General features: G+C 45.1%; 1 protein-coding gene across 4 annotated transcripts; it reads left to right on the top strand.

The window, feature by feature from the left end:
- Positions 1–4,055: 4,055 nt before the first annotated feature.
- Positions 4,056–113,836, top strand: hltf (helicase-like transcription factor). Of its 4 annotated transcripts, none has more exons than XM_070883679.1 (25): positions 4,056–4,195; positions 6,590–6,821; positions 20,041–20,207; positions 23,533–23,666; positions 28,915–29,015; positions 30,419–30,493; positions 33,512–33,703; positions 37,948–38,043; positions 51,830–51,917; positions 55,161–55,254; positions 59,137–59,216; positions 59,823–59,891; positions 60,434–60,535; positions 63,401–63,498; positions 63,644–63,787; positions 68,069–68,207; positions 77,782–77,917; positions 79,086–79,265; positions 79,997–80,121; positions 88,953–89,131; positions 99,188–99,313; positions 102,030–102,142; positions 103,644–103,824; positions 110,171–110,251; positions 113,033–113,836. In XM_070883679.1, the coding sequence occupies exons 2-25, from the start codon at positions 6,591–6,593 to the stop codon at positions 113,177–113,179; spliced, it is 3,078 nt and encodes a 1,025-aa protein (XP_070739780.1). In that variant the 5' UTR covers positions 4,056–4,195; position 6,590; the 3' UTR covers positions 113,180–113,836. The 4 variants fall into 4 exon arrangements, with proteins under 4 accessions (XP_070739780.1, XP_070739783.1, XP_070739784.1 ...); XM_070883681.1 differs by lacking the exon at positions 4,056–4,195 and adding an exon at positions 4,419–4,604; XM_070883682.1 differs by lacking the exon at positions 59,823–59,891.
- The last annotated feature ends 8,514 nt before the right edge of the window (positions 113,837–122,350 follow it).

Raw genomic sequence — 122,350 nt, 5'->3', positions numbered from 1 at the left:
CAGGTCCCGAACTACATTCTGAAGGGTGGAAGATGCCCCTGTGCGTGGATTTTTTTAACGTGGGGTGGCCGTTGCACACCAGCCACCACACCGGCTTGACAGAGCTAGGTCTTTGGTCCAGTGGCAAGGATTACCCAAGACTTACTGGAGACCAGCTCTGCTGCACAGAACTAGTGTGCACACATGTCACTGTGTGGGCTGGCCCATGCTGCTCCTGGGCCCTCGCCTCTTCTGGGCCCCAAATTCACGCCTCTCCTGGACCCCGATCACATCCCTCTGCGAACTCTTGCCGCTCCTTCGCCCCGACCTTGCCACTCCTGCTGTACCTGCCCGCACTGCAATCAGCGGACAACAGGCCAAGCAGCACCTGTGAAGACAAAAGACAGGTTATGACAATTCAGGTCTGTAGCATTTATCAGAACTGAAGACTGAAAGATATACAGGCGTAAAATCAAACGAAAAGAAAAAGGGATGAGAAGAGAACCAGATGCAAAGTTCACATTGAAGGGTGGGTGAGTAGTGATTATAAACAATATAGGAATATAAGTACAGGACCAAAAAAGACTGCAGTCCATCTGGCTGGTCCCAATAACTAATACCTCTAAATCACTCATTCCCTCAAATATCTAATTCTTTAAACTTTTCCACATTATCTTCCTCCTTGGATAATCTATTCCACATTTTCACTACCCTCTGCATAAAATAGTTAACTCTAAAATCTGTGTGCACATTCCCTTTTCTAAGCTTGAGCCCGAGTTCTAGAGTTTGTGGCAATCTCAGGGTTCAATTACCTATTCGCTGAAGAATCCGAAATACTTGAATAATGTCTCCCACTAGCCTTCTTTTCTCCAGAGTACACAATCCTAGGCTCTGCTTTCCTCAATGCTCAGGAGTGTTAAAGAATGAAAGAACTTGCATTTATATACAACCTCAGGACGTACCAAAGCATTTTACATTCAATGAATGTAGTCACTGTTGCAATGTAGGAAACGTGGCAGCTTTTGTAGGTCCCACAAACAAATTAAATAAATGACCACATCAAGTTTTTAGGTTTAGGGAGGAAATGAGAGTTGAGGGCCTGGGTAGCTGCAGGCACGACCACTAATGCTGGAGCAATAAAATCAGGGATGTGCAAGAGGCCAGAATTGGAGGAGCAGTGATCTCGGAGGGTTGTGGGGCTGGAGGTTAGAGATAAGGAGGGGTGAGGCCATGGAAGGATTTGAAAACAAGGTTGAGAATTTTAAAATCGAGTATCCCTGTAGCCGAGAGCTATTTCGTTTACACTGCCAGTTAGTTTCCTTCCCTGGTATGAACCGGTATTAAAATGCCATTTGCCACTCATCAGCCCATCTATCCAGATCCCTGCGTATTTGATTTGCCCATTTTCTGGAAGCCTATCTGGTAAGATATGTTGTTTACTGAACATACGAACATAGCAGTATGAAGGAGTTTAATTAACATACATATTTGAAACCTCGAAGAGCACATTCAATGGAATGTAAGACCTTCCACTGTCTGTAGTTTTGACTATTTTATCAACCTGCTCGTTGGAGTGTTTTTGGCCATGCGCCTATTAATACAACACATTCCGTATTCCTCGTCAACTTTCAAAGTATGTAAATCATGACAAATTTTGGAATAATAAATATAGCTTAAAATTAGTTCATTTTTAGCAAACATTGGTGCCATTAGAATCTTCAACCAGTGGGTAGGAAAACCTAAAATTTACCAGCAAGCAAAAATATATCCTTTGTTTTTCTGTTTTGAAGGAGGTACAGGGACATTGTTAATGCTGTTAATAATTTGTATTCTACTGAAGAAGACCTGGATTTCTATAGTGCCTTTCGTGACTGCTGTACAGCCACTGAAGTACTTTTTGAAATGTAGTTACTGTTATCATGCAGGAAACCCGGCAGCCAATTTGCACACAGCAAGCTCCACAAACAGCAATGCAATAATAACCAGATAATCTGTTTTACTGATGTTGAGGGATAAATATTGGCCAGGACAATTGAAATCCAGTCATCAGTCTGTTGAGTGGAGCAGCTCAATGAACTGGTATCTATTGATGATTTAATTGGTGCTCACTATAACATCAGGCCCAATTGCCTGGTAGCATTTGTTCTCTGGGCTCATACAGACACGATGGGTCGAATGGCCTCCTTCTGTGCCGTAAATGTCTATGATTTGAAGAATTGCCAAAGGGAGGAAAAATCCAGGCACAGTCATTGAAAGTTGTCATGCAGGTACAGTAGGCTGTGAAGAAGGCAAATGGCATGTTGGCCTTCATAGCAAGAGGTTTTGAGTATAGGAGCAGGGGAGGTCTTACTGCAGTTGTACAGGGCCTTGGTGAGGCCACACCTTGAATATTGTGTTCAGTTTTGGTCTCCTAATCTGAGGAAGGACATTCTTGCTATTGAGGGAGTGCAGTGAAGGTTCATCAGACTGATTCCCAGGATGGCAGGACTGACATATGAAGAAAGACTGGATTGACTAGGCTTATATTCACTGGAATTTAGAACAATGAGAGGGGATCTCATAGAAACACATAAAATTCTAATGGGATTGGACAGGTTAGATGCAGGAAGAATGTTCCCGATGTCAGGAACCAGAACCAGGGGTCACAGTCTAAGGATAACGGGTAAGCCATTTAGGACCGAGATGAGGAGAAACTTCTTCACTCAGAGAATTGTGAACCTGTGGAATTCTCTACCACAGAAAGTTGTTGAGGCCAGTTCATTAGATATATTCAAGAGGGAGTTTAGATGTGGCCCTTACGGCTAAAGGGATCGGGGTAGGGAGAGAAAGCAGGAATGGGGTACTGAAGTTGCATGATCAGCCATGATCATACTGAATAGTGGTGCAGGCTCGAAGGGCCGAATGGCCTACTCCGGCACCTATTTTCTATGTTTCTATGACCCTCTGTTTAATTTCTCATCAGAAAGATAGCACCTCCAACAGTGCAGCAGTCCCTCAGCACCGCACTGGAGTATCAGCTTAGATTTATGTGCTCGAGGCTCTGGAGTGGGACCTGAACCCACAACCTTCTGACTTCGAGGCAAGAGTGCTCCCCGCTGAGTCACTGGCTGACCCGTCTTTAGCATAATAAATCATACTATGGATTGGCAAATAACAGATCGTCTAGGGCTCTACGATTTCGGAGGGCCAGAAGGCATGCGACTGCCCCATTTGAAAGGCTAAACTAAAACATCCGTGGGAATGCAAAGTAGAATTTGGAACTGGATATGAAATTGGATTTAAAGTTGCGTCGACGGCCTGCTTTTGGTTTGTATGAATTTAAATGGACAGGAGTGGAGTCCGTTTACTCATTCTTTTTTTTAAAAACTCCCCCACCCCTACCCTCTCCTGTCTGTCTGGAGGGTGGCGGGGGGAGAGGGGAAATCGAGGCCAGAACCAGGGGTCACAGTCGAAGGGTTAGGGGGTAAGCCATTTAGGACCGAGATAAGGAGAAACTTCTTCACTCAGAGAATGGTGAACCTGTGAAATTCTCTACTTCAGAAAGTTGTTGAGGCCAGTTCGTTAGATATATTCAAAAGGGAGTTGGATGTGGCCCTTACGGCTGAAGGGATAGAGGGGTATGGGGAGAAAGCAGGAATGGGGTACTGAAGTTGCAAAAAATGATCAGCCATGTTCAAACTGAATGGTGGTGCAGGCTCGAAGAGCCGAATGGCCTACTCCTGCACCTATTTTCTATGCTTCTGTATTTCAGCCCTACACCCCTCCTGCAGCATGGATCAGCAGCTCCCAGGAGAGACAAGATGCACCAACATGAACACAGGTACAGAGACAATGTTTTATCATGTGTCTCAATATTTGCAAGGAATGCAGGTAGCAACATCCTCTGTGTTAAGAATGTCCCAGGGCGGGAATGGTAATTAATACCCGATTGGCTACCACAAGTGTATCTATTTGTTGTGTCTGACGCCGTGCGTGCCGGGAGTCCCGCCTCCCCCGCGCTCCCATTAGCTGGGAGGTGGCAGGCGGCCGGCCTGTATGGCCGAGCCCCCTGTCAATCAGCCAGCGCCGCCCCACCGAATGCGAAAGTAAAAGGAGGCGGTGCCGCGGAGTGGTGGCGTTATGTTATTTTGTTTCAAGGCCTTTTATTTTTTTTGCAAACCACTGACAGGGGGCCAAGATTTGATTTTGTGCTGAAGATTTTCCATTATTTGCAGAGGTAGAATAAAGGATTTTTTTAAAAGAGCTTTTTTTATGTGCGCTTTGCGGTTTTAAGTGTTGCGTCTCTGAACAAGGACTGGCCCGCAGAGCCTTGTCCTGCTGCAAGGGAGCCCTGTCCAGACACAGAGCCCTGTCCATGCAGGAGAGCATTGTCCTGCTGCACGAGAGCCCTGTTCAGTGCAGAAGAGCTCTGTCCAGGCACAGAGCCCTGTCCAGGAACAGAGCCCTGTCCAGACACAGAGCTCTCTCCAGTGCACGGGAGCCCTGTCCAGGCACAGAGCCCTGGCTTTAATACTGTGCTCTGAGCCAAGCAGCTTGCCTTCACATCATGCCATCTCTTGCCTTCAGAGGTTTGTAATCCAGGGACAAGTGTCAAATGTGCAGGGGAGGAACTGGAGATGGTGGAGGTGAGAATGATTCACTCACAGCAGCCTTGCTTTGAGGCCTGGTTTGTCAGGAAGGGGCAGTGGACGAAAGGTTTTGTTTTGGGTGGGAGAGAACTGGAGTGACAGCATTTTCTGTTCATGTTACTTCAAAAAAGAAAGGTGGAAAAGGCACAGGAAGCTTTCCTCATTCTTCGCAGCTGCGAAGTGTAGTTGCTTTTTGGACTGGACTGGCGTTACACCAGAGTCTGTAACATACATCAAATCCAGAGTTCTTTGAGTTAAAGGTGCAAACCTTAAAATATATTATTCAGGGAGGATCTTATGGCTCTCTTTTTCCTAAAACGAGTATTGAAATATGCTCAAAGTATACTGTCTAACAGCTTTTAATTTAATTTGATCAGTTTTACTTCAAAGAGGGTTCTAAGTTTTATTAAGTGCTGAGGGTGGGGTATTGTGTGCAATAGTGACACCTAGCACACAAGAAGCTAATACCTGGTACTAACATAGATTTGATCATGAATTTGGGAACTCTGTACTAATGAGTACATTGTGCCCAAAAATATACTGAATGTAGAGTTTCCGATCAGTTTATGGTGCACATTATATGTGATTGTCTCCTGTTGGTGAATATCCATTCATTATGCTTGCTGATAAAGACCCATGGGAATGCCTGTGTTGTGTGTGGGGCTTTATTTAAACAAAAATACTGGCATTAACCTATATCAATATTTATCAAAGCGTTTTTTTTAAAGAAGTGGTGGGTGAAGTTTTATGCCAAAGCTCTGGTGGTAAAACCTTCACCCATGGTTATTATTATCCAAGTAAGGCTGTATCTGTTAGGGATGTGTTTTTGCTAATTTGCTTGGTGGATATTTTCAATGACTCCAAAGAATTTTTAGTACAAAATAGAGGTACTTGAGCAGCAAATTTAATTGCATGTTGTAAGGGTAGAAATCGCAGGGTGCTCTGCTGTACCAAAACATTTGCTTTATCTAAAGTATGGGCTCTGCAGTCTGTGACAAAATTGCATATTAATTGTGTTTTAATCCTTACAATTTATTTAGGAAGTGTTTCATTTTTGGATGTGTTAATTTTGGCCTACTTTTTCAATTTAATTTCACCTATCCAGAGATGTAGCAAAGTTTAATTTTTCTTTTAAAATCTTTCTCTGGGAAAAGGAAAATGTGATCAGTGTGCTGTACTTTCAGGTAAAGAGCTAAGAGAAGGGGTGGAACCATCTCCCACTGTTGGATACATGTCCTAGTTTGCTAAAAACAATGAAGTATATGCTGAGAGATGTTATTACAGTACTTAAATGTGGCGCATCATCCCCCAGATTACAGGTCATTTAAAAAGCAAACCTGTGTTGGGACTTGTTTATAAAGTCTTGCGCGAATGTTCGAACACCCCATCACCCCTGTGCTCGCTGATCTACATTGGCTCCCAGTTAAGCAACGCCTCGATTTCAAAATTCTCATCCTTGTTTTCAAATCCCTCCATTGCCTCGCCCCTTCCTATTTCTGTAACTTCCTCCAGCCCCACAATCCCCCCGGAGATGTTTGCGTTCCTCTAATTCTGCCGTCTGATTATAATCGCTCAACCATTGATGGTCATGCCTTCTGTTGCCCAGGCCCCAAGCTCTGGAACTCCCTGCCTAAACCTCTCCGCCTCTCTACCTTTCTTTCATCCTTCAAGACTCTCTTTAAAACCTACCTCTTTCACTAAGCTTTTGGTCACCTGTCCTAATTTCTACTTATGTGGCTCGGTGTCAAATTTTTTGTATCAATACTCCTCTGATGTACCTTGGGACGTTTCACTATCTTAAAGGCGCTATATAAATACAAGTTGTTTTAAATTGTGAGAATTTGTGAACAAGAACAAGAACTTGCTGTGCTTAATGGTACATGCGGTAAAAGAGTCCATCTCGCAAGTTGATGTTTAGTCAGTTTAAACGACTTGTTTGCACAAATAAGATTATAACAATTGACTTTGTTTTGTTTCTGTAGCATGTTATTCTGGCGGAATTGGTACAGTTCCCAGTATCTGGGGGGACGATCTGCGTCCCAGTTTTCCGATGGCAGTTTCCTTTTTGCTCCAGATCCGGAAGAGTCGCTGTCCCAGATGATAAACCGTACATTAACGGATGACAGTGTGGCAGCTGATGAGGATCTGGATTCTGCTCTCCTATTTGGAAACTTACGTGGGAATGTAGTTGGGATGCGTTATTACACTGGAGTGGTAAGATCTCTCTCTCGTGTAATAGTAATAATCCATATTTAAGTTATATCTTCAGTTTGGCACGTATGAAGAGTGCTATAACCAGTTGAAGTATTGATATAAGTGCGGGGGTTCAAGTACAGAAGTTGCTTATTACTAAGAGCACTCCCGACAAATTGAAGGTATTGTGCATTAGAAGATTTAAATAGGCTCAATGGTGCAGTGTTTATCGTTTATCATTTTTGAACAGCTTCACCGATCATGTTGCATCTTTGAGGTGCTCACAGGCATTGCCTTTGGGGAGAGGGGCTCCCTTTTTGTTTCAATATTCTGTTTTTAGGACTTTCCAGGCTATACTTCATTCCCTGACCTGTACCTTAACTCCAGTAATTTGTGTTTGATCCGTGCCCCTGGGTACCCTTGCTTAATAAGAATATGATGATCTCAGTCTTGAACATTTCCACCAGCACCCACAATCCTTTGGGGAGAGAATTCCAGATTTCTGCCACCCTTTGTGTGAGAAAAGTGCTTCCCGATTTCACTCTCGAACGGCTTAGCTCTCATTTTTATTATGCCCTCTTGTTCTTGAACTCTTCCACCAGAAGAAATAGCTTTTCTGTATCTACACTTATCAAATCCTTTTATCATTTTAAACGTCTCAATTAGCACACTCTCGTGCTTCTAAACTCATGGAAATACAAGCTAGGTTTATGCAACATGTCATCCTTGTTTAACTCAATAATCCCGGTATAATTCTGGTGAATCTGCAGTGTAACCCCTCCCAGCCTAATATTTCCTTCCTGAGGTGCAGTACCCAGGACTGAACGCAGTATTCCAGATGGGATCTGATCAAGGCTCTCGACAACTTTCTCCCTCTTTGAATTCCAACCACCTTGACGTAGAGGCCAACTTTGCATTTTTCTTCTTGATTACTTTTTGTATCTGTGTTCATTGAGTGGATAAAATAAAAGTTTTGATCCGGGGTCTGCTGTTTTAAGTACACGGAACCTTATAGACACCAAGACATCTAATAAGCTGTAAATGGTTGAAATCATATGAAGTGGCCTAGATTGTACATTCCACATTATTTTAATGTTGGCTGCAACCAGTGTAAATGGGTTATGGCTCCTCTTTCAAAAAAGTTGATTGGAAAAAATCTAGGCTGATGAGTTCTATTTAAACTATTAAGGAAAACATATCATGTATAAGAACATAAGAACATAAGAATTAGGAACAGGAGCAGGCCATCTAGCCCCTCGAGCCTGCTCCGCCATTCAATAAGATCATGGCTGATCTGGCCGTGGACTCAGCTCCACTTACCTGCCCTCTCCCCATAACCCTTAATTCCCTTATTGGTTAAAAATCCAACTATCTGTGACTTGAACACATTCAATGAGCTAGCCTCAACTGCTTCCTTGGGCAGAGAATTCCACAGATTCTCAACCCTCTGGGAGAAGAAATTCCTTCTCAACTCGGTTTTAAATTGGCTCCTCCGTATTTTGAGGCTGTGCCCCCTAGTTCTAGTCTCCCCTACCAGTGGAAACAACCTCTCTGCCTCTATCTTGTCTATCCCTTTCATTATTTTAAATGTTTCTATAAGATCACCCCTCATCCTTCTGAACTCCAACGAGTAAAGACCCAGTCTACTCAATCTATCATCATAAGGTAACCCCCTCATTTCCGGAATCAGCCGAGTGAATCGTCTCTGTACCCCTTCCAAAGCTAGTATATCCTTCCTTAAGTAAGGTGACCAAAACTGCACGCAGTACTCCAGGTGCGGCCTTACCAATACCCTATACAGTTGCAGCAGGACCTCCCTGCTTTTGTACTCCATCCCTCTCGCAGTGAAGGCCAACATTCCATTCGCCTTCCTGATTACCTGCTGCACCTGCAAACTAACCTTTTGGAAGAGTTTCATGCACAAGGACCCCCAGGTCCCTCTGCACCTCAGCATGTTGTAATTTCTCCCCACTCAAATAATATTCCCTTTTACTGTTTTTTTTTTCCCAAGGTGAATGACCTCACACTTTCCGACATTGTATTCTATGTGCCAAACCTTGGCCCATTCGCTTAACCTTTCCAAATCTCCTTGCAGCCTCTCTGTGTCCTCTACACAACCCGCTTTTCCACTAATCTTAGTGTCATCTGCAAATTTTGTTGCACTACACTCTGTCCCTCTTCCAGGTCATCTATGTATATTGTAAACAGTTGTGGTCCCAGCACCGATCCCTGTGGCACACCACTAACCACCGATTTCCAACCCGAAAAGGACCCTTTTATCCCGACTCTCTGCTTTCTGTTCGCCAGCCAATTCTCTATCCATGCTAATACATTTCCTCTGACGCCGCGTACCTCTATCTTCTGCAGTAACCTTTTGTGTGGCACCTTATCGAATGCCTTTTGGAAATCTAAATACACCACATCCATCGGTACACCTCTATCCACCATGCTCGTTATATCCTCAAAGAATTCCAGTAAATTAGTTAAACATGATTTCCCCTTCATGAATCCATGCTGCGTCTGTTTGATTGCACTATTCCTATCTAGATGTCCCGCTATTTCTTCCTTAATGATAGTTTCAAGCATTTTCCCCACTACAGATGTTAAACTAACCGGCCTATAGTTACCTGCCTTTTGTCTGCCCCTTTTTTAAACAGAGGCGTTACATTAGCTGCTTTCCAATCCGCTGGTACCTCCCCAGAGTCCAGAGAATTTTGGTAGATTATAACGAATGCATCTGCTATAACTTCCGCCATCTCTTTTAATGCCCTGGGATGCATTTCATCAGGACCAGGGGACTTGTCTGCCTTGAGTCCCATTAGCCTGTCCAGCACTACCCCCCGAGTGATAGTGATTGTCTCAAGGTCCTCCCTTCCCACATTCCTGTGGCCTGCAATTTCTGGCATGGTTTCTGTGTCTTCCACTGTGAAGACCGAAGCAAAATAATTGTTTAAGGTCTCAGCCATTTCCACATTTCCCATTATTAAATCCCCCTTCTCATCTTCTAAGGGACCAACATTTACTTTAGTCACTCTTTTCCGTTTTATATATCTGTAAAAGCTTTTACTATCTGTTTTTATGTTTTGCGCAAGTTTACCTTCGTGTAATCTATCTTCCCTTTCTTTATTGCTTTTTTAGTCATTCTTTGCTGTTGCTTAAAATTTTCCCAATCCTCTAGTTTCCCACTAACCGTGGCCACCTTATATGCATTGGTCTTTGATTTGATACTCTCCTTTATTTCCTTGGTTATCCACGGCTGGTTATCCCTTCTCTTGCCGCCCTTCTTTTTCACTGGAATATATTTTTGTTGCGCACTATGAAAGAGCTCCTTAAAAGTCCTCCACTGTTCCTCAATTGTGCCACTGTTTAGTCTTTGTTTCCAGTCTACTTTAGCCAACTCTGCCCTCATCCCACTGTAGTCCCCTTTGTTTAAGCATAGTACGCTCGTTTCTGACACAACTTCCTCACCCTCAATCTGTATTACAAATTCAACCATACTGTGATCACTCATTCCGAGAGGACCTTTTACGAGGAGATCGGTTATTTTTCCTGTCTCATTACACAGGACCAGATCTAAGATGGCTTGCTCCCTTGTAGGTTCTGTTACATACTGTTCTAAGAAACAATCCCGTATGCATTCTATGAATTCCTCCTCCAGGCTATCCCGTGCGATTTGATTTGACCAATCGATATGTAGGTTAAAATCTCCCATGACTACTGCCGTTCCTTTTTCACATGCCTCCATTATTCCCTTGATTATTGCCCGCCCCACCGTGAAGTTATTATTTGGGGGCCTATAAACTATGCCGACCAGTGACTTTTTCCCCTTACTATCTCTAATCTCCACCCACAATGATTCAACATTTTGTTCATTGGAGCCAGTATCATCCCTCACAACTGCCCTGATATCATCCTTTATTAACAGAGCTACCCCACCTCCTTTCCCCCCTTGTCTATCTTTCTGAATCGTCAGATACCCCTGTATGTTTAATTCCCAGTGTTGGCCACCCTGCAACCATGTTTCTGTAATGGCCACCAAATCATACCCATTTGTAATGATTTGTGCCGTCAACTCATTTACTTTATTTCGAATGCTGTGTGCATTTAGGTAGAGTGTTTTCATCCAAGTTTTTAAACCTTGATTTTTAGTTTTGACCCCTCCTGCAGCCCCTTTTATATTCAGTGGCCCTTTTTGTTTCTTGCCTTGGGTTTCTCTGCCCTCCACTTTTACTCATCTCCTTTCTGTCTTTTGCTTTTGTCTCCTTTTTGTTTCCCTCTGTCTCCCTGCATTGGTTCCCTCCCATCCCCCTGCCATATAGAAACATAGAAACATAGAAAATAGGTGCAGGAGCAGGCCATTCAGCCCTTCTAGCCTGCACCGCCATTCAATGAGTTCATGGCTGAACATGAAACTTCAGTACCCCCTTCCTGCTTTCTCGCCATAACCCTTGATCCCCCGAGTAGTAAGGACTTCATCTAACTCCCTTTTGAATATATTTAGTGAATTGGCCTCAACTACTTTCTGTGGTAGAGAATTCCACAGGTTCACCACTCTCTGGGTGAAGAAGTTTCTCCTCATCTCGGTCCTAAATGGCTTACCCCTTATCCTCAGACTGTGACCCCTGGTTCTGGACCTCCCCAACATTGGGAACATTCTTTCTGCATCTAACCTGTCTAAACCCGTCAGAATTTTAAACGTTTCTATGAGGTCCCCTCTCATTCTTCTGAACTCCAGTGAATACAAGCCCAATTGATCCAATCTTTCTTGATAGGTCAGTCCCGCCATCCCGGGAATCAGTCTGGTGAACCTTCGCTGCACTCCCTCAATAGCAAGAATGTCCTTCCTCAAGTTAGGGGACCAAAACTGAACACAATACTCCAGGTGTGGCCTCACCAAGGCCCTGTACAACTGTAGCAACACCTCCCTGCCCCTGTATTCAAATCCCCTCGCTATGAAGGCCAACATGCCATTTGCTTTCTTAACCGCCTGCTGTACCTGCATGCCAACCTTCAATGACTGATGTACCATGACACCCAGGTCTCGTTGCACCTTCCCTTTTCCTAATCTGTCACCATTCAGATAATAGTCTGTCTCTCTGTTTTTACCACCAAAGTGGATAACCTCACATTTATCCACATTATACTTCATCTGCCATGCATTTGCCCACTCACCTAACCTATCCAAGTCACTCTGCAGCCTAATAGCATCCTCCTCGCAGCTCACACTGCCACCCAACTTAGTATCATCCGCAAATTTGGAGATACTGCATTTAATCCCCTCGTCTAAATCATTAATGTACAATGTAAACAGCTGGGGCCCCAGCACAGAACCTTGCGGCACTCCACTAGTCACTGCCTGCCATTCTGAAAAGTACCCGTTTACTCCTACTCTTTGCTTCCTGTCTGACAACCAGTTCTCAATCCACGTCAGCACACTACCCCCAATCCCATGTGCTTTAACTTTGCACATTAATCTCTTGTGTGGGACCTTGTCGAAAGCCTTCTGAAAGTCCAAATATACCACATCAACTGGTTCTCCTTTGTCCACTTTACTGGAAACATCCTCAAAAAATTCCAGAAGATTTGTCAAGCATGATTTCCCTTTCACAAATCCATGCTGACTTCGACCTATCATGTCACCATTTTCCAGATGCACTGCTATGACATCCTTAATAATTGATTCCATCATTTTACCCACTACTGAGGTCAGGCTGACCGGTCTATAATTCCCTGTTTTCTCTCTCCCTCCTTTTTTAAAAAGTGGGGTTACATTGGCTACCCTCCACTCCATAGGAACTGATCCAGATTCAATGGAATGTTGGAAAATGACTGTCAATGCATCCGCTATTTCCAAGGCCACCTCCTTAAGTACTCTAGGATGCAAGCCATCAGGCCCTGGGGATTTATCGGCCTTCAATCCCATCAATTTCCCCAACACAATTTCCCGACTAATAAAGATTTCCCTCAGTTCCTCTTCCTTACTAGACCCTCTGACCCCTTTTATATCCGGAAGGTTGTTTGTATCCTCCTTAGTGAATACCGAACCAAAGTACTTGTTCAATTGATCCGCCATTTCTTTGTTCCCCGTTATGACTTCCCCTGATTCTGACTGCAGGGGACCTACGTTTGTCTTCACCAACCTTTTTCTCTTTACATACCTATAGAAACTTTTGCAATCCGCCTTAATGTTCCCTGCAAGCTTCTTCTCGTACTCCATTTTCCCTGTCCTAATCAAACCCTTTGTCCTCCTCTGCTGAGTTCTAAATTTCTCCCAGTCCCCAGGTTCGCTGCTATTTCTGGCCAATTTGTATGCCACTTCCTTGGCTTTAATACTATCCCTGATTTCCCTAGATAGCCACGGTTGAGCCACCTTCCCCTTTTTATTTTTACGCCAGACAGGAATGTACAATTGTTGTACTTCATCCATGCGGTCTCTAAATGTCTGCCATTGCCCATCCACAGTCAACCCCCTAAGTATCATTCGCCAATCTATCCTAGCCAATTCACGCCTCATACCTTCAAAGTTACCCTTCTTTAAGTTCTGGACCATGGTCTCTGAAATTACTGTTTCATTCTCCATCCTAATGCAGAATTCCACCATATTATGGTCACTCTTCCCCAAGGGGCCTCGCACAATGTTTAACTCCTCCCCAACAGCACTAGCAAACACTCCCTCTAGGACATTGCAGACCGTCCGGTTTGTACTGGTCCCACCTCCCCCAGAACCTGTTCCAATGCCCCAGAAATTTGAATCCCTCCCTGCTGCACCACTGCTCAAGCCACGTATTCATCTGTGCTATCCTGCGATTCCTACTCTGACTAGCACGTGGCACTGGTAGCAATCCCGAGATTACTACTTTTGAGGTCCTACTTTTTAATTTAGCTCCTCGCTCCTTAAATTCGTCTCGTAGGACCTCATCCCTTTTTTTTTACCTATGTCGTTGGTACCAATGTGCACCACGACAACGGGCTGTTCTACCTCCCTTTTTAGAATGTCCTGCACCCGCTCTGAGACATCCTTGACCCTTGCACCAGGGAGGCAACATACCATCCTGGAGTCTCGGTTGCGGCCGCAGAAACGCCTATCTATTCCCCGTTCGATTGAATCCCCTATCACTATCGCTCTCCCACTCTTTTTCCTGCCCTCCTGTGCAACAGAGCCAGCCACGGTGCCATGAACTTGGTTGCTGCTGCCCTCCCCTGATGAGTCATCCCCCTCAACAACACTCAAAGCAGTGTATCTGTTTTGCAGGGGAATGACCACAGGGGACCCCTGCCCTACCTTCCTTGCACTGCTCTTCCTGCTGGTCTTCCATTCCCTGGCTGGCTGTGGACCCTTCTGTGGTAAGACCAACTCGCTACACGTGCTACTCACGTCATTCTCAGCATCGTGGATGCTCCAGAGTGAATCCACCCTCGGCTCCAATTCCGCAATGCGGTCCGTCAGGAGCTGGAGGTGGATACACTTCCCACACATGTAGTCGTCAGGGACACCGGAAGTGTCCCTGAGTTCCCACATGGTACAAGAGGAGCATAACACGTAACCAAGCTCTCCTGCCATGCCTTAACCCTTCGATACACTTAAATTGGCAACAACAATGTTAAAAGTTACTGACTGAGATTGTACATTTCTTTTTATTTTTTTATATATCATAATACTTCCAGACCACATTACTTGATTTTCTATCTCTCTCTGTTAATTTCCTCTTTCAAATATAAAAGCAATGGTAGATCTAATTACTCTCTACTCCATCAGTGATAGCCCAGGAACCAGTGGTAACTGAAGTGGTGTACTTTTAAGTTTTATTATTTACTTAACCTTGTTACTTATGTAATTTTCATTCCCATCATTCCTTTGAAAATTAATTGTTTAAAATGGCAGTTCCCATTCACGCCTTCCCCCTCCCTCTTTTTATTAGAAATGCCCTTGTTCTTAGATATGGCCATTAATATCTTATTGTAGTATTGGCAAGATGACTTGGGGTGAAATTGCTCTGTGCGATATTAACATAATAATCATGTTCAGATATGAATCTGTCTTGACATTTTTAAAGCAAGGTCCTCCTTTTTTGGGTTAATGTAGAATCATAGACTGATACAACACAGAAGGAGGCCATTCAACCCATCGTGCCTATACTGGCTCTTTAGCAGAATTATCCAATTAATCCTGCTCCCTTTCTCTGTCCCCGTTGCCTGTAACTTTTACACTTCAAGTATTTATCTAATTCTTTTTTCAAAGGTAATATTGAATCTGCTTCCGCCACCCTTTCAGGCAGCACGTTCCCGATCATAACAACTCGCTGTGTTTTTAAAGATGAGAAAAAAATTATCAATGTTTCCTCCTGTTGCCTCTAGTTCTTTTGCCAATCACCTTAAATCTGCATACATAAGAACATAAGAAATAGGAGCAGGAATAGACCATTTGGTCCATCGAGCCTGCTCCGCCATTCAATAAGATCATGGCTGATCTGATCTTGGCCTCAGCTCCACTTCCCTGCCCGCTCCCCATAACCCTTGACTCTCCTATTGTTCAAAAATCTGTCCATCTCAGCCTTAAATATATTCAATGACGCAGTCTCCACAGATCTCTGGGGCAGAGAATTCTGAAGATTCACAACCCTCTGAGAGAAGAAATTCTTTCTCATCTCAGTTTTAAATGGGTAACCCCTTATTCTGAAACTATGTGCCCCCTAGTTCTAGATTCCCCCACAAGGGGAAACATTCTACCTTGTCGAGCCCCCTCAGAATCTTGTATGTTTTAATAAGATCACCTCTCAGTCTTCTAAACTCCAATGAGTTTCGGCTCAACCTTTCTTCATATGACAACCCCCTCATCTCAGGAATCAACCTTGTGAACCCTCCCTGAACTGCTTGCAATGCAAGTATATCCCTCCTTATATAAGGAGACCAAAACTGTACGCAGTACTTTAGGTGTGGTACAGTTGTAGCAGGACTTCCCTATTTTTATATTCCAATATCCCCCTTGCAATAAAGGCCAACATTCCATTTTACTTGCCGTACCTGCATGCTACCTTTTTGTGTTTCATGTACAAGGGCCCCCAGATCCCTTTCTACTGCTGCATTTTGTAATCTCCATTTAAATAATAATTTGCTTTTTTATTTTTCGTACCAAAGTGGATAACCTCACATTTTCCCACATTATACTCCTATCTGCAAAATTTTTTCCCACTCACTTAGTCTGTCTATATCATTTTGCAGATTCTTTGTGTCCTCCTCACAACTTGCTTTCCCATCCATCAGCAATTTTGGCTAGATTACACTCGATCCCTTCATCCAAGTCATTTAATATAGATTGTATAATAATTGAGGCCCCAGCACTGATCCCTGTGGCACCCCACTAGTTACAGTTTGCCAACCTGAAAATGACCCATTTATCCCGACTCTCTGTTTTCTGTTCGTTAACCAATTCTCTATTGATGCTAATATATTACCCCCAACCCCGCTCTTGTGCAGTAACCTTTTTTATGTGGTACCTTATCGAATGCCTTCTGGAAATCGAAATACATGGTTCCCCCTTATCCACCCTGCTCGTTACATCTTCACAGAACACCAGCAAATTTGTCAAACGTGATTTCCCTTTCATAAAACCATGCCTTCTCTGCTTGACTGCATTATGATTTTCTAAATGTCCTGCTTAAGGTTGGACCTCTCTTGTCCGGAAACACCGGTGTTTCAGTATCGATTTCCCGCTCTTCTCATTGATCAGTACGCAGCTGCCGCTTTGCGTGCATGGCGTCCTGGTTTCCCGTGCTTCAGTGAGATGGCCAGGCAAGGAAAGGGAAGGGCAGGCGGCTGACTCAGGTGCCGAAGCTGGGCCCGAGGGAGAGGAGGGTTATAAAATAAAGAGAGCACCAAACCAGTGTGTTAATTAACAAATGTGGCTGGAAGATTTCTACAGCCGGAGAGAGAAAGAGCGAGGCCAGAGTTTTGCAGCCTGAGCCAGAGTGTGGCGGAGGCGTTCAGGAGCCTGGGCGCTGTCTTCGGGTACCGGTAAGCCTAGGCTCGGTGTAACCTCCCGTGGTTCGTAAAATTCTCTGGTCCGGCACCCTCGGGACCTGACCGGTGCCGGAAGAGAGGCCCAACCTGTACTAATTCCTTAATAATGGACTCCAGCATTTTTCCAATGACAGATGTTAGGCTAACTGGTCTATAGTTTCCTGCTTTCTGGGTCTCCCTCCTTTCTTAAATAGGGGCGTTACATTTGAGGTTTTCAAATCCGCTGGGACTTCTCCAAAATCCAGGGAATTTTGGTAGATTACAACCAATGCATCCATTAACTCTGCAGCCACTTCTTTTAAGACCTGAGGATGCAGGCCACCAGGTCCAGGGGACTTGTCTGCCTTTAGTCCCGTTAGTTTGCCTAGTACTTTTTCTCTAGTGATAGTGATTCTGAGACATATCCAGTGATTTATAAAGGTTTAACATAACTTCCTTGCTTTTGTACTCAATTCCTCTATTAATAAAGCCAAGGATCCCATTTGCTTTTTTAGCAGCCTTCTCAACTTGCCCTGCCACCTTCAAAGATTTGTGTAAATACAGCCGCCGGTCTCGTTGTTCCTACACCCCCTTTAAAATTGCACTATTTAGTTTATATTGCACCTAAAGAGGCCTCACCACAAATGCCAGTTCTCGGCGCGCAATGCTCATGCGTCGAGAACCAGCATTCGCGAACTATCAAAATGTATTTTGACAAATCGCACGCAACCCCGAGAGAAGGACATTTGGACGTGGAGATTTGGGTTATTTGCCCAACTCCTGCCCAGCGAATGTCCTTCAAAATCTTACGTCTGGTAAAAGCAGGCATGGTGTAAAAGTTTTAAACGATAGAAAAATTAAATTTTATCACTAATTTTTATATTAAAAATCCTGCCCATTAAGGTAAGTTAATTTTTAACCCTATTAAAACATATTTAAAAAAAAAAAAATTCAAAGAAATACATTTTTGTCTGAAACATTGAAATTAAATGTAATTAAATTAATTTTAAATATGTGAAGGTTTTTAAAAAAATTATTGTGTTGTGTTTGTGTTTTGGGGGGTATTCTCATTGATAGTAATGGGAGCTCGTACATAGAAACATAGAAAATAGATGCAGGAGTAGGCCCTTTGACCCCGCACCACCATTCAATAAGATCATGGCTGATCATTCCCTCAGTACCCCTTTCCTGCTTTCTCTCCATACCCCTTGATCCCTTTAGCCGTAAGGGCCATATCTAACTCCCTCTTGAATATATCCAATGAACTGGCATCAACAACTCTCTGCGGCAATGAATTCCACAGGTTAACAACTTTCTGAGTGAAGAAGTTTCTCCTCATCGCTGTCCTAAATAGCCTACCCCTTATCCTAAGACTGTTCTGGACTTCCCCAACATCGGGAACATTCTTCTTGCATCTAACTTGTCCAGTCCCGTCAGAATCTTATAAGTTTCTATGAGATCCCCTCTCATCCTTCTAAACTCCAGTGTATAAAGGCCCAGTTGATCCAGTCTCTCCTCATGCCAGTCCATCCATCCCGGGAATCAGTCTGGTGAACCTTCGCTGCACTCCCTCAATAGCAAGAACGTCCTTCCTCAGATTAGGAGACCAAAACTGAACACAATGTTCCAGATGAGGTCTCACCAAGGCCCTGTGCAAACGTAGTACAAACAGAACTCGCCATTATTATCAATGGGAACACTCCATGTTCATTGGAGGTGCAATCCTACATGATCCCGGGTTGGGCTTATGTTCCTGGGATGTATGGGCCCATAGGCTGGGCTGTGAATGGCGGTTTCGGACCATAAGTATAAGTTCCCCTGGGACCACCGGGTACTTTTGTAAAGAATAATCTTGGCCGAAGGCGTCCGCTCGCAGGAAGCCTTCGACCGCAATTTCTGGGCCATTCACTTTTATTTGCCAGAATAAAATCCCAGTGTCTAATTGCTGTGCCCCCCTCTCGTGGCACCAGCATTGTTATCCCTGGAAGAGCTATGTGCACAAATTCTAGAAGATAATTTTGAAAAAATAGATATTGGTATCCATTAATTATAATCTAAGTAAAAGTATAATGTCTCAAATCCAGCAACCGAGGGACCAAGACCCTGCCAATTTTTGGATTTTTCCGGATTTCTGAACATAAGAACATAAGAATTAGGAACAGGAGTAGGCCATCTAGCCCCTCGAGCCTGCTCCGCCATTCAACAAGATCATGGCTGATCTGGCCGTGGACTCAGCTCCACTTACCCGCCCGCTCCCCGTATCCCTTAATTCCCTTATTGGTTAAAAATCTATCTATCTGTGACTTGAATACATTCAATGAGCTAGCCTCAACTGCTTCCTTGGGCAGAGAATTCCACAGATTCACAACCCTCTGGGAGAAGAAATTCCTTCTCAACTCGGTTTTAAATTGGCTCCCCCGTATTTTGAGGCTGTGCCCCCTAGTTCTAGTCTCCCTGACCAGTGGAAACAACCTCTCTGCCTCTATCTTGTCTATCCCTTTCATTATTTTAAATATTTCTATAAGATCACCCCTCATCCTTCTGAACTCCAACGAGACCCAGTCTACTCAATCTATCATCATAAGGTAACCTCGCTGTTGGCGCCCCTGGCAGCCCTCCGCCCCTCGCCGCCCGCGGCCCCCCTGTTTTTTTTTACCGGGGTTTACCGGTTTCCTCATCCCTCGCCGTCCAATTTCGGCAGATTGGAGACGCCCGATGGTTGGGCCGCTGCCATTTTGGCCGCCTCCCCCACTACACATACAACGTCTCAAATCCGAAAACATAGCGGCAAAGCTGATAACTCGTCCGGCCCGCCGTTTCTGGACAATAATTCCGGATTTTATGTTACTTAATGTCAAATGGGATTTTCTCAAAAAAATGTCTGTTTTTCGGACAATTCCGATTTTTGAGATGTTGTATCTGTAGATAAAATAGACAGTTGGATATATGGGCAAATTACATCCAAATTATTCATCTGGGCAAGTAAAGTAGACAGTAGGCTAAAGTTGATCCCAGGGCATATGGGCAAATGATGTCCAACGTTGTGAGTTTATTTAGGATTTATTAACTTTTGATCATTTCCAAAGCCAACATGTTAATTAATTGCTAATAATTATCCAATGAGCTGTTATTGTGGAACTCCTTGTTTGCCAGCAGAAATCTCCTCTTGGGATGCTGATGCATGTGTGACCAGAAGCTGAGTGCCATGTTTGTAACTTTTTAAAAAAATATATTGTTGTGTTAGGTGAGCAATAATGAAATGGTTGCACTTCAGCGAGAGCCCAACAATCCCTACGACAGAAATGCAGTCCAAGTAAATAATGTGAACGGTATTCAGGTGGGACACATCAAACGGGAGCTGGCAGCACCCCTGGCCTTCATCCTGGATAATAAACTCGCCAGGGTTGAAGGGTGAGTAAGCATCTTCAGTCTGGGGTAACAGAACAATAAGTGACACTGTTCAGCATGAACTTTTTGTGAATTCTAGTCGCACTTTGGGGGAAAAGTGGACTGCGTTGAACTTCGTATCAAGATTTTGAATTTTAATATAAATTCTATTACTGTATCCAATGTGTGTGAGAATATTACCTCGGGTTGCCTGATTTGAGATCGGTGTGTGCAGGAAATTGGCAAGTAAATGTTCGTACCATTATGGTGCTTGATGCATTGCTACAACAACGCACTACACCGTGAGTGACTAGACGTTGGCACTCCTGGGTCATGCAAGTACAGGCTAGGTGCAAGCTAAACTTCCCTTTTCACGTACTGTCAGTTTGGCTCAGTTGGTATCCCGCTTGCTCTTTGAGTCAGAAGAATGTGGGTTCAAGCCCCAGTATAGGACTTGAACATCTAATCTAGGCTGACCTAAACTTGAGAGAGCGCTGCACTGCTGTAGATGCCATCCTTTGGATGAGCACTTGAATCTGTTTGGATGGACATTAAAGATTTTATTTGAAGCAGAGCATCGCTTTCTCCCAGAGTCTGGCCAACATTCCTCCCTCAATCAACACCACCAAAATAACGTAACTGGTCATTGATCCCATTGTTGTTTATGGAATCTTTCTGTATGCAAAGTGACAGCCATGGTTGCCTGCATACAGCAGTGGCTGCACTTCAAAAGTCAATCTTTTATTGTGAAGTGCTTTTGGAGAGCTTGAGAAACATACTAAGGTGCCGCATAAATATAAGCTCTTTCTTGACTCTGCACCAACAGTTTGGCCAGATTTTCCTCTTTTTATATGCAATGAAATCATAAACATGATGAGATTTGCAAATTCATGAGCGCACCAAGGGAAATCTTCCGCTTACATGTCTCGGAAGACAATCCCATGCTTGTACAGGTTGAACCTCTCCGGTCTGGGACTCTCTGGTCCGGAAACGTCCGTGGTCGCAGAACTGCCGCTTTCCTGGGCCTATTCCTGAGCTCACTGTTAAGCGTTCCCGTGACGCTCAGCATCTCACTGCTTCCTCATTGTAGAATTGTAGGACTTGACGGTGCAGTGAAGGGGCGTCAGACCTGAGACAGACAGAGAAATGACCAATCACCAACATTCCCCGCCTCTCCTCCCTCAGCGATTACCAGCACTGACCTCCCGTGGTTCGGAAGATTCTCTGTTTCGGCACTGGTCAGGTCCCGAGGGTGCCGGACCACAGAGGTCCAACCTGTACCAGTGATCTTTCCTCACTAACCATTCCTGTGACCTACCTGAACATAAGAACATAGGAAATAGGAGCAGGAGTAGGTCATTTGGCCCCTCGAGCCTGCTCCGCCATTCAGTAGGATCATGGCTGATCTGATCTTGGCCTCAACTCCACTTTCCCCCCCCCCCCCACCCATCTCTCAAAAATCTGTCTATCTCCACCTTTAAATATATTCAATGACCCAGCTTCCACAGCTCTCTGGTAGAGAATTGCAAAGATTCACGACCCTCTGAGAGAAGAAATTTCTCCTCATTTTCATTTTAAATGGGCGACCCCCTTATTCTGAGACTATGCCCCCTAGTTCTAGATTCCCCCACGAGAGGCAACATCCTCTCTGCATCTACACTGTCAAGCCCCTGAATGAGGCTGGCAATTCTGTGCTGCATTATTAATGATGCTGAGCATGTGTAATTAGGGGCAAAATACACTTTTGCGAAATTGACGTGAGTTAAAGGGACAGGAAGTTTTCATGGAGAAAATAAGACTAAATTATAGACCTAGAGATTGGGGGGTGGGGGTGGAAAGTGATCTTCGGTGGCAGCGTAAAACCCGTGATAACTAATCGGCAACTCGTTTAACACACGGCCTGAATTTCTTTTGTATTGAAGTGAATTGTAAAGCAAATCGGGCGGTGTGTAAAACAGTCTGCCGAATCGTTATCATGCTATCGTTTACAGCATTGAAGCACGAACCACACTCGATCAGCTTCGCTGGGCAAGACGCGAGACTCCCTAAGCAATTGCTCTACGCAGGGCTCCTTCATGGCAAATGAGCCAAAGGTGGGCAGAGGAAACGTTACAAGGGCTCCCTCAAAGCCTCCCTGATAAAGTGCGACATCCCCACCAACACCTGGGAGTCCCTGGCCAAAGACCGCCCGAGATGGAGAAAGTGCATCCGGGAGGGCGTCGAGCTCTTCGAGTCCCAACGTTGCGAGCGTGAAGAGGTCAGGCGCAGGCAGCGGAAGGAGCGTGTGCTCAATCAGCCACCCACCCCTTCCCCCGACGAATATCTGTCCCACCTGTGACAGAGTCTGTGGCTCTCGTATTGGACTGTTCAGCCACCAAAGAACTCACTTTAGGAGTGGAAGCAAGTCTTCCTCGATTCCGAGGGACTGCCTGTGATGAAACGCTGCCAAGGATCAATTTGACCTCCAGAATTTCTAAATTGGAGTAATTTAGAGTCTGGCAGTAAATATAACTTAGAGATTGCCTTGTGTGCCCATCCCCATATTGGCGGATTGCTTCACATGTAGGGTAGTTGCCTATCTACTTTGACGTACTGTCAGGGTTTTGTCTGTTGGCCAAGTTTATAGTTGTTGCTGCAGAAACTAGAGTCAGGGGCATCAAATTAAACTGTCTCCTGAAAATTGCAAAAAAAACATTGCCGTGCATACTAAAGCGGGTTTGTTAAAGGGGAAGGCAAGTACAGCCAGGCACTTGATTTTTAAAATGAGTTCAACATTATCTGGTTTGTGGAGTTAACATGGCGACGTCATTTTGAAAAATAACAACTTGTATGTACAAGTGGAGGGGTTGTGGGTGGTGCGCGGGGAATGACTTGGTACTCGCCGAGAGCGAATCACTATAAAGTCCTCCGTCAGTGCGCACATGAGCTTTTACGCTGCAGAGCGGGAACGATGTCTGCCTCCTGGTGTCTGCAGCACGTGTTGCTGATGGACTGTTGGATGCGTGGCCACAAGTGGAGCCAGCAGCTAGTCAGGTCCATGGAGGCCCGGGTCTCTGCAGCGACACAACACAGTGCACCAGCGGTTTCCTGTTTCTAATTGGCAGGAAAACCGCAGGGTTGTTTTCGGTTACTGTTTTATTAACCTGGGGCGTGGAGGGGGGAAGCGGGGGGTGGGGGAGGGAGCGCGGGAGGGGGGAGCGCGGAGGGGGGAGGGCGGTGCGGGGGGGAAAGAGAGGGGGGGGAGGAGGGGGGGGTGAAGAGGAGGGAGGTGGGAGAGAGGGGGTAGGGAAGGTGAAATGCCTGTGAATCACTGCACTTGTTGGGAACTCTGTGTTTCTCTTCCCAATAGGGTCGTTCCTTACGGGGCCAACAACGTGTTCACCATGCCGGTGCAGCTTTCTTTTTGGGGAAAAGAAGAAAACCGCGAAACGGTTCTGGACAGATTGAAGCGACATGGGTTTAAACTGGCGCCTCCCACAAAAGGTAAACACTGGCTGACCGAATTAAACGCCACTTTTATTTTAAAAACCTAAGCCATTTTGGGACTCTGCAGCATCTGCCCTTGCCTTTTTTGATCTTGTTAACATATAGCCAGGCAGAGAGCCTTCAGTAAGGGGCAGTGTGCTGTCACCCAAGTGAGCCAAGTTTCCATCAAAGCATTGACATTGTGGCTTAGATGGAAGCATAGCTGATAGGTGGTGACGCCCTGCCCCGTACTGAAGCTTCCCGCCTGGCTGTACTTCCCCCACCTGCTGTGGTGGGGTGGCCCTTACCGCCAAATCACATCTTGATAATCACACCTTCCATACTTCTGGCAGCTTCTCCTTTTGAGCACTTAACCTTCTTCCACCCCTCTCACTTCTTTAAAACCCTTGTTATCCACTGCCTCTCAAACCCCACCCAGAACTTCTCAGCTCTGTCTCTTCCAACTCTGGCCTAGCAAGAAAGAGAGAGACACTTGCATTTCTGTCGCCCTTTTCCGGACATCATAGCGTATTACTGCCAATGAAGTACACTTGAAGTGCAGTCGCTATTGTAATGTAGGAAATGTGGCAGCCAGTCTGTGCACAGCAAACAGCAATTAAATAAATGACCAGATAATCTGTTGGTTGAGGCATAGAAACATAGAAAATTGGTACAGGAGTAGGCCATTCGGCCCTGCGAGCCTGCACCACCATTCAATAAGATCATGGCTGATCATTCCCTCAGTATCCCTTTCCTGCTTTCTCTCCATACCCCTTGATCTCCTTAGGCGTAAAGGCCATTTCTAATTCTCTCTTGAATATATCCAATGAACTGGCATCAACAACTCTCTGCGGCAGGGAATTCCACAGGTTAACAATTCTCTGAGTGAAGAAGTTTCTTCTCATCTCAGTCCTAAATGCCCGACCCCTTATCCTAAGACTGTGAGCTCTGGTTCTGGACTTCCCCAACATCGGGAACATTCTAACCGTATCTAATCTGTTCAGTCCCATCAGAATCTTACATGTTTCTACGAGATCCCCTCTCATCCTTCTAAACTCCAATGTATAAAGGCCCAGTTGATCCAGTCTCTCTTCATATGTCATTCCTGCCATCCCGGGTATCAGTCTGGTGAACCTTCGCTGCACTCCCTCAATAGCAAGAACGTCCTTTCTCAGATTCGGAGACCAAAACCGAACACAATATTCCAGGTGAGGCCTCACCAAGGCCCTGTACAACTGCAGTAAGACCTCCCTGCTCCTATACTCAAATCCCCTTGCTATGAAGGCCAACATACCATTTGCCGCCTTCACCGCGTACTATACCTGTATGCCAGCTTTCAATGACTGATGAATCATGACACCCAGGTCTCAATGCACCTCCCCTTTTCCTAATCTTCCGCCATTCAGATAATAATCTGTCTTCGCGTTTTTGCCCCCAAAGTGGATAACCTCACATTTATCCACATTATACTGCATCTGCCATGCATTTGCCCACTCACCTAACCTATGTTGGCCTTCATAGCAAGTCACCCTCACAGCTCACACCGCCACCCAGTTTAGTGTCATCTGCAAACTTGGAGATATTACACTCAATTCCTTCATCCAAATCATTGATGTATATTGTAAAGAGCTGGGGTCCCAGCACTGAGCCCTGCGGCACTCCACTAGTCACTGCCTGCCATTCTGAAAAGGACCCGTTTATCCCAACTCTCTGCTTCTTGTCTGCCAACCAGTTCTCTATCCACGTCAGTATATTACCCCCAATACCATGTGCTTTGATTTTGCACACCATCTCTTGTGTGGGAAGTTGTCAAAAGCCTTTTGAATGTCCAAATACACCACATCCACTGGTTCTCCCTTGTCCACTCTACTAGTTACATCCTCAAAAAATTCCAGAAGATTTGTCAAGCATGATTTCCCCTTCATAAATCCATGCTGACTTGGACCGATTCTGTCACTGCTTTCCAAATGTGCTGCTATTTCATCCTTAATAATTGATTCCAACATTTTCCCCACTACTGATGTCAGGCTAACTAGTCTATAATTACCCGCTTTCTCTCTCCCTCCCTTTTTAAAAAGTGGTGTTACATTAGCTACCCTCCAGTCCATAGGAACTGATCCAGAGTTGATAGACTGTTGGAAAATGATCACCAATGCATCCACTATTTCTCGGGCCACTTTCTTAAGTACTCTGGGATGCAGACTATCAGTCCCCGTGGATTTATCGGCCTTCAATCCCATCAATTTCCCTAACACAATTTCCTGCCTAATAAGGATATCCTTCAGTTCCTCCTTTTCACTAGACCCTCGGTCCCCTAGTACTTCCGGAAGGTCTTCCTTCGTGAAGACAGAACCAAGTATTTGTTCAATTGGTCTGCCATTTCTTTGTTCCCCATTATAAATTCACCTCAATCCGACTGCAAGGGACCTACGTTTGTCTTCACTAATCTTTTTCTCTTCACATATCTATAGAAGCTTTTGCAGTCAGTTTTTATGTTCCCGGCAAGCTTCTTCTCGTACTCTATTTTCCCCCTCTTAATTAAACCCTTTTTCCTCCTCTGCTGAATTCTAAATTTCTCCCAGTCCTCAGGTTTGTTGCTTTTTCTGGCCAATTTATATGCCTCTTCCTTGGATTTAACACTATCCTTAATTTCTCTTGTTAGCACCGGTTGAGCCAGACAGGGATGTACAATTGCTAAAGTTCATCCATCTGATCCTTAAATGTTTGCCATTGCCTATCCACCGTCAACCCTTTAAGTATCATTTGCCAGTCTATTCTAGCCAATTCACGCCTCAAACCATCGAAGTTACCTTTTCTTAAGTTCAGGACCATAGTTTCTGAATTAACTGTGTCACTCTCCCATCTTAATAAAGAATTCTACCATATTATGGTCACTCTTCCCCAAGGGGCCTCGCACAACAAGATTGTTATTTAGTCCTTTCTCATTGCACATCACCCAGTCTCGGATGACCAGCTCCCTAGTTGGTTCCTCGACATATTGGTCTAGAAAACCATCCCTAATACACTCCAGGAAATCCTCCTCCACCGCATTGCTGCCAATTTGGTTAGCCCAATCAATATGTAGATTAAAGTCACCCATGATAACTGCTGTACCTTTATTGCATGCATCCCTAATTTCTTGTTTGATGCTGTCCCCAACCTTACTACTCCTGTTTGGTGGTCTGCACACAACTCCCACCAGCGTTTTCTGCCCTTTGGTATTCTGTAGTTCCACCCTTACCGATTCCACATCATCCAAGCTAATGTCCTTTCTTACTATTGCATTAATTTCCTCTTTAACCAACAATGCCACCCCGCCTCCTTTTCCTTTCTGTCTATCCTTCCTAAATGTTGAATACCCCTGGATGTTGAGTTCCCAGCCTTGGTCACCCTAGAGCCATGTCTCCCTGATGTCAATTACATCATACCCATTAAATGCTATCTGCGTAGTTAATTTGTCCACCTTATTCTGAATACTCCTTGCCTTGAGGCACAGAGCCTTCAGGCTTGTCTTTCTAACACACTTTGCCCTTTTAGAATTTTGGTGCAATGTGACCCTATTTGCTTTTTGCCTTGGGTTTCTCTGCCCTCCACTTTTACTTTTCTTCTTTCTATCTTTTGCTTCTGCCCCCTTTCTACTTCCCTCTGTCTCCCTGCATAGGTTCCCATCGCCCTGCCATATTAGTTTAACTCCTCCCCAACAGCACTAGCAAATACTCCCCCGAGGACATTGGTTCCAGTCCTGCCCAGGTGCAGACCGTTCGGTTTGTACTGGTCCCACCTCCTGCAGAACCGGTTCCAATGTCCCAGGAATTTGAATCCTTCCTTCTTCACCACTGCTCAAGCCACGTATTCTTCTGAGCTATCCTGCGATTCCTACTCTGACTAGCACGTGGCACTGGTAGCAATCCTGAGATTACTACTTTTGAGGTCCTACTTTTTAATTTAACTCCTAGCTCCCTAAATTCGTCTTGTAGGCCCTCATCCCATTTTTTACCTATATCGTTGGTACCTATATGCACCATGACAACTGGCTGCTCACCCTCCCTTTTTAGAATGCCCTGCACCCGCTCAGAGACATCCTTGACCCTTGCACCAGGGAGGCAACATACCATCCTGGAGTCTCGGTTGAGGCTAAACATTGGTTAGGACACCAAGTGAATTCCCCAGTTCTGCTTGGAAAAGTGCTGTGGGATTCACTTCCACCCGAGCGGTCAGACCAGGCCTCAGTTTTATGCCTCATCCAAAAGATGGTATCTCAGATAGTGCGGCACTCCCTCAGTACAGCACTGACGTGCCAGACTTGATTACGTTCTTGAGTCCCTGGAGTGGGCTTGAACTCAATCTTCTGACACGAGAATGCTTCCACTGAGCCAAGGCTGACATTACAACGCATCCTTCTGCCTTACCATTGGTTGGAGAGGCTTCAGCTATCTGAGCCACACTCCCGAATGCCCTCCTTACATCATTTCATCTCGCTAAATCTCTTCTCCACCTTCAAAAGCTTCCTTGAGACCACCTCCTTCTGCAGTTTTGGTTACTTCCACTGAGCGTGCCCCCCCCCTCCCCCTTAACACTCAAGAAGCCAGTCCACTTGATCGGCACCCCATCCACTACCTTCAACATTCACTCCCTCCACCACCAACGCACCGTGGCTGCAGTGTGTACCATCGATAAGATGCAGCAACTTGCCAAGGCTTCTTCGACAGCACCTCCCAAACTCTCGACCTCTACCACCTAGATGGACAAGGGCAGCAGGGGCATGGGAACACCATCACCTCCATGTTCCCCTCCAAGTCACACACCATCCTGACTTGGAAATATATTGCTGTTCCTTCATCGTTGCTGGGTCAAAATCCTGGAACTCCCTCCCTAACAGCACTGTGGGAGCACCTTCACCACACGGACTGCAGCGGTTCAAGAAGGTGGCTCACCACTATCTTCTCAAGAGGCAATTAGAGATGGGTAATAAATGCTGGCCTTGCCAGCGATGCCCACATCCTGGAACGAGTAATAAAAAAAATACAAGTCTGGCACCCAACTATGAAGCCCTTTGGAAAGCTGTACATTGTTATATCGAAACATAGAAATTTACAGGGCAGAAGGAGGCCATTCCGGCCCATCGTGTCCATGCCGAATATATAATCCCCACAACTTATATAAATGTAAGTTGCCTATCAATGGCTTTAGTGTGGGATAACACTGTGTTTGCTTGATGTGAACTATTATCAGGCATTATAGCAGTTTGACCCAAAGTTCTTTTTAGGTGGTGAGTTTGCTGAGATGTGGTCTGGAATGGGATCTGCAAGACCTGGGCCGAGTTACAAAGCTCCTGTGCACACTGCTGTGCAGATGACAGCTGAACAGGTAAAGTGTTTTGTTCAATTGCCGCTTCTCCGCTAGTAATGTCGGAATTTCCCACACCTTTCTTGGCCATAGATATGTCGTATGAAAATATAACTGTAGGTTGAGGCGTTTATACATAAAACAAATTGTAAATGTCGAATTTAAATGGGTCTGTGTTCTAAGGTAAAACTAGAGCTTAGTGGATGCGTTGCGCTGTGTGGAATTGACTTCTGCTGTCATGGTTCCTCGGGCACAGCGTATCTCGACTGCATGATTGTTCATGTGTGCTGAGAGTGAGTGTCAGTAGGTTGTCCTGTTGTGGTGCACGTTACAGGTGAGCCTGATCCTGCCTTTGCCCAACCCTCTGCACATGCATTGGCTCCAGCAGGAGGCATTGGATGGTAATCAGCAGCACGAAGGCTGTCTTTCCTTTGTATACACTCCCCCAACTGCTTGCCCCAGTTGAGATTTAACTGGGCACAAGATAGTGATTGAACGTGGAACCTGTTATGTATGCAACCCTATGTAACCAGTATCATACCGCCACCAGAGGGCGTACCTGTTGGAGTCCCAAGGGATCCTGGCATCTCTTGGGAGCACTGTATATAAGCAGATCTCCAATGCTGTACCAGCACTCTGGAGTTAGAATAAAGAGACTAAGGTCACACTTACGTCTACAGTACTCTGTTACATTACCTTATTTGAGACATAACACAACCTTTCCAATCTCTGGCTCAGTGGCAAGTGTCATAGGATCATAGAAAGTTCCAGCACAGGAGAAGGCCATTCGGCCCGTTGTGCCTGTGCCGGCTCTTTGAAAGATCAGTCATACTTAGTCCCACTTCCCCGCTGTTTGTCCGTAACCCTGTAAGTTCCTCGCCCTCCAGCACCTGTCCAACTCCCTTTTAACATTATTGATGGAATCGGCTTCCACCGCCTTTTCAGGTCGAGTGTTCCAGATCCCCAGAACTGTGAAAAATATTCTCATCTCCCCTCTAGATCTTTTGCCAGTGATTTTAAATCTATGACCTCTAGTTACTGACTCGCTCGCCAGAAAATCTTCAGTCTCATAGGTTCATTTTATATTTTTAAAAAAACAACAGTGCATCAGCCCACATCGACCACAATTTACACAGAACTTACAGCACCATCAACATAACCAAGAGTGGGAGGTGACCAAAGAGGTTAAGTCAGGTTTTGATGACCAGAGCCATATATATTATATATTTACTTATATATATTGGCCAAAGTTTGTTATCTACCTTCAGTTGGTAGTACGCTACATTCTGTTGTTTGACAGGGTATTCATGCTGTACTTGTACAAGTGTAAAAGTATAAATTTCAATCATGGAATCTGCCCTAATTGATGCTTATTTGCTGCTCGATATGAGATGCAAATGATAGTTTTTGTTATCCTTTTACAGCTGAAGAATGAGTTTGACAAGATATTTGAAGATCTGAAAGAACATGACAAGACTCGGGAAATGGAACCAGCTGAGGTCAAGTGCACCAGTATTTAACTTGTGATTGGGGAAGTTGGTGTAATTGGGTGAAAATGCTAAGAGTGCAAAGTGCTCTGATCACCCGTGAAGCACCTTGGGACGTTTTACTCAATTGAAGGCGCTATATAAATGCAAGGGGTGTTGATTTGTGTGCGCTGGTCTTCAGTGAAAGCACAGTAAGCGCCTTTGAGGAATTTGGGCTCCTGGCTGGAATGCCGTGATTGGGGATTTTTGTTCGGGGCAGGTCTGCCGTGGGGAAAGAGGGATAGGCATGGGTGGGAACGGCAAGGGACAGCAGGAGACAGCGGAGTGGGGAAGCATCAGTTTTCCCCCCAAAAGATTTAGAAATGTGCCCTCTGTCATTTAAAGCAACAGTCAACAAATCCAATAGAATGTAACGGGTATAACCAGTCGGATACAAGTCCGAGGAAGTCTTAATCAAACTTTATAGTGCTTCCTTTCAGACTGTAACTTGAGTAGTGTATCTAGTTTGGTGAGCGAGTCATTCAAGCATTGGAGGCAGTAGAAGAGACGAGCCACTGGGCTGTGGCCTGAATTATGAGGAAAGAATGGAGAATCGGGACTTTGCAGCCTAGACTTGAGGTGCCTTGAGTTGATATTGCAGAGGTATAAGGGAATGGAAGAGATAACTGGAAAAATTACTTTATAAACTGCAAGAGTAGGATATGGGGATACGGGTTCAAATAAGTAAAAAGCTGCATTATCACACGTGCCAATCACTAGCCTCTTGCACCGACTGTCAGTGTTTCTTGGGTTCAGCCCATTTATCAATGGTTGAGAACAAGAATTAGTCTGGAATTTGATTTTCCTCAGCTGCTATACTGTTGCCCTGAAGTTGTCCAGTTATGTTACAGAAATCTCTTGCACAGTTGCGTGATCAAGTGGCTGTTGCACTGTCTCATGTAAAAATGGCACCGACCAGTGTGCGTCAACTGAAGACCTTGAGAAAGAGAGTTATACTGTGGTGATTGATCTTGTAAGTTATACTGGAAACCCCGGAGAAGTTATCTTCAACTTGTATAGAACCTTGGTTAGACCACACTTGGAGTACTGTGCGTAGTTCTGGTCTCTATATTATAAAAAGGATGTAGAGACATTGGAGAAGGTGCAAACTTACTAGGATGATACCAGACCTGAGAGGTTATACCTATTAGGAAAGATTGAATAGGCTGGGCTCCTTGCTCTAGAAGAGAAGGCAGAGGGGTGACCTGATAAAGGTCAGTAAGGTTATGAAAGGGTTTGATAGGGCAGACATAGGGATGTGGGGTGGAGGTGTTGGGTGGCAGGCATGATTTTTACAAGCCTGATGTAAGTGTCACTGCATCAGCCGATCCAGGCACCGGGCGGTCGAGGGGGTCATTCAGCCTGACTGCCTGCCATTCTTCCGCGGTTACATCCGAGCCAGGGTGTCCCTGGAGATGGAGCACGTGCTGTCCACCGGTACGCTCGCGGCCTTCCGCGAGAGGTGGGCGCCAGAGGGACTGGAGTGCATCATCACACGCAATCAAATTTTAATTTTATTTTAAATGTCTAAAGTTTAATTTGTTTATTGTGCCGGTTTTAGTGCCCCCTGCCTTTTAGGCAGGGGGTACTTGTATAATTTGTGTTTTTAGTGCCCTTAAAAAAAAAAAAAACAAGGGGGCACTTGTTTGAAAGTGTTTGGTCTCCCCCCCTCTTTAATCAGGGGGCAGTTGATTTAATTGTTTCCTACAAAATAGTTGTAAGTGTCACTGCAGAGACTGGTCTGGGGAGATTCAATGGTAAGGAAGTATAGTGTATAGTTTATAAGTAAGTTTAAGAAGGATAGACAGGCATGATCGAAAGAGTGACAGAAAAGTATCGGAGGGCGTATGACACATGCAAGACTTCTAGTGTATTAATATAGATATAAAGAAGCGTAAATTAACTTTCATTTATATAGAGTTTTTCACGATCAATGACAAAATAGATATTTTTTTGTGATGTTGTTGAGGGTTAAATGTTGACCAGAACCATCAGGTGAATTGCCCTGCTGTCTTTCAAATCGTGCCCTGGCATCTTCTACATCTACCTGAGGGGGCAAACGGGACCACGGTTTAAAGTTTCACCTGAAAGACGGCACCAACGACAGTGTTGCACTCCCTAAGTAGTGCAATGAAATGTCCGTCTAGGTTATGAGCTCAAGTCTCTGAAGTGGGGCATAAATGCACGCCCTTCTTAATCAGAGGCAAGAGCTAAGTTTGACACCTTTTTGACTTTTATGTCAACAATTTGCACTTGGAAGTGTCGTAACCGACAAGGCTACAGACCAAGAGCTGGAAAGTGGGATTAGGGTGGATAGGTCTTTGTTGGTTGGCATGGGCCGAATGGCCTCCTTCCATGTTGTAAATGTCTATGAATCTATGATTTAAGATTGAGACTGGAAGTCCTGTGTGTAGGCAGTAGTCTGTAACAATATAGGTGCAGACTGAGGCAAGTAGATGGTGCTATTGGTGAGATTCTTAACTTCCTCGCCTAATTGCGTTACCGTTTTGTATATTTTACAAAACTGACTGGCAGTACAACTAGCAATTTGCCGGTCTTTTAATGGAAGAAAAACGTTTAGATTGGTTTCCAGATTGTGCTCTAATTGTAGCATCCAGGTTTCTCCTTATAAACTTCTGAATTGAGTTACTGCTTTGTCATCACTAGATGTTGGTTGTTATTCACCGCGGACATATTGGGGCTGATTTTCTGGACATCACAGGAGTGCTGGCTGCGGGATTGCAGGTCCACTGGGCCTGGGTTTCCATCCATTCATTTAAATGAGTGATTCCCCCAGCTAGTGCTGTCTCTGCAAGCACCCAACTGTGGAATAAGCCCTTTGACCAGATTCAGCAGCTCCAGTGAACCGGCGTTTCATATGGTCAGCATGGCAAATGTGAGCCATGCTTGAAGGGTCACAGAAATGCCTTCTCGCTCCTGACCCGTTGGCTGATGCTTTAAGTTGCAATGATTTGATTTTTGTGTTGACAGGCTGTCCGTACGCCGTTGCTGCCTCATCAGAAGCAGGCGTTGGCCTGGATGGTATTGAGAGAGAATAATGCAGATCTGCCTCCATTCTGGGAGCAGAGGAACAACATGTACTATAACCTGCTAACAAACTTTGCAGAGAAGGAGAGACCTGAAAATGTCCACGGAGGAATCCTAGCCGATGACATGGGCTTGGTAAATATCTGTCATTGTCGTTGTAACTCGGATGATTTATGCCCTTACCTTTTACTACGGCATAGTCATTATTCTGTACTCAAAATATCATCATCATCATCATAGGCAGTCCCTCGGAGTCAGGGATGACTTGCTTCCACTCTAAGTGAGTTCTCAGGTGACTGAGGAGTCCAATGTGAGAATTACAGTCTCTGTCACAGGCAGGACAGACAGTGGTTGAAGGAAAGGGTGGGTGGGGAGTCTGGTTTGCCGCTCGCTGCTTCCGCAGTCTACGCTTGATTTTACTTGTTCTCGGCGATGAGACTCGAGGTGCTCAGTGCCCTCCCGGATGCTCTTCCTCCACTTTGGGCGGTCGTGGGCCAGGCATTCCCAGGAGTCGGTGGGGATGTCGCACTTTATCAAGGAGGCTTTGAGGGTGTCCTTGAAGCGTTCCTCTGCCCACTTGGGGCTCGCTTGCTGTGTCGAAGCTCCGCGTAGAGCGCTTGTTTTGGGAGTCTCGTGTCGGGCATGCGGACAGTGTGGCCTGCCCAGCGGAGCTGGTCAAGTGTGGTCAGTGCTTCGATGCTGGGAATGTTGGCCTGAGCGAGAACACTGATGTTGGTGCATCTATCCTCCCAGTGGATTTGCAGGATCTTGCGGAGACAGCGCTGGTGGTACTTCTCCAGCGCTTTGAGATATCTGCTGGATATAGTCCACGTCTCTGAGCCATATAGGAGGGCAGGTATCACTCCTGCCCTGTAGACCATGAGCTTGGTGCTGGATTTGAGGTCCTGGTCTTCAACATGGGACTCGAGCCCCCAGCTACACCGAGAGCAGAGGGAAGGAGACGTTACATCAATAGACAGTATGGGGGAAAGATGAGAGTAAGGAAGAAGGTGCAATCTCTGTCTCGAAAGGGTGGGGAGAGGAGGAGTGACATTATGCTGGGTGGGAAGAGACAAAAGCTCTTGTTTGTCTCTGTCAAAAAGTGGTACTCTCTGGAATTGAGGACACTGCCAAGAGAGATACACATGTCGTCTTCCAAATAAATTGGAAGCACTTTATATGAACTGAATTCTCCAAACTAAAGGAACATAGGAGTATGCCATTCAACCCCTCGAGCCTGTTCCACCATTCAGTTAGATCATGGCCGATTTGTATCTCAACTCCATGTACATGCCCTGGTACCATATTCCTTCTGCCTAACAAAAATCTATTGACCTCAGTTTTGAGATTTTTCAGTTGACGCCCCACCCGCCCAGCCTCAACAGCTTTTAGAGGGAGGTTTCCAGATTTCCACTTCCTTTCGTGTGAAGAAGTGTTTCCTGACATCACCCCTGAACGGCCTGGCTCTAATTTTAAGGTTAATAACCCACCGCCTGACGTATGAGTGTTTTCTGTTTTTGACCCATTTTTTGCATCTGGATTTATATGTAGTATTTCTATTGCTCAGCCAATTCTGAGGACAGTAAACATCTTTCCCAACCAATGATTTCTGACTGGATTACTGGCTAAATGTGTCAAGTTTTTTTTAGTTGCAGTAAATACTGCCAGTTCTCACGTCAACCAGCATCACACAGTAGTTTTCAGCCTGTTCATGTTGCGTTAACTAGATGCACTTAGTTGAGTTCTTTTTGAATGGCTATCTTTACAGATTTTGCAGCCTTGAAACCCCGTGTGCTTTGTCACGGGAGATTGGCTAGAATATTAAATGGAAAATTAAACATAATCCTGAACCCTATTTTATGTTAAAACCGCAGAGAAGCAAGGAATGCACAGGAACTGCTAGATGAAAAAACTCCAAGGGCCACCTAGTTCGTCTACCATCCTGGTAGTTGCATGACACAACAATAATGGAGTTGTTTATGGAGATTTGAGGCGTCAAATGGTGGTACAGGTAGCAGATAAGGAGTCCAACACTGCCTTCAGTGTGCCAGTGTAGTCTTTGGTTGCCTGAGGAAGAGCGTTTTTGAAGACCAGGACCTCAAACCCGGCACCAAGCTCATGGTCTACAGAGCAGTAATGATACCCACCTTCCTATATGCTTCAGTGACATGAACTGTGTACAGTAGGCACCTTAAAGCATTGGAGAAGTACCACCAATGCTGCCTCCGCAAGTTCCTGCAGATCCATTGGCAGAATAGGCGCAGCAATTGTCAGTGTTCTCACTCGGGCCAACATCCCCAGCATCGAAGCACTGATCACACTCGATCAGCTCCGATGGGTGGGCCACATCGTCTGCATGCCCGATACGAGACTCCCAAAACGAGCGCTCTACTCAGAGCTCCAACACGGCAAGCAAGTCCCAGGTGGGCAGAGGAAAGGGTTCAAAGATGCCCTCAAAGCCTCCTTGAAAAAGTGCAACATCCCCACTGACACCTGGGAATCCCTGGCCCAAAACCGCTCAAAATGTAGGAGAAGCATCCGAGAGGGCGCTGAGCACCTTGAGTCTCTTCACCGGGAGCATGCAGAAATCAAGCGTAAACAGCGGAAGGAGATCATGACAACCCAAGCATCCCTCCAACCACCGTCTGCCCCACCTGTGACAGAGACTGTAGGTCCCACATTGGTCTCATCAGTCACCTGAGAATTCGTACTAGTGTGGAAGCAAGTCATCCTCGATTCCGAGGGACTGCCCAAGAAGATGATGATCGTTCAAGAAAGCAATTGTTTCAGTCTGTAGATGAAAAAAGATCAAAGGTCTGGGGGACCAACCCGAATATCCTGTGGGCTTTAACAGTGTGAGAGACCTGGCATTGATAATGCTACACAATGCAAACCTCGGCCTCCGAAGTTTTAATATTGGGCCCAAGTTCCGGCATCAGGTGAAAACGGCGCACCTCCGAGACTTGCGTGACCTGCCTGGGCTCGAAGGTGCGCCGGAATATTTTGCTGCAATTCCCCGGTCCTCCTGGACCGCGGCGTGGCATGGCGCAGCGCAGTCTTCCTGGGGCCGGAGCAAGCTGCAGGTGGGCGGGGCTAAGCCCCTGCGTGTCTGAAGACTGCCCGCTTCGTTGCACGTTGCAACGTGCGCGCCTGCGCAATGGCTCAGCAGGGTGTTTTTCCCCAGTCTGTTTCAGAATGGTGTGGGTACCGGGGAGGGATGGAGGAGCATGGAAAGGGGGCACTGGGGAGGTGATCGTCGGGGAGAAACATGGCAAGGGATGGAGGAGCGTGGGTTGGGGGGCACTCGAAATGACCGAAGGGCTGGAGGAGAGAGCAAGGGTGCCTCCGTCCAGCCTCCCCCAAACCCGCTCCCCACACGCACCCCCTGCCCCGCTCCCCACACGCACCCCCTGCCCCGCTCCCCCCACGCACCCCCTGCCCCGCTCCCCCCACGCACCCCCTGCCCCGCTCCCCACACGCACCACCTGCCCCGCTCTCCACACACACCCCCGCCCCGCTCCCCACACACGCCCCCTTCCCCGCTCCCCACACACACCCCTCACTGTCAGATACAGAGAGAGACACTGACAGAAACACCTTCTCTTCAATAAAGGTAAGACTTCTATTTTTTTTATTTTTTATTGATTGGTTGCTCATTACTTTGGTCTTGGTGCTTTAGGTGCAGGGTTCCTTTTATTTTTTATTTATTAATTGCTTATTACTTTTTTGTGCTTCGTAAATGTACTGCTTTGTTTTGTGCTTACTGCTTTAAATGTATTTTGCTGCTTTAATGTTGTTGTGAAGGTGTTTATGGAAAATCCTCTAACTTCCTTCCCCCCTGTTGTGATGTCGGTGTGTCCTTTGTGTTTAATGCTTCCCAGCACACCCGTCTCTGGCTGTGCCTGCACTAAACTTAACTCTAGGTAAGGTTTTTCAGAACTTACAAAAGTGGATACTTACTCCATCCTAAGTTAGTTTGTAGTAAGTTTTCACTGCCGAAACTTGCAAAACAGGCCTGAGTGGCTGGACACACCCCCTTTTGAAAAAAAAAATACCTTGCCTAAAGCCAACCTAAACTAACTCACTAGAACTGGAGCAAACTAATATCCGAGAATTGCAATTTCTGACATACTCCAAACTAAACTACTTGCTCCAAAAAACTAGGAGCAACTCCACCCGAAACTTGAGGCCCATTGCTTCTACCCCTACCAGTGAATGTACTATCAGGCTAGTTTCCTTTTATATGTTTTGAATTGAGGCAGAGTTTCACAATAGCATGATCGCTTCTTTTTGATTTGCATAATTGGGAGAATGTTCTTTCATTAAAAGCTTTATTTCATATTGTCTCAGTGTAAAATTACCATCTTGTGTTTTTCTAGGGAAAAACGCTGTCAACCATTGCAGTGATCCTCACGAACTTTCACCATGGAAAGCCGCTTCCCATTGAAAAATGTGCAGACGTGGTGGTGGAGGAGGTAGGAGTTAAAGCAGATGTCGTATCACTTGAGTCTTGTTCAAATTGTTTTACTTTAATGAGTGTTAGTGAAGAGAGCATGTTACTTTCTAAGTGAATAAATTGTGGCTGAGGCTATTAACTGCCAAGCAGATTTATTCATAGAATCTTAGAATGGGTACAGCACAAAAAGAGGCCATTCCGCCCATCGAGCCCGTGCCGTCTCTCTGCAAGTGTACTTCAGCCAGTCCCATTCCCCTGCCCTTTTTTTCCTTCAGGTACTTATCCAATTCCCATTTGAAAGCCACGATTGAGTCTTTCAGGCAGCATTCCAGATCCTAACCACTCGTAAAAAAGTTTTTCCTCCTGTCGCCTTTGGTTCTTCTGCCAATCATCTTAAATCTGTGTTCTCTGGTTCTCGACCTTCCTGCCAATGGGAACAGTTTCTCTCTATATACTCTGTCTAGCCACCTCATGATTTTGAACACCTCTATCAAATCTCCTCTCAACCTTCTCTCCTCTCTGGAGAACAACTCCAGCTTCTCCAGTCTATCCACATAACTGAAGCCCCTCATCCCTGGAATAATTCTCGTAAACCTTTCTTGCCCCCTCTCTAAGGCCTTCACATCCTTCCTAAAGTGCGGTGCCCCGAATTGGACACAGTACTCCAGTTGAGACCGAACCAGTGTTTTATACAGGTTCATCATAATATCCACGCTTTTATACTTCATCAATGCTGCCACCCCACCTCCTTTCTTTCCTTCCCTATCTTTCCTGAACACCTTATATCCAGGAATATCGAGTACATAATCCTGCCCTTTTTTGAGCCAGGTCCCTGTTATCGCCACAATATAAGAACTTAAGAAATAGGAACAGGAGTAGGCCATACGGCCCCTCGAGCCTGCTCCGCCATTCAATAAGATCATGGCTGATCCGATCATGGACTCAGCTCCACTTCCCTGCCCGCTCCCCATAACCCCTTATCACCTTATCGTTTAAGAAACTGTCTATTTCTGTCTTCAATTAATTCAATGTCCCAGCTTCCACAGCTCTCTGAGGCAGCGAATTCCACAGATTTACAACCCTCTGAGAGAAGAAATTTATCCTCATCTCTGTTTTAAATGGGCGGCCCCTTATTCTAAGATCATGCCCTCTAGTTCTAGTCTCTCCCATCAGTGGAAACATCCTCTCTGCATCCACATTGTCAAGCCCCCTCATAATATACGTTTCGATAAGATCACCCCTCATTCTTCTGAATTCCAATGAGTAGAGGCCCAACCTACTCAACCTTTCCTCATAAGTCAACCCCCTCATCCCCGAAATCAACCCAGTGAACCTTCTCTGAACTGCCTCGAAAGCAAGTATATCCTTTCATAAATATGGAAACCAAAACTGCACGCAGTATTCCATGTGTGGCCTCACCAATACCTTGTATAGCTGTAGCAAGACTTCCCTGCTTTGATACTCCATCCCCTTTGCAATAAAGACCAAGATTCCATTGGCCTTCCTGATCACTTGCTGTGCCTGCATACTATCCTTTTGTGTTTCATGCACAAGTACCCCCAGGTCCCGCTGTACTGCGGCACTTTTCAATCTTTCTCCGTTTAAATAATAACTTGCTCTTTGATTTTTTTTCTGCCCAAGTGCATGACCTCACACTTTCCGACATTATACTTCATCTGCCAAATTTTTGTCCACTCACTTAGCCTGTCTATGTCCTTTTGCAGATTTTTTGTGTCGTCCTCACACATTGCTTTTCCTCCCATCTTTGTATCATCAGCAAACTTGGCTACGTTACACTCAGTCCCTTTTTCCAAGTCGTTAATATAGATTGTAAATAGTTGGGGTCCCAGCTCTGATCCCTGTGGTACCCCATTAGTTACTGGTTGCCAACCAGAGAATGAACCATTTATCCCAACTCTCTGTTCTGTTAGTTAGCCAATACTCTATCCATGCTAATATATTGCCCCCAACCCCGTGAACTTTTATCTTGTGCAGTAAACTTTTATGTGGCACCTTGTCATCATATTCCCATGTGGCGCTTTATGCCTGTAGCTCACCAACCTTATTTACCACTCTTCGTGCATTCACACACGCACTGTAAACCTATCTTAGACATCCTTGTATTCTCTCTTGGTCTGACCCCACCTAATGCTGTATTATTTCTTACACTGGTGCTCTCTGTCTCTCCTTATTCTTTGTCCATCTTGTTTCTCCTTTCTAATGCTACATCCTGGGGTCCATCCCCCTGTCAAATTAGTTTGCACCTTCCCCAACAGCATTAACAATTCCCCCCACACCCCCGTTTCAAGGACATTGGTTCCGGCCCTGTTGTGGTGCAACCCGTCCGGCTTGTACAGGTCCCACCTCCCCCATAACCTGTCCCAATGTCCCAGGAATCTAAAGCCCTCCCTCTTGCACCATCTCTCCAGCCATGCATTTATCTGCTCTATCATCCTATTTCTATACTCACTATTATTAAGTAGTGAGTGGTAAGTGAACAGTGGGGATGGCACACTAGATTTTACAATAGCTATAAGCTTAACTATCTCCAAGTTAGTCGAAAATAACCAACTGTTATGCCTGTTGTGCCAACAGGGTAAACAGCAACCTGTGGAATTATTTCTGACTCTTAGAAACATAGAAAATAGATGCAGGAGTAGGCCATTCAGCCCTTCGAGCCTGCACCGTCATTCAATAAGATCATGGCTGATCATTTACCTCAGTACCCCTTTCCCTCTTTCTCTCCATACCCCTTGATCCCTTTAGCCATAAGGGCCATATCTAACTCCCTCTTGAATATATCCAATGAACTGGCATCAACAACTCTCTGCGGCAGGGAATTCCACAGGTTAACAAATCTCTGAGTCAAGAAGTTTCTCCTCATCTTAGTCTTAAATGGCCTACCCCTTATCCTAAGACTATGTCCCCTGGTTCTGGACTTCCCCAACATCGGGAACATTCTTCCTGCATCTAACCTGTCCAGTCCCGTCAGAATCTTATATGTTTCTATGAAATCCCCTCTCATCTTTCTAAACTCCAGTGAATAAAGGCCCAGTTGATCCAGTCTCTCCTCATATGACAGTCCAGCCATCCCTGGAATCAGTCTGGTGAACCTTCGCTGCACTCCCTCAATAGTAAGAACGTCCTTCCTCAGATTCGGAGACCAGAATGGAACACAATATTCCAGATGAGGCCTCACCAAGGCCCTGTACAACTGCAGTAAGACCTCCCTGCTCCTATACTCAAATTCCCTAACTATGAAGGCCAACATACCATTTGCCTTCTTCACCGCCTGCTGTACCTGCATAACAACTTTCAATGACTGATGGACCATGACACTTGGGTCTTGTTGCACCTCCCCTTTTCCTAATCTGCTGCCATTCACATAATATTCTGCCTTCGTGTTTTTGTCCCCCAAACCTCACATTTATCCACATTATACTGCATCTGCCATGCATTTTCCCACTCACCTAACCTGTCCAAGTCACCCTGCAGCCTCTTAGCGTCCTCCTCACAGCTCACACCGCCACCCAGTTTAGTGTCATCTGCAAACTTGGAGATATTACACTCAATTCCTTCATCTAAATTGTTAATGTATATTGTAAAGAGCTGGGGACCAGCACTGAGTCCTGCGGCCCTCCACTAGTCACTGCCTGCCATTCTGAATAGGACCCGTTTATCCCGACTCTCTGCTTCCTGTCTGCCAACCAGTTCTCTATCCACGTCAGTACATTACCCCAATACCATGTGCTTTGATTTTGCACACCAATCTCTTGTGCGGGACCTTGTCAAAAGCCTTTTGAAAGTCCAAATACACTATATCCACTGGTTCTCCCTTGTCCACTCTGCTAGTTACATCCTCAAAAAATTCCAGAAGATTCGTCAAGCATGATTTCCCTTTCATAAATCCATGCTGACTTGGACCGATCCTGTCACTGCTTTCCAAATGCGCTGCTATTTCATCCTTAATGATTGATTCCAACATTTTCCCCACTACTGATGTCAGACTAACCGGTCCATAATTACCTGTTTTCTCGCTCTATCCTTTTTTTTTTAAAGTGGTGTTACATTAGCAACCCTCCAGTCCATAGGAACTGATCCAGAGTCAGTAGATTGTTGGAGAATGATCACCAATGCATCCACTATTTCTATGGCCAGTTCCTTAAGTACTCTGGGATGCAGACTATCAGGCCCCAGGGATTTATCGGCCTTCAATCCCATCAATTTTCCGAACACAATTTCCCGCCTAATAAGGATATCCTTCAGTTGCTCCTTCTCACTAGACACACTAACCCCTCGTACATTCGGAAGGTTATTTGTCTCTTCCTTCGTGAAGACAGAACAGAAATATTTGTTCAATTGGTCTGCCATTTCTTTGTTCCCCATTATAAATTCACCTGAATCTGACTGTACTAACCTTTTCCTCTCTCTATCCTTCCTAAATGCTGAATACCCCTGGATGTTGAGTTCCCAGCCATGTCTCCGTGATGCCAATTACATCATACCCGTTAACTGCTCTCTGCGCAGTTAATTTGTCCACCTTATTCTGAATACTCCTTGCATTGAGGCACAGAGTCTTCAGGCTTGTCTTTTTAACATACTTTGCCCCTTTAGAATTTTGTTGTAATGTGGCCCTTTTTGTTTTTTGCCTTGGGTTTCTCTGCCCTCCACTTTTACTATTCTCCTTTCTATCTTTTGCTTCTGCCTCCATTTTATTTCCATCCGTCTCCCTGCATAGGTTCCCATTCCCCTGCCATGTTAGTTTAACACCTCCCCAACAGCACTGGCGAACACTCTCCCAGGACATTGGTTCCGGTCCTGCCCGGGTGCAGACCGTTCGGTTTGTACTGGTCCCACCTCCATCAGAACCAGTTCCAATGTCCCAGAATTTTGAATCCTTCCCTTGTGCACCACTCCTCAAGCCACGTATTTATCTGAGCTATCCTGCGATTCCTACTCTGACTAGCATGTGACACTGGTAGCAATCCTGAGATTACTACTTTTGCGGTCCTACTTTTTAATTTAGCTCCTAGCTCCCTAAATTCGTCTCGTAGAACCTCATCCCATTTTTTACCTATATCGTTGGTACCTACATGCACCACGACAACTGGCTGTTCACCCTCCCTTTTCAGAATGTCCTGCACCCGCTCCAAGACATCCTTGATCCTTGCACCAGGGAGGCAACATACCATCCTGGAGTCTCGGTTTCGGCCGCAGAAGTCCCCTTACAATTGAATCCCCTATCACTATAGTTCTCCCACTCTTTTTTTTTTTTCCTGCTCTCCTGTGCTGCAGAGCCACCCACAGTGCCATGAACTTGGTTGCTGCTGCTCCCCCCTGATGAGTCATCCCCCTCAACAGTACCCAAAGCGGTGTATCTGTTTTGCAGGGACCCCTGCACTACCTTCCTTGCACTGCTCATCCTATTGGTCACCCATCCCCTATCTGGCTGTGTACCTTTAACCTGCGGTAAGACCAACTCGCTAAACGTGTCATTCACATCATTCTCAGCATCGTGGATGTTCCAGAGTGAATCCACCCACAGCTCCAGTGCCGCAATGCGGTCCGTCAGGAGCTGGAGGCGGATACACTTCCCGCACATGTAGTCGTCAGGGACACTGGAAGCGTCCCTGACTTCCCACATAGTACAGGAGGAGCATAACACGTGTCCGAACTCTCCTGCCATGACTTAACCCCGAGATAAACTTAATTTGGCAACAACAACGCTAAAAGGTTACTTACTAATAAAGAAAAGAAAAAGAAAAGCTACTTACTGTTGTGTATCTGTAAAGCATGCACTCCCATGATCTGCCATCAGGGAGCTCATCCCCTGAAGTCCCAAGGGATCCCAGCATCCCTTGGGAGCACTGTATATAAGCCAGCCCCTAAGGCCTGTTACTCACTCTGGAGTGTCTTATTAAAGACTGAGGTCACTGTTACTTTAACCTCCCTGTGTGCAGCCTCATCTGTGTTAGGAGCACAATAACTGGCGATGAGAATACGAATCCAATGCCAAGATGCAGCAAACTGTGGGCATCCTGGAGAAGTTCTCGGAGGGTGAGGACTGGGCAGCCTATGTCGAATGGCTAGACCAGTACTTTGTAGCCAACGAGCTGGATGGAGAAGGAAGCGCTGCAAAAAGGAGAGCAGTCCTCCTCACAGTCTGCAGGGCACCGACCTACCATCTCATGAAGAATCTTCTCGCTCCGGTGAAACCCACAGATAAGTCGTATGAGGAGCTGTGTACACTGGTTTGGGAGCATCTTAACCCGAGGGAGAGCGTGCTGATGGCGAGGTATCGGTTCTACACGTGCCAGCGATCTGAAGGTCAGGAAGTGGCGAGCTATGTCGCCGAGCTAAGGTGACTTGCAGGACAATGTGAGTTTGATGGCTACCTGGAGCAAATGCTCAGAGACTTTTTTGTACTGGGCAATGGCCAGGAGACCATCCTACAAAAACTTTAGACTGTAGAGACACCGACCCTCAGCAAGGCCATTGCGATATCACAGACGTTTATGTCCACCAGTGATAACACCAAACAAATCTCTCAGCACATAAGTGCTAGCAATGTTCATAAATTAACTGGAACTGTATTTGCTAGCAGAAATGTACAGGGCAGAAACCACAAGTCTGCAACTGCCAGCAGGCCTCAGGTGACCCAGATGACTGAGTCCCCAACAAAGGATGAATGCAAGGCAGTTCACACCTTGTTGGCGTTGTGGAGGCTTCCATTCAGCCAATTCATGGCGCTTCAAAGGGTATGTATGCAAGAGCTGTGGAACAATGGGACACCTCCAATGAGCTGCAAGCTCTGCTAAACCTGCTAACCACCACGTGGCAGAGGAAGATCGGTCCATGGTGGATCAAAGCAATTTCGAGCCTCAGAGAGAGGAGGCAGATGCTGAAGTACACGGGGTGCACACATTTTCGACAAAATGTCCGCCTATAATGGTAAACGTAAAATTGAATGGCTTACCCGTAGCCATGGAACTGGACACTGGCGCTAGCCAATCCATCATGAGTAAAAAGATGTTTGAGAGACTGTGGTGCAACAAGGCACTCAGACCAGCCCTGAGCCCCATCCATACGAACGTACACCAAAGAGCTTATCACTGTCCTGGGCAGCGCCATGGTCAAGGTCACCTACGAGGGCACGGTGCATGAACTGCCACTCTGGATTGTCCCGGGCGATGGCCCCACACTGCTTGGAAGGAGCTGGCTGGGTAAAATCTGCTGGAACTGGGATGACATCCGAACGCTATCACATGTCGATGAGGCCTCATGTACCCAGGTTCTTAACAGATTTCCTTCCTTTTTGAGCCAGGAATTGGAAACTTTTCGGGGGCGAAGGTGCGGATCCACTTGGTCCCAGAGGCACGACCCATTCACCACAAGACGCGAGCATGATGAGGGAGAGAGTGGAAATCAAGCTGGACAGGCTGCAACACGAGGGCATCATCTCCCCAGTGGAATTCAGCAAGTGGGCCAGCCCGATTGTTCCAGTACTCAAAAGCGATGGCACGGTTAGGATTTACGGCGATTATAAAGTAACTATTAATCATTTCTCGCTACAGGACCAATACCCGCTACCAAAGGCAGACGACCTGTTTGCGATGCTGGCAGGAGGCAAGACGTTCACCAAGCTCCACCTGACTTCGGCCTACATGACGCAGGAGCTGGAGGAGTCTTCGAAGGGCCTCACCTGCATTAACACGCACAAGGGACTGTTCATCTACAACAGATGCCCGTTTGGAATTTGGTCGGCTGCAGCGATCTTCCAGAGAAACATGGAGAGCCGACTCAAGTCGGTACCACACACGGTGGTCTTTCAGGACGACATGGTGGGCACAGGTCAGGACACTGCCGAGCACCTACAAAACCTGGAGGAGGTCCTCCAGCGACTTGATCGCGTAGGGCTCCGGCTGAAGAGGTCGAAATGCGTCTTCAATGGCAACAGAAATGGAGTTTTTGGGGAGAAAAATCGCGGCGGACGGCATTCGGCCCACAGAGGCCAAGACAGAGGCTATCAGGAACGCGCCCAGGCCACAGAACGTCACGGAGCTGCGGTCGTTCCTGGGATTCCTCAACTATAATGCTAACTTCCTACCGGGGTTAAGCACCCTTTTAGAACCCCTACATGTGTTGTTGAGCAAAGGTGAGAACTGGGTATAGGGAAAAAAACAAGTAATTGCTTTTGAGAAAGCCAGAAACATTTTATGCTCCAACAAGCTGCTTGTATTGTATAACCCGTGCAAAAGACTTGTGCTAGCATGTGACGCGTCGTCTTACGGAGTCGGCTGTGTATTACAACAAGCTAACGTTGCGGGGAAGTTGCAACCTGTCGCCTATGCTTCCAGGAGCTTGTCTAAGGCCAAGACGGCCCACAGCATGATTGAGAAAGAGGCATTAGCGTGTGTATTGTGGGCAAAGAAAATGCATCAGTACCTGTTTGGCCTCAAATTTGAACTGGAAACCGATCACAAGCTCCTCGCGTCCCTGTTCGCTGAAAATAAAGGAGATAAATACGAATGCCTCAGCCCGCATACAAAGGTGGGCACTCGCGCTATCGGCATATAACTATACCATCCGCCACAGGTCAGACACCGAGAACTGAACGGATGCTCTCAGTTGGCTCCCATTCACCACGGGGGTGGAAATGGCGCAGCCTGCAAACTTGTTGATGGTGGCGCAGCCCGCAGACTTCTTGATGGTCATGGAAGCGTTTGAAAATGATAAATCACCTGTCACGGCCCGCCAGATTAGGACTTGGACCAGCCAAGATCCTCTGCTGTCCCGAGTTTAAAAAAAACTGTGTCCTGCATGGGAGCTGGGCCAGCATCCCCGTTGAAATGCAAGAGCCAATCAAGCCGTTCCAGCGGCGAAATGATGAGCTGTCCATTCAGGCAAGACTGTCTGTTGTGGGGTAACTGCGTAGTGTTACCCAAAAAGGGCAGGGAGACGTTCATCTCGGATCTCCACAGCACACACCCGGGTATAGTAATAATAAAAACGTTAGCCAGATCCCATGTGTGGTGGCCCGGTATTGACTCTGACTTAGAGTCCTGTGTACGGCAATGGAACGTGTGTGCTCAGTTGAGCAACCCGCCCAGAGAGGCACCACTAAGTTTATGGTCCTGGCCCTCCAGACCATGGTCGACGATCCATGTCGACTATAGAAACATAGAAAATAGGTGCAGGAGTAGGCCATTCGACCCTTCGAGCCTGCACCGCCATTCAATGAGTTCATGGCTAAACATGCAACTTCAGTACCCCATTCCTGCTTTCTCGCCATACCCCTTGATCCCGCTAGTAGTAAGGACTACATCTAACTCCTTTTCGAATATATTTAGTGAATTGGCCTCAACAACTTTCTGTGGTAGAGAATTCCACAGGTTCACCACTCTCTGGGTGAAGAAGTTTCTCCTCATCTCGATCCTAAATGGCTTACCCCTTATCCTTAGACTGTGACCCCTGGTTCTGGACTTCCCCAACATTAATAAGGACATAAGAATTAGGAACAGGAGTAGGCCATCTAGCCCCTCGAGTCTGCCCTGCTACTCAACAAGATCACAGCTGATCTGGCCGTGGACTCAGCTCCACTTACCCGCCCGCTCCCCATAACCCTTAATTCCCTTATTGGTTAAAAATCTATCTATCTGTGATTTGAATACATTCAATGAGCTAGCCTCAACTGCTTCCTTGGGCAGAGAATGCCACAGATTCACAACCCTCTGGGAGAAGAAATTCCTTCTCAACTCGGTTTTAAATTGGCTCCCCCCGTATTTTGAGGCTGTGCCCCCTAGTTCTAGTCTCCCCGACCAGTGGAAACAACCTCTCTGCCTCTATCCTGTCTATCCCCTTCATTATTTTAAATGTTTCTATAAGATCACCCCTCATCCTCCTGAACTCCAACGAGTAAAGACCCAGTCTACTCAATCTATCATCATAAGGTAACCCCCTCATCTCCGGAATCAGCCGAGTGAATCGCCTCTGTACCCCTTCCAAGGCTAGTATATCCTTCCTTAAGTAAGGTGACCAAAACTGCATGCAGTACTCCAGGTGCGGCCTCACCAATACCCTGTACAGTTGCAGCAGGACCTCCCTGCTTTTGTACTCCATCCCTCTCGCAATGAAGGCCAACATTCCATTCGCCTTCCTGATTACCTGCTGCACCTGCAAACTAACTTTTTGGGATTCATGCACAAGGACCCCCAGGTCCCTCTGCACTGCAGCATGTTGTAATTTCTCCCCATTCAAATAATATTCCCTTTTACTGTTTTTTTTTCCCAAGGTGGATGACCTCACATTTTCCGACATTGTATTCCATCTGCCAAACCTTAGCCCATTCACTTAACCTATCTAAATCTCTTTGCAGCCTCTCAGTGTCCTCTACACAACCCGCTTTCTCGCTAATCTTTGTGTCATCTGCAAATTTTGTTACACTACACTCTGTCCCCTCTTCCAGGTCATCTATGAATATTGTAAACAGTTGTGGTCCCAGCACCGATCCCTGTGGCACACCACTAACCACCGATTAGGACCACTAACCCGAAAAGGACCCATTTATCCCGACACTCTGCTTACTATGTGGGCCCGTTTCTCGGTAAAATGTTCCTGGCGGTGGTGGATGCTTTTTCAAAATGGATTGAATGTGAAATAATGTCGGGAAGCACCGCCACCGCCACCATTGAAAGCCTGAGGGGCATGATTGGCACCCACGGCCTGCCTGACATACTGGTCAGTGACAACGGGCCATGTTTCACCAGTGCCGAATTTAAAGAATTCATAACCCACAATGGGATCAAACATGTCACCTCGGCCCCATTTAAACCAGCCTGGGCAGACAGAGCGGGCAGTACAAACCATCAAACAGAGCCTTAAATGAGTCACAGAAGGCTCACTCCAAACCCACCTGTGCCGAGTACTGCTCAGCTACCGCACGAGACCCCACTCGCTCACAGGGGTGCCCCCGGCTGAGCTACTCATGAAAAGGACACTTAACACCAGACTCTTGCTGGTTCACCCCAACCTGCATGATCAGGTAGAGAGCAGGCGGCAGCAACAAAATGTAAATGATGGTTGTGCCACTGTGTCACAGGAAATTGATCTGAATGACCCTGTGTATGTGCTCAACTATGGACATGGTCCCAAGTGGATCGCGGACACGGTGATAGCTAAGGAAGGGAATAGGGTGTTTGTAGTCAAACTAGACAATGGACACATTTGCAGAAAGCACCTGGACCAAACGAGGCTGCGGTTCACAGACTGCCCTGAACAACCCACAGCAGACACCACCTTTTTCGAGCCCAGAACACACCCAAAGGATCAACGACACCACCCCGGACCAGGAAATCGAACTCATCACGCCCAACAGCCCAGCAAGGCCAGGCTCACCTAGCACCCCTGCAGGGCCAACAACACACCAGCCCAGCGAGGGCACAGCCAACACACCAGAACAGACATTTGTACCGAGGCGGTCCACCAGGGAAAGAAAGGCTCCCGACCGCCTCACCTTGTGAATAGTTTTCACTTTGACTTTGGCGGGAGAGTCATGTTGTGTAACTATAAAGCATGCACTCCCATGTTCCGCCACCAGAGAGCTCATCCCCTGAAGTCCCAAGGGATCCCAGCATCCCTTTTTTTGCGAGCTGTATAGCCGGCCCCTAAGGCCTGTTCCTCACTCTGGAGCATCTTATTAAAGACTGAGGTCACTGTTACTTTAACCTCCCTGTGTGCAGCCTCATCTGTGTTCGGAACACAATACTTAATAATCACCAGCTAATCATTTACCCCCTTGGCTGTGACGCCACCATTCGATTTTTTTCTACTTCTTTTTGCCTTCTCTCCCTGCTGCAGCTGCACCAGCTGGCCTCTCCGACTCACCATGCTCGTCCCCGAACTGCTGGGCCTTTTATAGGCCGCTGCCGCTCCGACTCCCACCTCTTGCCCATTTGTCTGTCTCTGGCATCAGGATGACTATTCAATTTTACAAGACAGACTGAAACTAGTTTTGAAAATCTGATTGGGATTTAGCAAATTTATACGTGTGTCTTAAGCTCAAAGTGCTACCGATCAAACATACAAACCAAACCCACCCCACAAGAGAGTTTATTTAAAATGATTAGCTTGACCACTTGTTCTAATACCGAGCTCTGACAGTATATCTGGTTATGTATCAAAGGAAGCTTGGAGCATTTTCTGTGGGGTGAAGCTGGTTTTTAATGCCAAATATACCATGACTGAAATAAGGAAACCAGTACCAGTACCTGATGAAATGCAACATCCCCAGCGACCCCTGTGCGTCCCTGGCCATAGACCTAAGTGGAGGAAGTGCATCCGGGAGGGCGCTGAGCACCTCGAGTCTCATCGCCGAGAGCATGTAGAAATCAAGCGCAGGCAGCGGAAGGAGCGTGCGGCAAACCAGTCCCACCTTCCCTTACCCTCAACGACTATCTGTCCCACCTGTGACAGGGTCTGTGGCTCTCGTATTGGACTGTTCAGCCACCTAAGGACTCATTTTCGGAGTGGAAGCAAGTCTTCCTTGATTCCGGGGGACTGCCGACGATGATGATGCCAGGGAACAAAAGTAATTCATTTTTGGCACAGGTTTCTGTAAATAGGATTATTCTCAAGTAATTTTTTCAAAAAAATGTTTTTAAAACCAGCTTAGCTTATTACTGGTTTCCATTTTTTTTTCAATTAATACCTTTTTTGGTTAAGCTTTGTGCTCCTGAACATTAGGGATATTTGTGCTGGGAAATAGAATATTTAATCTTGAATAAGCAGTGCTTGTATCAGACAAGGTTCAGATAACCCATTGCTCTCGATAACCGCCGTCAGCTTTAACATCTGAAGACCCCTCCCTATTGCACCAGTGTTATTTCTTGTATGGATTATCCTTGAGATCTTTTTTCTGCCCCCAAGTGTTTTCATAAAAATGTTGACTCTTCCTAACCATATTATGTTTTTCTCAGTGCCTTGATACCTGTTCCTTAATAATGGGCCCCAGATGGATGTGTGACCTGTTTCCAGGCCTCGAACAGGACCTGAGGACATAATTCATGTTACACTATTCATTTTACATAAAAAATAGGAGCAGTTGTAGGCCATTCGGCCCTTCGAGTCTACACTACCATTCAATATGATCATGGCTGATCCTCTATCTCAACACCATATTCCTGCTTTTTCCCCATACCTTGATGCCTTTTGTTTCTAGAGATCTGTCTATCTCCCTTCACCTTTACCTCACTGAATAGAGGTGACTAGACTCATCTCAGCAATTCTGTCACCCTACACGGGCTAATTTTCCATGAAATTCCTCTCTGGAATTAGGAACTCCATATAATGAGCATAAAAGTTGCATTGACGTTTTCTCCTCTGATAGTACCCTAGCGCGCAGTAATAGATGTGTTTATCCTGATATCACTAAACATGCACGTGTGAAGCAAAGTTTAAGGGTATATTTACACCACAATTGTAGTGTCAGTGTGAACGCTTCAGTTTGCACTGATTCCGCCCTTGTACTGTAAACACAGCCTCAATCCCGTGTCAGAGCCTAATCTGACAATGAATGCAGCGGAGTGAGAGTCCCGGGGAGGTGGGAGTCGGTTTGGGCCTTAACTACACTACACAAGTTTAAAGTTAGTTCAAAGCTGAAAGCTTTAAGTTTGTAGTGTAAATGCACCCTAAAACTGCGGTTCTGTAAAACTTTTAGCTACACTTTATTGAATTTGAGTGGCATATAAACCTTGATGACACAGGGATGGTCAAATACTAAATATCTGCTTTCTGTCCTCTAAATGTAGGAATCGTCTGACTTTACTGATGCGATGGGGAAAGCTTATGCACAAAGAGCTAGCAAGGACCTGTGCAACACTCCCAAAATACAAACTGGTAAATGCATTGTCTTTTTAATGTTGTAAATGAAGGTTAAAAAAACATTTATTAAATATAGTCTATCTTTGACATTTTCTACTCCGATCGTACCCTTGTGCACAGTAATAGATATGCAGGTATGCTTCCTGTTCACAAAAACCTTAGTTCTTGTAACTTTTTTTTTGGACATGCTTTTCTTTGAGAATTGCTACTTTTCAGTATTGCTTTGACAGCTGTCACTAATTCCAGGCTCTGGCGACTAGGACATTCTTGCTCTTGAGGGAGTGCAGCGAAGGTTCACCAGACTGATTCCAGGGATGGCAGGACTGACATATAAAGAAAGATTGGATCGACTAGGCCTGTATTCACTGGAATTTAGAAGAATGAGAGGGAATCTCATAGAAACATAGAAAATTCTGACGGGATTGGACAGGTTAGATGCAGGAAGAATGTTCCCGATGTTGGGGAAGTCCAGAACCAGGGGTCACAGTCTAAGGATAAGGGGTAAGCCATTTAGGACCGAGATGAGAAACTTCTTCACTCAGAGTTGTGAGCATGTGGAATTCTCTACCACAGAAAGTTGTTGAGGCCAGTTCGTTCGATATATTCAAAAGGGAGTTAGATGTGGCCCTTGCAGCTAAAGGAATTAAGGGGTATGGAGAGAAGCAGGAAAGGGGTACTGAAGTTGAATGATCAGCCATGATCTTATTGAATGGCGGTGCAGGCTCGAAGGGCCGAATGGCCTACTCCTGCACCTATTTTCTATGTGCCTCTTTTTGGAAGAGTTTTTCACCTCTGTTGCCATCTAGTATATATATATATATTTTTTTTTAAATCTTTTATATTCAGCAACTACCATGACAATTTACCAAATTTTAAAAATAACTGTCGTTCTGTTTCATGGCTGGGGGATATGATTTCAAATTCAGCAGCAATCTTTCTCTCTTTCCCCCCCCCCCCCCCCCCCCCCATCCCCTGCCAAGTGGCCATTCTTTAATGTGCGGGCATAGACGGTGGGTGTCAAAGGTTGCTCAGTCACGCAGTGGGACATTGGGCCTGGCCCGCCATTGTGTTCAACGGGTCAACTCTTATCTTTTTAATTTATCCCCACATCACTTAATACCCTCACTTCCCAACTGAAATATATTGCTCCCTTTTAAACAGCCTTGACTTTTTACATCTCTTGTTTTCTGGGGCAGTGTGTTCTACATATTTATGACTCTTTTGTGTGATGTTTTCCCTGGATTTGCTTTAGCTCAAATTGTAAGATCAATCCTCTTGTTCGGGATTTCCCGTTTAGTAGAGGAAATAGTTATCCTCGATCCACCTTGTTAGTTTCCTTTGCTTCATTCGGTTAAGATCACTCCTTAATCTCCTCACCTCTGCTGATTATAACCCAAGTTTACCCAATCTCGTCATAGGTGTCTGCATGGTGAGTTTCGCTGGAATTTCTACCAGGCCAGTAAACCCTCCTAGAGGAGGGTGCCTAAAACTGAACACCGTCTTCCAAGTGAGGTCTGAGCAGCGCTCTGTATAATCGCAGTTAGTCGTTCGTCTACAGTGTGAAGGGCTTCTTAATTCTGTCCTCGACTAACAATGTTAACTTTGCCTTGGGAGTGACTGGATAGCAGTCAGGAGCAGGATCTATCAATAGTACTTTCACCCACCCTTTCCTGAGCCAGGGACACTGACACCAATTGTCGTGTAGTACTGCTGTCGAAGCTAAGTCTAGATAACTGAGCACAGACTGGAGATTGAGTCTGATCCCTTCCTGTTCTGTGCTGCAGCAGACAGTGCGTTTACCAGTTGCGCCATTAGGGAAGGGGGAAGGTGAGGAATCGACCATATTTATTTCCTGCCCGTCTCCCATGCGGTGGGGGATCCTGGGACTTCATTCTGTGAATTACCATGGCAGTAAGACTGTGAAAAGGAGCTGAGAGGAGTAGAGAAACTGAATGATACTGGAGCTCCAGTCTGTTGCACCACCAGACTGCAAAAGTCTTCTCTTTGCTGGGTGTGAGGGTCCTGTATAAACGTCGAAACATAGAAAATAGGTGCAGGAGTAGGCCATTCGGCCCTTCGAGCCTGCACTACCATTCAATATGATTATGGCTGATCATGCAACTTCAGTACCCCTTTCCTGCTTTCTCTCCATACTCCTTGATCCCTTTAGCCGTAAGGGCCACATCTAACTCCCTTTTGAATACATCTAACAAACTGGCCTCAACAACTTTCTGTGGTAGAGAATTCCATGGGTTCACAATTCTCTGAGTGAAGAAGTTTCTCCTCATCTCGGTCTTAAATGGCTTACCCCTTATCCTTAGACTGTGACCCCTGGTTCTGGACTTCCCCAACATCGTGAACATTCTTCCTACATCTAACCTGTTCAATCCTGTCAGAATTATATATGTTTCTATGAGATCCCCTCTCATTCTTCTAAATTCCAGTGAATAAACGCCTAGTCGATCCAGTCTTTCTTTATATGTCAGTCCTGCTATCCCGGGAATCAGTCTGGTGAACCTTCGCTGCACTCCCTCAATAGCAAGAATGTCCTTCCTCAGATTAGGAGACCAAAACTGTACACAATATTCAAGGTGTGGCCTCACCAAGGCCCTGTACAACTGCAGCACCCTCTGGAGTAAATAGTGGTGAATACCTTGGAGTGATTGGAATGCTATGCAGTTATCTTGCATTGAGATAGTCAGACTAATAATAAACTACAAGAATAAAGATTCAGTGGTTTATAGTCATTAGCTCGAGCCCTGTAGTTACAGCCTTGAAGTTGGCTCTAGGTATCCATTGTTTTTTCCTTAATGTTTGTATATACAGTGAGAAGGTAGTTTTAAAAAAGAAAATCTGGTACCCATTTGATTCTCTGTCTCTGTACTCCAACTCAATCTTAAGACCATCGGGCAACCCACTTTTGACATTTTTGACTCTAATAAGTGATACTGAGTGGAGGTGAGTAAGTTTACTTGGGCAGTTTGTGGACTTGGGGATTTAGGTGGATGTCCTGCAATGTACGTTCTGTCTCCTTTTAGCGTGCTGGAATTCCAGTTTGCTACATCGCCTGTCTTGTGCTGATGTATTGAAACACAGAAGTTGTAAATATTCTACCTTTCTGTCCGGAAAATATTAAATTTCATGGCTCGATCGTAGGAGCGTGCCATCTCTGGTGCAATGGGCTGGTGCAAACCCATCACATCTGGGATTGTTAAGTATTCATTCAGTTTTACCGTCCCAAATAATGCTGCCTTGTAGGTGCTGACAACAGGGAAAAAGCCACTGTGATCGATACTACAGGAAACGTTACTTCCTCAGGATCTAATCCACTCGCTTCATCATATCCTAAAAGGTAATGGTCTGTAAAGTTAACTTGCATTCTTTCTTCTTGGTATTGCTCATTTCTGCACTTGTATACTCATGTTACAACTGTTAATTTTAATAATTTTAAGCAATTCATTTTTACATCTGCACGGTCCTCGATACACACTTAATGGACATTAAATTAGCTAATAACTGCAGGTATGCTGGATGCTGTACAGCTCGCCACTTAACCCAATGGCGGGTAAAATACGGCCCATATCCGGCCCACCAACGGATTCTATCTGGCCCGCCCAAGTCCTGGCTTTCAGGCCGAACGTCCGCCATGCCTGACCCCGCCCCGTATAACGTCAGGAGGTGGGTCATTGTCGCCGAGGCAGCAGGGGAGACGAGCAATGGGCCTTCGAGATGGGAGGTGAAGACAAGTGGTTGAGGTGGGCAGAAGGTGGCGTGGAGTCGTGGCCTCTAAACCGATTTCTTGCTGAGTCTTTGGGCTCAAATTTGCCCAGGAGTTGCTCCATTCTTTTTGGAGCAACTTGATTTTTCTGGAGTATCTTAAAATCCCCATTTTGCACATTCTCACCCCCCCCCCCCCCCCCCCGCCCCCGCCGGATCAAAGCTCTCCTCGACACCCCCCCAATTAAAACTCTCCTTTCCCCCCCCCCAGATCAAAACGCAGGCAAGCCTGTGCAGCAGGCCACTCAGCCTGGGATAGGGGCAGGACACATCAGCAGGAGCTACTGCGCATGCGCGAATGCTCGAATGTGCATGCGCAGCGCTGCCGGCACTCTTTTACGTGCAGGGCCCTAGCTCCGCCCCCAAACCACTGGCCACACCACGCCAAGCCCCAGGAGAGTCAACAGAGCGGCCAGAATCCGGGGAGATCTTTTTGCCGCCGTTTTCACCCTACGAAGTCGGCGCATCTCCAATGTGTGCGCCGAAAAAACGGGTGGGTCAAATTTGGGCCCTTTGTTTCTGGCTCTTGATGGAGGTGCGCAACTCTGCAAGTCAGTCACGCGAAGATTGAAAACCACTTTTATCCCCATTGCTTATTGAACCGCAACCAATTCCGACCATCCCTTCGTAACAAGTCGTGTGCGTTGGCAGGTCAAGCAAGAGCTCGGGCATCAGCTCACAAGCAGAAACGGTGATTTTTCTTGTCCGCTGTGGTGGAGATTTATTTGACGTTTATAAAATGGTGAAGCCTATTTCCTTTTTTTTTTAAAAAAGGAAATTATTTTCTCCCCTTCCACTTTTGCTCTTTGTGGTCTATACTGGTTGTTCACGTAATAAAGCAAAGTATTTGCAAATCAGAAAGAGCACTAATTCCTCATCAAACCTTGCAGACTTTGTCAAAGAGAGCACAAACTGACATTTAATGAGGTCAAATTAAGAGCATGTTTTATACGATAAATAAACCAATCCCCTTAAGCTAACACTGCTCCACAGTTAAACCTGTCCCCAGTTTGAACCTTTTATGTAACCACCTCCCCTTCCCATTCTCTTTCACTTTCACTCAAGCACACAAGGAGAGGCCCAACCTCTTCATGGTTAGGTTTATGATGGGGTTTTTTGTATCGTAGAATGAGGAGCCCTTGATAAGGTTGGCTCATGTGCAAAAATTGCAAAAAGGAGAGTATTTAAAAAAAAAACTACATGAGAAAATGTACACCAAAATATTACATATTTTGCAATGATGTTAAGGTCATGCACTTGCACTTAACATCTAATCCACTCGCTTCTTCATATCCTAAAAGGTAATGGTCTGTAAAAAAAAAAAAAGTGACAAAGTTTTAAATGGGATCATGTACTCCAGACAAATCTCATTTTGCCATTCGATGATGGTATAGCTGTTAGACTTCAAAATAGGAGTCGATGGTTCTCTGTAAATAATTTGGGAATGCAAAAATCTCTTCCAGTGGCAGGAGCTGGTGAGTGGTCTGCAGGGACTTCATGATTGGTGCGCGACCACACACCTGGGGGGGGGGTGGAAACATAGGTGTGTGGCCCTCAATGGCTCACCAAGACTTGTTCAGTGCCCCCCCCCCCCCCCCAGCCCAAATAATTGCCCACCCTTGGCTTAACCCTTTGTTTGCTGAATACAGTTTGCAGCAGTCTTTTGGCTTTTGTCTTCATGGACACACTAGCGTATGCACCGTGTATAAGATTTGAAGAAGTATCCCACCCCCCTCCCCTGAAATTCAAACAGAGCAAACCAGCAAGTAAGGAATAAAAGTACAAATCAATTGCCTGGGCTTCTTGGACCTGGACTTTTCTGACCACTGCCTTAAATCTGTTCCTTACAGAATACTCTGTAGCAAGTTGGATTCGGCTAATGAGACCCATTTTCTTTAACACTAGAAACGTACTGACTGTATCAGCCGTGGCTCAGTGGGTAGCACTCACAACTCTGAGTCAGAAGGTTGTGGGTTCAAGTCCCACTCCAGGGACTTGAGCACAAAATCTAGGCTGACACTCCCAGTGCAGTGCTGAGGGAGGGCCGCAAGGGCAGTGCTGAGGGAGTGCCGCACTGTCGGAGGGGCAGTGCTGAGGGAGTGCCGCACTGTCGGAGGGGCAGTGCTGAGGGAGTGCTGCGCTGTGGGAGGTGCTGTCAGATGAGATGTGAAATCGAGGCCTCGTGTGTTGGATCAGGTGGATGCCAAAGATCCCACAGCACTGCTTTGAAGAAGAGCAGCGGAATTCTCTCGGTATCCTGACCAACATTTATTGCTCGACCCACAACTAAAATGGATGATCTGGTCATTTAATTAAGGTTCTGTTTATTTGTACCAACTGAATTGCAGCCGTTTCTCTGATTGGCTCTCCATTATCACATGATCTATTGCTAATTGGTCCCCTTAGAGGATAAGTCACACCTGAAGTTTCTCTGGAATGTGTAAATGGAACCGCCCAGCCTAATTTTGCACATTGTAACATGATCCATTTGGACTTCAGAAGTCAGAAAGGACACATCCCTCCCCCAGCCGAAGCCCCTCCTTACCCCAGTGCAAGTGCATCCCTCCCCAGCTTAAGTCTCTTACCCCAGCGCAAGTGCATGACCTTAACCCTCCTCTCTTTCCCCCCCCCGCCATAGATGGGGCATTATGTGTGGATTGTTAACGAGTTTATTGGATATGAAGTATCATTGCCATGACTTCTCGATTTTATCCACTTCAACGATGTCGGGTGCAGGTGTAAAGGGGTTTAGAAGAACGTGATTTGTCCTCCCCGAATTCCCTCTCTTCCTCCCCCTCCACACACCATCTTTTCCCCCACCCCCCCCCCCCCCCCCAAACCAGGCGCTCTCTCTCTCTCTCTCTCTCTCTCTCTCTCTCTCTCTCTCTCTCTCTCTCTCTCTCTCTCTCTCTCTCTCTCTCTCTCTCTCTCAGCCCCCAACAACCAGGCTCTCTTGCTCCCCCCAAACCAGGCTCTCCCACCAGCCCAGCGGGGGGCTCGTGGCCCAGTGCGGGGCTCGGCAACCAGTGGCTCAGCAGGCAACATGGTGTTCGGGGCCAGTTCTGACACATGCGCAGGAAAGGGTTGGTGTAAATTGCGCTGTGGGGGTGGGGGTGTGTGTGGCCGACTAACTCTCACTTCTGCGCGTGCGTCAGGAGACACATGCGCAGAAACGCGAGTTAGGACAAATAGTCACTTTGTTTAATTAATTGCTATTTGTAGACGCTTACTGTGCACAAATTGGCTGCTGCATTTCCTACATTACAACAGTGCCCATGCTTTGAAAGTACTTCATTGGCTGTGCAGTGCTTTAGGATGTCTTGAGGTCAGGAAAGGAGCCACTTAAATACAAGTCTTTGTTTCCTTTTGATTGTGATGATTTTTGAAAATTCTTTACTCCTTTTTCCTACTTTTACTCTGTTTACATTTTATAAACTAGAAAACTTTTTTTGTGCAGGAGAAAAGCAGAGAGAGTTAAATACACATACAGCAGCGACTCTGAAAAGGACGAAGAATGGACCTCTACAAAAAAGAAAGGCAAGTCTGCGACCAGGATCCATTTCATGAATTACACTTATTGATGTGGTTTGTCAAGGCCCAATCTAAAATGCTCTCTCAACCAGCTTCACTAAAACAGATTATCTGGTCATTATCACACTGTGTTCCTACATTACAACAATGCTTATATTTCCAAAAAAGTACTTACTTCATGACCTCAGGATGTCCCAAAGGTTTTCAGACATACTGAGGTTGTGAAAAAGCGTTGTTGTCCGATGTTGGGGAAGTCCAGAACCAGGGGTCACAGTCTAAGGATAAGGGGTAAGCCATTTAGGACTGAGATGAGGAGAAACTTCTTCACTCAGAGAATTGTGAACCTGTGGAATTCTCTACCACAGAAAGTTGTTGATGCCAGTTCGTTGGATATATTCAAAAGGGTGTTAGATGTGGCCCTTACGGCTAAAGGGATCAAGGGCTATGGCGAGAAAACAGGAATGGGGTACTGAAGTTGCATGATCAGCCATGATCTTATTGAATGGTGGTGCAGGCTCAAAGGGCCAAATGGCCTACTCCTGCACTTATTTTCTATGTTTCTATGTAAGTATCCCTTTTGAAAACTGTGACACGGTTATAATTTTTTTGCAGTAAAAACACAAGTGAAAGGTGCAGTGGGTAAGAGGACAGAATGGAAGCCTACAAACGGTGGGAAAAAAGGTAAAGATTAAGGAGGATACTTTCCATGGATTTGATTGTTTAAAGTGAGACCCATGATCAGAAAAGTCCCAACTTGAATTTTGAAGCGGGCAGTTCTGTATGGTCAAAGTTCTGATTGGGAAGTTGTGACGAAGTAGAAATCCTTTTATCGCTCTCGGGGTGCGGGCGTCACTGGCAATGCCAACATTTGTTGACTACCCTAGTTGCCCTGAGGTGGTGGTGCTTGGCTGCCTTCTTGAACTGCTGCAGTCCTATATTAAGGTCCTGTAGGTGGACTCAAAACTAAACATTGGAAACACTCAGCAGCTCATTGATTTTTTTTTCCAGTCCTATTAATGCCATTCCCAGATTTGATTTGATGGTTGTTATTTTAGGCCTTTTTGAGAGGGTGGTGTTTGAAAAGATGGATTTTGTTGTGGATTCAAACCCTTTTTTTCTTTGCTGGAAGAATATCTGTGACAAGGGAAGAAAGTATGATCGGTCTGCTTGAAAGAGCTGTCATTTGCATTTTTTTAATTAAAAAAAAATCTTTTACAAAACAGGAGCAGCTGACAAGTCGCAGTCTAGATGTGGCCTGCTGGAGGATATTGATTTTGCAGCTGCACTTGACGGATCAAGTTCCACCTCGAAAAAGATCAAGAAAGGTAACGCTTCATCTGTGTGCGTAACGAGTTTAATTTGTTTCCTCCTTTTGCTGGCCTCTCGCCTGAAGGTGCTGGTACCTCCTCCGCCTCTCGCCTCAACAACAACAACTTGCATTTATATCGCGCCTTTAACGTAGTAAAACATCCCAAGGCACTTCACAGGAGCGATTATCAAGCAAAATTTGACATCGAACCACATAAAGAGACAGTGGGGCAGATGACCAAAAGCTTGATGAAAGAGGTAGGTTTTAAGGAGCACCTTAAAGGAGGATAAAGAGATAGGGTGACAGAGAGATTTAAGGAGGGAATTCCAGAGCGTCGGGTCTTGGCAGCTGAACGGCCAATGAAGGTGCTGAACACTTGCCGGGCCCTGGTGCCTCCTCTCCGCCTTGCGCCTGAAGGTGGTGAATCCTTGCCGGGCTACAGCAGCGCGGGTGCCGGACAAACTCTTAGCTCCTCGTCCAAGTGGCTGCTCTTCATGTGTGAGCCTGACGAGCGAGCATTGGCAGGTTTGTTCCACCATCGGACCAGAACAATGATTTGTGATGCTCTTCTGTGATTTTGTTCTGGAGATTGGAAATAATAAATAGACCAGTGAGTAGACCTCCGCTTTCTCCCCTCCTTTCTACCACCCCCCCCCCACCCCCGCCAAGCTCCAAAATTTACCACAATGCACCTTCTTCCTCCCTGTACCCTTGCCATGTTCAAATCAAAGCTCGTTGCCTCATCTCTTACTCTTAACTCCTTCTTTCCCTGGGTCTCCAAGCTGTGGACTCCATAGGTACCTACGTTTTCCCTTTTGCTTGTTTATAAGCTTGGCATCACCCATCATAGAATAGTCATCTTAGGTGGTCCCTTGAATCGAGGTTGACTTGCTTCCACACCAAAAAGGGATGAGTCCAATGAGTTCACAGGTGTTTCAATGAAGGACCTCATATTCCAGGTCCTGAACTAGATATTTACAGGTGGAAAATGCCTGGGAGTGGATTTTTTTAACGTGTGGTGGCCGTTGCACACCAGCCACCACACGGGCTTGACAGAGCTAGGTCTTGATCCAGTGTCAAGGCTTACCCAAGACGAATGGAGTCCTGCTCTGCTGCACGGACCTAGTGCGCACACATATCGCAGTGTGGGCTGGCCCGTGCTGACCCTGGGCCCTCGGCTCTGCTGGGCCCCGAACTCGATCTTGTACTGGGCCCCGATCACATCGCTCTGCGATCTCTCGCTGCTCCTTCGCCCCCGACCTCGCCACTCCTGCTGTACCTGCCCACGCTCCAATCACCGACCTGGATTATGCTGACATCCAAACCAGTTGCCATCCTCAGAGCCGTTGCTCTCCAGCACGCGCTGTACTGTGAAGCGGCATGCTCCTGTGAGGCCCTGACCTGCTGATGGTCCTTGCAGCTCGATACAATATAGATACAACAGAATAGAATAGTCATACAGCACAGAAGAAGGCCATTCAGCCCATCATGCCAGTGCTGGCTCTGAAAGAGCTGTCCTCCCCTGCCCTTAGCCCTACAATTTTTTCCTTTTGAGGTATTTATCCAATTCCCGTTGAAAGTTATTCCTGTATCTGCTTCCACCGCCCTTTCAGGCAGTGCATTCCAGATTATAACTTGCTGCGCAAGAAAAAATATTCTCTACATCTCTTCTTTCCCCATTCCTTTTAGCTACCTAACCAGTATTGCTCATTTTCTGTTGTAGACTTTTCTACCACAGTCGCATTATAACCTTTGGTGCTTCATCTAATATTCCTGATAATAAAAATTAAATTCTGTTCACAAAATAACTGAAGAAAAGTTAATAAGTGCAATACCTTTAGTGCCTTTAGATGGTGCTAGTGGAGCATGTACATATGCCACGTTCCAATATTTCACATGAGCTTGCACTTCTAGTGTGCTCCTAATACAATATACAGGAAGATGTCTCCAACCCCTTAGATTAAAGAAAACAAAACATTGGATGCTGAGCGGTGGCGGGGGCTCAAAGGAACTAATGAAAAGAAGGATTTGTTGAAAGTGAGGAAGGGTTGTCAAAGTGGAGGGAACGGGTCAGGGTATGAAAACCGTACTTGCTGAATACTTGTGACCTCTGGTAATAGGAAATGGTTGTTGGCCAGAAATGTTGCCACCTTTTTAAACAATTTTTATCTTTTTTTGTTCAGTTTTATTCATATCGCGCCTTTAACATAGTAAAACGTCCCATTGTGCTTCACAGAAGCATTATCAGACAAAAAAATGACCGCAAGCCACATCATGAGATCTTGGGACAGGTGGCCTAGAGCTTGGTCAGAGAGGTAGGTTTTAAGGCATTTTAAGAGGAGAGAGGGGGGGGAGGGGGGGGGGGGGGATTGAGTCTTAGGGTGAAATTTCAGAGCTTGGGCTGAGACAGGTCAAGGTCGGGCTGCAAATGGTGAGTAAGATGGTAAAATTACCATACACTGAGCCTGCATCCGAATTTATGGACATTTTCAGACTTAAAATCTAGTCAGTGTGCAGTATCTTTAGGTGAGTTAGTCAAAATGTAAATGATTTTTTTTATATATGAAATAAAAACAGAAAATGCTGGTAACAGATAGCATCTGTGCAGAGAGAAACCGAGTTGACATTTCAGTTCGATGACCTGCTCACCTTCATTACTATCTGTTTCCCTTGTCGTACTTGATCAAGCTTAAAACTCGCTTTCACAGCCACATCTCTGTTTCCATAGCTCTGTTGAAAGATCATTGGCCTGAAGCGTTAACCCTACCTTCCTCTCTCCACAGATGCTGCCTGACCTGCTGAGTGTTTCCCTCTTGTATTTCAGATTTCCAGTATTTGCAGTATTTTGCTTTTGTTGTAATGATTCTTTTGGCTTTTTCAGGTTGTACAAGCACACAAACCACCACTAGTGCAGCATCTAACACAAAGGCAAGATCGACCCTGATAGTTTGTCCGCTGTCTGTGCTCAGTAACTGGATTGTAAGTACATTGCGGCACGTTTTTGAATCTATCCCGACAAATTGTGGGTGTCTTTTTCACCAGTGTCCTCCTTTATTGCAATCAGCCCTAACAGTACAAAGTCCAAACTAGTTGAAATAACTTGAATTACACATCTGTCTTCCAGGATCAATTTGAGCGACATTTATACCCTGATGTGAAGCTGAATATGTATCTTTATTACGGTTCTGAGAGAAATAAGGGTGCAGCATTCCTTGCAGTACAGGATATAGTACTGACCACCTACAATACATTAACAGTCGATTATGGGGTAGGTGGTGAATATTAAATTAGTAGGGTATTGAAATCCATAGCTGTCTTTGAGATTGCATACTTTTCACACTTGTAAAGTAAAATCTGTGATTTGTGAAATACTTCACTGAAAATCACAAACACTTGTTGGATTGAGCTTTTCTGACCAGTGAATAGTTCTTAAAGGTTGTGCTGGAGTCTGAAATTTCCCTTTATCACTGCATAACTGTAGTCCTTGGAGCTGATATATTTATTATTTCACACACCGTAGAAACTATTTTCATACAACAGTTTGCATTTATATAGCACCGTTTAAATGTAGAGAAGTAGCCCAGTGTGCTTCACACAGGCTTGAGGAAAATGGGTTCCAAACCAAAGGAGGAGTGTTCTGGAGGGTGGACTAAAAACTTGATCGAAGCTGTGGGCTTTAAAGAGGGTCTTGGAGATGGAGAGGCAGAGGGGTTTAGGGAGAGAATTCCAGAGAGTGGAACCAAGGCAGCTAAAGGCACGCCTGCCAATAGCGGGGTGAAGGGGTCTGGGGTAAACAAGAGGCCATAAGAAATAGGAGCAGGAGTAGGCCATACGGCCCCTCAAGCCTGCTCCGCCATTTAATACGATCATAGCTGATCTGATCATGGACTCGGGTCCACTTCTCTGCCCGCTACCCATAGCACCTTATTCCCTTATCGTTTAAGAAACTGTCTATCTCTGATTTAAATCCACTCGATGTCCCAGCTTCCACAACCCTCAGAGAAGAAATTTCTCCTCATCTCAGTTTTAAATAGGCGGCCCCTTATTCAAAGATCATGCCCTCTAGTTCTAGTCTCCCCCATCAGTGGAAACATCCTCTCTCCATCCACCTTGTCAAGCCCCCTCATAATCTTATACGTTTCGATAAGATCACCTCTCATTCTTCTGAATTCCAGTGAGTAGAGGCCCAACCTACTCGACCTTTCCTCATAAGTCAACCCCCTCATCCCCAGAATCAACCTAGTGAACCTTCTCTGAACTGCCTCCAAAGCAAGTATATCCTTTCGTAAATATGGAAACCAAAACCAAAGGCCAGAGTCACCAGAATACAAGAGTTTGGGTTGAGACACTGTAGGGCTGGAAGAGGTTACAGTGACGGGGAAGAATGAGGTAATGGAGGGATTTGAAGACCAAGTCAAATATTTTAAATTTGAGGCAGTGAGGGGAAGGGCTGGGAGCCATTGTAGGTCAGTGAGGATGGAGGTGATGGGCGAGTGTGATTGGTTGTGGGATCAGATGCAGACAATAGAGTTTTGAATGAGAATAGACTGGCCAGGAGAGCATTGGCATAGTCAAGTATGGATGTTTTCAGCCGCAGATTGGCTGAGGCAGGGGCATGTAATGTTAGATTAATCTTAGTGCATGATTTTGGAGGTGGAAGTAGGCAGTTTTATTTATGTGGGCTTGAAAACTTGACTTGGGTCGAAGAGGGCACTTGCGACTAGTCTTGTTCAGCTTGAGCCCGTGGTAATGTACGTGAGCAGGAACTACCTACTCCTCAGTACAGTCAAGGGTGCACAGGTCATTTGTGACACCTATCTCCACCTCACCGGGTTTATATTATCAAATGGAACTTCATGGTTTAATGGCAGGTAGATCCAGGGTCCATAATGTTGTATCTGTGGAGGTTGGCATAGTACAAGCAATGGGAACTGAGCTGACATTAACAGGGGCAAGCAGATTTTGATCATTCCCACATGGGTTAAGATGAACAGGCATGGATGCAGTATTTCTACAGAATCAATAATGCAAGAGAGTTGTAATAGAAGTAGCCTCCCATTATACTGTGCCTGACAACAAATGGGTGAGTGAAATTTACATGTTTTGGCTGAAGATTGACCTTCTACGCACCACATTGATTAAAACCATAACACGGCATTGTTTGAGGCCACTAAATCAATATTTTATGCATTTTCTTTCACTGTGTATATGTACAGGTATAATGTGTGTGCATGCATAATACAAGTGTGTGCTTACGGTCTAAGTAGAACAGCAAAAAATATTCCAAGTGTAAATGAGATTGATTGAGGATTAGAGCTCATGGCTAGAGAGAAGGTTATAAGGGACATCATTGATCGAGCTTTATAAATTGTTCGCAGTTCTATATTTCTCACAGTAAGTTGCTGTTTTTCTAATGACCCTGTGATATAGAATGTATTTTCTGCCTCTCGGGTGTGATTGTGTCCCTTCAAGGCCACAGTTTCTAATTGCTGCTAACGAAGCATTGGGGTAGACTTCAAACTTTGCCGCCTGGGTGTAAAACTGGCGTTGTGAATCGGCTACCCATTAAAGAAACGCCCGACTTTAATTTCCATTGACTTCCAGCTGGGCCTTTTCTATAATGGGTGACCAAACCACAATGCCAGCTTAACGTTCCAGACAGAAAGCTGAAAATCTACACCATTTGGTGAGAGGGATTTAATTGCCCTAGAGGCTGACGATCATAACCTGGACTTGCTTTATTTAAGTGCAATTTGTAAAGTTACTCTGGCTCTTTCATTTCTTTTATATATATTTTTGGATATATTTTTAGAATAATGGTTGGATTAAGTGGTGTACAGTAAACACAGAATATTACATTACACTAATGGGCCCAGGGGATTTAAATTAGTTAAAATTATGTTAAAAATGGATACAGGTGCAGCGCCTAAAATCCGGGACCAAGGCCGTTCTGGATTCTGAGCTTTACCGGACTTTCGATTTGCTTTCTGATGTCATGAATCCGGAAACACTCGAGCCCAGGTTCGGGGGATTTTGGAATGTCAGAAAGGCCAGGGGTGTCCCCGCCGAGGCGGTTGTCGGGCGGGCCGGCGAGGAGGCCCCGAGATAAGGGCAGTGGTGGCAAGGCCCGAGGTCGGCAGGGTCGTCGGGTCCGGATTCCCGATAATTTTACGGATTCCGGACGGCCCTGCAACCGATTGTCCCGGATTCCGGAACTCTCTATTTTCCGCACCTGTACTTGAAAGAGTGATAAATGTTTGGAATAGTGGGCCAAGGAAGATAATAAAGACAAAGTGGCTGGGGCATTTAAAATGCAGTTGGATACTACAGTGAGAGAGTTAGGCTGCTAAGAGGTCTGCGCTTTAATGCACTGAATGGGCTTTTCGTGTTTTCTTTAAATGTGACATACTGATACCAAAAGAGAATTTCTCAGACAACTGTATTACAACCTTGTGGTCTGGAGTCCTAGCCTTTCTTTTCATTTCACTTTATCTTTCTAAATATGTTGAACTGCTGCAGCAGCAATATTGTCTAATCCATGAATAGTTTTACAATATATACAGAGAATGCTGGAAATCTCAGCAGGTCAGGCAGCATCTGTGGAGAGAGAAACAGAGTTAATGTTTCAGGTCGATGACCCTTCGTCAGAACTGGTGAATGTTCGAAAAGAGCAGATTCTTAAGGAGCACTGAAAGGGGGAGGGGAGGAAAGAACAAAAGGGAAGGTCTGTGATTGGGTGGAAGTCAGGAGAGATTAGAGAGTCAAAAGGGATGATGGGCCGAATTGAAATGGTAATGGCCGGAGTTAGATGGGGTGTGAATGGCGGGCTAATTACCAGCTGCCATTGGAGACAAAGAGAAAAAACCCATAAGATGGTGGGGGTGGGGGGTGGTAGAGTAAGGAGCCAAAGATGGCCAGAGGTTATGGTCTGAAATTGTTGAACTCGATGTTGAGTCCAGAAGGCTGTAAAGTGCCTAAACGAAAGATGAGGTGCTGTTCCTCGAGCTTTCGTTGAGCTTCGTTGGAGCAGTGTAGGAGACCGAGGACGGAGAGGTCAGAGTGGGAATGGAGCGGGGAATTAAAGTGACAAGCGACCGGAAGCTCAGGGTCACACTTGCAGACTGAACGGAGGTGCTCCACCATTCACACCCTATCTAGACTAACCTTTTTCAACTCCTGCCATTACCATTTCAATTCGGTCCATCATCCCTTTTGACTCTCTAATCTCTCCTGCCTTCCACCCTATCACAGACCTTCCCTTTTGTTCTTTCCTCCCCTCCCCCTTTCAGTACTTGTTAAGAATCTGTTCATTTCGAACATTCACCAGTTCTGACGAAGGGTAATCGACCTGAAACGTTAACTCTGTTTCTCTCTCCACAGATGCTGCCTGACCCGCTGAGATTTCCAGCATTCTCTGTTTTATTTCAGGTTCCAGCATCCGCAGTATTTTGCTTTTGTAATAGTTTTACAGTTCTCGAGTGGTAGACAAATTGTACTGGATTTTATCCTTTGTCATCTTCGTAGTAACTGTTATTAATTCCCCGGACAGAGCGGAAGTGCCAGCCCGTTACATAAAGTGAACTGGCTCCGTGTGGTGTTGGATGAGGGGCACACCATCCGAAACCCAAACGCCCAACAGACTAAAGCAGCGCTCACTCTAACTGCTGAGAGAAGATGGGTGCTGACAGGTAGGGCTGGGAGATGTGTATTGTACTGACCTGTCAAGTCTCTCATAGAAAGGTTTTGTGTTTGGGTCTGGATAACTTTATATGTAACAATCAAATCGCCAACGACTTTAACTATGTCAAGTTGTGCCAATGCAAATGACCTTTTCGTATTCTAGGTTGTTAGTCCCATATAGATCGTAGTGATTTATACGAGGGAGGCAGTTGTGTACAGGGAGTCCAGGGGCAGCACGGGACCAGCCCACACTGATATGTGTGCGCACTAGGTCCATGCAGCAGAGCTGGTCTCCAGTCGTCTTGGGTAATCCTTGCCACTTGACCAAGACCTAGCTCTGTCAAGCCTGTGTGGTGGCTGCTGTGCAATGGCCACCACACTTTTATTTAAAAAAAATCCATGCACAGGCATCTTCCACCCTTCAGGATGTAGTTCGGGACTGGAATATTAGGTCCTTCATTGAAACATCTGTGAACTCATCCTTTTTTGGCGTGGAAGCAAGTCATCCTCGTTTCGAGGGACTGCCTATGATGATGATGATGATTGTGATTCTCACCTTTTGGTTAGGGGTGGGGGAGAGAGGGGGAATACTGAGCTGGTTTTTGTGGTAGAAATAATGGTGAGGCTATCAGCGCTCATCATTGTTCAAGTGTAAATCGGACAACAACTTCCGGTGACCACTCATGCGCAGTTTAAATCCAGAAATCAGGAAATTGCTGTCTTTTCCTCCAAACGCTGCGTGGTACTGGTATCTTGGCAAGACACTCAACATTGAAATATATGAACAGCATAAAGTTGCTGTACTTGCCTGATGTATACACACTAAACTCGCCGGAAAAAGTTCGGGCTTGTCCATTCCAGAATGAGTACATTTTTAAGAACATAAGAATTAGGTGCAGGAGTAGGCCATTCGGCCCCTCAAGCCTGCTCCGCCATTCAATAAGATCATGGCTGATCTTCTACCTTAACTCCACTTTCCTGCACTATCCCCATATCCCTTGATTCCCTTAATATCCAAAAATCTATTGATCTCTGTCTTGAATATACTCAACGGCTGAACCTCCACAGCCCTCTGGGGTAGAGAATTCCAAAGATTCACCACCCTCTTGAGTGAAGACATTTCTCCTCATCTCAGTATTAAATGGTCGACTCATTATTCTGAGACTGTGACCCCTGGTTCTAGACTCCCCAGCCAGGGGAAACATCCTCCCTGTAACTATCCTGTCAAGCCCTATAAGAATTTTGTTTGTTTCAATGAGATTACCTCTCATTCTTCTAAACTTTAGAGAATATAGGCCTCGTCTACTCAATACCTCCTCATCGGGCAATTCCCCCCCCCTCCCCCCCCCGCCCAATTCAGGAATCAGTCGAGTAAACCTTTGTTGCACACTCTCAATTGCCAGTAAATCATTCCTTGGGCAAGGAGAGCAAAACAGTACACAAAACTCCAGGTGCAGTCTCACCAGGGCCCTTTTTAATTGCAGAAAGAAGTCTTTATTCTTGTACTCAAAATCCTCTTGTAATAAAGGCCAACATACCATTTGCTTTCTTAATTGCTTGCGGTACCTACATGTTAACTTTCAGTGAATTGTGTACAAGGACACTCGGGTCCCTCTGAACACCAACATTTCTTAATCTCTCACCATTTAAATAATACTTTTACTGCCAAAGTGGATAACTTCACATTATATTCCATTTGCCATGTTCTTGCCCACTCACTTAGCCTGTCTATATCTCCTTGAAACCTATTTGCATCCTCCTCACAACTTATATTCCCACCTAGCTTTGTATAATCAGCAAACTTGGATATGTTATATTTGGTCCCTTGTTCCAAATCATGGCTATAAATTGTGAATAGCTGAGGCCCAAGCACTGATCCTTGCGGTACCTACCCCACTAGTTACAGTCTGCCAACCCGAAAATGACCCGTTTATTCCTACTCTCTGTTTTCTCTCCGTTAACCAATCCTCAATCCATGCTAGTATATTACCCCAATCCCTTGAGCCCTAATTTTGTTTAATAATCTCTTGTGTCTCACCTTATCGATTTCTGAAAATCCAGATACACCACATCCTCTGGTTCCCCCTTATCTATTCTGCTAGTTACAACCTCAAAAAAAACTCAGATTTGTCAGATATGATTTCCCTTTCACAAATCTGTGTTGACTCTGCCCAATCTTATTATTATTCTCTAAGTGCCCTGTTACCACATCCTTAATAATAGATTCTAGCATTGTCAGGCTAACTGACAATGGTCTATAGTTCCCCGTTTTCTCACTCCCTCATTTCTTAAATAGTGGGGTTACATTTGCTACCTTCCAATCTGCAGGAACCGTTCTAGAATCTATGGAATTTTGGAAGATGACAACCAATGCATCCACTATCTCTATAGCCGCCTCTTTCAAAACCCTAGGATGCAGGCCATCAGGTCCAGGGGATTTATCGACTTTCTGTCCTATTAAAATCTCCAGTGCTATTTTTTTACTAATGCTAATTTCTTTCAGTTCCTCATTCTCACTAGACCCTTGGTTCTCCACTATTTCTGGGAAGTTTTTTGCGTCGTCTTCCGTGAAGACAGACACAAAGTATTTGTTTAACTTCTCTGCCATTTCCTTACTCCCTATTATAATTTCTCCTTTCTCAGCCTGTAAGGGGTCCACATTTGCTTTTGCTAATCTTTTCCTTTTTACATACCGAAAGAAGCTTTTACAGTATGTTTTTATGTCTCTCGTTAGTTTACTCTCATATTCTATTTTCCCTTTATCAATTTCTTGGTCCTCCTTTGCTGAATTCTAAAATCCTCCCAATCCTCAGGCTTACTATTTTTGGCAACATTGTAAGCCTCTTCCTTTGATCTAATACTATCTTTAACTTCTCTTAGCCACAGTTGCACCACTTTTCCTGTGGGATTTTTGTTCTTTAAATGAATGTATATTTGTTTTAAATTATGTATCAATTCTTTAAATGCTATCCATGGCTTGTCTACCATCATACCTTTTAATGTAGTTTCCCAATCTACCTTATCCAACTCGCCCCTTATACCTACATAGTTTGCTTTGTTTAGATTGAAGACCCTAGTTTCAGATTTAACTAAATCACTTTCAACCTCAATATAACATCCTGTCATATTATGGTCACTCTTCCCTAAAGGCTTCTTTACTACCAGGTTATTAATTAACCCTTTATCATTGCACAATATTAGATCTAAAATAGCCTGTTCTCCAGTTGGTTCCTCAACATACTGATCTAGAAAACCATCTTGTATACATTCCATGAATTCATCCTTTGCCCACTTACTGCAAATTTGATTTGCCCAGTCTATAAGTACATAGAAACATAGAAAATAGGTGCAGGAGTAGGCCATTCAGCCCTTCTAGCCTACACCGCCATTCAATGAGTTCATGGCTGAACATGCAACTTCAGTACCCCCTTCCTGCTTTCTCGCCATACCCCTTGATCCCCCGAGTAGTAAGGACTTCATCGAACTCCCTTTTGAATATATTTAGTGAATTGGCCTCAACTACTTTCTGTGGTAGAGAATTCCACAGGTTCACCACTCTCTGAGTGAAGTAGTTTCTCCTCATCTCGGTCCTAAATGGCTTACCCCTTATCCTTAGACTGTGACCCCTGGTTCGGGACTTCCCCAACATCGGGAACATTCTTCCTGCATCTAACCTGTCTAAACCCGTCAGAATTTTAAACGTTTCTATGAGGTCCCCTCTCATTCTTCTGAACTCCAGTGAATACAAGCCCAGTTGATCCAGTCTTTCTTGATAGATCAGTCCCACAATCCCGGGAATCAGTCTGGTGAATCTTCGCTGCTCTCCCTCAATAGCAAGAATGTCCTTCCTCAAGTTAGGAGACCAAAACTGTACACAATACTCCAGGTGTGGCCTCACCAAGGCCCTGTACAACTGTAGCAACACCTCCCTGCCCCTGTACTCAAATCCCCTCGCTATGAAGGCCAACATGCCATTTGCGTTCGTAACCGCCTGCTGTACCTTCATGCCAACCTTCAATGACTCATGTACCATGACACCCAGGTCTCGTTGCACCTTCCCTTTTCCTAATCTGTCACCATTCAGATAATAGTCTGTCTGTTTTTACCACCAAAGTGGATAACCTCTCATTTATCCACATTATACTTCATCTGCCATGCATTTGCCCACTCACCTAACCTATCCAAGTCACTCTGCAGCCTCATAGCATCCTCCTCGCAGCTCACACTGCCACCCAACTTAGTGTCATCCGCAAATTTGGAGATACTACATTTAATCCCCTCGTCTAAATCATGAATGTACAATGTAAACAGCTGCGGCCCCAGCACAGAACCTTGTGGTACCCCACTAGTCACTGCCTGCCATTCTGAAAAGTACCCATTTACTCCTACTCTTTGCTTCCTGTCTGACAACCAGTTCTCAATCCACGTCAGCACACTACCTCCAATCCCATGTGCTTTAACTTTGCACATTAATCTCTTGTGTGGGACCTTGTCGAAAGCCTTCTGAAAGTCCAAATATACCACATCAACTGGTTCTCCCTTGTCCACTTTACTGGAAACATCCTCAAAAAATTCCAGAAGGTTTGTCAAGCATGATTTCCCTTTCACAAATCCATGCTGACTTGGACCTATCATGTCACCATTTTCCAAATGCACTGCTATGACATCCTTAATAATTGATTCCATCATTTTACCCACTACTGCGGTCAGGCTGACCGGTCTATAATTCCCTGTTTTCTCTCTCCCTTCTTTTTTAAAAAGTGGGGTTACATTGGCTACCCTCCACTCGATAGGAACTGATCCAGAGTCAATGGAATGTTGGAAAATGACTGTCAATGCATCCGCTATTTCCAAGGCCACCTCCTTAAGTACTCTGGGATGCAGTCCATCAGGCCCTGGAGATTTATCGGCCTTCAATCCCATCAATTTCCCCAACACAATTTCCCGACTAATAAAGATTTCCCTCAGTTCCTCCTCCTTACTAGACCCTCTGACCCCTTTTATATCCGGAAGGTTGTTGGTGTCCTCCTTAGTGAATACCGAACCAAAGTACTTGTTCAATTGGTCTGCCATTTCTTTGTTCCCCGTTATGACTTCCCCTGATTCTGACTGCAGGGGACCTACGTTTGTCTTTACTAACCTTTTTCTCTTTACATACCTATAGAAACTTTTGCAATCCGCCTTAATGTTCCCTACAAGCTTCTTCTCGTACTCCATTTTCCCTGCCCTAATCAAACCCTTTGTCCTCCTCTGCTGAGTTCTAAATTTCTCCCAGTCCCCGGGTTCGCTGCTATTTCTGGCCAATTTGTATGCCACTTCCTTGGCTTTAATACTATCCCTGATTTCCCTTGATAGCCACGGTTGAGCCACCTTCCCTTTTTTATTTTTCAGCCAGACAGGAATGTACAATTGTTGTAGTTCATCCATGCGGTCTCTAAATGTCTGCCATTGCCCATCCACAGTCAACCCCTTAAGTATCATTCGCCAATCTATCCTAGCCAATTCACGCCTCATACCTTCAAAGTTACCCTTCTTTAAGTTCTGGACCATGGTCTCTGAATTAACTGTTTCATTCTCCATCCTAATGCAGAATTCCACCATATTATGGTCACTCTTCCCCAAGGGGCCTCGCACAATGAGATTGCTAATTAATCCTCTCTCATTACACAACACCCAGTCTAAGATGGCCTCCTCCCTAGTTGGTTCCTCGACATATTGGTCTGGAGAACCATCCCTTATGCACTCCAGGAAATCCTCCTCCACCGTATTGCTTCCAGTTTGGCTCGCCCAATCTATGTGCATATTAAAGTCACCCATTATAACTGCTGCACCTTTATTGCATGCACCCCTAATTTCCTGTTTGATACCCTCCCCAACATCACTGCTACTGTTTGGAGGTCTGTACACAACTCCCACTAACATTTTTTGCCCTTTGGTGTTCTGCAGCTCTACCCATATAGATTCCACATCATCCAAGCTAATGTCTTTCCTAACTATTGCATTAATCTCCTCTTTAACCAGCAATGCTACCCCACCTCCTTTTCATTTTATTCTATCCTTCCTGAATGTTGAATACCCCTGGATGTTGAGTTCCCTGATCATCCTGGAGCCACGTCTCCGTAATCCCAATCACATCATATTTGTTGACATCTATTTGCACAGTTAATTCATCCACCTTATTGTGGATACTCCTTGCATTAAGACACAAAGTCTTCAGGCTTGTTTTTTTAACACCCTTTGTCCTTTTAGAATTTTGCTGTACAGTGGCCCTTTTTGTTCTTTGCCTTGGGTTTCTCTGCCCTCCACCTTAAAGTCCCCAATGATTACTGTATTACCCTTATTATATGCGCCTCTAATTTCCTGCTTTATACTCTGCCCTACATTACAGCTACTGTTGGGGGCCTATAAACAACTCTCTCCAATGTTTGCGGCCGCTTGCTGTTTCTTAACTCCACTCAAACTGATTCTACTCCATGATTGTTGAAGCTGAGATCCTTTCTCTCTGCTGTCTTTATCACATCCTTTATTATCAGGGCTATCCCTCCTCCTTTTCCATTTTGCCTATATCTTCTAAAAGTTAAGTATCCTGGAATATTTAGTTCCCAACCATGGCCACTTTGGAACCACATCTCTGTAATGGCTATTAGATGAAACCCATTAATTTCTATCCGCACTATTAATGCATCTGTTTTTTTGCGAATGCTTCGTGCATTCAGATATAGTGTCTTTAGCTTTGACTTCTTTCTATTTTTTCCTGATGTCCCTTTAGTCACTGATGCCCGATTATCTTTGTTACTCTCTCTGTCCCTTCCTGACCCACTCTGCTTATTTGTACCCCAAACTCTGCTCTTCTCTGGATCCTTGACATTTCTCTCGCTGCTTTTAAATTTACTTTCTTCTAAATCCTCCCATTCATTAGTTTAAAGCCTTGTCTACAGCCCTAGTTATTCGGTTCGCCAGGACACTGGTCCCAGCGCAGTTTAAGTGGAGCCCGTCCCAACGCAACAGCTCCCTCTTTCCCCAGTACTGGTGCCAGTGCCCCATGAACTGAAACCCCTTCCTCCCTCACCACTGTGAGCCACACATTTAAACCTCTAATCTGTGTGACCCTATGCTAATTTGCGCGTGGCTTCGGTAACAATCCAGAAATTATTACTTTTTGAGGTTCTGCTTTTTAATTTGGATCCTAGCTCCTCAAACTCTCTCAGCAGAACCTCACTCCTAGTTCTACCTATGTCATTGGTTCTTAGGAGGAGATATCCTTAACTCTGGCACCGGGCAGGCAACACAATCTTTAGAACTCTCTGTTGCGGCAGCAGAGAATAGTATCTATCCCCCTGACTATACTGTAGCCTACCACTACTGCATTCCATTTTACTCCCCCACTTGAATGGCTTCCTGTACCACGGTGCCGTGGTCAGTTTGTCCATCCTTCCTGCAGTCCTTGTTCTCATCCATACAGGCTGCAAGTACCTCATACCTTTGGACAGGATCAAGGGCTGAGGCTCCTCCACCACTATATCCTGGTTCCCCATACCTTCCTGACTTGCAGTCACACTCTCCCGTCCCTGATCATTGATGAACTCTAAAGTACTACTTAACCTAAGGAGTGTGACTGCCACATGAAACAAAGTGTCCAGGCAACTCTACCCCTCCTTGATGCCTGGCAATGCCTGCACCTCGTACTACAGTTCAACAACTGTGAGCCGAAGTTCTTCGAACTGCAGACACCGCAGATGTGGTTGCTGGGGATGTCGCTGGTCTTCACAAACTCCCACATGCTGCAGTTACGGCACACCACCTAGCCTGCCATGTCTATCTAACCGTGCTTATTTATTTGATTAGTTAATTTTTTTAATCAATTATTTTAGTTTTATTACTTAATTGGTTTATCTAGTTTAGTTACTAATTTAATAAAGTAAAGTTATAGTAATTTGCAGTTTCTTACCTACCTTTAGAGACTAACTAATCATTTACTTTTTGCCTTTTATTGTTACTCCTTGAATTTTCTGTTTGAAGGCTCTTTATAGCATTGCTGATCCCGCTTCTCTCAGCGTGATAATGTATTAATTATTGACATACAACCTCTCTGGCACTGAAAATGAAGTTTTATCAAGTATGGATTCTCATTCCCTCAAATTTTAATTATTGTTGGAGATTAAACATTTTTTTTACATTTTCTTTGTCACTTTGATATCTCTCTCAAGCAAATCTTCCTTTCCCTCTCTCCCACGTTCTGTACCAGATCTGACATTGAATTAAATATTCTAACTGACACTTTAGGTTCTGCGCACCACATTGACGATTCTTCAGTCTGATTGGTTACGGTGATGCACAGTTGCATGTCCAGTTTGTTCGGGTCCCAGATCCACTATAGAGGGCGCTGTGCTCTTTGGCTAGTTAGCTGACAGGAATTTCCAGTGTAAGAAGCCCATTTAAAGTGTCCTAGGGTCACTGCCATTCGCTCACCGCTTACCGCAAAACCCAATATTTCCACACTGAGATAAAGAGAGAAAAGTGAAGATATTGGAAATATGCAACAGGTCTGCTAGCATCTGTAAAGAGGAAGGATAGAGATCAGGAGCAGGAACCCCTGACTATTCCCCTTCTTCACTAATGCATATTCATCTTGAAGTAATTTTTTAACACTAGCAAAATGTAAAAGCTTGTGTGCATCAAATTTGTTTTGATAATGATTATATGGATTAATACTTTTTTGTGAACCTGTTGATGTAAAAACTTACTTGTATATATTACAGCATTGTAAAATACTCAAATTCATGGTATGCAGCTCAATATGGTATACAATGCGAGGCACAATAAAAATGATTAATTAATCAACATAAGTTAGCTATGATTAATTAATAAAAGGTTTCATCACAGAGGGTCTGATTTTTAGATTGCTCACTAGATCCCTGGAGTATTTTGCACTTAAACGGGGAAGATGATCTTCTTGAACTGTAACAAAAAGAGATACTTGGATGCTCAAGGCAGCCTGGGAGCTGTTGTTTTATTTAAATGTGTTTTGTACATACATGCTGTTTAGCCTGACTCCCATTGTGCACCAGATGGGTCTCGATATAGATGGCCATTCAATTTGATCCCCAGAATACCAATCCCACCATCTTGGTTTAAAACCTTAATCAAAGGACACCACCTCTGACAGTGCAGCACTCTCCCAGTGCACTGCACTGAAATCTCCTCTTGGATTATGTGCTCAAGACCTGGTGTAGTGCTCAATTCCACAACCTCCTGAGCCAGAGGTTGACGCGCACAAATCCGCCTCCGTGTAACTGTTATGCGCTACACTTGATCGTTGGAACTTAATGGGTAATTGTGCTGTGCGTCTGCCGGTGCCTGAGCATCCAACATGCTTTTCTGAAGGTCTTGATTGTTCCACTCCTTTCATTCATTCTGCCATGGGCACAACAGCAGTTGTATCGAAAGTCATCCAGTGCATCAGGATTGATATATTCTAAACTGGGACTCATGAGTCTATTATCTTGAAAGCAACTTTCAACGCAGCGTAATAGGAGGTTGGTTAAGTCATATAGCTATTCATTCAATGTGATTCTGCCACAGGCACTCCAATTCAAAATTCCTTGAAGGATCTTTGGTCCATTCTTTCGTTCCTGAAGTTGAAACCATTTACAGACAGACAGTGGTGGCACCGGACTATCCAACGGCCTGTAACCATGGGGGATGAGCATGGTCTCAAGTAGGTATTCTTGAACTGAAATTGGGTGAGGGCGGAGGGAGGGAATTCCTGAGAGGCTCTGTGAAGGGAAGGTGGAATTTCACAAGAGTCCGGAATCCGAGATAGGTATTCATAACAGAGGAATATAGAGCTAGAGGAGATTGTGGAGTTAGGAGAGGGTGAGACCATAGGGATTTAAAGACCAGGGTGGGGATGCTAAATTTGAGCTATTGGGCAACAGGGAGCCACAGTTTCACTTGTGGGGGGAAAATAAAAATGCAGATACAATGTCACGAATCCAGCAATCTCGGGACCGAGGCCGTTCCGGTTTTTGTGTTTTTCCGGATTTCGGAGAAGGAATCCGACATCCCAAATCCAGCAATCTCGGGGACAATTTTCGGGTATTTCTGGATTTTGGAGCAGAAAATTCGACGTCCCGAATCTAGCAACCTCGGGGACGATTTTCGGATATTTCCGGATTTTGGACGACTCCATCTGCGATGTGCAAATGTCCGTTTTTCTGAATTCCGGATTCGGGACGTTGTACAAGAATACCAGCATTGAAATGTGCTTTTAGTTCTATATTTTTCTCTAATCAGACTATGCAACATGCATTGTCAGACTATCACTTGCAGGTAATGTGCGATGGAGCTGTTTGAGCTACAAAGGGGCTTCGGAGCAGATCATTCCTGGGCGGCTAATTTCTGTATTGCTATGGTCACTGTCCATGTATGCACAATGTAACATAATAATGAAGGGGTTTGACAGAAAGATGTTTGACAAACACTTACGGGAGAATTCAAAACTAGGAGTCATGAATAAAAAATAGTCAGTAATAAATCCAAAAAGGAGTTATGGGGAAACTTCTTTTCCCAGAGAGTAGCTAGAATGTGGAATTTACTACCAGATGGAGTAGTTGAGACGAATAGGATAGATGCCTTTTAAGGGGAAGCTAGATAAACACGAGGGAGAAAGGAATAGAAGGATAGGATGAGCTGAAGTAAGGTGCGAGAAGGCTCATGTGGAGCATAAACATCGGCATATTTCTGTGCTGTAATTTCGATGTAAAACTCCATACTGGTGATGTATCAAATGTAGTGCCCTAACTGTCATATTCTGTATGGGCCTGGGAAGGATGCATTCTTAACTGGAGGCTCCTAACTCTTCCGTTTGTGTGTTTGTTCCTCAGACGGCTACAAGCATTAATAAACAACATTACCTTGCGAAGGACCAAAACCAGCAAGGTAAACGGCAAGCCTGTAATCGAGCTGCCTGCACGCACGGTCTTTGTTCAACACATAACTCTGTCCGATGAAGAGAAGCAAATATACGAATCTGTGAAGAATGAAGGCCGGGCTATTATCGGCAGGTGAGATTGTGAAGAAATTCCAGCCTTCCGTTCAGAAAGTGGGGGCAGAACCAAATTATCTCCACATTTTTGTCCCGTGCACATCCTTAAACTTTTTTTATCGTGCTAGTGTTTTATTTGCGCTATAACATTCAGCAATAAAGAGGCAAATATTTGGGAAGATCACTATTTGTTATTGAATACATGAATGTGTGTATATATTTGATAGTCAGGCTTTGATTGCTTAGCAATGTGAATTAATCAGAATGGGCAGTAAATCCCAGAGTGCTTAAGCGGGAGGTTAATTTTAATGGCCATGAAACCATGGGCTGGAGGTTTGCAATTTCTCAGTAGGAGTGCCCAGCAAAGTGCAAAATAACATTTTAAGTTCTTTACCGAAGCATAAGTATATTCATAACTTTATTTTTTAAACAAAATGGTTGATCTCCTGTGGCAATGCTCATGAACCAAAAAAATTAAGTTGCCTCTCTTCCTGTAACTGTCTCTAAACTTCTTTCCCACTCTCTAAGTCTCCTCTGCTGTTCTTGCTCTCTCTTTTGCTACTGTGCATATTAGGAACATTGTGGTTTGACAGCTGTGTCTGTCCTCCTGAAATGTAGTCTGACAGCCCCGTGTTTTCAGTGAGAGGCAGCACTGGGTGAGCAGTTCACCTCGGAGCCGTGATTGCATGCTGCACTCAAACACACACACGCCCACAGTTTAATGCTTCTCCTTTTTTCAACATTTTTCAGATATTTCAGTGAAGGATCCATTTTCACACATTACGCAGATGTCCTCGCTATCCTGGTCTGGCTGAGGCAGCTGTGCTGCCATCCTCGTCTCTTTGCAAATTCTTCGGCTGTGATGGGTTCCTCAGGTAGGTGCAGCGATATCCTCGATCCTCTCCACTGTGTTTGTGCGAATGAACCGAGACTGTTTCAGGCACCTTTTATCTTAATTGAAGCCCGCAGTGGCAGCATGAATATGAAATTGTCTATGGGACAGAAAGAAGAGTGTAGTGGTGAAGATTTGGTTTTCAGACTGGAGCGAAGTGTACAGTGGTGTCCCCGAGGGTTTGTCATTGGGACCACTGCGCTTTCTGATCTGTGAATATATAAATGACCTGGATTTGGGTATACAGGGCATAATTTCAAAGTTTGCAGACGACACAAAACTCAGAAGTAGTAAACGGTGAGGAGGTTAGTAACAGACTTCAGGAGGACATGGACAGACTGATGAAATGGGCAGACACGTGGCAAATGAAATTTAGCGTTGAGATGTGTGAAGTAAAGGAAGAAAGAATGAGGAGAAGCAATATAAACAAAATGTTACAATTTTAAAAGGGATGCAAGAACACCGAGAAATCTTTGACAGTAGTTAAGACACAGATCAGTCATAGCGATAAATGGTGGAACGGGCTCGAGGGGCTGAATGGCCAACTCCTGTTCCTAAGGTAGGAGGACAAGTTGTTTAAGACTTAAAAAAAAAACTACAGGATCCTTGGCTTTATAAATAGAGGCATAAGAGTACAAAAGCAAGGAAGTTATATTAAACCTTTATAAAATGCCAGTTAATCTCTCAGTTGGAGTATTGTCTAATTCTGTTGCCACACTTTGGGAAGGATATCAAGGCCTTAGAGTCGGTACAGAGTAGACTTACTAGAATGGTACCAGGGACGACAATTTTAGTTACATGGAGATACGAGAGAAGCTGGGATTGTTCTCCTTGGAGCAAAGAAGGATAAGGGGAGATTTAATACAGGTGTTCAAATTCATGAAGGGTTTTAAGTGAGTAACTAAGGAAAAACGGTTTCCAATAGCAGAGGGTTGGTAACCAGAGGATACTGATTTAAAGAGCCAGAGATGAGATGAAATTTTTTTTTTCAATTGTAATTTTCAAAATGGAATTGGATATTTACATAGAATTACAGAGAATATACGGCACAGAAACGGGCCATTCGTCCCAACCAGTCCATGCCGGCTTTTATGCTCCACTAGAGCCTCCTCCTGTCTTTCCTCATCCAGCTCTACCAGCATAACCCTCTATTCCCTTCTCCCTCATATGCTTGTCTAGCCTCCCCTCAAATGCATCTATACTATTCGCTTCAACCACTCCCTGTGATAGAGAGTTCCACATTCTCACCGCTCTCTGGGTAAAGAAGTTTCTTCTGAATCCCCTATTGGATTTCTTGGTGACTATCTTATATTGACGGCCTCTAGTTATGCTCTTCCCCACAAGTGGAAACATTCTCTCTCTATCCACTCTATCAAAACCCTTCATCATTTTAAAGATCATTATTAGGTCCCCCCTCAGACTTTTTTCAAGCGAAAAGGGACCCAGCCTGTTCATCCTTTCCTGATATGTATACCCTTATATATCTGGTATCCTCCTTGTAAATCTTCTCTGCACCCTCTCCAGTGACTCTGTATTCTTTTTATAATATGGCGACCAGAACAGTACGCAGTACTCTAAGTGTGGTCTAACCAAGGTTCGACACAGGTTTAGCATAACTTCCCTACTTCTCAATTCTATACCCGAGTGCTTGGTTTGCTTTTTTTACGCCCTTGCTAACATGTGTTGTAACGTTTAGTGATTTGTGCATTTGTACCCCGAGATCCCTTTGTTCCTCTACCCCACCCAGACTCTCAACTTTCAAGTAATAAGTGACCTCCGTATTCTTCCTACCAAAATATAATACCTCACATTTATCTGTGTTGAACTTCATTTGCCAATTATATGCCCATTCTACAAGTTTATTAAGTCCTCCTGTATTTTATTGCAGTCCTCCTCAGTATTGAATCTCTCTTCTCCTCCCCCCCCCCCCCCCCCCCCAATTTGGTGTCATCCACAAATTTAGAAATTATTTTGATTCCAAATCATTAATATAACGTGAACATAGAAATATAGAAATTTACAACGCAGAAGGAGGCCATTTCGGCCCATCATGTCCACGCCAGCCGACAAAGAGCCACACGGCCCTCTGTCAGCAGCCCAAAAGGTTACATATAAACCTATGAACAATGACGGAGATCACCCTGGCCATATTCTATTCCCTGCAGTACTTACCATTATATCTGCGCCGACCAACAAAAGGCCATCTAGTCTAATCCCAATTACCAGCTCTAGGTCTGTAACTATTGTGTTCCTAACACAGTTGAGACTGCACACAGGGAGGTATAGGCCTTAGGGGATCCCTTGGGACTTCAGGGGATGCGCTCCCTGGTGGCGTAACATGGGAGTGCATGCTTTACAGATACACAACAGAACCCCCCCAAAGTCAAAGTGAAAACATGGTGAGGCGGTCGGGAGCCTTTCTTTCCCTGGTGGACAGCCCCGGTACAAATGTCTGTTCTGGTGTGTTGGCTGTGCCCTCGCTGGGCTGGCGTATTGTTGGCCCTGCAGGGCTGCTGGGTGAGCGTGGGCTGTTGGGCGTGATGGGTTCAATTTCCTGATCCGGCGTGGTGTCGTTGATCCTTTGGGTGTGTGTTGTGGGCTCGAAAAAGGTGGTGTCTGCTGTGGGTTGTTCAGGGCAGTCTGTGAACCGCAGCCTCGTTTGGTCCAGGTGCTTTCTGCAAATTTGTCCATTGTCTAGTTTGACTACAAACACCCTATTCACTTCTTTAGCTATCACCATGCCCGCGATCCACTTGGGACCATGTCCATAGTTTAGCACATACACAGGATCATTCAGATCAATTTCCGTGACACAGTGGCGCGACCATCGTTTACATTTTGTTGCTGCCGCCTGCTCTCTACCTGACCATGCAGGTTGGAGTGAACCAGCGAGAGTCTGGTTTTAAGTGTCCTTTTCATGAGTAGCTCAGCCGGGGGCACCCCTGTGAACGAGTGGGGTCTCGTGCGGTAGCTGAGCAGTACTCGGGACAGGCAGGTTTGGAGTGAGCCTTCTGTGACTCGTTTAAGGCTCTGTTTGATTGTTTGTACTGCCCGCTCTGCCTGCCCAGTGGAGGCTGCTTTAAACGGGGCCGAGGTGACATGTTTGATCCCATTGCGGGTCATGAATTCTTTAAATTCGGCACTGGTGAAACATGGCCCGTTGTCACTGACCAGTATGTCAGGCAGGCTGTGGGTGGCAAACATGGCCCTCAGGCTTTCAATGGTGGCGGTGACAATGCTCCCCGACATTATTTCATATCCAATCCATTTTGAAAAAGCATCCACCACCACCAGGAACATTTTACCGAGAAACGGGCCCGCATAGTCGACATGGATCCTCGACCATGGTCTGGAGGGCCAGGACCACAAACTTTTAGTGGTGTCTCTCTGGGAGCGTTGCTCAACTGAGCACACACGCTGCATTGCTGTACACAGGACTCTTAAATCCAAGTCGATACCGGGCCACCACACGTGGGATCTGGCTATCGCTTTCATCATTACTATACCCGGGTGTGTGCTGTGGAGATCAGAGATGAACGTCTCCCTGCCCTTTTTGGGTAGCACTACGCGGTTACCCTACAACAGGCAGTCTGCCTGAATGGATTGCAGGCTGCGCCATTTCCACTCCCGTGGTGGGCAATGATAGCCGACTGAGAGCATCCGCACAGTTCTCGGTGCCTGGCCTGTGGCGGATGGTATAGTTCTATGCTGATAGCGCGAGTGCCCACCTTTGTATGCGGGCTGAGGCATTAGTATTTATCCCCTTGTTTTCAACGAACAGGGATATGAGGGGCTTGTGATCGGTTTCTAGCTCAAATTTGAGGCCAAACAGGTACTGATGCATTTCATTTACACCGAACACACACGCCAATGCCTCTTTCTCAATCATGCTGTAGGCCCTCTTGGTCTTAGACAAGCTCCTGGAGGCATAGGCGACAGGTTGCAACTTCCCCGCAATGTTAGCTTGTTGTAATACACACCCGACTCCATGCGACGACGCATCACATGCTAGCACAAGTCTTTTACATGGGTTACACAATACAAGCAGCTTGTTGGAGCATAAAATGTTTCTGGCTTTCTCAAAAGCAATTACTTGTTTTTTTTTCCCCATATCCAGTTCTCACCTTTACGCAATAACACATGTCGGGGCTCTAAGAGGGTGCTTAACCTCGGTCAGAAGTTACCAAAATAGTTGAGGAGTCCCAGGAACGACCGCAGCTCCGTGACGTTCTGTGACCTGGGCGTGTTCCTGATAGCCTCTGTCTTGGCGTCTGTGGACCGAATGCCGTCCGCCGCGATCTTTCTCCCCAAAAACTCCACTTCTGTTGCCATGAAGACGCATTTCGACCTCTTCAGCCGCAGCCCTACGCGATCCAGTCGCTGGAGGACCTCCTCCAGGTTTTGTAGGTGCTCGACGGTGTCCCGACCAGTGACCAATATGTCGTCCTGAAAAACCACCGTGCTTGGTACCGACTTGAGTAGGCTCTCCATGTTTCTCTGGAAGATTGCTGCAGCCGACCGAATTCCAAACGGGCATCTGTTGTAGATGGAACAGTCCCTTGTGCGTGTGATGCACTTCGAAGACGACTCCAGCTCCTGCGTCATGTAGGCCGAAGTCAGGTCGAGCTTGATGAACATCTTGCCTCCTGCCAGCGTCGCAAATAGGTCGTCTGCCTTAGGTAGCGGGTATTGGTCCTGTAGCGAGAAACGATTAATAGTTACTTTATAATCGCCACAAATCCTGACCGTGCCATCACTTTTGAGTACTGGAACAATCGGGCTGGCCCACTCGCTGAATGCCACTGGGGAGATGATGCCCTCGCGTTGCAGCCTGTCCAGCTCGATTTTCACACTCTCTCTCATCATGTGAGGTACCGCTCGCACTTTGTGGTGAATGGGTCGTGTCTCTGGGACCAAGTGGATCTGCACCTTCGTCCCGGAAAAGTTACCAATGCCTGGCTCAAAAACGGAAGGAAATTTGTTAAGAACTTGGGTACATGAAGCCTCATCGACATGTGATGGCGCTTGGATGTCATTCCAATTCCAGCAGATTTTGCCCAGCCAGCTCCTTCCAAGCAGTGTGGGGCCATTGCCCGGGACAATCCAGAGTGGCAGTTCATGCACTGTGCTCTCGTAGGTAACCTTGACCATGGCGCTGCCCAGGACAGTGATGAGCTCTTTGGTGTACGTTCTCAGTTTCGTGTGGATGGGGCTCAGGGCTGGTCTGAGTGCCTTGTTGCACCACAGTCTCTCAAATATCTTTTTACTCATGATGGATTGGCTAGCGCCAGTGTCCAGTTCCATTCAATGTAAGCCATTCAATTTTACATTTAGCATTATAGGTGGACATTTCGTCTCAAATGTGTGCACCACATGTACTTCAGCATCTGCCTCCTCTCTCTCGGGCTCGAAATTGCTTTGATCCACCATGGACCGATCTTCCTCTGCCACGTGGTGGTTAGCAGGTTTTGCAGAGCTTGCAGCTCGTCTGGAGGTGCCCCATTGTTCCACGGCTCTTACAGACATACCCTTTGAAGTGACATGAATAGGCTGAATGGAAGCCTCCACAACGCCAACAAGGTGTGAATTGCCTTGCATTCATCCTTTGTTGTGGACTCTGAGTCATCTGGGTCACCTGAGGCCTGCTGGTAGTTGCAGACTCGTGGTTTCTGCCCTGCACATTTCTGCTCGCAAACACAGTTCCAGTTAATTTATGAACATTGCTAGCACTTGTGTGCTGAGAGATTTGTTTGGTGTTATCACCTATGGACATAAACGCCTGTGCTATTGCAATGGCCTTGCTGAGGGTCGGTGTCTCTACAGTCAAAAGTTTTCGTAGGATGTTCTCGTGGCCAATGCCCAGTACAAAAAATGTCACTGAGCATTTGCTCCAGGTAGCCATCAAACTCACATTGTCCTGCAAGTCACCTCAGCTCGGCAACGTAGCTCGCCAGTTCCTGACCTTCAGATCGCTGGCATGTGTTGAACCGATGCCTCGCCATCAGCACGCTCTCTCTCGGGTCAAGATGCTCCAAAACCAGTGTACACCGCTCCTCATACGACTTATCTGTGGGTTTCACCGGAGCCAGAAGATTCTTCATGAGGCTGTAGGTCGGTGCCCCGCAGACTGTGAGGAGGACCGCTCTCCTTTTTGCAGCGCTTCCTTCTCCGCCCAGCTCATTGGCTACAAAGTACTGGTCTAGCCGTTCGACATATGCTTCCCAGTCCTCACCCTCCCAGAACTTCTCCAGGATGCCCACAGTTTGTTGCATCTTTGCGTTGGATTCGTATACTCGTCGCTAGTTATTGTGTTCCTAACACAGTTGAGACTGCACACAGGGAGGTTAAAGTAACAGTGACCTCAGTCTTTAATAAGACACTCCAGAGTGAATAACAGGCTTTAGGGGCCGGCTTATATACAGTACTCCCAAGGGATGCTGGGATCCCTTGGGACTTCAGGGGATGCGCTCCCTGGTGGCGGAACATGGGAGTGCATGCTTTACAGATACACAAAGTAACCTTGCAGGTTACTGCACTTTTAAGTGCCCATCCAACCATTTCTTAAAAGTGGTGAGGGTTTCTGCATCCATCACTCTTCCAGGCAGCGAGTTCCAGATCCCCACAACCCTCTGCGTAAAGAAGCCTCCCTCCCATCAAATCCCCTCTAAACCTTCCACCAACCTCCTTAAAACTATGCCTCTTCGTAATAGCCCCCTCTACCAATGGAAATAGACCCTTACTATCCACTATGTTCAGGCCCCTCAATATTTTGTACACCTCTCGACCTCATCTGTACTAATGAGAACACACCCAGCTTATCTAATCTGCCCTCATAACTAAGATACTCCATTCCAGGCAGCATCATAGTGCAATCGCGTCCTTCCTATAATATGGCGACCAGAAGTGCACACAGTACTCCAGCTATGGTCTAACCAAAGTATTATATCATTTAAGCATAAACTCCCTGCTCTTACGTTCTATGCCTTGGCCAATAAAGGCAAGCATTCTTAACCACCTTATCCACCTGGCCTACTTTCAGGGATCTATGGAGAAGCACTCCAAGGTCCCTTTGTTCATCTGCACTATTAAGTGGCCTACCGCTTAATGTGTATAACCTTTCCTTATTAGCCCTCCCAAAGTGCATCACCTCACACTTCTCTGAGTTAAATTATATTTGCCACTGCTCTGCCCACCTGACCAGTAGATTGATATCCTCCTGCAGCCCGTGACTTTCCTCTTCATTATCAACCACACAGCCAGTTTTAGTGTTGTCTGCAAACTTCTTAATCACACTCCCTATATTCAAATCTAAATCGTTGATATATACCACAAAAGGCAAGGGATCCAGTACAAGTGGTTCCAGCACTGATACTTGTGGTACACCACTACCCACCTTCTGCCACTGTGAATAGCTATAGTTTACCCCCACTTTCTGCTTTCTATCTTGAAGCCAGCTAGCTATCCATTCTGCTACTTGTCCCCTGACTCTGCATTCTCTGACCTTGTTCATCAGTCTATTATGGGGTACCTTATCGAAGGCCTTTTGAAAATCTAGATAAATTACATCGACTGCATTACCATGGTCTACTCTCTCTTGTTACCACTTCAAAAAATTCAATGAGGTTGGGCAAGCAAGACTTTGCTTTTTGAAATCCATGCTGACTATTCATTATTATTCTTGGTTTCTAGATGTTCTATTTTCTCCTTTAGTAGGAATTCCATTATTTTTCCTACGACTGATGTTAAGCTGACTGGTCTATAATTCCCTGAACATGCTCTGTGCCCCATCTTAAATATAGGTATTACTTTAGCTATCCACCAGTCCTCTGGCACTACACTTTTTTCTAATAAGTTATTAAATATGTGTAGTAATGCCTCTGCTATCTCTTCCTTAGCTTCTTTTAAAATGCATGGATGCAATCCATCCGGACCAAGGGTTTTATATTTTTTGTTTGATTAGTTTATTTAATATATCCTCTCCCTTTATTTAAAATACACTTATCTAATTGCTAATCTCATCATCCAATGTCATGTCCATCTGTCCTATCTTCTATATTTACTTGAAGAGGAGAAAATCGCAGGGCGATGGGGAAAGAGCAGGGAAGTGGGACTAACTATAGCTCTTTCAAAGAGCCGACACAGGCACGATGGGCCGAATGGCCTGTGGGTGAGAGGGGATCTCATAGAAACGTATAAGATACTGACGGGATTGGACAGGTTAGATGCGGGAAGAATAAGTCCAGAACCAGGGGACACAGTCTTCGGATAAGGAGTAAGCCATTTATGACTGAGATGAGGAGAAACTTCTTCACTCACAGAGTTGTTAACCTGTGGAATTCCCTGCCGCAGAGAGTTGTTGATGCCAGTTCATTGGATATATTCAAGAGGGAGTTAAATATGGCCCTTACGGCTAAAGGGATCAAGGGGTATGGAGAGAAAGCAGGAAAGGGGTACTGAGGTGAATGATCAGCCATGATCTTATTGAATGGTGGTGCGGGCTCGAGGAGCCGAATGGCCTACACATGCACTTATTTTCTATGTTTCTATCCAAATGAATGATTTATCCAAACAGGACTATTTCCTAGACTAGATATGTAGCATCTGGCTGCGCTACGTCAATAGTCAGGTTAGATTTGAGTTTGTGTAAATGGTTAAAATTGGAAGGGTTGGTTATTTCTGTTCATTAAATGGAAGTATACTAAATGGAGATGAATACGCTCTTTCACGCTCTCTTTCTCTCTCCCTCTCGCGCTCTCTCTCTCTCTCCCTCTCGCGCTCTCTCTCTCTCACTCCTCTTCTCCCTCTCTTTCATAGATAATGCCACTCCTGATGAGCTGCGGGAGAAGTTGGTGAAGAAGATTAAACTAGTTTTGAGTTATGGCTCTGATGAAGAATGTGCCATTTGCCTGGAATCGCTAACCTTTCCTGTGATTACACACTGCGCCCACGTTTACTGCAGGCCGTGTATCTGCCAGGTTATTCGGAATGAGCAGGTCAGTGGATGGCCGCAGTGCCACTTTACGCAAAAGCTTCTGTAGTGTGTGGATTTTAGGCGATTTCTACGAAAGTTTGTGTTGACATTAGTGCCAGGAATTTCCTCCGGCGGGGCGGGGGGGGTTCTCCCGATTTGCCACTGTATCTTCAGCGGAAACCCTGTTCACGTGCCAATGTTCCGCTGACGTTACGGTGATGGATTGGGAAAATCCCTGAGGAACTTTCTGGCGTATTTATTTAAGGCTGCATTTGGTGGTTTTGCTTCAAACAGATGCTAAATAAGTTGTAGTATATGTTCTCTCTTTATTTGTCCTTAGGATTTTGGCACTGCTGCATTTATTGACAATCCTTAGTTGCCTTGAGGTGGGTCTTCTTGAAGTAGTTGTTATAATTGAATAGTTTCCTAAGTCATTTCGGAAGACATCAAGAGTTAACTACATACTGTGGAACTGAAGTAATTTGTTGGCCTGATCGTGTAAGGGGGAGCAGACCCTGTTCTCTGAAGGGCATTTGGCAAATCGTTGGGTTTTTACAACAATCGGCATCTTTCAATGGTCAGTTTTCCTGGTGCCAGCTGACACATTACCAGGCGGAACTAGCACGTGGGTCGGTAACCAGAGGACACAGATTGAAAATCATTGGCAAAAGAACCAGAGGGGGAGATAAGAATTTTTTTTTAAATTACACAATGAATCTGGAGTGCACTGCCTGAAAGGGTGGTGGATGCAGATTGAATAGTAACTTTCTAAAGGGAATTGGATGTGTACATGTAAAGGAAAGATTTGCAGGGCTATGGGGAAGGAGCGGAGCAGTGCGATTCAAAGAACCGGCACGATCATGATGGGCCAAATGGCCTCCTTCTGTGCTGTAAGATTCTATGATAGATTCTATGATTCATTCAATCCAGTTTTATTACTTGCCGTTGGTGAGCTTTGAATTCGTGACCCCATATATCCGAGGCTATAATCACTGAACCACCATACTTCAAAAAAACGATAAATCTACAGCCAAGGCCTAACCTGACTCTGGAGCAAAGTGGAGTGGAGGGAGCCTTGCTCCTCAAGAGTCACAGTGAACCTAACTCTAGATCTACACTACAATGATTAACGCTGATACCAAGCAAAACTCCGTCACGTCCGTGTAATAGTTGTGGTCTATCTGCAGCCATAGATATGCTTAATGTTTGATGTAAAAGACCAGTGGCATATTTCTCTAAACACAAATCTAATGACTTGTCGTTATAATTTAATTTTTATTAGGGATAATGTCTTAAATATTTATATACATCTTTTTTAAAACAAGGGGTTTAAGTTCTAAAATTTTTTGTAATTGGTTTGACAACTGACAACATTACTATTGATCGGGGAAAAGGCACATGTTGAGTTCACTGGAGCAAATGTGCTGTACTGATCGATTGCAAACTGGGAACATTTTCAAAATTAATTGTTTTTTAAAAAAAAAAATCATTTGTAGTACTTCCTTTAAAAGTTTTCCTCTTTTTGCTGCAGAATGATAAAAGCCTTAAAAGGTATTAACAAATGCCCACTGAAAAATTGCACCGGAGTCTACACAGGAGGCTGCTGCTACTTTCCTGGCTGTGTTGGAAGGGTCTTCTGGTGGGCTGTACGCACACTGGTGCATTTATGCTATAGTGGTGATGCTGTAATATAAAAAAAAAAAGTACCAATACCAGTGCCTCTGATGGCTTAGAAACCCACCTCGGCGTTGCTTTGCGACCCCAAAAGGGCATTGTGACCAATGGCAAACATAATGGGCCGCTGCCAGCAGCATTGAATGATCCAATAATTTGAGCCGTGACATTGGGAAAGGATTTTTTAAACACTGGAGCGTGCTGTGGTGTCCTTGCAGTATAAATACAGTGAATTTCAGCGGACCCGTAGCGTAGGCGCGGTACGAAGTGCTTTTTAAAAATGTATTCGTTCACAGGATATTGGTGTTGCCGGCAACGCCGGCATTTATTGCCCTTGAGAAGGTGGTGGTGAGCCGCCATTTCAGAGGGCAGTTAAGAGTCAACCACATAGCTGTGTGTTAGATCTCTTAATTTCCAATGAAATACGAACTCCGATTGTAGTTTTAACTTCTTTATTTTTGACAGACAGCAGTAACAAGTTCTTGGCTTTAAGCCAGGTCTTTGTCCTTCTGGGACGACATGGTCAAAATGGCTGTACTTATACCTGGATCAATTTACAGAAAAGAACTTGCCTTCTTTGACCTTATTGGCTCAATTAATAGTCTTTTAACCTTTTAATTGGCTCGCTACCCAAGGTCCTAAAATGTCAAGTTGATTGATGACTTAATACAACATGCTGAACTGCACGTAGTCAATGGAGTCTGTGTTTTCTCAACTTGTCTAAATGCAACCTGTTTGAATTCTCTATCAATCCCCCCTTTGATTCTTTCACAAACTGAATCATAAAACATCAGGTATCACTGGTTAAACATTCTACAAAATAATTTCATACATGTTAATAGCGTTTCCTTCTAAAATTTGTTGATGTGTTTCGCCACATGTCCGGACTAGTAGCTTCCACACAAATTTACACCAACCCGAGTTCCATCGTGGCCACAATGAAAGTCTAGTTTTAGTAGGTTAATTACCTTATTCCAATTTAATCCAAATCAATATCTTAATTCAACCAGTAAGCAACCTTCCCTTAAGCATAACATACCCCTGTGCCACGTACAGACGGTCTGCTGGGACCTGCAAGGTGTCTCACCTGCGGGACAGCAGCTACAGCCGCCTGGTCGCAACAACATTTAATCAACATAAACAAACAATATAAAAGTAAAACAATTACAACAAATAGAATGAAACCTTCCACCAATGAAGTTCCTATTGAACCTAGCCATTCAGTGGCTCCACTCCACAAAGTGAATGATGGGGGTTGCTTAAGTTTTTCTACCTCCTTTTGGATATGCTCCGCTAAGTGGATAATTTCTTCGGAGCTATCTGGGATATATGTGCAACACTCAGTTCCGAGTAGGGTGCAAGTACCTCCCTTTTCAGCCAGGATGTAATCAAGGGCCAGTCTATTCTGTAGGGCTACTGTGCGGATTGCTACCATTTCTGCATTGATTTTAACTAGGGCCTCTGAGGTATCATTGGCTACCCGTTCCACAACGGATGCCATGTTAATGGATTCCCTTGCCAGTCTGGCGGTCCCATACCTGGGGATCAGAATGGCAAAGAACCTCTGTTTCTGTGATAGCTCTCTTAGGACGGTGTAAATGTTCCGACAGTGACTTTATATGATACGCATAAGGCACACTGTAGGCTAAATAACAGGATCCCGTCCAATTCTGGGGCAGCCAAGGGTAGGCCTTGTGGCCACACACCCAATAGGTGCCATTATATGCAATGAATGTTAGCTGTTTCTTTGTCAGCAACATCTGTTTTCCATCTGTTTTATTCAGAATCCCCGTTACGTTAAAAATTCCCACATTGGCCCAGTTTGGACGGTTCCGTGGCTTGATTATATTATAGTTCCGGGAGCAGTTACTATACCCCATATTTTGGCCTCCTTTGATGTTTCTAATCAGACAGACCGATTCCCCCGGTCTTCCTATTCCTGTTGTATTAGTGATAACAAAAAATGGGGGCCGTTTGGAATTATTGTAGCACGGTTGGTATCCCCCTTCAAAGGTAGTCAGATTGTAACCTGCTGACTTCCATTTACGTGCCCAGTTTTCCGTATCCTGAAACGCATTGCCTGTTTTGTTTTGATTAATTATCCACTCAGCCATTTCCGAGATATTCAAGGGAACTGGCCTCAAGGGAATCCCTCCCTTTGAGTGAATAGGAATATGCGCACACACCCAACAAATAGAAATGTTACCTTGTTTGGCATAAATGTATGACATATATAAAAAGGTATTTACATGTAATTCCCTTGCTACCCCATACTATTTCCCTTTGGTGCAGAGGGTCGGCTAGTAAGAAGTAGGCCTATGCCTAGAATACCTACAATCAATAATTCAGTAAATTTATACATTTTGGCAAAAAGTAATCGTCCTTATTAGATTTCAGCTTCAGTTACGGGTGCTCGTTTAACGTGTGAAGCGTGGATCCAGGCTTTCTTTCCTTGGACCTTTAACAGCTGCCTGGGTGGTCAATAACACTTGATAAGGTCCCTCCCACTTGGCACCCAAAGGTTCTTTATGTAACTTTTTCACATACACCCAGACTCCTGGGATGATGTCGTGTCCTCCTTCGGGTGGATTACCCCAAGCTGCCGATACCTGTCGGGAAACAGAACTAATAGCATTGGTAAAGTTCTGATAGTATGATAACAAAGTGTCACTCATTAAGTGAACATCAGCTTTCCGTAAATCGATAGTTCCTGGCAGCGACATGGGTCTTCCTGTTATAATTTCAAATGGGCTTTGACCTGTAGTTCTGTTCGGGGTTGCCCTAATGCTACATAGCACTATTGGTAGTGCCTGGGGCTATGGTGTTCCTTCTTGGTGATATTTGGCAAGCCGTTGTTTCAGAGTTCGATTCATTCGTTCTACTTGTCCTGATGATTGTGGATGATAAGGACTGTGTAAATCCCACGTAATGTTCAGTAACCTACAGACTTCTTGGCAGACAGCACCTGTGAAGTGTGTTCCCTGATCTGAGTCAATGCTACTCGGGACTTCCCATCGGGGAATGTAATCCTTACACAAGACCTTTGCAGTGTGATTGGCTGTGGCTCTTTTAGTTGGGACAGCTTCTACCCATCTAGAGAATCTGTCGACCATGACAAGAATGTTAGTGTATCCTTGGCATGAAGGAAGAGATATATAATCAACCTGCAGATGCTGGAATGGTCCGACAGGGGCAGGGGGCCTCAGTTGGGGCATTACCGTGATGGGTCCAGAATTATTTTTCTGGCAGATCACACAGCGGTCTGTTACCAGCTGGGCATGTTTTTTAAATCCCCGACCCCACCAGCTTTTCTGGAACCGTGCCGTCATCTGTTGAGGCCAAGTGTCCCCACGAGTGGATCTGTTGGGCTAAAAAAGGCATAAGCGCTTGTGGCGCGACTGGCTTGTCGGTAACTCTATCTCCAGACACCATCTTCGCATAGCTTAATTCCTGCCTCAATCCATGTCCATTTTTCCTCTCGGGAGCACTCGCCTTGCATTGTTTGAAGGTCTCGTGTCAGAGTCCTGAGTGCTTTCAATCTGCACATCTGTGTTGGTTCTTCTGGAGGAACGCCCTGTGAGGTGGCATCTTTAGCTGCCTGGTCGGCTAGGGCATTTCCCTGTGCTTCTGTGGTATTTTCCTTGGTATGGGCCTTACACTTCAGGATGGACATTTCCTGAGGTAATTGTATGGCCTCCAGTAAGTCTCGGACTTCTTTTCCATTTCGGATAGGTGTACCAGCAGCAGTGAGGAATCCTCTTCCGCCATAACATACCAAAGTCGTGAGCGACTCCAAAAGCAAACACGAATCTGTGTAGACATTAGCTCTCTGTCCTTCTGCTATTCGACATGCTTCTGACAGGGCCCGTAACTCGGCCTGTTGTGCTGACGTTCCTGAGGGTAAACATCCTTTTGCCGCTACCTCATATAAGGTTGTAACTGCCCATCCTGCTTTTCTGGTACCATTGTCAACAAAGGAGGAACCATTGTAAACAGGATGAGGTATGGGTTGTGCAGAGGCTCCTCTGCTGCTAAGGCTGCTTCTTCTGTTTCTTTTAAAATCTCCACGCAGTCATGCTCTTCACATTCTCCCCCCTCTTGCTCCCTCGATTCTGACATCGGGAGCATAGTTGTGGGATTAGCCGGGCTGGCCCGGACGATATGGAGATTAGGAGCTTCCAAAACTGCTGTCCAGCGGGTCCATCTTGCTGCTGTCACCTGAGAGATTCTATTCATAGACAGCAAAGCGTGTACGGTGTGGGGACACTTGACAATCAGCTTTTGGTCGAGGACTAGACCCGCAGTGGTCATTACCACTCGACATGTAGCTTCCACGGCCCTTAGGCAACTTCCCCATCCGAGGGCTACCGCATCCAGTTTTGCCGAATAATAGCCAATAGGTCTTTACCGATCCCCCATGTTCTTGTGTCAGTATAGCTGTCATATATCCTTCTTTCTCATGGACAAACAGGGTAAATGGCTTACCACTGTCGGGGATTCCCAGAGCCGGTGCCGAACACAAGGTCTTTTTCAAACTCAGGAAGGCCTCTTGCTGTTCTTTAGTGAGGGTGATGGCTTCTTTAGAGGCATGTTTCCCCTTTAAAATATCATTCAGTGGCTGAGCAAGCTGTGTGAAGGAGTCAATCCAATTTCTGTTAAAGTTACACAATCCCAAAAAGGACCTTAGTTCCTGAATAGTAGTGGGTCTATTAGCAGCCCGAATGGCTGCAGTTCTATCCTGGGTAAGTTCTCTCTTTCCTTGTGAAATCTTTTGTCCCAGGTATACAACCTCTTCTTGGGATATTTGTGCTTTGTCGATGCTGGCTTTATGTCCTTTCAGCCGAAGGTGATCCAGCAAAGCTCGTAAATCTTGTTCATGCTGTTCTTCCGTGTTTGAAGTTAGCAGGATATCGTCTACATATTGGATGACTGTGGATGACAGGGGAGGTAATTCTCGCAAATAGCTTTGTAAAGCCATGTGGAATATCGTATGGCTGTTGTGGAAACCCTGCGGTAACCGGGTCCAAGTATACTGTTGTCCTTGGACCGTGAAAGCAAACCACTGTCGAACCTCCGATGCCAGAGGCACCGACCAAAATCCGTTGGCCATATCTATAACAGAGAAATATTTATGTTCCGGTTTGAGGGCATTAAAAATGGTGGAGGGATCTGCGACCAAAGGAGCTTTTTGATCAATACACTGGTTAGCTTTCCTATAATCTAAAGTCAAACGCCAAGTCTCATTAGATTTCTGTACCGGCCACACAGGGCTATTGGAGGAGCTATGCGTTTTAATAAGCACCTCTTGTTTCTCCAATTGCTGAATAACCGGTAAGATCCCCGCGATGGCAGTTGGACTGATGGGATACTGTTTAGTGCATGGAGGCTTGGTCCTGGTAAATGACGCAGGCTCCATCTGGAGTAGGCCACAATCATTCTTATCTTTAGCCCATATCGGGTGTTCCTTCAATTATTCTTTCTTCAAAGTTCTAATTGACCATGTCACCCGACCATCCTCAAAATGCAACAATGAATCTACTTGGATTAGAACGTCCATTCCCAAAAGGGGTTGATCTACTGGGCTTATCCAGACCGGCGTGGTTAGTTCATGTGGACCCAGCCCTATAAGTACCTGTGGTGTCCTTTTCATTTCCATTTTATGGCCCCCAACTCCATAGGCTGTACGTGCCCTACCATCCAACGGCAAAAAGTCTCCATATTGTAGGGGTAAGCATGTTAATTCCGCCCCTGTCTAAAAGACAGTCCACATCCTTATCGTCCACCCTCAGTTATATATAGCCCATCTCCCCTTTGTTGTATTAGTGCGAGGAGGGGGGCCAGGGTGGGCTCTAATCGTTTTTTGCTATCCCAAGTAACTCTTCTGTTGTATTGTCAGTCGCTTAAATGCTTCTATGAGGTCGTTATCTTGTGACAAGCCTGGCTTGTTGGCTGAATTGTATCCCTGGCTGCGTCCTCTTTCCCCCAGCCACGACCTTTCTGTTTTGCCCTGCACGTCTTGGCCCAGTAACCTTCTTTCCCACAATAATGACATTTTCCGGGTAATTTTCCGAATAACTGTTTATCGGAATCCTGGGATTTCCAGCCCATGGCCTGTACAGCTCGGACTTTAGCTCCCATATCCCGATCTAATTGGTTACATCGATCCACCAATGCTGCAAAGGTAGTTCCTCTACCTTCCCAGTCCGGTAACACTACCTTAAGTATTTTGGACAGTTCTGGCTTTAGACCTGCCACGAAAGCTGCTTTCAGGGGTCCAAACACTTGTTCATCCATTTCCTCATCTGTATTATTCATACCCGAATGTTCTAGCCACGTGCATCTAAACCGCTCGTCATACTCCAGGACCTCCTCTGTTCCTTTCTGTTGGCAGGCTGCAATTTTCCCCCAGTCTGTCTTAGCTGGACTGAAGGCTTGCAGCCAGTGTTTAATCGCCTCCCATCCTGCATCTAAATCTTGCTCATCCTGCCCCAAAGCTTCTTCTACCTTGTCGTGCAATTTTCTTCCCTGTGTTTTTGGCACCATTATGGTCAAAATTTGCACTCCGTCCCAGGGGTGAAGTTGATATATATTTCTTAAGCGGTCCAATTGGTCCCACGTTTTTACTCCCCCTTTCTTTGGATTGGGCAATTCCTTGGACCATTTATCAATTTTCTCTGGGTCTGCCGGATCATGAACTAAGTATTCTTCGTACACCCTTTTCTTTGTTTTTTTGGTTCCGCCCTCATCCGCAGTCTCTTCTGATTTGACTATAACTTGTCTTTTTTTAAACGGGGCAAAGCGCACCCCTAATTCTTCATCATCCTCCGACACTGTATTGTCGGAGGATTCAGAAACCGTATCTATTCCTCGGTCGTGTCTTCGGGTTTGCGCTTTTAATTTATCCAAACATGGGTACCCTGGGAATTGACCAATACATTTTCCTTTTCCTATTACTGTCTCTTGACCTAATGATTTTTTCCATTCTTTAATTTCACCTTTAAGATCTTTAACTTCCGCTTCCAGCTTTTCAAGTTCAAGCTTTTTCTGTCGCAGCTGTGCACAAACTGCTTGCAATTGATCCTTTGTACTGGTCAGTTCTCGATCATGTTGGGAACGCATTATAATTTCATTTCACTTTCGAATCTGGCCCATAACCGCTACGGACCATCTAGTTCGCTCTTTATTTTTCATACGGGTCGTTTTTCCCCAGACCCTTTTAATCTCGTCCAAGGAGGTTCCGTACTTTTGTTCGATCTTAATACGGGTTTTAGATAAGTTGAATTGTTGCTCTATGTAGTCTTTCAACTGTTCGAGAATTAAATCTAGCGAAACTTCAGGTGGTGCCTGCCCACCTTTAACAGTTGTAGGCAATTCTTTGCTCTTATCTCCTGCTGCCATAATACTGATTTCTTTACTGGGGTCTCGAGTTGTAGGCTTTCCAGCCGATCAATAGGTCGGTGATTAATTAACTAACACACCGCAGAAGTTTAGACGTCTATTGGACCTCGAGCCGACTACCAACCGGAGGGTTCGCAAACCGGAGGCTTTCGGAATCGCGTAGAAGGAGAGGCAAATTTAGACTTTTGACCGAGGATTTTTAAAAAGAGGTGTCCTTACCTCAGTATGTAGGTCCGATGTCCAAAATTCAGTTTCTTTCTTCAGCGATCCTGTTCGTGATGCCAAAATTGTTAGATCTCTTAATTTCCAATGAAATACGAACTCCGATTGTAGTTTTAACTTCTTTATTTTTGGCAGACAGCAGTAACAAGTTCTTGGCTTTAAGCCAGGTCTTTGTCCTTCTGGGACCACATGGTCAAAATGGTTGTACTTATACCTGGATCAATTTACAGAAAAGAACTTGCCTTCTTTGACCTTATTGGCTCAATTAATAGTCTTTTAACCTTTTAATTGGCTCGCTACCCAAGGTCCTAAAATGTCAAGTTGATTGATGACTTAATGCAACATGCTGAACTGCACGTAGTCATTGGAGTCTGTTTTCTCAACTTGTCTAAATGCAGCCTGTTTGAATTCTCTATCACTGTGGGTCTGGAGTCACATGTAGGCCAGACCAGGTAAGGACGGATGATTCCCTTTCCTGAAGGACATTAGTGAACCAGATGGGTTTTTACGACAATCCGGTAGTTTCATGGTCACCATTATTGATATTAGCTTTATTTATTTATTGAATTTAAATTCCCCAGCTGCTGTCGAGCTGGTGTCTCCGGATCATTAGCCTAGGCCTGTGGATTACGAGTCCAGTAACATAACCACGATGCTACCGCACCCGTTAGCTTTATCAGTGTAAACACGGGAGCTTCAATTCTCACAAGCTCGTCAGGCGTGTCTAATCGGTGGATGTGTCTCATTAAATTTGCCTCCTTTTCCCTCCCTGCTTGTCTCTCAGCCCACCTCCAGGTGTCCCTTGTGCAGGACCGAGATCCGAGTGGAACAGCTGGTGGAGTGCCCCCCTGAAGAGACAGACTCTGCCGCACTTGACAAAACTCAGCAGGCCTGGGTCTCCAGTTCAAAGGTCAGTCAGAAGCTTTGAGTTCTTGTCTTGAAACCCTGTCCAACCATTTGTGGGCAGCAGCACTGCTGTCAGGAAGGGGAGAATTTGTGAGATGGCTTGGATGTTATCTGTGGAATGTCGGCCTGCAGACATTTGGAAAACCAGCAGCTGCAACATTCGTAGTCTTGTCTGCACGAGAGCTCATTTTTGATAAATTGGACAGCAAATGTCAATTGAGTTGCTCAAATTTAACCTCAAAATGACAAAACAGGCTGGATAACTCCTGGGCAGGAGGGCAATTTTTGTCACTTATTTTAGTGGCAGAGGATGGGGGAGGCGGGGGGGGGTGGGGAGCACAGTTGGGTGAAATTAATGTAACATTCCTCGGCCCAAGTGAGTTTCTATCTAAGATATTGAGGGCAGGGAATGTCTTGAGTGATTTTTAGTGTTTTCCGCCTTTAGTATAGTTTAGTATAGTATAGTACCTCTAGGATTGCTGCTTGTCCATTCTGGGCCTGGACAGTCTGGTTTGACAGTGAGCTAAATGGAGATTTCTAAAGAAAACTGGATGACACAAGCATCTTTTTTCTACATACAGAAGCCAGTTTTTCCAGTTACTCCTTGTTGTTTGACGGGGTGGGTGGGGAGAACTGAAGCTCTTTCGTCGTATTGTGCATTATCAGGCCTTGCTTCACCGCCTCACGTTAAGATTTGTTTTGACTTTTTTTCCATTGAAGGGATTTGAATAAGGAGTTATGTTATGTTCAGAATAACTCCACAAGACTGTGTATATTGTAAGCTCAAACTGTTGTGATCTTGGTCTCTTTAATGGAACTCCAGAGTGAGGAGGTAGCATGGTAGTCTGCCTTTTATACCTGCTTGCCCAAGGTGTGCAGGTGACCCTTGGGTCTCCCACAGGTGCGCCCCCTGGTGGCAAGTCTTACACATTGGTAATGTTTATATACTTAAGTTACTTTATAAATGTTATACATTATAATTAATGATTTTATAATTGAATATATTCTATATAAATTTAAAGACTTACATTTATACAGCGCCTTTCACGACCACCGGATGTCTCAAAGCACTTTACAGCCAATGAAGTACTTTTGGAGTGTAGTCACTGTTGTAATGTGGGAAACGCGGCAGCCAATTTGCGCACAGCAAGCTCCCACAAACAGCAATGTGATAATGGCCAGATAATATGTTTTTGTTATGTTGATTCAGGGATAAATATTGGCCAGGGCACCGGGGTTAACTCTCCTGCTCTTCTTCAAGATAGTGCCATGGGATCTTTTACGTCTGCCTGAGAGAGAGCAGACGGGGTCTCGGTTTAATCTCATCTGAATCTAATCTCACCTCCGACAATTTAAATAAAATAAAGGCCCTGATAAGTGGTTAAAGTATTAATGAGTTAGCTTTAATGATTAGTTACCACGTATAGGCAATCAGCAATTCATTAGTGTGTCTTTGCATTCGATAGACTCCACATATCCATTGTGTTAGGAAGTTTCTTGGTTGCTTTCTGGTTGTGAAGAGAGGGAGATGGAATAGAAACATTGGATCAGTGATCCTGCAAAGGCAGATCATCATCATCATCATCATAGGCAGTCCCTCGGAATCGAGGAAGACTTGCTTCCACTCCTGAAATGAGTTCTTTGGTGGCTGAACAGTCCAATACGAGAGCCACAGTCCCTGTCAAAGGTGGGACAGATAGTCGTTGAGGGAAGGGGTGGGTGGGACTGGTTTGCCGCCTGCGCTCGGTTTCTGCACGCTCTCGGCGTTGACTCGAGGTGCTCAGCGCCCTCTCGGATGCACTTCATCCACTTGGGGCGGTATTGGGCCAGGGACTCCCAGGTGTCAGTGGGGATGTCGCATTTTATCAGGGAGGCTTTGAGGGCGTCCCTGTAACGTTTCCGCTGCCCACCTTTGGCTCGCCTGCCATGAAGGAGCCCCGCACAGAGCCTTTGCCTTGGGAGTCTCGCGTCTGGCATGCGAACTATGTAGCCTGCCCAGCGGAGCTGCTAGAGTGTTCAGATTACATGGGAATACTATTATCACATCCCTATTCTGCTATTGTATAGTTGGATATTGTGCACTGCTGTACTTGAGGGAATATCTAAGCCCAAAACTCTGAATTGGTAACAACTGACAATTAATTACTTTGAAGTACAGTGATTTATTATACAGGCAAAAATGGCTACCATTTTGTGAAGACATGATCCCCACACAGCATCAATCTGGAGATAGCTTGTTCAGAGTATTGTGATGTGCTGTGTTTGCCCAATGCCAGCACCAATTCCAATCATGTACCAGTTATTTCACTATCCACTTTAGTGAGGTTAGAGTCCCTGGACTTGAGCTACTTCAATTTATCTCACCCCATAAGATGAATGCAACTTCGGTGGGGTTGATTATTCTCTACTGGTGTAAATTGGGTCTGAATGGTAAAGAACTCGTGCTGATCCTGCCAGAGTGATGAATTGCTAATTGCATCCAAATTGGTGGGTTAGGGCCTTTGCGATATTATTGACAGATCCAGGTGCGAACTTTGACCGGTGTAGGGAGCATACCAATTACTGGAGCGGAAAATTGCACTCGAGTAAAATTTAACGGGATGGGGAACAATTAAAAGAAAGTGCCGCAGTAACGGGATATAATTCTGAAAGTCTTTAGAAAGGCATGTCGGTACATACGCTAATACTGACCTGTATAATTTTGCTGTGTACAATTGCAGGTAGATGCTCTGATGCATTCCTTGATTGAACTTCGAAAGCAGGACCCCACCGTCAAAAGTTTAGTCGTCTCTCAGTTCACCGCCTTTCTTACTCTTATAGAGACTCCACTCAGGTAGGTATAGACCTCACTATTTTTCTTCCTTGAACTAGCAGCAGCCACTGGGTGCACGGCACTTTTACAGTGTGAGGCTAAGCGGGCATGCACCGAAGGAAAGACTGCTGAGTTATTCATGAAGAACGGGTGACGCAGTTTTAGTAAGTGCTTCTGAAAGTGTTGCAAGTATGATTGCAAGCTGCAGAGAAGGGAATTAAAACCGTTGACGAGCTGGTTATGGACAAGGAAGATCATTCAACCCATCAAAAATAAAAAGCCTCCCCTTCCCCAGACTGAGTGTGGGGGTGGGGTGGAGCGGGAGGGGGGGGGGGGTCTTCCCAACCCAGAAGTCCATCCCACGTGTTGATCACTTTGTGAAGAGCTTCTCAACCTATGGGTTCCACGTGCATACCACACATCAAAAGCAACTGAAAAAATAAGTAAATTATCATCCTGCAGCCCAAGGCAGAGCTTGTCATGATCTTACTGAATGGCGGAGCAGGCTCGAGGGGCCGCATGGCCTACTCCTGCTCCTATTTCTTATGTTCTTTGGTCCAACTCATTTTTATTAAGTGATGGGTTGGGTGCTCTTTAAGGTAGACATGCCGTGTATACTGCAGGTTTGCCTCGCGTGTAATGTTTCCGAAGCCATAGCTGCTCTGAATATTGCAGCCTGCATTATTGTCTAGCTTAATTATCTGTCACAGATGAGGTTGCAGAAATGGACTAACTTTTAATAGAATGAGATTTTACTGCTGTGTTTATAAAAAGAAAAAAACCTCTAGATCAAATCTTACATTATTTGACTGTCGGTGACTCTGGCAGACTTTATTGTGCTGAACCTGACCTGTTCATACCATGGGACAGAATCAACGACAACGTGAACTGCAGAGTGCGAGATTCACTTGCGGACAATTTCTCCTTGAATGTGAATGACACGAAGCGTGTCTACTAATCTTACCCACGTGCAGTTAGCACAAAGTTTGCACCTTTCAGTCAGCCCGTGCACCCTTCCCCAGCGCTGAGGGGTGCAGGCCCAATCAGGTAGCATTGCTTGGGATGCATTGTTGGGCTGTTAAGGGTAAGCCGATAGCTAGGCCCACCCAAAAATGGTACATCCAAAGTACATGCCATCATTTGGACGTCAGTGGCAGTTTGGGTATCGAGTGAAAACCCTGTTGTGTAGGGGCTTGTTAAGAGTTGGTTTATTTATACTGCATTGCTGTTCCTGGGAAATGCCCCTGTAGCACAAAGGGGTGCATAAATCGTTTGTTATAATTATTTTCTGTTTTTTTTTTAACCTGCCACAGTTGTTGACGACGTTGTACCTTGTTTACGGATAGAACTGTATTTAATGAGGTCACGTTGGTGGCAACTTGTTCACCAGGCTTCAGACTTGTGCCTTGGTTGGAGGTCATTGCGCACCTCAAAAGCTGCCCTTTGTCGCATTGGATACGTGGCATAACCGAGCGGAATTGGATTGGGCTACGTGTGTGATTTTGCTTTTCTTTTTTTGTAGACAAGAAGGCTTCGCCTTTACCCGTCTGGATGGTTCGATGCCACAGAAGCGGCGGATAAGCGCCATCGAGTCCTTCCAGAGCAGTAAGCCGGACTCCCCGACCATCATGCTGCTGTCGCTGAAAGCTGGCGGGGTTGGCTTGAATCTGACCGCGGCTTCTCGCGTGTTCCTCATGGACCCAGTGAGTAATATGTCGGATAACCTCACCCGTTTAATGCAAAGAATTTGTGTAGCCATCACCCCCCACCCCCATCCCCTTTTTACGGTTATAAAGAGTCAGAGTTATAGGAACAAGAGTAGGCCATTCAGCCCCTCGAGCTTGTTCCACCATTCAATGAGATCATGGCTGATCTACGGTCTCACTCCATATACCGGCCTTTGGCCCATAAACCTTAATACCTTTGGTTAACAAAAAGCTATCAATCTCCATTTGCTGAAGAGAGTTCCAAACTTCTGGCACCCTGTGTGTGTAGCAGTGTTTCCTAATTTCACTCCTGAATGGTCTGGCTCTAATTTTTAGACTATGTCCCTAGTCCTAGGCTCCCCAACCAGCGGGAATAGTTTCTCTCTACCCTATCTGTTCCCCTTAATATCCTGAAAACTTCGATCAGATCCCCATAACCACCTAAATTCTAGGGAATACAACCCTAGTTTGTGTAATTTATCCTCGTAACTTCACCTTTTGAAGTCCGGGTAACATTCTGGTAAACCTACGCTGCACCCCCTCCAAGGCCAATATAACCTCCCTAAGGTGTGGTGTGCCCAGAACTGCTCACAGTGCTCCAGGTGTGGTCTAACCAGGGCTTTGTACAGCTGCAGCATAACTTCTACCCCCTTGTACTCTAGTCCTCTAGATATAAAGGCCAGGATTCCATTAGCCTTTTTGATTATTTTCTGTACCTGGTTCATAACATTTTAATGATCTATGTACCTGAACCCCCGAGTCTCTCTGGACATATTCTGTTTTTAGCTTTTTACTATTTAGAAAGTACCCTGTTCTATCCTTTTTGGGTCTTGTATCTGGCTACATTGAAATCCATTTGGCACAGTTTTGCCTATTCACTTAATGTATCAATATCCCTTTGTAATTTTATGCTTTCATCTACACGGCCTACAAGCTTTGTGTCATCGGCAAATTTGGATTATATGACTTTCTTTGCCATCATCTAAGTAGTTAATAAATATTGTGAATAGTTGCGGCCCGAACACAGATCCCTGTGGGACACCACGAGACACATCCTGCCAATTTAAATACCTGCCAATTATCCCCACACTCTGTCTCCTGCTGCTCAGCCAAATGACCTAACCAGGTCAATAATTTTCCTTCAATTCTGTGGGCTTCTACCTCAGATAGCAGTCGCTTATGTGGGACTTTATCAAATGCCTTCTGGACATCCATATAAATAACATCCGTAGACATTCCCCTTAGGCACCTCTTCAAAAAAAAGATTCAATCAGGTTTGTCAGTCATGACCTCCTTCTGTCAAGTCCATGCTGACTCTCTGATCAACTGAAAATTTTTGAGGCATTCAGTCACTCTTTCCTTAATTATAGACTCTAGCTTAATGTGTATTCTTCTCTGCTCCTTTTATAAGTAAACATGACATTAAACCAGTGTTATGTAACATTCCTTACCCATTTGGCTCTCCTTTAATTAGGAACTACATGCACTTCATTTTTTTAAAGCAACATAAGCCATATTTATTACAATGGATCCCAAATTGATGCAACCGATAAATGGAAATAAGGCTTGGCTTCTTTCCTCGAGGTATGTTTGGATGAAGAAGGCTCTTCAGCCCATTTTCATCCATGCTTCCGGAATACAAACCTTGCTGTCTTTCCATGAGAGCTGCTTCCCCAAGTGCAAAGTCATGGGCTGCATGCTGATAGTCGTTGGGGCCGTTGGCTTGAGTTCCAAAGTAGATCCGTATCGGCAGTGTCTGGGCTCCACAGGTCGTCCTGGCCGAACGCCATCTCTCCAAGTCGGACACTGGCTGCTCACGGTGGCCCATTAAAATTAATGGACAGAAAGTTGTGAGCAGATCACACCTGCATTTGTAATGAGCGCCCTTGCCCCACCAAGCTCTTGTGCCTCTGCGCTGAAGAGAAAAATGAACCTCCTATTGTGTGTTCTGCTCCAGATGGGAATTCATTGTGGACTTCAGCAAGCTTATTGCCTCCGCATCACAAGTCACAAAAGTAATTGGGGAAATTGGTGTGTGTAATAAATATAAGGCTTTTGCATCCATTTGACATTCCCTAATTTTCTAGACAGCCCGCTCGGCGCCTCTCAGGGATATAAAAAGATCATCATCATAGGCAGTCCCTCAGAATCGAGGAAGATTTGCTTCCACTCCCAAAGTGAGTCCTTTGGAGGCTGAACAGTCCAATACGAGAGCCACAGTCCCTGTTACAGATGGGACAGACATTCATCGAGGGAAGGGCTGGGTGGGGCTGGTTTGCCGCGCACTCCTTCCGCTGTCTGCGCTTGAACTTTGCAGTGTGTAATATCATTGCAAGAACTAGAGGTCCTGCCTTTACCATGACTCGAGCTATCAGTTGGCCAGACAGAACCAGCTGTAACTGCACATTAGACGTAGAGCAGTTATTAAAGGCTTAATTTTCCCCAAAGCATTTTCTTGGCATACTTGAAGAGTTACACCCGATTTTATTTTGGGTCCCAAGTACGCCAAAAAAAAGTGTTGTAAGTTTCCCCATTGGATCTCTTCATTTTAGCATGGCCTAACCCGAGGGGGGTGCAACCTTGATCTGCGCCAAAAGGATCGGGCTGCCATGGTAACCAGGGACACAGTGCGAGCTGAGGCTGCAAAGTGAAGCATACATCCAGCTCCCAAGATATGAAAAGAATTGAAAAACACAAAGCACCACCTTGCCTCCAACTCCGCCCGAAGGCTGTCTGGTCCGGTCCATTCTCGGTCACTGGATTGGGTCTCTCTTTCTATCTCTCTCTCCAACTCTTTCACTGTGTCTGGGCATCTGCTACGCCGCTTTCCTTGCCTGCGCCGATTTCCTTAACTCTAAGAAGGTTTTTCAGGAGAGGCCACTGAGTTACGCTGGTGCAAATTGATTGGGGATTTTTAAGTTAGGCCAGAAAAAGCAGCCTGCTCCCAAAAAAAACGGTGCAAATACTGGGGAAAATTGAGCCCGAAGTAAGGACATAGTAATGTTGAGAATTTGAAAAGATCATATTGATCCATGTGGTTTGTCCCAAAGTTGACAAAACTCCATCTCTGCTTTTATTTCCTGCATCTCTCACTCGCTTCTTCCACCCAAAAAAATCCTTGGCTCCCTCTTGAATTTGCCTCCGATTGACCTCCACAGTCTCCTTGGGCAGTGCGTTCTGTGTATTCGGCACTTGGTGAGGCTGAGCAGGCAACCAAGTGAGAGGATTGAGGCTGGAGATACTCCGGCTGTTCACTTGCCTGTCATTCACTATCACTATCACTAGGGGGGTAGTGCTGGACAGGCTAATGGGACTCAAGGTAGATAAGTCCCCTGGTCCTGATGAAATGCATCCCAGGGTATTTAAAGAAATGGCGGCAGTTATAGCAGATGCATTCGTTATAATCTACCAAAATTCTCTGGACCCTGGGGAGGTACCAGCGGATTGGAAAGCAGCTAATGTAATGCATCTGATTTTAAAAAAGGGGGGCAGACAAAAGGCAGGTAACTATAGGCCGGTTAGTTTAACATCTGTAGTGGGGAAAATGCTTGAAGCTATCATTAAGGAAGAAATAGTGGGACATCTAGATAGGGATAGTGCAATCAAGCAGACGCAACATGGATTCATGAGGGGAAATCATGTGTAACTAATTTACTGGAATTCTTTGAGGATATAACGAGCATGGTGGATAGAGGTGTACCGATGGATGTGGTGTATTTAGATTTCCAAAAGGCATTCGATAAGGTGCCACACAAAAGGTTACTGCAGAAGATAAAGGTACGCGGAGTCAGAGGAAATATATTAGCATGGATAGAGAATTGGCTGGCTAACAGGAAGCAGAGAGTCGGGATAAATGGGTCCTTTTCAGGTTGGAAATCGCGGTTAGTGGTGTGCCACAGGGATCGGTGCTGGGACCACAACTGTTTACAATATACATAGATGACCTGGAAGAGGGGACAGAGTGTAGTGTAACAAAATTTGCAGATGACACAAAGATTAGTGGGAAAGCGGGTTGTGTAGAGGACACAGATAGGCTGCAAAGAGATTTAGATAGGCTAAGTGAATGGGCTAAGGTTTGGTAGATGGAATACAATGTCGGAAAATGTGAGGTCATCCACCTTGGGGGGGCGGGGGGGGGGGGGGGGAAACATTAAAAGGGAATATTATTTGAATGGGGAGAAATTACAACATGCTGCGGTGCAGAGGGACCTGGGGGTCCTTGTGCATGAATCCCAAAAAGTTAGTTTGCAGGTGCAGCAGGTAATCAGGAAGGCGACTGGAATGTTGGCCTTCATTGCGAGAGGGATAGAGTACAAAAGCAGGGAGGTCCTGCTGCAACTGTATAGGGTATTGGTGAGGCCGCACCTGGAGTACTGCGTGCAGTTTTGGTCACCACCTTTAAGGAAGGATATACTAGCTTTGGAGGGGGTACAGAGATGATTCACTAGGCTGATTCCGGAGATGAGGGGGTACCTTATGATGATAGATTGCGTAGACTGGGTCTTTACTCATTGGAGTTCAGAAGGATGAGGGGTGATCTTATAGAAACATTTAAAATAATGAAAGGGATAGACAAGATAAAGGCAGAGAGGTTGTTTCCACTGGTCGGGGAGACTAGAACTAGGGGACACGGCCTCAAAATACGGGGGAGCCAATTTAAAACCGAGTTGAGAAGAAATTCCTTCTCCCAGAGGGCTGTGAATCTGTGGAATTTTCTGCCCAAGGAAGCAGTTGAGGCTAGCTCATTGAATGTATTCAAATCACAGATGGATAGATTTTTAATCAATAAGGGAATTAAGGGTTATGGGGAGCGGGCGGGTAAGTGGAGGTGAGTCCACGGCCAGATCAGCCATGATCTTGTTGAATGGCGGAGCAGGCTCGAGGGGCTAGATGGCCTACTCCTGTTCCTAATTCTTATGTTACTATTATGTTCTTACGGCTAAGGGGATCAAGGGCCATGGAGAGAAAGCAGGAAATGGGTACTGAGGGAATGATCAGCCATGATCTTATTGAATGGCGGTGCAGGCTCGAAGGGCCGAATGGCCTACTCCTGCAACTATTTTCTATGTTTCTATTCCCGGCGATTGTGTACTCTTGGGGAATATGGGGCCAAAAAAGAAGATGCATTGAGAGAAGAGGAAAAAAGCCTGGACAACATCCAGGACTGAAAGATGAAGAAATGAGAAGAGAGAGTATTGTCACCTCGGAAGCTAGTTACAAACAAATGAGAGGAAAAAGACTAGCAGGTCCATTTGAGTCTGTCCTGGCATTGTTGCACACACCATCTCCCCCCGCAGTCACGCAATCTCCTGCGACAGGCAAAACATTTTTAGGGGGAACAAATCTGGGAAATCCCTCCATCCCCAAAGGTGATGAAGAAAACTGCAGGAGATCATGGTGACTAGTAACCCATGACATATTCCCCAATGACTCCCCTAGCTTCTGGATGCACTTATGTCCGCCACTCATCCAGGTCCATTTTTAAGCAAATCTGCACTCCCAGCAACGTATAGAGGTCATCGACTCTCAGCGAGAATAAATGCCTCCTACCATCCAACCCGGTGCTATACTTTCGTAACTTGTACTCGCGTGTCTGATCCTCCCTCACCCATCTAGCTCAAACAACACGTCCACCTGGACTGAGTTTAATTCTTTTCATTATTTTAATGATTGCAATCCGATCTCCTCGACGTCTACATTTTTTTGCAAAGTAAGAAGCTCCATCTCTCCAAGTCTGCCCCGTCACCTAAAGGCCCTTAAACCCGGTATCGAACCAATGGCCCTCTTTCAGAGCTGCGATATTCTCCCACCATACAAGGGAGACTGAGCTGGGCGCCATATTTTCGGAGCATCCTGACTAACAATAGTACTTCATGTTTTGTGTGTACGTGCTTGGAGTTGCCACAAACATTTTTTCTCTGTTCAAAGACATCTGCGAAACAAGGGCCTATTCTCCCCTTGCACCTGCCATCTTTTTATGTAATTTAATGTCCTACCTCCCACATGTGCCTTTGCTGCCCAGAAAACTTGCAGTCAGTCCCCCTGTTTCATTCATCCAGATCATCGATGAACGATGGTTCTTGATGCTTTTTGGTTAACACGCCCCTGATTTCTATTCTGTAAACAAAATCTCTGACGTTTCAAAGGTAGGGAAAACCGATGTCGGCTGAAGCCCTACTCACTCCGTACCCAAGTGTCTGGTTACAAAATGATAGACAGGAAATCCATTTCACAAAAAAAAAACAACTTTGGCTAAAATTTGTAAAGGCAGGGGAGAGGGCATGTGTTGTGTAGCTCAAGCTTGCAGTAACAGTGTGAGCTGTAACGTGTCTTTGTATCCCAGGCCTGGAATCCTGCCGCTGAAGACCAGTGCTTCGACAGATGCCACAGGCTGGGTCAGACCAGGGATGTTGTTATCACCAAGGTAAGCCATTAGCACACTTAGATAGGAAAATAAATATATACAAAAGCTGTTTTTTTCTGCCTAGTGCTGGACTGCACGCTACCAAAAACAGACACTGAGATCCACACTAGTGTCGACTGCACAATCCAGTGCTGTGGATCCTCGGTGAATACATTTCATGTCTGTTTATCTCTCTTGTGCCATTTGTGCTATTTAAAGCACTTTGGGATGTCCTGAGGTTATGAAAGGCGTATAAATTCAAGCTCTCTACATTCAGTCTGATTTTGTTCAAATCTTTTTTTCAGCTATTTGTCTTTGGTTTTTTTTAAAACGGCAGCTGATTGGATGGCTCAGTAACTGATCCCCACAAAGGCATTTTAAATTATCTCTGAAAAATTCTTTAGCATTTACTCATCCGTCTCCCCCTCCCCCCCCCATTCCCTCTGGTCGGCCCACTCCACTGTTTTATTTATCCCTCAATCTTTTCTGCACCATTTTTATTTTTGTAAAATCCATTTTCCGCTGCTAATTGGAAGTCTCGGAGCTTGATCTAAGACAGCCGCTGAGAGACCGAAGAATAAGAGACATAACGAAAGCGCGAAAAAAAGCTGCAAGGAGTAGGGAATGTAGGAGGGAGGCAAAGCGAGAGAGTTTGTGAGACAAAGAAAAAGAATACGACAATTGGAGAGAGGTGGTGACCGAGAGAAAGTATTGAGTGGCACGTGGAGACAAAGAGGAAGACTTAAGATTGCAAGACGAGCAGAGGAAGATGAAGAATCAGAAAATGGATGAGGGAAAAAAGACAATTTCTCCCAAGAGCAGAGAAGGCTCAGCGGAGATTTGATAGAGGTTTTAAAATCATTAAGTAAAGAGAAACAATTTCTAATGGCTGAAGGGTCGATAACCAGAGGGCACAGATTAAATGTGCTTAACAAAAGAACCAGACGGGACACGAGGAAAACCGTTTTTACAAAGTAGTTAAGATTTGAGTGGTGGATACAGAGCCAGTAGTAACCTTCAAAAGGGAATTGGATAAATACTCGAAGGAAGGGGAATAAAAATTGCAAGGGTATGGGGAAAGAGCTGGGGAGTGAGACTAACTGGATTGTTCTTCGAAAGAGTTGGCACGGACTCAATGGGCCGAATGCCTTCCTCTCCTGTAACTATGATTTTTATATAGATAGATTTTTTAAACTGAGTAATGCCCAAGCGATCAACTTTCTTCCAGTCTATTTTTCTAAAGAATTAAAATATTTTGCACGTGAAGGATTCAGTAGAATTAGGTTCAAGCTACAACACCCCTTGCTGCTTTATCTATACACAGACTGCCATTTGTATCTCGGGTCTTGAACTTGCAAATGTTTCACAGAAATGTCTTGCCCATAAAGAATCGAGAGGGGAAAGTTAACAATGAAACATAATCACAAACCGAACACATACATGCCCGATGTAGTAAACTGCTCCCAAATCTAGCCAACATGATGGGCCAATGGCTTTTTTCCCCTGGTTATGTGGTCGGGTTCATTTGGACTTGGCACAGTCATGTTCTCCTTGGCGGCAAAACGTTTCAAATTTTCACGTATCAAGTCGGAGGAATTTCTTCTGAGGGTTGTGAATCTGTGGAATTCGCTGCCTCAGAGAGCAGTGGAAGCTGGGTCATTGAGTAGATTTAAGAAGAGATGGGGAGTTTCTTAACCGATAAAGTAATATGGGGGCGGGCAGGGAAGTGGAGCTGAGTCCATGATCGGAACAGCCATGCTCGTATCAAATGGCGGAGCAGGCTCGCGAGGCCGTGTGGTCTACCACCTGCTCTTATTTATTACGTTCTTAAGTCAGTCAGATTTTCCAGTGTATGGGTGCTGTTTCCGAATCAAAATAAATACTGTAGCATAGCTGACCACTGTGTATGAGTGATGTTTATACACCTTAAAGGCGCTATATGAATGCAAGTTGTTGTCGTCGTGCAATGTGAGCGCAGCGAGCGGGGCTACACTGCTCTACAGCGGGTCTCCATGTTGTACAGTGACACTCAGCGGGCTGGCAAAGAGCTGCAGCACCTGGCGACATCGAATCTAAAAAGGTGGGGGTGGGTAGAGCAGTGCCATGACCAGAAGATGCAAAAAAAAAAAAAGTTGAATCTAAGCACCTATAGATTTAACTAACTCTTGCAGACTGGGCAGGAAAGCAGATTATTTATTTGATCTCGCATGACATTTCCATGGCTTGGAGATTAAATTCCAAATTCTGTTGAGGCTGATGCTGCCACTTTGTAGTTTACAGCAGTTCTGTCAGCGACCAATAAATCTCGCCTTGTGTGTACGTTTCAGTGTCAGCTGTGGCTCAGTGGGCAGCACTTTCGCCTCTGAATCAGAAGATTTTGGGCTCATGACCTACCCCAGGGACTGGAGCACAAAAATCTAAGTTTACACTCCAGTGCAGTGCTGAGGGAGTGCTGCACTGTTGGAGATGCCGTGTTTCGGATGGGACATTAAACCGAGACCCCGTCTGCCCTCTCAAGTAGACATAAAAGATCCCACAGCACTATTTCGAAGAAGAGCAGGGGAGTTATCTCCGGTGTCCTGGTCAATATTTATCCCTCAATCAACAAAGCAAGAAAACAGATTATCTGGTCATTATCACATTGCTGTTTGTGGGAGTTTGCCTGTGCGCACATTGGCTGCCGCGTTTCCCACATTATAACAGTGACTGCACTCCAAAAGTACTTAATTGGCTGTAAAGCGCTTTGAGATGTCCGGTGGTCGTGAAAGGCGCTATATAAATGCCAGTCTTTTACATTTGCAGTTCGTGGTGAAGAACTCAGTGGAGGAAAATATGATCAAGATTCAGAACAAGAAGCGAGAACTTGCTGCAGGAGCCTTCGGAGCCAAAAGACAGCGAGAGATAAAGCAGAGCCGGATTGAAGAGATCAAGATTCTGATCGACATGTAACTCTGATTTCTGCTGTTTCATCAGTTTTTTTTTTTTTTCGTTTTTACCCCTCCCAGAAATCTGAGCCCTTGAAATTTAAAGCTTTTAGACTACAGAAGTTCTGTAACGGGGCACAAAAGTGAAACATAATTGGTAAACTGAAAACACATTCGCATTAGAAGGTAACTTTAATGCGAAATGTTTGTTGAATTCCATGAATCAGAATGTAGAAAACAAATTGTCAGTGTAATATATGCGTCAGTTATTGTCTTCGGGTGTAGAGAATGCTGTAGTCAGAAATGCTGTTTCTCAGATGAGATTTTAAAACGCAATTCAATTTTCCAGTGGTCAGGTAGACATTAAAGATCCCATGGTAATACTCGAAGAAAATCAGAGCGTTCTGCCAGTGTTCTGACTAATGTTTCTCCCTCACCAACAGATCAGCTGGTTTTTCATTTCATTGTTATTTGTGGGGTATTTCTGTGTGACTGCTTTGTTTGCCTGAATAACCATTACTGTATTCCAGAATTCACTATGTGAAGGGGATTGAGATATTTTTGAGATGTGATGAGATCCTATATAAAGGCAAGATTTTTTTTTTTTTATTAAATCATCCCTACTCTGTTCTGCAACGTGATTTAGCTAAGGACTTTTAAAATCTTAAACTTGATCATACTCGTCCAGTTTCATTGTTTAATTTTTTCTTTCATGAAGAATAGAGAATCATCGGAACTTGGTCTCCGCAAGGACTCGCCGCACAGTCCTTATGGAGGCCCATGTGCTGTCGTCTTATTGAGGACACTTTTCACTGAGGCACCACCACCATATTAAATGGTATAGATTAAGAACATATCTAGCAACTCAAAACTGGCCATTCATGAGGCGTTGTTGTATTCCACCCCAATCAATAACCTCATGGCCCAGCATACCACTCACTGACTCCATTACCAAGCCAGATAACCAAACCTGGTTGGACGAGGAGTGTAGAAGAGCATGCTTGGAACAGCATCAAGCTTACCTGAAAATGAGGTGCCAACCTGGTGAAGCTACCACAAAGGACTACATGCATGCTGAACAGCGGAAGCAACATAGAAAGAGTTAACCGACAGATCGGGTCAAAACTCTGCAGTCCTGCCACATCCAGTCAGGAATGGTGGTGGACAATTAAGCAACTAGCGGGAGGAGGAGGCTCCAGAACATACTAGCAGAGTCCAGCATGCATGAAAGATAAGGCTGATGTGTTTGCAACCATCTTCAGCCAGAAGGGCTGAGTGGATGGTCCTTCTCTGCTTCCTCCTGAGGTTCCCACCATCACAGAGGCCAATTATCAGCCAATTCGATTCACTCCACATAATGGCAATGGCTAATGTCCCCCCCTGACAACATCCCAGTCGTATTGTTGCAGATCTTAGCTCCAGAACTAGACGTGCCAACAGATTGGGTCAAAGGCTCTGCAGTCCTGCCACATGTAGTCAGGAATGGTGGTGGACAATTAAGCAACTAACGGGAGAAGGAGGCTCCATGAACATACTGGCAGAGTGCAGCACGCAAGCTAACCTTTTGCAGTTCCAGTCCCAACAATAGACATCTACCTAAATGTGGAAAGTCATCCTGGGATGTTTTCACAAAAATCAGGACAAATCCAACCTGGCCAATTACTACCCTATCCAGAAACTCCACTGGACCAGCCACATATATGCCATGGCTATTAGAACAGGTCAGAGGCTGGGTATTCTACGACGAGTGGCTCACCTCCTGACTACCCAATATTATACCAGCTCCTACAAGGGACAAGTCAGGGGTATGATTGCATGCTCGCCACTTCCTTAGATTGGTGCAGTTGCAATAATACTCCAGCTCGACACCATCCAGCACAAAGTAATCCATTTGCTTGACTTTCTACGTACCAGCTTATACATTCACTACCGGCTTACTGTGTGTACTATCTACATGATACACTGCAGCAAGTTGCCAAGGCTTCCTCGGCAGCATCTGTCAAACCCGCAATCTTCAGCCCATAGGACAAGGGTAGCAGGTGCATGGGACACAATCGCCTCCAAGTTCCTCTGCAAGTGACACAGCGTCACTGGGTCAAAATCCTGAAACTCCCCATTTAACACCATTGTGGGAGAACCTTCACCAGATGGACTGCAGCGGTTTAAGAATAAGGCCCAGCGCACCTTCTCTCGGAAAACCAAGGATGGGCAATAAATGCTGACAGTCAGCGATGCACCTATCCCAAGAATGACATTTTTTTTTAAAGAATAATGACAATGAGGATGGCACAAACCACAGAATTGTGCATATATTGGATCAGTAACATTCTTGGCTAGAGGCTGACCAAATTGTACTATGTAAGACGGATGAAGAATACTAACCAGACTGGGCTGATGTGCCAAGTGCATTTGATGAGCTCCCAAAAGTCTCGGTGCATTTTACAACCACTGGAAACCACTTTAGAGGTTAAAAAATATATATGAAGCTATATCATGCAGAAAATTTGAAAAGAGAAAGACGGGAATACCATCTGGAAGCTGTGAGAACAATTTCTTCAGTTCAAAAGTAGTGTTACAATCTTGATGTCTACAGCATTGTGATCAGACAGCCATGTAATTCCCCGGGAGAGGCAAAAAAAATAGTAATTGATCCTAAATTGGGAACAGAAAATAGCTTGTGTGTGTCAATATTGGTCGTCATGCGTTCATGCCCGATACATAACTTGAACATAATACAGGCTGACCGTGCAGTAGTATGCTACATTGTTGGAGCTACCGTCCTTCAGATGAGCGATTATGTTCTGACTTAAACCTCTCTTTTGGTGCGTGTTGCTTGCCTCTGCATCTGTTCAGACTTCCCACCCCTTTTGTAATGGTGTGGCGTGATACCAGAACAAGACTCTGTATGGAAAGGGGGCTGGGAGGGAACTTTGCGTGGGGTTTCTGTGTAGCATCAAACTCTCGATGGTACCCTTGCTGTTTTCAGTCTGGATAACGGTCTATTCGTTTGTTTTTGAGGGTTGAACCAGCAACTAAAATTTTAGCCACTCGTGCACCGATGGAACTACCTTAAAATATTGGTTGAAAGTAAAATTTATTGATTGACTGTCTTTTTTAACGTCTATTCTTCTTGGATTCTCCTCTACATTCAAGCTGAACTGCAGCCCCACTAGAAACTTGCTCTAGCTGCCATACCTTGATTGCCTGGCAATTTTGATGGGGTACCTCACTTCTATATGATAGTGCCGTATATGTAAAGGCCAGTAATTCTGACGGGACTGAACAGGTTAGATGCAGGAATAATGTTCCCAATTCTGGGGAAGTCGAGAACCAGGGGTCACAGTCAAAGGATAAGGGGTAAGCTATTTAGGACTGAGATGAGGAGAAACTTCTTCATTCAGAGAATTGTTAACCTGTGGAATTCTCTACCACAGAGAGTTGTTGATGCCAGTTCATTGGATATATTCAAGAGGGAGTTAGATATGGCCCTTACGGCTAAAGGGATCAAAGGGTATGGCGAGAAAGCAGGAAAGGGGTACTGAGGTGAATGATCAGCCATGATCTTATTGAATGGTGGTGAAGGGTCAAATGGCCTACTCCTGCACCTATTTTCTATCTTAACAACAACAACTTGAATTTGACCAGCGCCTTTAACTTAGTAAAACTTCCCAAGGCGCTTCAGAGGAGCGTTATCAAACAAAATTTAACACCAAGCCACAAAAATTATATTAGGACAGGCAAAGAGGTAGGTTTTAAGGAGCAATTTTAAAGCAGAGAGAAAGGCAGACAGATTTCTGGAGGGAATTCCAGAGTTTAGGCCCTAAGCAGCTGAATGCACGGCTGCTAATGGTGTAACGATTAAAGTGGGATGTGCAAGAGGCCAGAATTGGAAGAGCGCAGTGATCTCGGAGGTTACAGAGAAAAGGAAGGGCAAGGCCATCAAGGGACTTGAACACTGGGACGAGAATTTAAAATTTGAGATGTTGCTGGACCGGGAGCCAATGTTGGTCAGCGAGCACAGGGGTGATGGGTGGATGGGACTTGGTACGAGTTAGGATGAGCTGAAGTTTATGGAGGGTGGTAGATGGGAGGCCAGCCAGGAGAGTATTGGAAGACTTGAGTCTGGAGGTAAAATAAAATGCATGGATGAGGGTTTCAGCAGCAGATGCACTGAGGCGAGGGGGGATGTTATGAGGTGGAAGTAGGCGGGCTTGATGAACGGCAGACGAGCTTTCTTGTCCTAAAGACTTCAACGGGTATACAATTTCTCTGTGCCGGCCTGCTTTTGGTACCATGGCAATGTAGCAATTTGGCAATTAGGGATGGGCAATAAATGCTGGCTTTGCCAGCGACGCCCACATCCCATGACCGAATATTTTAAAAACTGTCCTTACTTATGGATAGCAATCAAGACCAGGATTCCTAACTAGCCAATGGCCAACTGTATTGTATAAGGTATTGGTGAGGCCACACCTGGAATACTGCGTGCAGTTTTGGTTTCCATATTTACGAAAGGATATACTTGCTTTAGCGGCAGTTCAGAGAAGGTTCACGAGGTTGATTCTGGGGATGAGGGGGTTGACTTATGAGGAAAGGTTGAGTAGGTTGGGCCTCTACTCATTGGAATTCAGAAGAATGAGAGGTGATCTTATCGAAACATATAAGATTATGAGGGGGCTTGACAGGGTCGATGCAGAGAGGATGTTTCCACTGATGGGAGAGACTAGAACTAGAGGGCATGATCTTAGAATAAGGGGCCGCCCATTTAAAACAGAGATGAGGAGAAATTTCTTCTGAGGGTTGTAAATCTGTGGAATTCAGAGAGCTGTGGAGCTTGGACATTGAATAAATTTAAGACAGAAATAGACAGTTTCTTAAACAATAAGGGGTTATGGGGAGTGGGTGGGGAAATGGAGTTGAGTCCATGATCAGATCAGCCATGATCGTATTGAATGGCGGAGCAGGCTCGAGGTAGCCGTATGGCCGACTCCTGTTCCTATTTCTTATGTTCACTGTGTGAGACATTGCCAATTCCCCCATGAGGGCATCACGGCACTTTCTGTCAGGGATCAGGTGCTACTAAGTGGGTGTAAGAAACTTGGCTGATTGATTTATTTTTCCTTCTGTAACCCAAGGTCACAGAGGCCAGCTCAGTGGTGCCCTGGTTAAGATTGACCCTGGACATGTGGCTCTGCATAGATCAGTGCTGCCTCGGGCTTTTACTCATCAGGCTAGTGAGGAATCATGAGGATGAAATGCTTACACGTAGTAACTAATATGTTTGTGGTAGGGGTGGGGAAATGGTTTGGTTTCGGCAACAAAAATAAAAGATTGTACAGTGGCTGAACGGTCGCTAATAAGAGGTTACAGATTTAAGGTGATTGGCGAAAGAACCAGAGGTGAAATGAAGAAAAACCTCTTTACGCAACGAGTGGCTAGGATTTGGAGTGCGCAGTCTGACAGGGTGATGGAGGCAGATTCAATAGTAGCCTTCAACAGGGAATTGGATAAATATTGAAAGAGAAAAAATTGCAGGGATATGGGGAAAGAGCAGGGGAGTGGGACTAAATGGATTGCTTGTTGAAAGAGCTGGCGCTGACTCGATGGGCCTCCTGTGTTGTATTATTCTATGATGCTGTCACTGAATTCCACTTTGATCTGCAGAACATTCTAGCAGAAACAATGCCCTACCATCAGTGATTTTTTTTTGCCTAACTAAAATGCCACATTTAAGCTTTTATATTGAATACAATTGTAGATTTTTTTTTAAAGTTACCGTTCTATTTTGGTAATCTTTGGCCTCTAGTATGGCTGCTCATCACCAGCAACTGCTGCACGCACAGTGGCTGGAATCTGTAGTGTGTGGGCCAGAACAGCAGATGGCACTTCATGCAATCCTACAGTAAATTTAGAACCACAAACCCGAATGATGGCTGCAGTCCTTCCACTAATCAACAGGATGTGCGTTACACTAAGATTGTTGTCCTGCATTCCTGAAAATAGAGCCCAGTTTATGTTGTGTATCGCCAACACTGTCTCCCCTTCTCATCACCGGAGATGATGAATCACCCTGCAGGGAATGTCACATGAAGAGGGATTCTGCTGGTGATACAGATCTTAATTATGGCCAACCTTCTAACAGCATGATTGTGCTTGCCACCTGCCATGCTCAATAAAACGTAGTGCTCACAAGTGCTTTATTGCTTCACAAGGGCCTATTATATCTGCAGCAGATACAATCAAGAAAACCCAGGGTTCTGCTCAGCTTATGCTGATGAGCTGGGTGACATTTGATGGGGCTGGTGGGGGAGAGAGGACATTTCAGTACCACGGGTAGTTAGGAAGGAAAATTTTACTTAATTGGCTGTTAAAAGCTTTGGAAAGTCACGAAAGTCGCTATATAAATGTATGTCTTTCACTATCTAAAGACCTTGTCAGAAGGACCCTTGTGAATATCAGCTAAGAATGGGACCAAGTTTTGGTGAAATAGAAATAGCCAGTAATGTGCGACAGCAGAGGATGACTTGCAAGGCATCAACTCTTTAGGAACATAAGAAATAGGAGCAGGAGTAGGCCACCTGGCCCTTCAAGCCTGCTCTGCCATTTAATAAGATCATGGCTGATCTGATCATGGACTTCCCTGCCCGCTCCCCATAACCCTTTACTCCTTTATTGCTCAAAAATCTGTCTATCCACCTTAAATATATTCAATGACCCAGCCTGCACAGCTCTCTGGGGCAGAAAATTCCATAGATACAACTCTCAGAGAAGAAATTTCTCCACATCTCAGTTTTAAACGGGTGGCCCCTTATTCTGAGACTATGTCCTCTAGTTTTAGTTTCCCCTATGAGTGGAAATATCCTCACTGGATCCACTTTGGTGAGCCCCTTCATTACCTTATAAGATCACCTCACATTCTTCTGAACTCCACTGTGTATAGGCCCAAACTACTCTACCTATCTTCATAACTCAACCCCCTCATCTCCGGAATCAACCAAGTGAACTTTCTCTGAAAAGCCTCCAATGCAAGCATATCCTTCCTTAAATACGGAGACCAAAACAACGCAGTACCCTAGGTGTGGCCTCACAAATACCCTGTACAGTTGTAGCAGGACTTCTCTGCTTTTATACTCCACCTTCTTGCAATAAAGGCCAGCATTCCATTTGCCTTCCTGATTACTTGCTGCATACTAACCTTTTGTGTTTCATGCACAAGGACCCCCAGGTTCCCCTGTACTGCAGCACTTTGCAATTTTTCTCCTGTCTATATCCCTTTGCAAATTTTTTGTGTCCTCACAAGTTGCTTTCCCACCCAGTTTTGTATCATCAGCAAACTTCGCTATTTTACACTCAGTCCCTTCATCCGAGTCATTAATATAGATTGTAAATAGTTGAGGACCCAGCACCGATCCCTGTGGCACCCCACTAGTTACTGTTTGCCAACTGGAAAATGACCCATTTATCCCAACTCTCTGTTTTCTGTTAGTTAGCCAATCCTCTATCCATGCTAATATATTACCCACAACCCCCTTGAACTTTTATCCTGTGCAATAACCTTTTATGTGGCACCTTATCGAATGCCTTCTGGAAATCTAAATACACCACATCCACTGGTTCCCCCTTATCCACCCTGCTTGTTACATCCTCAACGAACTCCAGAAAATTTGTCAAACATGATTTCCTGTTCATAAAACCATGCTGACTCTGCTTGATTGAATTATGCTTTTCCAAATGTCCTGCTACTGCTTCCTTATTAATGGACACCAGCATTTTCCTAATGACAGATGTTCGGCTAAATGGTCTATAGTCTCCTGCTTTATGTCTGTCTCCTTTTTTAAATGGGGGTGTTACATTTGCGGTTTTCCAATCCGCTGGGACCGCTCCAGATTCCAGGGAATTTTGGTAGATTACATCCAATGCATCCATCATCTCTGCAGCCACTTCTTTTTAGACACTAGGATGTAAGTCATCAGGTCCAGGGGACTTGTCTGCCTTTAGTCTCATTATCTTACGAAGTATTACTTCATTAGTGATAGTGATTGCATTAAGTTCCTCCCTATAGCCCCTTGATTATCCACTATTGGGATGATTTTAGTGACTTCTACCGTGAAGACTGATACAAAATATTTGTTCAATGTCTCTGCCATTTTCCTGTTCTCCATTATTAAGGAAGGGAGAAATTGTATAATGGAATCATATAAATGGAGGATACAGTGAGGAGGGGTCCCCAACTCCCCATTAGACATTATTGACAAATGAACTAGCTGAACAATACAAAAAGTTACCAAAAAAGTCAATAATGCAGTTGTGTGTTGAATGCCAACCAATCATGTTATGCTAAATCCTAGTATTTAGGATTTTTTCACTCACTGTAAGAGAGGAAGTCTTTGGGAGGAAAAAATTAGAGCAAAAGCTCAACTACATTTAAACTTGTATCCCACCTCTGGCAACCCCGGGGACATGGGAATGAGAGTGGATATTGTGCTGTTTATCGGCACAATATGATGACCTGCATCCAGTCAAAGGGTATCATTGCTAGAGGGTAGCCACATTAGAACTACTTACATCACTGCCTATTGACCAATTGTACTATTTGTCATTTCCATTAAACATTAGAGAGACCCATCATTGGGTAACCATGACTGGATAATCCAAGTTCCATTTTTATTACATGAGATTACAGGACTTTTACTCGTATTTTGGGGATAAATTCATCCATTTGTTATTGGAGACATTGTGTTATGGTGACTGACGTGGGATAAGTTTTCATGGAGCCGTGCATACCAGCCGTTTATCTTGAGGAACATTCGACACGCTTGATGGGAAAATAAATCACGGGGAGTGCGTCGGTGAATTGATATATGCGGCGGTGCAGGTGTATGTGAAAGACTGTTCGAAGAAGAGCAAAGGAATTCTCCCATGTCTTGGCCAATATTTATCCCTCAATTTTGCTTGGAGGAAACCCTTACAAATCCATGGAGTGATCAAAGCAATTCTTGTGCCAATATATTCTCAAATTTCCTATCTTTGATGGAGGTAGGGATTTGACAAATTTTTTCAAAAGAAATGTCATTACATGATGTGCAAAGTGTTTCTTCCATTATTTATTGCAAAGTTACATGTGTTTTTTTACTAGCATAGTCTCAAAAGCTATACTGCTGTCATGTCTGAATGATTAGATATTATGGCTATAAAA

Source organism: Pristiophorus japonicus, chromosome 6 (assembly GCF_044704955.1).
Source record: "Pristiophorus japonicus isolate sPriJap1 chromosome 6, sPriJap1.hap1, whole genome shotgun sequence".
Lineage (NCBI taxonomy): Eukaryota > Metazoa > Chordata > Chondrichthyes > Pristiophoridae > Pristiophorus > Pristiophorus japonicus.
This window is presented reverse-complemented; position numbering and strand designations above follow the sequence as displayed.

What these genes read in the sequence shown, in the direction of transcription:
- hltf (XM_070883679.1), top strand. Translation starts at nt 6,591, where the DNA reads ATGTTATTCTGGCGGAATTGGTACAGTTCCCAGTATCTGGGGGGACGA. An exon ending in TGCGTTATTACACTGGAGTG is followed by an intron (nt 6,822 to 20,040) that starts GTAAGATCTCTC and finishes TTGTTGTGTTAG; the next exon opens with GTGAGCAATAATGAAATGGT. An exon ending in CTTATAGAGACTCCACTCAG is followed by an intron (nt 102,143 to 103,643) that starts GTAGGTATAGAC and finishes CTTTTTTTGTAG; the next exon opens with ACAAGAAGGCTTCGCCTTTA.